The following is a 121,632-nucleotide window of genomic DNA, read 5'->3' as shown; positions in this document are numbered from 1 at the left end:
ATTTATTGCAGTTTTTTATATAATTGCAAAAGTTAGAATAATTTAAATTTTATAAAAAAAAATATAAAATTATGCATTGGCATGAATTGTCATGTTTATTATTTTTTTTATCAAAGTATTATATTTGTTATGTTATCAAGGATATAATGATAAAAACACATGATTTAAATGACATAAATTCCTCCAATTAAACACAAAAAATATGAAAACGAAATATTTTAAAAATCACATTTTTTTCTAAAAATTATATATTTTCGAGTATTATATTTTTCCTCTGAAATCCAACATTTCTCGAACCAAACATCTTTTTTAAGTACAAAGTTGGGGCTGGTCATAAGAATTCATTTCCAACTTTTAGCTCTATCAAATCCTTTTTTTTTTTTTTTTCAACCTCAATCAATGTGATTTCCGATGTTTCTGTTATCTCTTGTCATCCTCTGTTTTTCAACCAAGTCACTCTTGCAATGTACTAAATGAACTCATGAGTTTGATGCACAGTTTCTTTGCTCACCTGTCAAGTACTAACCATGTTGCATGAAATCTTTTCACAGCTCTTGAAGCAACTACCTTTAAAGGAGAACCTGTTACCATCTCGATCCGAAATCGAGAAGTCAAGATACTATCAGCAATATGATAAACAAGCCATACTACATTAAACACTTTAACTATATTATGGCCTATATGTAATCCACTTATGCAGTTCATTTCAGTTAGGGGCACCCATTTTTCTTCAGCCATGTCTGCATAAACATGTCAACTCATCAAGCGATCTCCTGCAAGCAGTTAACAGACCTTTATCCATAAAGTCGAATATTTCGAGCAGATGTTTGTTAATACTTCATGTTTTGCAACCCTTTCTCTATCCCTAGTCTGTGTCTCAATTTTATTAAAAAAAAAAAACAAGAAAAATAGAAAGAACTCTCCAAAACTAAGTTTCTTCACATTGATATAATATGGCCCTGGAGTTTCTTTTGTTGTATTGAAAAGATAAAGCCTTGCCTTTGCTTATATACATTGATATTTTCTATGTTTGCTGCAATATCTAATTGCTATATCTGCTTGATGCCGACTTTTCAAGAGTGATGCCGACTTTTCAAGAGAAGGCAGGGATGGGTTATGATGAAATCAAAGACATCTAGGAGTCCTCTCCATGAGAATAAATTTGGTGACTGTTACTAGCTTTGTCTGTGCCTAGCTGGACATGATTATTCAATGTAAAATACAACATATATGAAGCTGGCTCTAAAATTGTGTGATCATGTAGTTTATTTTGCAGCGGCCCTTTTTTCGGACTGCACAAATTAGCTTTATTTGTATTTGACACGTTAATACCAACTGTAATATAATAATTTTTATATTTTATATGTATTTTATACAAAATAAATACAATACATATACATAAATCTTAATATGAAAAGAGGTAATTTCCAACATCTATACGATAGCCTGAACCAAGGTGAGAGCAATTTATCTGTCCTCATTTTATGTACCAAAAAATTACCCTTGTTGATATATGCAAAGCATCATCCTGGTTAACTATTACAATTTTTATGAGAATATTATTTTGAACCCTTTTGTTTTTGCTTCAGAAAATTATTTCTATTTTGGTATGTGTGTGTCATGCCTTGCATCTATGTACATTCAGTAGACAAAATGCTAAACTCCAATGGCTAAAAAAAAGTAAACAATGAGAAGATAAAAATGGTGAAAGTTTTGGTTTAGACAAGAGAAAATATTTGTTCAGGTTCTGACAAATCTCAATAACCTTTGAACTTCAAAACGTTTTTAAACGCAAACACTTACATAATTTATTGATAAACTTTAAGTTTTAGATTCATCACAATTGGTTATGAATTATTTATTTGTTTATAGATGTTTGTGATTCCATAATTTGTCTTTCTTCATAGCAACTATCCAATCATGTAAAAGTTGCAGAACCTCGTTTAATTGGATCCAAAAGTTACATATGTTCCTGGACAGCATTAATTTTGTTTTCTCTTAGCTTTCAGGTCAAAGGGTTTTTTTTTTTTTTTTTTTTGTTTCCATTTTTATACTGAAGGAAATGTTCCTACTCCAACTTAAGATTTTTTTTTTCAAACATTTCATTCTAACTTTATTATTTTCTTTAGGATTTTTCTTTCTTTTTGATGCAAAAGAAATTGCATGTAAATTAAATTTAGTAATTTGAACACAAAACAATTGATACGATACAAGATGACATAACTTTAAATTAAAAATATAATATGAGTTTGATAAAAGATAAAAAATTATATTTTGTGTTTAACATGAAATGCGATATAATAATTTTCGTATTTTACAAATGTTTGAAATGAAATAGACACGATATGAATATATAAATTGTCAAAATTACTATTAATTGCAAGAACTTCTCTATTTGCCTTGTAAATTACCTAATTGAACCAACATCAAGACAGGAAATGTATAATCTTCCAAACCAGGCAAGGCAGCACCAATCATCCACATAGAACGAAGGCTCAAGAGAATGTAGGCTTTTAAACAGTCTTGTGAAGAAAGGTCAAAGAACTTCTCAATATAATGATGCTAATGACTTAAATGAACAAATATATAATAATATATCAAACACAAAACTGTCAAAGACAATTACCAATGGAATTAGTATCAAAACAATGATCGGAACCAAAAAGCATTATAAAAGAAAAAATAGCAATTTCTAAATTATGGGTATTGACGCAGATACTGCTCCGTACAAAATCATGCAATGTTGCATGTTTATATCAATATATAAGCTACTTTATGCAAAAACATGAATTATACAAACCTTTATAGCATCACAAGAGCCAGAGTGTAGGAAATAGGGAAAAAGGTTGGTTTTGTTGCACATATTTTGTAGCACAAGCAAGTTCCTAGCTTCTAAGGAAAGAATTGAATATGAATGGAAGACGCTAAGACAATTCCTCATGATGATTTATTACTTCTGAGCGCCAATAGTGTTAATCCAATAACTAAAATGTGTTTTTCTTGTTTCTTAAGTTCTCCTTCAATAACGCAAATTTCTTCTTGCATTGGTTGACAGTTTTCCCTGGCACAGCAGCTGCTACTCGTTCCCAACGCTGACTGGTTTCCTTTGGGAATGTCTTTAGAGCTTGAATTAGTGCTCCTTCTTGTACAGCAGACCATACATCTTGTTCTGAACTTGATGAAACCCCATTACCAGAAACCACATCAACAGGATTACTTGCACTTTTACCAGGGTCTTCAGGGCTAACTGTCTTCACAGCACTGCTTTCATTCCCTGAAGGTGTAGAAACCCCTTCTACTTCCTCCCTCGTGGAAAGTGGAGATGCAATAGACTGCACCGGTTTCCTCTTCTCAAGAAAAGAATCAAAAGCTTTCCTAGCATCAGGCTTCCAAAGGAGGACTGATTTGGTAGCCTTCAGAATTTCTTCCACAGATCTCCCTGTACCAATGTACTCTGAAATAACCTCCCACCTCTGAGATGTCCCTTTAGGATATTTCAGCATTCCTTTTCTCAGAAGCTCAATCTCTTCCTAGGTCCAAGGTTTCTCCTTCTTCTCAAAGCTGCTCAACAGGACACTTCCATTAGACTCCACAGAACCATTCAACTGTGACCTGTTTGTTTCATCTAATTTCTTCTCCTCCACATTGCCATTGCATCCACGTGCGTCTCTGATTATTTTAGCCAGCTCGAACCCTTCTTTTTTCTCCATCTTATCACATAAACTTCTAAGCTGCTCAATTCCAAGGGTCATACAAAGATTTTCTACATCATCCTCAGAAAGATTAAGCAAATGCTGGGATAAAGCAGGTGCAGAAAGTATTCGAAGGCGAGTTTGCTCTTTCCGAAGGAGCTTCTTCTCTTTCTCCTTCATTTTCTTATGCTGTAAAGCAGCTTATTTCTCCTCCTCTTCTTTCTGGTGTCTCTCCTCTTCAGCAGCCCTAGCAGCTTCTTCCTACTGCAACTGCTTTGCCCGAAACTTGGCTTCCTTTTTCCTCTGTTTCTCAGCTTTGTCCTCTTCCATTCTCCTAAGTATTCTTGGGTCTCTTTTATAAGCATTGTCAACAAGTGCATGTATCCGAGCATATTCCTCCTTCCTAGCCTTCTCAGATAATTTTGCATTCTGCCTCTCCATCCACCTTCTATGATCACGAGACTCAGCTTCTTCAAGGTCATACTCATCTGCATGTGGGAATTCCCTCCAGCTTTTAAAACTAGACCAAAAATTGTAGAAATCATCAACATCTTTTAGTGGTGTAATGTCATCGCCTAAAAATGGGATAGGTTGGTTCACCGACCATCGTCCATTCCTCAGGAAAGCAGGACCAAACACCTTGAAGAAGTCTTGTGGAGTACATTCAATAGAAATTTCATCATCAAACTCATCAGTGGAGTCATAGATTCTTCTCTTTACAGGATCAATCAAAATCTCATATGCTTCTTGAATGGACTTAAAGTGATTCTCTATTTCATCCTTCTTTGCTTGTTTCGCAGCTTCAGTCTCCTCTGCAAGAAGAAGAGCTGCAAGTTTGTCAGGATGATGCCCCAAGGCAGCTTCATGGTAGCTTCTCCTTATCCGATCCTCAGTGGCAAGATATCTTAAATGGCTCAACCCCAACAATGCATAGTGATCTTGTTGGTTGCCATCAGTGGCAGATTTCTTTTTTTCTTTGCTGCTATATGAATCAGATGATGGCATATATACTTGTTACTTATCATTAGAGACATTCTGATCATCAGCTTCTGCAGTATCATCCTCCTCACAACCAAGGAGTTTAAGAGCAGCATAATGAAAAGCATGGCCAGCAGGTTCATATTTTAAAGCCTTAACAGGAAGGCAATTTGAAGAAATATAGAGTGACTGTCCATCCACGAGCTCCTGAGAATAAGATATAAGCCGAATGCTTGTGTGGACTGCCATAATGCTTATGGTGGACACACAAAATCAAAAGGGATGAAAAATGCTGATACCGATCTCAGAATAGCTTTACTCTAGTCAGCACCTAGTTTGATAGAGTGTGTAACAATCTGCAAAATTACACACCTTCTGACTTCGTCCCGACCTGCAATCCCTTACCCTATCCTCAAGCAACTGTCTCCTTTGAAAAAAGAAAAAAAGAAAAAAAACTACACCAAAAGAAAAAACATTTGACAAAATAAGCTTAACCAAGGCATGTCTTTTATGAACTTTTTGCCCCTTAAAGAAAGATACACCTAGACCTAAGTATCACAGGTTTGCAGCTCAGTAAAAGTCCTCACTTAATGAATTGCAAGGAGGTTATTGATTGGTTATATTCATCTAACAATTTATTCGATTAACTTAGCAAGTCTCATGAAACAAATTCAAACAGAATCTTAAAACTCATCTACTAGAGAAACAAAGTTTAAATGCAAATAAGCTCATAGGGGAAGGAAATGGAGTGAAACAGCCATCCCTCTGTTTCCCTACAAAGCCATATTTTCCATCCTTCGAAGCAAGGGAAAGAAACACTTTCTAATCAATTATGATCAAGATTTCACTGCCAATTTTTATTCATTAAAAAAAGTTACAACCCATCCCTCTATTTCCCTACAAAAACCATTTTTCCATCCTTTCAAGCAAGGGAAAGAAACAGTTTTTAATCAATTATGATCAATATTTCACTGCCAATTTTCATTCATTAAAAAAAAGTTACAACAACTTTTTTCTTACAGGTTTGCAACTCAGTAAAAGTTCTCACCTAATGGATTACAAGGAGGTTTTATTGATTTGTTATATTCATGTCAATGAAACGAACCTTAAAACTCATTTACTAATGAAACTAAGTTTAAACATTAATAAGCTCATAGAGTAAGGAAATGAAGTAAAACGGATCATCCCTCCGTTCCCCAACAAAACCCATTTTTTCCATACTTCCAACCTAGACCTGGTAATTTTAAACACGATATGATGCCACAATACAGAAACAATACAAAAATAAAAACACAACAATTTAAAATTTTTGCAAAAACTGTATAGGGGAGTGTCTGACAAAAACAAAAAAATCAACATGCTTGCTGTGTCACACGAATTTATCATGAAACGAAGCAGACATGATGCGAATATACGAATTGTCAAGTCTATTCTAAGCACGGAAAAGAAACACGTTTTGATCAATTATGATCAAGATTTCACTGCCAATGTTCATTCATTAAAAAAATTACAACTACTTTTTTCTCACCTTTCCCTTTGATCATTTTTCATATTCAAACCATTTCTTCTCCTATTTTCCACAATCTAAGTTTTAAATTCAACTATTTGTTCTATTGCTTGCTTTTTTTTTCCTTTAATAAAGTTCAAACACCAAAAAAAATCGAAAAAGAAAACAAAAAAGGAAGAAAAAATAAAAGAAAAGAAAGCAAAGTAAAATTACAGAAAAGGAGAAAAAGAAAGGGTTACCTTGGCTTGGCCTGGCGCGGCGAGGGGCTATGGCGGTTTTTGAGTAGGGGTAGTATTTTTTGATCCGAGAGTGAGACTCGTAGTAAAGAGGAAAAGGAGAAGAGACACAAAGGGTGTAGGAGTCGGCTCGGCTGAGTTTGGAAGAAAACAAGGTCAGACGCTTGGGCTGAGCTGCGCTGGGTCTGGGTCATTTAAATTTTTTGCTAAAAATTCCATTTGCATACTGTCTTTTTTATAAAAAAATCAGAGATAAGCTTTTTTTTTTTTTTTCTGAAAATAAATAGATTGTTCATTCTTTGGCAGCTTTCATGAGTCGTGTAAAAAAATGAAAAAATTATTTAATTTTTAATAAAATATCAAACAGCTTTTATAATTTAAATTCAATATTTATTGAATTTAATATTAAAAATTCAGTATGTAATTATAAATTTATAAAATAGAAATTTTTTTAAAATATTATAAATATAATTAATTATTTTTGAACGACAAATATAAATTTATTTATTATAAATATTATTATTCTTTTTATTATTTGAATAAAATATTCTCTATATTTTTTAAACACAACCGTTACTGAAAATAACTGTGAAAGTGCGCGTCCCCCATTTCTTTACTAGGGTTTTGTATCAGAAGAAAGCATAAGGATCGCTGGTACTTTCAATTTCTGTCGGAAGCTGAACTATTTCTTTCTCTCTTTTTTTCTGTTTTTCCTTGTGTAGATTTTCTCTTTGAAAGCATGGGAAAAAACGTCGTTTCTGATGAAGAAGGTGACACTTTTTTTTCCTTTTTTTAAGCGAAAATCAAATCCTTAACTCATTTTTTCGGCTAGCAAACCTTTCATTTTTTCTCAAAATTTCTCTTTTTTTTGGGTCCAAATCATGCAGATGAGTTGGAGGTCGACGAGGAAGGACAGCCCATTGAGGGAGACACACTCAATGACCGCGACCCTGATGACGACGATGAAGAAGACGGTATAACTTCTTTTTTCAAATCCAATTTCTCGTTCCAAAATGGGGGGAATAATTTTGTTAGTTCTGAGTTCCTTTTTCGGTAAAATTTTCTTAGGGAAATAATGAAAAGGGAAATGAAATTAGGGCTAAATGCCATGATGGGCTTTTTTTTTTTTTTTTCCAATTTTGTTAATGGTTATTGAATTCAATTGTATTAATTTATTTGTTTTTTTTATTGATTTGAACAGAAGGGCAAGATGAGTATGAGAATGACGGATTCATAGTTGATGATGTAGAAGATGAAGAAGTAGATGAAGATGAAGAGAGGGAAGATAGCGATGAGGAGAGGCGAAAGAAGAAGAAAAAAAGAAAAAAGAAGTTAATATTTTCCCTCTATGATGATACATTATTGCTACTTCTTTTTTTAAAGAAAACCTCATGTTATGTTCTCAGGTCGGAGAGGGTAGCTTAGAAATTTCTGATGTTGTTTATGTCTGTATTTTCAGGGAAGCTGAGGACCTTGACGAAGATGACTATGAGCTCCTCCGGGAAAATGATGTTAATGTACCAAAGGTTGTAAGCTCTGTGACCCTATACCTATACAGAAAATGATTATTGCTAAGTTTCTCATTTGTCATTGATGTGGAGATTTTTATTCATTTATGAGGGTTTTTGTGTCTGTATTACTGCATTCTGTTTGGTTTTGGTTTAGGTTGAGGGGAAAAAAAGAAAAACCAACTTAAGGCATTTGATTTTTTTTTTTTTTAATTTAAAAGCAAAAACTGAAGCTCATATGCTTAAAAACTACACCAAAATGGAACAACACATCATTGTATAGTTACTTGGTTTTTGGATTTCCAACACACCTTTTGGATTTTCAAAAACACAATGGTTCAATTGGATCTTTGTTTCCTATCTTTGTTTTCTTGCACAGCCCTATTAACAATATATTTGAGGTTTATGCTTCAAAATTTTTTCAGGGTAGCAAGAAATTTAAGCGGTTAAAAAAAGCTCAAAGAGATTTAGATGAGGAACGATTTGGGCTGTCTGATGATGAGTTTGATGGAAGCATGAAGGGTGGGACAACTGCTGAGGAAAAGCTTAAGCGTACCTTATTTGGTGATGATGATGGTTCGTGTATTGAACATATTGTCCATGATCATTATAACTTGAATTCAGTTTTCAATAGCTTGCTGATATATGTAATGTTTTAGGACCACCTCTTGAAGATATTCCTGAAGATGAAGACCAAATAGAGGAGGAAGAAGATGGAGATATGGGCGAAGAAGATGAAATGGCAGACTTTATTGTAGACGAAGAATATGAGCATGGAACTTCTGTTAGGTACAACCTATGTACTACAGGAATATGCCTTCTTTTTATATTTAATTTTGGAATTCTCTTCATTAAATAAATTGTTTTCTAGACGGAAGAAGATGAAGAATAAGAAGTCAAGGCAGGCATCAGGAGCTTCGCAATCTGCTTTAAAAGAAGCTCAAGATATATTTGGTGATGTTGATGAACTCCTTCTGCTACGTAAACAGGGCTTAGATTCTAATGAATGGAAAGAAAGGAGACTTGAAGATCAATTTGAACCCACTGTTCTTTCTGAAAAGTATATGACAGAAAAGGATGACCAAATTCGGGTGAATGATATTCCAGAAAGAATGCAGGTTTGTTGATATGGTTCATGAAAATGTTCTTATTATTGTTATTTTTTTATTTCCTTGATCTCTCTTAACATAAGTTGAGATTGATTTACATTTCTTTCTGTAGGTTTCTGAAGAAAGCACTGGCACTCCTCCAACAGATGAAATGAGCATAATAGAAGAGAGCACCTGGATACACAACCAACTTATAAGTGGTGCTGTACCTTTATTTGGTAAAGAAAGGCAGGATCTTTCTATAAACAAGGATGACATCATGAGGTTTTTGGATCTAACACATGTGCAGAAGTTAGATGTTAGTACTTACTGATTTGATTGATCTAACACTTATATGTTGGTCTGGTTTCTTTTTTCTTAGTATTCTTGCATTCTTTCTTGCTTTCAGATTCCCTTTATTGCGATGTATCGCAAGGAGATGTGCCTAAGTCTGCTAAAAGATCCTGAGCAACATGAGGTTGATGATGTTGATCAGGATAATTCTGACAAAACATCTACAATAAAGTGGCACAGGGTAACTGGACTTGTCATGGAACTATGAAATTTGTTGATTGTCTATCAAATCAAGTTCATAAGTTAAGACAAAGGTTTTTCCTGTGAATAATGTCTACTATGCTTCTATTTAGGTACTTTGGGCAATTCAGAACCTGGACCGAAAATGGCTACTTCTTCAAAAGAGAAAGACTGGTCTCCAGTCACACTATAATAAGCGATTTGAAGAAGAATCTCGTCGGGTATATGATGAGACAAGACTTAACTTGAACCAACGGCTTTTTGAGTCGATTCTTAAAGATCTCAAGGATGCAGAGTCAGAAAGGGAAGTTGATGATGTTGATGCCAAGTTTAACTTGCATTTCCCGCCAGGGGAGGTTGGTGTGGATGAAGGTCAATATAAGAGGCCCAAGAGGAGATCACAATATAGTATTTGCAATAAGGCTGGCCTGTGGGAGGTTGCGAGCAAGTTCGGATACAGTGCTCAGCAACTAGGATCACAGCTATCTCTGGAAAAGCTGGTGAGTGTGCTTTGGTAGTTTCTGTTATATTCTTTTGAGATCTAATGTTCTTGCTTGATTTGATTGTAGGGTGATGAGTTGGAAGATGCTAAGGAGACACCAGAAGTGATGGCTTCAAACTTTACTTGTGCAATGTTTGAGACTCCACAAGCTGTCCTTAAAGGAGCCAGACATATGGTATACACTGTTATTCTTATAAGCAAATACTGTACTATTGTTGATCATAACATCTTGTTCTACCTGGCCTACTTTTTTATGGTTTTCTTTTCCTAGGCTGCGGTTGAGATAAGTTGTGAGCCATCTGTCAAGAAATATGTTCGTGGTTTCTATATGGAGAATGCTGTAGTATCAACCAGTCCTACTCCTGATGGAAAAATAGCCATAGATTCTTTCCATCAATTTGCAGGTGTGAAGTGGTTGCGTGAAAAACCATTGGGCAGATTTGAGGATGCACAGTGGCTCCTTATCCAGAAGGCTGAAGAGGAGAAGCTTCTTCAAGTAACTGTTAAGCTGCCAGAAAAATGTCTGAATGACTTGATTAAAGAATGTGATGACCTATATCTCAGTAATGGTGTTAGTAAATCTGCTCAACAATGGAATGAACAGAGGAAGCTGATACTGAGTGATGCTTTTTTCGGTTTTCTTTTGCCATCAATGGAGAAAGAAGCAAGATCCTTATTGGCTAGTGGAGCTAAGAACTGGTTACTTTTGGAATATGGCAAGGGTTTGTGGAATAAAGTTTCTGTTGGGCCTTATCAAAGGAAGGAAAATGATATAAATTCTGATGAGGAAGCTGCACCTCGAGTAATGGCTTGCTGTTGGGGCCCTGGGAAGCCTGCAACCACTTTTGTGATGCTAGATTCATCTGGGGAGGTGCTTGATGTGCTTTACACTGATTCTCTTACATTACGGTCTCAAAATGTCAATGACCAGCAACGCAAGAAAAATGATCAGCAACGAGTTTTGAAGTTCATGACTGATCATCAACCACATGTTGTTGTTCTTGGAGCTGTGAATTTGTCTTGTACACGTTTGAAGGATGATATTTATGAGGTAAGGCTTATTATTGTTGAGATGTCAAGAACTTTTTTTCCTTTTTTATTTAAGATGATATATGTCCTTGTTTTGTCTTTTGATTTTGTTTTCTTTGGTAAAAGACAATTCTTGTTTTGTCAGCATCTGATCTTGTTTACTTTGTCTCTACTACTTGTTAGCTTGCAAATCTTTGCTTGAAATGTCTTAGTCTCAATTTTCTTAAAGCCTTGGGGAGGCGGATTGCTTTTAATCAAGTCCGTGAATTGTTTTAGAATGTATGGTTTTTTTTTTTTTAACTAAAGATAGTTATTATTGTCATTAATTTCTCTTTCAATTAATTTTCTTATCTTCTAAAGATACATCCTGGTCACAAGTGGCATAATGTTTTGGACTATCATAGTATGTGACTCGATTGAGTATCTGCTTCAGGATTCTGTTCTGCACATGTTTCACATGTGGTACCCAGAATAAATTTCAGAATTTGTCCTCTAGGAAGGACTCGGATTACTTGCTGAAATTACTTGCTTCAATCATCCTGATTAATTATGATATTTAATGGAATTGTAATTGTGTGCTAAGTGGATTTATTTTCATTACTCAATTGTTTTATATTGGTGGTCCTTTAATTCCTTGTGGTGTTTATTTAGTTTGTTCCATTGTTGCTGAATAATATTGTGATATCAAGCAGAATTGTCACTGTGCACTGAGAGAATGAATTTTCAATGTTCATTATGCTATGTTTCTTATATAGTTGGTCCTTCACTCTTTGTGCTGCTTATTTAGTTTATTTCTTCTTTACCAGATTATTTTTAAGATGGTGGAGGAAAATCCTAGAGATGTTGGGCATGAAATGGATGAGCTGAGCATTGTATATGGGGATGAATCTCTTCCCCGTCTCTATGAAAATTCTAGGATTTCATCAGATCAGCTACCTGGCCAGTCAGGTAAATAGATTTTCATATCAGAAAATTATGTGTATTTTGAACCTTTTTTAGGTATGCAAATTTTTATCCATCTTTATCTTTTGAACAAGATTCTTGTCCCTTATATAAATGTTGTCAGGCATTGTTAAGCGAGCCGTTGCACTTGGGCGTTATCTTCAAAATCCGTTGGCAATGGTTGCAACTTTATGTGGACCAGGGAAGGAGATATTGTCTTGGAGGCTTAGTCCTTTGGAGAACTTTCTCACGACAGATGAGAAGTATGGCATGGTTGAACAGGTTTTGGTTGATGTCACAAACCAGGTGGGCCTTGATGTTAATTTGGCTATAAGTCATGAATGGTTGTTTGCCCCTTTGCAATTCATTTCTGGTCTTGGGCCTCGAAAGGCAGCATCATTGCAAAGGTCATTGGTAAGAGTTGGAACAATTTTTACTCGGAAGGACCTTTTGACAACCCATGGACTTGGTAAGAAGGTGTTTGTCAATGCAGTAGGCTTTTTGCGTGTCCGTCGCAGTGGGCTTGCTGCCAACAGTAGTCAGTTCATTGATATGTTGGATGACACTAGAATACATCCAGAATCTTATCTTATTGCTCAAGAGTTGGCAAAAGATGTCTATGATGAGGATTTTAAAGGTGACATTGATGAAGAGGATGCATTGGAGATGGCAATAGAACATGTTAGGGACCGGCCTAGTTTGTTGAAAAGTCTTCGTCTTGATAACTATTTAGAAAGCAAGAAGCGTGAAAATAAGAGGGAGACCTTTTATGATATAAGAAGGGAATTAATTCAGGGCTTTCAGGATTGGCGTAAACAATATAAAGAACCAAGTCAAGATGAGGAGTTCTTCATGATTTCAGGTGAAACTGAGGATACCCTGGCAGAAGGTCGAATTGTGCAAGCTACAGTTCGCAGAGTGCAAGGTGGACGAGCTATCTGTGTACTTGAATCTGGATTGACTGGAATGATTATGAAAGAAGACTATGCAGATGATTCAAGAGATATTGTGGAGTTGTCTGATAGGCTGCATGAAGGTGACATCCTGACTTGCAAGATTAAATCAATTCAAAAGAATAGGTATCAGGTTTTCCTGGTTTGTAAAGATAGTGAGATGAGAAGCAACAGATACCAGCATGTCCAGAACCTTGATCCTTACTACTATGAGGAGCGAAGCAGTTTACAGAGTGAGCAAGAGAAAGCTCGTAAAGAGAAGGAGCTGGCAAAGAAGCATTTTAAGCCAAGGATGATTGTCCATCCACGCTTCCAAAATATTACTGCTGATGAAGCTATGGAGGTATGTTACAAGTAATGGAACTTGTTAACTTAGATTTAACTTAGATTGAATTTGAATTGAATTTATTATATAAAAAATTAACCTTTTTAGTGGTCATATATTATTTTTATAAGTTAAAAAGGAATAAACATCTGCTGTTCTTGTTTTCCTTATTCCACTCTGGCAAAAATATGATGTCAACCTTAGTCTATCTTACATGTGCAAAAAGAAGTTGATTAATCATGAATGGCCATGTTTAATATAAATTTACATTTTGTTAGAAGAAAATGTCTATTAAATGTGCTATCCATTGGCTTTAAGAATTTTCAAGATGCTTTTTTCTTTCTTAATATGAACATCAGATATGAGAAGTTCACCTTTCATATAATGATATGGTGCATCACAGGGAAGGGAAAGAGACAACAGAGATGGTGAAATCATAGAGACGGGGTAAAGGGGAGGAAATTGTTCAAACTAAGAGGGTGGGGGGGAATGGAAATGGCGGAAGGTAAAGAGAGAAGCAAGGGGAAAATCTCTGTTCTCAATTTATCATCAACCTATAAACTACTGAGTAAATAAGATTGAAATGGTACAAAAGATAGGAAAAGGAGCAGAAACAAGGGTAAGTAATAGCCCGGTGTTTGATGAACATGCATTGGTAAATAAGCAAAACTAGTGCTTGTAAGCTGAGATACCTGAAATATATAAAAATTAATATCAAGCCCATAGAATATAGAAAATTAACAAAACACATGCCTAAATGACTTAATCAGGCAGCTTTTAGGTGTTTATTATCCAAGCCAGTTTGTGATTGCTTCAATGCATGGCTGTTCTTTCTTTCTTATTTTCAATTTTGCACAAGCTCATTTCGTTTTTCTTTTTTAAATTAATGGCTAACTATATTTTGGCTTTTATTATTATTATTATTATTTTTTTGCGTTGAACAGTATTTATCTGACAAGGATCCTGGAGAAAGTATTATCCGTCCCAGTTCGCGTGGGCCTTCTTATTTAACTTTAACTCTCAAAGTGTATGATGGAGTTTACGCTCACAAAGATATAGTTGAAGGTGGAAAAGAACACAAGGACATCACCAGCCTGCTTCGCATCGGGAAGACATTGAAAATTGGGGAAGACACTTTTGAGGATTTGGATGAGGTAAGTCTTTTTAATCCTTGTTTCCAGGGTTTTCCTGATAAACCCCTTTAAACTTGTAAAAGGATATGAATTGAGTGTAATAACCACATAGGTATAGTGCTGCATGGAGAGTCACAGTTAATTGTGCAAGCAGTCTTCTCCACTTGGAAAAACAATGACTGATCGTAAACTGAAGGATGATTTTTGAAGTAGACCCTAAGAGCACAAAAATTGAATATTTATTGTTATCATCATACAAGAAATCTGTTTGTCCATGCTTTAAATCTTGAGGACTTCCATTAGAAGATTCTAGTCTTTGATTCTATTATTGTTTTTGCATAGGCAAGAGTCATGGTTGGTCCCCTTGTCAAACAAATTGATATGTGTTAACTTTCAAGCTTTCTTTAGTGAGATTAATATATGTCTTTCTTTGGGAATAATTTTAGTCTACGATTTTAAGAATTATGTGATTTGCATGATCTTGACTGGTTAGCATATTTAAAACTTTCAAACATACAACTTTAATTGGATTTACATGTTTATCTAATTTGCAGGACTTCTCTTACCATTCCTCTCGAAGTTTTTTTTTTTTTCTTCTGATTCTTCTGAGGCCTTGAAGGTTGAATAATGCTTTGTATATCTAATTCGCAGGACTTCTCTTATTATTCCCCTTGAAGCAATTTTTTTTTCCTGATTCTTCTAAGTCCTTGAAGGTTGAATACTGCTGTGTCATGTGTCATTTTGATAAAAATGAGCTAATTAATCCTTATCTATTATCTTTGAATGCCAAAGTCTCCTAATTTAGTAAAACTTATGAGAGTAATAATCCATAGCAATCAAAATCTGTTTTTACATTTTGAAGAAATAGTTGCTACATTCATCTTATTGAAGTTAGCATAATAAATTATGTTGTGGAGGCATAAAAATCCATGTAATGGATGTGTCTGTTGATTTCATTTAAATTGCAGGTAATGGATCGATATGTTGATCCCCTTGTGTCTCATCTAAAGGCAATGCTGAGTTATCGTAAGTTCAGGCGGGGAACTAAAACAGAGATTGATGAGCTTCTAAGGATTGAGAAATCAGAGTATCCTATGAGGATTGTGTATTGTTTTGGCATTTCTCATGAACATCCGGGCACTTTCATTCTTACTTATATAAGGAGTACAAATCCACATCATGAGTATATTGGCTTATATCCCAAGGGATTCAAGTTCAGAAAAAGGATGTTTGAGGACATTGATCGTCTGGTTGCATATTTCCAGAGGCATATTGATGATCCACAGAATGAGTCAGCTCCATCAATTAGATCAGTTGCAGCAATGGTACCAATGCGGAGCCCTGCTTCTGGAGGCTCTGCAGGGGCATCGATGGGTAGTGGTTGGGGTGGTTCAAACAATGAAGGTGGTTGGAGAGGCCAGTCTTTTGACAGGGGTCAATCATCCACTCCAGGGTCAAGAACAGGTGAATATTGAAACATCCAATTTTTATATCGTGTACAATATCTGTAGGATATTGTAAATCTCAGCATTTAGTTCTTTAACATCTGGAGAACGGTCTGGTTTTGGTGTTTTGATGATTTGGATTGCATTAGATTTTTTATCTTCTATTATTTCTTTGTGATTGCGTGCTGTAGATGTTTGTAAATACATATTTTTACTTTTGACTAATTATGTAGCTCTTGTTGATTTTTTGTCATTTGTTTGGAGTAGTGAATAAATGAAGTTCATTATTGGCAGAAAGTTGGGAATAATTGTCCAAACATTCTGGATACTGCTCCTTTCTTTTTGTTTATGCGTTTTGTACGTTCAAGTGCTTTTCTGCTTGGGTAGCTTGTTTGCTCTATTTGTCTAATTTGTAGCTGGTTTGTTTGGTATTATAGGTAGAAATGATTACAGAAATAGCAGTAGCCGAGATGGGCATCCGAGTGGTGTGCCACGGCCATATGGTGGGCGTGGACGTGGTAGGGGATCATATAACAGCAGCAGAGGACATAACGAGGGGCAGGATTCATCTTATGATAATGATACTCCCAAATGGGATTCAGGTACCAAGAAAGGGGATGATGGTTGGGGTAATTTCCCTGGTGCTAAAGTTCAAAACTCTCCAGGTAAGGAAGCTTTCCCTGGTGGTTGGGGCGCTGGTGGAACTGAAAGTGGAAGTGGAACTGGCAGTGGTTGGGGCGGTGATAATGGTGGTTGGGGCCAAGCAAGTGGTGCTACTGACAATGGTGGTTCTGGCTGGGGATCTGTTCCCAAGGGCAGTAGTTCTGGTGGCTGGTGAAGCCTATATCTCTAGAGTTTAGTTAGTAGCTTGTCGTCCATATTCACTCTTGGAATTATTACATTGCTGACTAATCAAATGATCATATTAGTTCTGCACATGTAGTGTCTAAATTTTATTTTTAGATTCAGCGAAGTTGATATCTAATATCGACTTATGCCATCTTTGATAGGATGGGTGAAAATTTTTAAAATTTAATGGTCATTATTTGTTCTCTTGTAGTTTGTTGATGGTAATTCCGATTAAGATGATTAATATACGGGTGATAATAATTCGAATCGGATTTGATTCGAATTTTTTTGAATATTGTATAACATTATAAAATTTTAAAATTTGATTCAAATTCAAATTAAACTCAATTCGAATTAAATTTTATCAATTTTAGGTTTTAAATTTTATATTTATATATATTATTTTAATATATCTAAATAAATTTTGATATAAAATTATTATTTTTATTTATAAAAATTTAAAATATATATGAATTTTAATATAAATATATAAATTGGATTGATTTAATTTTTTATTTTTTATATTTTATTTAAATTTAATATATATTTAATATTAAATTTTAAATCGAATTGAATAAAAAAATTCAATTAAAATTGAGTGGAATATTATGATTTTGAATAGATTTTTTATTATCTCGATTTTTCGTTTTTTATCACCTCTATTTGAAAGAATGTCAGTGATTGACCGGCGAGAAAAAAAAAAAGTCGGGGAGCGGCGAAGGTGAGAGTTCGGGTATGTTCTAACGTTTCAGATGAGTCATCTTCCAGCAAGGCACCGGTTATTCTCACTGGAATTGCCATCAACATCATTCAATCATTAAATTAAATTTTTATTAAAAATTTTGCTATGCATTTATGATAAAGCAAGAAAAGAGGTTGAATTAAAAATCAGTAGGGTGTACCCAAATGAAATAGAAAGAATAGGTATCATAGAATTAAGAAAGATGAACATAATTAAAGATAAAAATTTTGCTTATTCAATAGTTAGGTTTCATAAATTGTAACAACTGTAGTTTAACTATCGAATTAATAAATTTTTTGTCCTTATTTTTTTGTTTTTTCTATCAAATAAAGTTTTAAAGTTATAAAATTAAAAAAAAAATCTTAGATTTTGTTTGGTAGAAAGTATAGAAAGGATTAAGAATAAAAAATTTATTGATTTAATTGTTAAGATACCAAATAAAAATGTAGTTATTAATTTTAATTATTAAGTTAATAATTTTTCTATCTTGTCCTTTTTCATCTTTTTAACTAAACAATCAAAGTTGTAATGTAAACATACATGGATCCATCCTTTAATAAAACTATCTATCAATTTAATACTTAATGTTTGCTTATAATTTTAATCTTAATTTTTATTATTTTTATTTTAATATTAACAAAATAAAAAATATAATAATAAAATTCAATATTAAATCAAGATATTTTATCAAATCTCAATGTTCTTAAGTTCCATTTAACAAGGTAAGTTTTTTTTAATAAAAATAAAAAAGGTTAAATATAAAAGTAGGTTCTGTGTTATATACTTTCTATCAATTTGATATTTAAAAAAATAATTTGGTAATTAAATTTTTTTTTTGTTATCACTTTAGTATTACGAACTAATGTTATTAGTTAATTTACTAATGTAACTTTAACATTTAATAAAATATTAATATGTAACAAAAAATTTAATTAATATTATATATCAATTATCACGTCAGATTAAATAAAAATTTTAAAAAGAATTTTAAAAAATTCATAAAATCTGCAAATATTCTAAAATTTTTATAAAAAATTCAAAAAATACGAAATTTTAATTTTAATAAAAAATCTAAAAAATTCAAAAAAAATAAAAATTTTTATAAAATATATAAAAATTAAAAATTTCAGATTAAAAAAATAAAAAATATTCATAGTTTTTTTAAAAAAATTTACAATTTTTTAAAAATTTTGCAATTTTTTTTCAATTTTCAAAATTTTGTTTGAATTTTTTGTAATTTTTGTTAAAATTTTGAGATTTTTTTTAAAATTTTTATGTTTCCTTAAATTTTAAAATATATTTTAAAATATTTTAGTTTTTTATTTTTTATAAGTTTTTTAAAAATATTAGATTACTCAAAAAAATTTTAAAATTTTTTTGAATTTTTAAACATATTTCTTTTAATAATTACGTAATAATTAATGATATAGTTTTAACTAAATTTTTTTAATGCCTATTAATATTTTATTAAATATTTATGTTATATGAGTAAGTTAATCGGTAACGTTAGTATCGAGTAAGAAAGTAGATGTTAAAATAAAAATTAATGTACTAAATTAATAATTTTAATTTTTTAAATATTAAACTGATAAAGAATGTTTAATGTTTAATCCAAAATAAAATTCTTTCGGAGAAATCATATTGGGTCGGGTTTTGAAATCAGTCGGCTTATGGCGGGTTGGTTTTTCCAATTTGATAAAAACCCTCGATTTCCACAGCCTCTGATGTGGTGAGATTTCCTTCTCCAGCTGTTTAAACACCAACCAAAAATGGCTAAAATACCTTTGAGAAATTGCTTTCTCTAATCCAAAAATGCTTCCTTCAACCCAACCCAACCCCTTCTTCTTCTTCAAAACCGCCACCTTTAAAACCGATCTTTGACTCTCCCCAAACAGCTCTCCAAAATCCGCATCCGTCCTCAACTGTTTGAAATCTTATGGATTCGAGAATACCCAAATCGCCAAATTGGTTAAAAAACACCCTAAAATCCTCAATTGCAGAGTTAACACTAAGCTCAAGCCCAAGCTTGAATATTTCATCCAAAAGGGTTTTATAGGTAAGCTTTTGCCTGAATTCGTTCTGTCGAATCCGTTGATTCTTTTTCGAAGCTTAGATTCTCATATTAAGCCATCTTTTGAGTTTTTATCCCCTTTTCTGAATGGTGAGGAACTGTTGGTTGTTTTTAAGCGATCATCTTCGTGGTTGTTGACTTTAAATCTGAACACCATTTTGCAACCAAATGTTGATTTGCTGATTAGTGAAGGAATTTGTGCTAGTAGGTTATCGAAATTGTTGGTATCTCAGCCTATAGTTCTCTTGCAAAGCCATGACAGAATGGTTTACGCGGTTAAAACTGTTAAAGAAATAGGTCTTGAACAAAAACAGCTTAGGTTTATACATGCTCTTAGGGTGATTTGTTCAATGAGCAAGTCGAATTCGTCGAAAAAAGTGGAGGCTTTTATGAGTTTGGGATGGAGTAAGGAGGGAGTATTTAATACTTTTAGGAAAAATCCTGTGTGTTTAGCTTGTTCCGATAAGAAAATTAGGTATTTGATGGATTTTTATGTGAATACTATGAAGCTGGATGTGAAGACTATCATTGCGTGCCTGACATTGCTTAGGTATTCAATGGATAAAAGGATTATTGCGAGGTATAAAGTTTTGAAGGTTTTGGAGTCGATGAAGCCGATCAAAGAGGACAAGAAGATCGTTTGGGTAATAACACTGTATGAAAGGAGATTTTTGGAAGAACATATTACTAAGCACAAGGACAAAATTCCAGGTTTGTTGGATATGTACCAGTGCCCTGTTAAGCAAAAAAAAAAAAAAACCAAGGGCAAGAATGAGAAATTTGATCCCAAATCAGCAAGTTTGACCCCTTTATTGTGGTTCATAATCTACCTAGACATTCCTTTTGACTGGTTCTTAAAGTATTATGACGCTGCCAGTTTGATCGCTTAATATCATCTCTGTGGCCATTAGCTTTTTATTTTTCTTGATATTTATTTGCTTACGGTCATTTCATTTTGTTGTTTATTATAATCTGTTTACAGGCAACTCTTTGCTTTATTTTAAAATCTTGTTTTGAGTGGAATTCCTTTGGGTATGCTTGATAGCTTGAAAAACTCCTAATAGTTTAGCATCATATCTTACCGTGATTGAGATGAATTATGTTTAGGAACTTTCATAGCTTCAAAGTTTTTTCCCCTTTTGCAAAATTTCAATTTTACTCTAAATTGTATTTTGATGAGATACATATTCATTATCTTTTATCATTGTTGGGAGCCTGTGATTTCCAGTTTCCTAGGAAATTGGAAACTCTTAAAAAATGCTTCTAAAACAATTCCAATTCTTCTTCTTAAAAATTGGAAAAGAATCCATTTAGTCTTCTTCTAAGTGGTGTCAGCTCGAAAATCTTAATCTCCTTTTTTATACTATTTATTACAATTACTTCTCTTCTGTACTAAGCTAGTGGCTGTATTGTTGATCTGTCTTGAAGTTTAAGACAGGGAAAGACAAGTCTAGCGTTTTCATCACTTGACAATCTATGTCCCTGTCTTCTGTACCAAATGATTCTCTTGTTTCTCTTTGTTTCTTTTCAATTTTCTGCATCTTCTTATTGCTAGACTAGTTATGGCACAAGTTTCTATCTTTTCTCTTATGGTTCTGGTTGAAGGATTGAGCCTCAGTGATTTAAAAACGAAAAAAAGAAAAAGAAAAAGAAATGGTGGTGGTTTAATATATGTGAGAAGAATTTGGTTGATTTATTGTGTGTTTGATTTTGTTCATGTGGATTTGATTTTTTGTTTGCTTTTATGATGTGGATATGAGGTATTATGTGGCATCTGATTTGCCAATCATGTTCTTTTTCTGTTAATTGTTTGGATGTTTTCTGTTAGAGTGACTAAGTTTGAAACATTTAACAAACGTTAATTACTTAAATGGGATATATTGAAATTTGATAACCCAGTTGGGAAAGTTCGTAAAGTTGGGTGATTAACCCTGTAATTTGCCCATGAAGCAAGCCATTTTTAGTTATTATGTGCTCTGGTTGTCTGCACTACAGGCCTTTTGAAGTTGTTTTTCTGTATTTTTATCATTTACTTTTTAGTTTTATGAAGTTTTTCTAGTGATGCTTCATTTTTCTTTGATTAATTTCTAGAAATGTTTTGTTTATGATCATTCAAAAATTTTATTATTTGGTTTTGTATCCAAAAGCACGAATCAGTTTCTTACTTTTGGAAATAAAAAGCAAATAGCAAAAGCATCAAACAAATAGAATCAAACAATTAGTTGGAACAAGATAAACTTTCTTGGGTTTCAATCCTTCTTTTCTTCTGGGTATGCATTTGTTAGTATGAGTTTCAGCTGGCCTAACTGAAAATGAATTAATGTTGTAAAACATTTTAATTCAGTTCCCAGACAAGAGAGGCCAACTCTTCAGTGGTCACAGATGTCACTCTGTTAGGGCCAGTTGGCATTAAATTGTAAAAATACTGTAAAACTATGAAAGAGTTGACAGTGAAGATTGAGATTTTTTATCAAAGGCTTTATTTTATTGAATGGTTGTTATATTGGTACTGTGATGCTACCCGAACTAGATTATGATTCAATATTGAAATTTACCATCCAACTTTTTGGCTCAGTAGTTAAGAAGGCTTAAGAAGATATGAAAGGTTTGGGTTCGAATTCTATTAATCTTTTTTTTTTTATATGTGTCAAAAAAATATGGAAATTTATAAGTATATTTTAATTATTGAAATTTTCTTACAATACTTTCAAATTTATTGATTTTTTAACAAAGAGTATTGGAATCGAAATATTTCACAAAATATTATGTTAATAAAAATGACAAATTTTCACTGTATTTTTAATTTCATTGATTTTATAATGAAAAATAATGGATTTGAAATGTTTTATTAAATATTCTGTTAATACAAATGATAAATTGTCATCAATTTTATTACTTTATGTCCAAGAATGAACAACATTGAACCTTAATTATCTCTAAAGCATTATTTATTTACATTTTGGGTAACACCCATGTGTTTTTTTCATTACTTTGTTTGGATTGTTTTTTGTTTTGGATGCTTTAAAACTATTTCATTTTTTTTAACACTTTATACTGCTTTTTAAATATATTTTAAACCCATGTTTTTGTATTCAATCTTCCATTTTCTAAAAATAAATATATTTTACAATTTTTTCTATTTCTTTCTTTTTTCTTTTTTTTTTTCCTGTTATCTTTCCCTTTTCTTCTAGTTTATTTTCCTCTACTTTTCCTTGTTTTCAATTTAATCGCACTTTGTAGTTCTTCTTTCATAAAATAAAGTTGCTATAAGATATTTTTTATTTTCTTATAATCTTTTGAATTATGACTCATAATTATTTTTGCTATTTATTAGTGATTGGTCGTTGGTTATGAAATTAGATTTTTTATAATTTATTAATTTTTAACTGATTAATAACTTATTATTGAAACTTAACTATCATAAAAGTTGGTAAAATTAATATATTTTTATTTATCATTGCTTTTTTGTTTTTTCTGGTATATAATATTGTTAGGAGAAGGTTTTAAAATTTTGAGCTCTTAGTTTTAAGTTTCACTTTATGTGAGTTTGATTGGTTTGTTTAGTTATCTTCTAGTTTGTTACTTGATTATAAAATTATTGTAACTTAATTATGATGTAATAATTGATTATTTAATTGATTATATAAATGAAATATTTAATTATGATAGTAATTTCTCAAAAAAATATAATATTGTTATATATCCTAAGATATAAATTAGTTTACATAATTTTTTTATTAACTAGCACTCATATAGAAAAGTGCCAACAAAAATACATTGATGAAATGTAGAAGAAAAGATAAAATTGAAAAGTAAATAATATAATATAAAGGAATAGTAATAAAATAAACCCTAAAATATCTCTAAAATAAAAATAAGCTCTCGATATTTTATTGGACATAATTAGACTAAAAAAACTTTTATATTAGTCTAATGAAACCCTTGCTGTTACAAAATATTCCATATTCCCAAGGGCGGGCATGTTAGTTCCAAGACTTGCAAATTATGAATTTTAAAGTTGATGATAATTTTTCATTTATATTTTCTGTTGTAATCTTTCTTTTCAAGCCTTGGTTGATTTTAAAATGAAACCTTCAAAGAATATATGAACTAACTTCAAGATGCGTTGTAAATGTCACTTTCCTTAAAAATTTATTTCATCCTTATCAATTATAATTTATAAAATAAATTGTATCGAATAACCTCTAAGATACAATAAGATAATGTTTAATATATTTTGTACTAAAAAATTTAAATCACTAAAATCTCCTTGATGAGAGACAAAAATAATTTATCTTTGACAAGATTTCTTGCAATAAAATAATGTCAAATAAATAAGCCTTTGTCTTGAAAGAATGGAGGAAAGATAAAAGAATATTTGATTATTCAATCCTATGAACTCTTTCCATCAACTTCTCAAATGGATACCTACAATTTTTATTTATAGGGATTAAATTCAAAGATTGTGTCTATTTGGTTGTGTTGTTTCAATAAAAAAGCACGTCAAAGATACCTTTCTTAACAATTATGGACATATTAGTTCATTTGAATAATCATACTTTTCATTTCAAGAGAAATCATTTCTTACGTTTAAAAAATATGACTTTTTAAACTAGGGTAATCGGCTCCCATATAATGGCATCCGATTGCCTTAGTATAATTTTATAATAGAACACTCTTTGCTGATAAGGTAGTGGAATGCCCAAAAGTATTTTTATAACAAAATGATTTTTTATTTCCTTGAAAGCTATGGCAATCAACTCCTATATATGGGCAGTCGTCCTCCCCTTAACAAAGCTCAATTCTAGCTTTGTTCTACTTGATTTCTTATATCTTTAATTAAGTGTATTGCTTAAACTCAGTTTTATTATTTTGAAAATAATTTCCAATGTTCCCTCACCTATTTTCAAAATTGGGCAAGTTTTGATATTTTCAAAAATCTTATATATAGATGAAGATATTATATGATATGATTTTAAAATCTCCACTTTAGTGATAAAATTGTTATTGAGTTAGTCAAATTGAATTATAGATTTTAGATCTTTGAATCAAAACAATTTATGTGACTTCATTGTCTCATCAAAATATTATTTAGTAATGTTGTGACACAATTCCAATGATTATGTGTTCTTTTTATTCATACATAAAATGCATATATGACAATATGACATGAATTAAATGATGCATGTAATTATATTATTTTCTAAATAGGTTTTACTTGGATGAAAATGATATTTTTGGTATTAGAAATATTTTCATTTATATTTTCTAACTCCTCAACATCTAGGTAAAATTAAACAAAACTTGATCTTTCACTTGAGTGATTCACATAAATATTTTTTAAAACAAAAGACAATATTCTTTTGCAAAAATAATTATTTGAATTATCTTCAATATTTAGGTAGGATTTTTAAAATTATATTTTTACATGAAAATATTATTTTATTTTTATTTCTAAAACCTCTTTCCTTAGTCATCCACAACAAATTTATTTTCAAAAATATTTGATAGTAAATAAAAATTAAAAATGTATGATAACAAAGTAAAATAAAACAGGAAAAGATTATACTAAACAAATTTCTTGGGGTTAAACTCTAGGTGGATCAAAGCAAGAGGTTTGGCCAAATCTAATGGACTTTTAAATCAAGCTCAGTTTGGGTTAGGTCGGTTGAAAATGGGTCAAGAGTTTTTTTTTTCAAATTTATATATTTTTTATTTTCCTAAAACGACAATTAAAACCAACATTTTTTGCCTACTCATTTCCCTACTTTCACCAAAATAATAAAAAAAAAAAAGTTAAACCCTTTCTTTTAAGATGATTTTCGATCATTGGCATCGCCATCCAACGTCATTTTTTCTCGAATTTTCACTACAAGCTCTCTTTAACTTCCTGATCACCATTCCAAGATCGAATTTTCCAAAATCAACCCTTAAAACCGTAGATTTGAGAGTGAAACCTAAAACTTCTAGTGGTTAAAAATATCATTTGCCATTGTCCAAATTGCCTGAAACCTAGATAGGTACTATTTTCTTCCTCCTCTTCCTTTCTATAGTTTTGATTTCCCTAAACTCACCTTACATATTCAACTGCCATCCTTGTTGTCACTGCTAGTGGCATTTCTCCTCATTTTTTTTCTAACCTAAACTTGAAAAGAACCCTCCTAAAATGAAACTCTTTCAAAATCGAAAATAAACCTAAACTTATAACCCATTCCCATTTTTTTATTTTGATATTTTTGTTGTTGTTTCATATTTTTTGTTGTTGTTATTTTGGTTTTAATTTTTTTTGTTATGTAATGATTGTGTTGGGTTTATTTATTTTAGGGTATTGGAGGATGTTTTGAGTCAATAGGTTGGGACTATAAAATTTGTGAGTGATGATTTATTTTATGATAAGTTGACTCACGATGGTAGGAAGGGCTTTTATGATAGAGCCTAAAGGGTGTAATGGCAATTTGGTGTACTGATGATAGAGTTTGGGTTTGGGGTCTCAATTGGAAGTATGAGTGGGTTTTTGTGAATTGAGTTGTTGATATGTTTGAGATAGTAAGGTTGGTTGCCGTGAGCCAAAAGGCAATATATACATATCTTCCTATCTAAACGTCCATATCCCAAAAACATAACATACATATCCTAATTCAATATATACATATCATTTGTTTCCAAAATTTACACCTTATAAATTATAAATATTTACCTTTTATTTATTTATCTAATTAAATGAGAACAACTTTATCAAAGAACCAAGCCAAATATGCACACTTGCCATTTTATTATTTTTGTCCTTTTTTTATTTGTAATTTTTTTTCTTTTAAAAAGCTATTAAAAACATAAAAACACCGTTGAAACTAATATATCAAAAAGATCACCCTAAACATGATATCTAAAACCATTGAAAATAATATAAATAATAATTTAACATAAAACAATTAAAATCAAGATATTTTTCAAATCCATTTGCAGAATCAACATAAATAATAATTAAATAATAAAATCAAATACACATAATGAAGAGTGATATAAAAGAAAGAGGAAAGAGACTCTAACTTTAATAAGCTGATGCAATTTAAATAGAGAAAAATTGATGAAAAAAAAAACTTTAAACCCTTCAATTTCAATCTTGTATAGATAGAACAGCTGAAAAGAGAAGGAAATTGAAAAGCAAAATAAATAAATTGGACGAAGAGTAAAGGAAGAGGATGGACAAAAGGTAAGAAAGATAAACGGACGTAAAAGGTTTATGTTCTTAAGAGAAAGAAATTTTCACGTTAGAGAAGTAAGAAAAAATAAAGAGATTTTATTTTTTTTATTTGATTAATAAAGGTAATACAGTAATTTTAATTTTCTTATTATCAAATTCAAATTCGGTAATTTTCTTTTGAGTAGTTTTTTTATTAGATCAAAATGTTAATATTCTTATTATATATTTTAAATCCCCTGTTTTCTTAAGTTCGACTTGAATATGGTAAAACATTTCTCAATAAAAAATAACATTTAAGTTGCCGATTCTTGTGGGTAAATCAAACTGGGTCGGGTTTTGAAATTAGTTGGGTTACGGCGGGTTGGTTTTTCCAATTTCAGAACAACCCTGGATTTCGATTTCCTGTGGTTTGGGGAGTTCCTTCTGCGGCTGCTTAAACTCAACAAAAAATGGCTAAAATCCCTCTGAGAAATCTGCTTTCTCTAACCCAAAAACGCTTCCTTCAACGGAACCCAACCCCTTCTTCTGCTTCAAAACCGCCTCCTTTAAAATCCGCTCTTTCACCCTTCCCAAAAAGCTCTCCAAATTCCAAGTCCGTCCTCAACTGTTTGAAATCTTATGGATTCGAGAATACCCAAATCGCCATATTGGTTCAAAAACACCCTAAAATCCTCAATTGCAGAGTTAACACAAAGCTCAAGCCCAAGCTTGAATATCTCATCCAAAAGGGTTTTATGGGTAAGCTTTTGCCTGAACTCGTTGTGTCGAATCCTTTGATTCTCTTTCGAAGCTTGGATTCTCTTATCAAGTCATCTTTTGAGTTTTTATCCCCTTTTCTGAATGGTGAGGAACTGTTGGTTGCTATTAAACGATCTTCGTGGTTAGTGACTTTAAATTGGAATACTATTTTACAACCAAATGTTGATTTTCTGATTAGAGAAGGGATTTCTGCTAGTAGGATATCGAAATTGTTGGTATCACAGCCTAGAGTTCTCTTGCAAAGCCATGACAGAATAGTTTACGCGGTTAAAACTGTTAAAGAAATAGGTCTTGAACCAAAACAGCTTATGTTTATACATGCTCTTAGGGTGATTTGTTCGATGAGCAAGTCGAATTGGATGAAAAAAGTGGAGGCTTTTATGAGTTTGGGATGGAGTAAGGAGGAAGTGTTGAATAGTTTTAGGAAAGATCCTTTTTCTTTAGCTTGTTCTGAGAAAAAACTTAGGTATTTGATGGATTTTTATGTGAACACTATGAAGCTGGATTTAAAGACTATCATTGCACACCCGAAATTGCTTCTCTATTCAGTCGATAAAAGGATTATTGCGAGGTATAAAGTTTTGAAGGTTTTGGAGTCGATGAAGCTGATCAAAGAGGATAAGAAGATTGTTTGGGTAATAACACTAACTGAAAAGAAATTTTTGGAGGAATATATTACTAAGCATAGGGACAAAGTTCCAGGTTTGTCGGATATGTACCAGCATGCGGCTAAGCAAAGAAAAACTACCAATGGCAAGAATGAGAAATTTGATCCCAAATCAGCAAGTTTGACCCCTGTATTGTAGATCATAATCTACCTAGAGATTCCTTTTGACTGGTTCCTAATGTACTATGGCTCTGTCAGTTTGATCGCTTAATATCATCTCTGTGGCCATTAGCTTTTTATTTTTCTTGATAGTAGTTTGCCTAAGGTCATTTTATTTTGTTTTTTGATTATAATCCATCTACAGGCAACTCTTTGCTTTATTTTAAAATCTTGCTTTGAGTGGAATTCCTTTGGCTAATCCTTGATAACTTGAAAAACCCATAATAGTTAGCTTCATATCTTAATGTTTAGGAATAGAACTTTTATTTTGAGATAACTTAGGTCTTGTTTAGCTTCATAGTATTTCTCACTTTTGCAAATTTTCATTCTTTACTCAAAAGTGTCTTTTGATGAGATACATATTCGTTTTTCATTTTTCAGTGTCGGAAGCCTGCGATTTCCAGTTTTCTAGCAGATTGGGAAACTCTTAACCAAAATGATTCCAGTTTTTCTTCTGAAAGAATGGAAAAGAATCCATTTTTTATTCTTATAAGTGGTGTCAGATCGAAAATCTTAATCTCCTCTGTACTATTTATTAAAATGACTCGTCTTCTGTACTAAGCTAGTGACTGTATTGTTGCTCTGTCTTGAAATTTAAGACAGGGAAAGACAAGTCTAGTGTTTCCATCGCTTGAAAATCCTGGATGTTAAATGGAACTAACTGGATTCCCCCTGTTCAACGAGCAAATCAGCTATGTCCGTGAAGCAAGCTGCTTTTACTTATTATATGCTCTGGTTGTCTGCACTACAGGCCTTTTGAAGTTGTTTGTCTCTTTTTTTATCACTTACCTTCTAGTTTTATGAAGTTTTTCTAGAGATGCTTCATCTTTCTTTGATTAATCTCCAGAGATGTTTTGTTTTTTATCATTCTAATATTCTATTATTGGGTTTTGTATCCAAGGGAGCGAATCATTTTCTTTTCTTTTTTTTTTTTTTTTTGAAATAAAAACCAAACAAATAGAATCTAAGTAATTAATTGAAACAAGAGAAACTTTGTTGCTATTTAAGCTATTGTTTTCTTGTTGGTGTGCCTTTGTTAATATATTAGTTTCAGATGGCCCAGCTGGAAATGAATTAATGTTGTAAAACATTTTAATTCCGTTCCCAGACAACAGATGTCAATCTTTCAGGGCCAGAATTGGCGTTACCTTGTAAAAGCACTGTAAAACTAGTGACCTTTGGCCTTGTTAAGTGCAGGCACTGGTGTTTGGCTGCTCTAGGAAAATACTGTAAAACTATGAAAGAATTGACAGTGAAGATTGAGATTTTTGAGCGAAGGCTTTATTTTATTGAACAGTGGTGATTTTGGAGCCGGGATGCTAGCCAAACTAGACCAGACGAGACCAGGCTAGGCCATTCACTGCAACCACATGGTGCCTAAGTGCCACTGCAAAAGTAGAATTAGTTAATTACTTTTTTTTTCCCTAAAACTTTCCACCTAAACATGGGTTTCATATTGATTCAGACCCATTTGGATCCAGACGAAGCCATGACCTGGTGCCATTGGGGCACTTTTTGGTCGTAATTGTGCCGTGCATCCGTCGTAGGGAATGTTTGACAAATAAAATTATTAATAGTATAAGATAATAATTATTTTATATCATATTTAATTTTTATCTAAATAGAGGAATATAAAATTTTTATAATTAATTTTGATAAAAATAAAAATGATATTCTTTAGTATAAATAATGATTTGAATTTTTTCTAACATCAAGGTAGGATCTTCAAAATCATTTTTTTAAAATTATTATTCTATTTTTTTTAAAATAAATTTTTTTGAAATTGTCATTTTACCATTTCATATTTATTATTAATACATAAAATGCATATATGACAATATGAAATGAATTAAATGATGCATGTAATTATATTTTTTTTTAAATAGATTTTATTTAGGACGGAAATGATATTTTTAGTATTAGAAATATTTTCATTTATATTTTTTAACTCCTCAATATCTAGGTAAAACTAAAAAAACTTGATCTTTCGCTTGAGCAATTCAAATAAATATTTTCTAAAACTAAGACAATATTCTTTTGCAAAAATCCTTCTTTTCTTCTGGGTATGCATTTGTTAGTATGAGTTTCAGCTGGCCTAACTGAAAATGAGTTAATGTTGTAAAACATTTTAATTCAGTCCCCAGACAAGAGAGGCCAACTCTTCAGTGGTCACAGATGTCACTCTTTTAGGGCCAGAATTGGCATTAAATTGTAAAAATACTGTAAAACTAGTGACTTTTGTCATTGTTAAGTGCAGGAACTAGTGTTTGGGGACTGTAAAACTATGAAAGAGTTGACAGTGAAGATTGAGACTTTTTATCAAAGTCTTTATTTTATTGAACGGTTGTGATATTGGTACTGTGATGCTACCCGAATTAGACTATGATTCAATATTGAAATTTACCATCTAACTTTTTGGCTTAGTAGTTAAGAAGGCTTAAGAAGATATGTAGGGTTTGGGTTCGAATCCTATTAATCTTTTTTTTTTATATGTGTCAAAAAAATATGGAAATTTGTAAGTATATTTTAATTATTGAAATTTTCTTACAATACTTTCAAATTTATTGATTTTTTAACAAAGAGTATTGGAATCGAAATATTTCACAAAATATTATGCTAATAAAAATGACAAATTTTTTCACTGTATTTTTAATTTCATTGATTTTATAATGAAAATAATGGATTTGAAATGTTTTATTAAATATTCTGTTAATACAAATGATAAATTGTCATCAATTTTATTACTTTATGTCCAAGAATGAACAGCATTGAACCTTAATTATCTCTAAAGCATTATTTACATTTTGGGTAACACCCATGTGTTTTTTTCATTACTTTGTTTGGATTATTTTTTGTTTTGGATGCTTTAAAACTATTTCAATTTTTTTTAACACTTTATACTCCTTTTTAAATATATTTTAAGCCCATGTTTTTGTATTCAATCTTACATTTTCTAAAAATAAATATATTTTACAATTTTTTCTATTTCTTTCTTTTTTCTTTTTTTTTTTCCTGTTATCTTTCCCTTTTCTTCTAGTTTATTTTCCTCTACTTTTCCTTGCTTTCAATTTAATGGCACTTTGTAGTTAATTCTTTCATAAAATAAAGTTGCTATAAGATATTTTTTATTTTCTTATAATCTTTTGAATTATGACTCATAATTATTTTTGCTATTTATTAGTGATTGGTCGTTGGTTATGAAATTAGGTTTTTTATAATTTATTAATTTTTAACTGATTAATAACTTATTATTGAAACTTAACTATCATAAAAGTTGGTAAAATTAATATATTTTTATTTATCATTGCTTTTTTGTTTTTTCTGGAATATAATATTGTTAGGAGAAGGTTTTAAAATTTTGAGCTCTTAGTTTTAAGTTTTACTTTATGTGAGTTTGATTGGTTTGTTTAGTTATCTTCTAGTTTGTTACTTGATTATAAAATTATTGTAACTTAATTATGATGTAATAATTGATTATTTAATTGATTATATAAATGTAATATTTAATTATGATAGTAATTTCTCAAAAAAATATAATATTGTTATATATCCTAAGATATAAATTAGTTTACATAATTTTTTATTAACTGGCACTCATATAGAAAAGTGTCAACAAAAATACATTGATGAAATGTAGAAGAAAAGATAAAATTGAAAAGTAAATAATATAATATAAAGGAATAGTAATAAAATAAACCCTAAAATATCTCTAAAATAAAAATAAGCTCTCGATATTTTATTGGACATAATTAGACTAAAAAAACTTTTATATTAGTCTAATGAAACCCTTGCTGTTACAAAATATTCCATATTCCTAAAGGCGGGCATGTTAGTTCCAAGACTTGCAAATTATGAATTTTAAAGTTGATGATAATTTTTCGTTTGTATTTTCTGTTGTAATCTTTCTTTTCAAGCCTTGGTTGATTTTAAAATGAAAACTTCAAAGAATATATGAACTGACTTCAAGTGTGTTGTAAATGTTCACTTTCCTTAAAAATTTATTTCATCCTTATCAATTACAATTTACAAAATAAATTGTATCGAATAGCCTCTAAGATACAATAAAATTAATGTTTAATCTACTTTGTACTAAAAAAGTTAAATCACTAAAATCTCCTTGATGAGAGACAAAAATAATTTATCTTTGACAAGATTTCTTGCAATAAAATAATGTCAAATAAATAAGACTTTGTCTTAAAAGAATGGAGGAAAGATAAAAGAGTATTTGATTATTCAATCCTATGAACTCTTTCCATCAACTTCTCAAATGGACACCTACAATTTTTATTTATAGAGATTAAATTCAAAGATTGTGTCTATTTGATTGTGTTGTTTCAATAAAAAAGCACGTCAAAGATACCTTTCTTAACAATTATGGACATATTAGTTCATTTGAATAATCATACTTTTCATTTCAAGAGAAATAATTTCTTACGTTTAAAAAATATGACTTTTTAAACTAAGGTAGTCGGCTCCCATATAATGGCATCCGATTGCCTTAGTATAATTTTATAATAGAACACTCTTTGCTGATAAGGTAGTGGAATGCCCAAAAGTATTTTTATAACAAAATGATTTTTTATTTCCTTGAAAGCTATGGCAATCAACTCCTATATATGGGCAGTCGTCTTGCCCTTAACAAAGCTCAATTCTAGCTTTGTTCTACTTGATTTCTTATATCTTTAATTAAGTGTATTGCATAAACTCAGTTTTATTATTTTGAAAATAATTTCCAATGTTCCCTCACCTATTTTCAAAATTGGGCAAGTTTTGATATTTTCAAAAATCTTATATATAGATGAAGATATTATATGATATGATTTTAAAATCTCCACTTTAATGATAAAATTGTTATTGAGTTAGTCAAATTGAATTATAGATTTTAGATCTTTGAATCAAAACAATTTATGTGACTTCATTGTCTCATCAAAATATTATTTAGTAATGTTGTGATACAATTCCAATGATTATGTGTTCTTTTTATTCATACATAAAATGCATATATGACAATATGACATGAATTAAATGATGCATGTAATTATATTATTTTCTAAATAGGTTTTACTTGGATGAAAATGATATTTTTGGTATTAGAAATATTTTCATTTATATTTTCTAACTCCTCAATATCTAGGTAAAATTAAAAAAAATTTGATCTTTCACTTGAGTGATTCACATAAATATTTTTTAAAACAAAAGACAATATTCTTTTGCAAAAATAATTATTTGAATTATCTTCAATATTTAGGTAGGATTTTTAAAATTATATTTTTACATGAAAATATTATTTTATTTTTATTTCTAAAACCTCTTTCCTTAGTCATCCACAACAAATTTATTTTCAAAAATATTTGATAGTAAATAAAAATTAAAAATGTATGATAACAAAGTAAAATAAAATAGGAAGAGATTGTACTAAACAAATTTCTTGGGGTTAAAGTCTAGGTGGATCAAAGCAAGAGGTTTGGCCAAATCTAATGGACTTTTAAATCAAGCTCAGTTTGGGTTAGGTCGGTTGAAAATGGGTCGAGAGTTTTTTTTTCAAATTTATATATTTTTTATTTTCCTAAAACGACAATTAAAACCAACATTTTTTGCCTACTCATTTCCCTACTTTCACCAAAATAAAAAAAAATTTAAACCCTTTCTTTTAAGACGATTTTCGATCATCGGCATCGCCGTCCAACGTCATTTTTTCCCAAATTTTCACTACAAGCTCTCTTTAACTTCCTGATCACCATTCCAAGATCGAATTTTCCAAAATCAACCCTTAAAACCATAGATTTGAGAGTGAAACCTAAAACTTCTAGCGGTTAAAAATATCCTTTGCCATTGTCCAAATTGCCTGAAACCTAGATAGGTACTATTTTCTTCCTCCTCTTCCTTTCTATAGTTTTGATTTCCCTAAACTCACCTTACATATTCAACTGCCATCCTTGTTGTCACTGATAGTGGCATTTCTTCTCTTTTTTTTTCTAACCTAAACTTGAAAAGAACCCTCCTAAAATGAAACTCTTTCAAAATCGAAAATAAACCTAAACTTATAACCCATTCCCATTTTTTGATTTTGATATTTTTGTTGTTGTTTCATATTTTTTGTTGTTGTTATTTTGGTTTTAATTTTTTTTGTTGTGTAATGATTGTGTTGGGTTTATTTATGGTAGGGTATTGGAGGATGTTTTGAGTCAATAGGTTGGGGCTATAAAAGTTGTGAGTGATGATTTATTTTATGATAAGTTTACTCACGGTGGTGGGAAGGGCTTTTATGATAGAGCCTAAAGGGTGTAGTGGCAATTTGGAATACTGATGATAGAGTTTGGGTTTGGGGTCTCAATTGGAAGTATGAGTGGTTTTTTGTGAATTGAGTTGTTGATATGTTTGGGATAGTAAGGTTGGTTGCCGTGAGCCAAAAGGCAATATATACATATCTTCCTATCTAAACGTCCATATCCCAAAAACATAACATACATATCCTAATTCAATATATACATATCACTTGTCTCCAAAATCTAGGCCTTATAAATTATAAATATTTACCCTTTATTTATTTATCTAACTAAATGAGAACAACTTTATCAAAGAACCAAGCCAAATATGCACACTTGCCTTTTTATTATTTTTGTCCTTTTTTAATTTGTAATTTTTTTTCTTTTAAAAAGTTATTAAAAACATAAAAACATCGTTGAAACTAATATATCATAAAGATCACCCTAAACATGATATCTAAAACCATTGAAAATAGTATAAATAATAATTTAACATAAAACAATTAAAATCATGATATTTTTCAAATCCATTTGCAGAATCAACATAAATAATAATTTAACAATAAAATCAAATACACATAATGAAGAGTGATATAAAAGACAGAGGAAAGAGAGCCTAACTTTAATAAGCTGATGCAATTTAAATAGAGAAAAATTGATGAAAACAAAAACTTTAAACCCTTCAATTTCAATCTTGTATAGATAGAACAGTTGAAAAAAGAAGGAAATTGAAAAGCAAAATAAATAAATTGGACGAAGAGTAAAGGAAGAGGATGGACAAAAGGTAAGAAAGATAAACGGACGTAAAAGGTTTATGTTCTTAAGAGAAAGAAATTTTCACGTTAGAGAAGTAAGAAAAAATAAAGAGATTTTATTTTTTTTATTTGATTAATAAAGGTAATACAGTAATTGTAATTTTCTTATTATCAAATTCAAATTCGGTAATTTTCTTTTGAGTAGTTTTTTTATTAGATCAAAATGTTAATATTCTTATTATATATTTTAAATCCCCTGTTTTCTTAAGTTCGACTTGAATATGGTAAAACATTTTTCAATAAAAAATAACATTTAAGTTGCCGATTCTTGTGGGTAAATCAAACTGGGTCGGGTTACGGCGGGTTGGTTTTTCCAATTTGAGAAAAACCCTGGATTTCGATTTCCTCTGATTTGGGGAGTTCCTTCTGCGGCTGTTTAAACTCAACAAAAAATGGCTAAAATCTCTCTGAGAAATATGCTTTCTCTAACCCAAAAACGCTTCCTTCAACCGAACCCAGCCCCTTCTTCTGCTTCAAAACCGCCTCCTTTAAAATCCGCTCTTTCACCCTCCCCAAAAAGCTCTCCAAAATCCGAGTCCGTCCTCAACTGTTTGAAATCTTATGGATTCGAGAATACCCAAATCGCCATATTGGTTCAAAAACACCCTAAAATCCTCAATTGCAGAGTTAAAACAAAGCTCAAGCCCAAGCTTGAATATCTCATCCAAAAGGGTTTTATGGGTAAGCTTTTGCCTGAACTCGTTGTGTCGAATCCTTTGATTCTCTTTCGAAGCTTGGATTCTCTTATCAAGTCATCTTTTGAGTTTTTATCCCCTTTTCTGAATGGTGAGGAACTGTTGGTTGCTATTAAACGATCTTCGTGGTTAGTGACTTTAAATTGGAATACTATTTTACAACCAAATGTTGATTTTCTGATTAGAGAAGGGATTTCTGCTAGTAGGATATCGAAATTGTTGGTATCACAGCCTAGAGTTCTCTTGCAAAGCCATGACAGAATAGTTTACGCGGTTAAAACTGTTAAAGAAATAGGTCTTGAACCAAAACAGCTTATGTTTATACATGCTCTTAAGGTGATTTGTTCGATGAGCAAGTCGAATTGGATGAAAAAAGTGGAGGCTTTTATGAGTTTGGGATGGAGTAAGGAGGAAGTGTTGAATAGTTTTAGGAAAGATCCTTTTTCTTTAGCTTGTTCTGAGAAAAAACTTAGGTATTTGATGGATTTTTATGTGAACACTATGAAGCTGGATTTAAAGACTATCATTGCACACCCGAAATTGCTTCTCTATTCAGTCGATAAAAGGATTATTGCGAGGTATAAAGTTTTGAAGGTTTTGGAGTCGATGAAGCTGATCAAAGAGGATAAGAAGATTGTTTGGGTAATAACACTAACTGAAAAGAAATTTTTGGAGGAATATATTACTAAGCATAGGGACAAAGTTCCAGGTTTGTCGGATATGTACCAGCATGCGGCTAAGCAAAGAAAAACTACCAATGGCAAGAATGAGAAATTTGATCCCAAATCAGCAAGTTTGACCCCTGTATTGTAGATCATAATCTACCTAGACATTCCTTTTGACTGGTTCCTAATGTACTATGGCTCTGTCAGTTTGATCGCTTAATATCATCTCTGTGGCCATTAGCTTTTTATTTTTCTTGATAGTAGTTTGCCTAAGGTCATTTTATTTTGTTTTTTTATTATAATCCATCTACAGGCAACTCTTTGCTTTATTTTAAAATCGTGCTTTGAGTGGAATTCCTTTGGCTAATCCTTGATAACTTGAAAAACTCATAATAGTTAGCTTCATATCTTACTGGGATTGAGATGAATTATGTTTAGGAATGGAACTTTTATTTTGAGATAACTTAGGTCTTGTTTAGCTTCATAGTATTTCTCACTTTTGCAAATTTTCATTCTTTACTCAAAAGTGTCTTTTGTTGAGATACATATTCGTTTTTCATTTTTCAGTGTCGGAAGCCTGCGATTTCCAGTTTTCTAGCAGATTGGGAAACTCTTAACCAAAATGATTCCAGTTCTTCTTCTGAAAGAATGGAAAAGAATCCATTTTTTATTCTTATAAGTGGTGTCAGATCGAAAATCTTAATCTCCTGTATACTATTTATTAAAATGACTCGTCTTCTGTACTAAGCTAGTGACTGTATTGTTGCTCTGTCTTGAAATTTAAGACAGGGAAAGATAAGTCTAGTGTTTCCATCGCTTGAAAATCCTGGATGTTAAATGGAACTAACTGGATTACCCCTGTTCAACGAGCAAATCAGCTATGTCCGTGAAGCAAGCTGTTTTTACTTATTATATGCTCTGGTTGTCTGCACTACAGGCCTTTTGAAGTTGTTTTTCTCTATTTTTATCACTTACCTCCTAGTTTTATGAAGTTTTTCTAGAGATGCTTCATCTTTCTTTGATTAATCTCCAGAGATGTTTTGTTTTTTATCATTCTAATATTTTATTATTGGGTTTTGTATCCAAAGGAGCGAATCATTTTCTTTTCTTTTTCTTTTTTTTTGAAATAAAAACCAAACAAATAGAATCTAAGTAATTAATTGAAACAAGAGAAACTTTGTTGGTATTTAAGCTATTGTTTTCTTCTTGGTGTGCCTTTGTTAATATATTAGTTTCAGATGGCCCAGCTGGAAATGAATTAATGTTGTAAAACATTTTAATTCCGTTCCCAGACAACAGATGTCACTCTTTCAGGGCCAGAATTGGCGTTACCTTGTAAAAGCACTGTAAAACTAGTGACTTTTGGCCTTGTTAAGTGCAGGCACTGGTGTTTGGCTGCTCTAGGAAAAATACTGTAAAACTATGAAAGAATTGACAGTGAAGATTGAGATTTTTGAGCAAAGGCTTTTTATTTTATTGAACAGTGATGATTTTGGAGTCGGGATGCTAGCCAAACTAGACCAGACGAGATCAGGCTAGGTGTCATGAGCCAACTTTGTATAAGGTCATGACCGGGATTTAAGTTGCTATGAACCACTCATGTATAATGCCATGGCCGGATAGATCCCTTGTGCTAGGAAAAGTTTTCCCATTTCAAACATTATAATGGTTAGTGGTAGCATAGCTCTAAAATCTCTAAGGCTCTTTAGGAGGGGTGAGTCTGCAGCGTAATGTTGTGCTGTCTCATCGGTTGCTATGCGGGCTTAGGCCATCCACCAAGGGCTGCCCCCTGGCCCTGGTGATGCTGGGAAGTCTCGATGTATGATTCTCGATTACAATAAAATTCATCTCAATTGAATGTCCCGAATATTGTCTCGATGTGTTTTTCTTTTTCTCGATGTGAATGTGCCTTCTTGTGTGTGCGCTTGCGATTGATCTCGATATATTGTGTCTTATTGTGAATGCTTGGGACTAACCATGGCTTATGGTTATTTGTTCAGATATCAATTTATTGAAGGTTGACTTGGGTGGGAGCGTCCATTCAAGTGTCACACGGTCTATTGCTTGTTGAGAGAAAGCTTAGTCCTTGACATGTGGTCTCAGAGCACGATTGAGAAGTGCTAGAAAATGGATGAAATGGCCACAAGTGGTGGACCCAATCATTAACAGAGAATTGAGGAACTTGAAGCTGCGGTGGCCGCAATGAAAACTCATATGGCGACTAAAGACCGAGTGAGGGAGATCGAGATAACCCAGCGAAAGTTATCCGATACTCTCCACAACGTGAACGAAGAGGCTAGAGATGCCTTGAATATTCTCCAAAAAGAGTTTGAGAAACTCAGAGCACAAGTGAGCATCTTACAAATGGCTGTGGTCAGATCGGGTTCGAGCTCGATGGAAAGGGGAAAAAGGCCCAAGGTGTCGGAACCTCGATGCTATGAGGGGGTAAGGGATGCTAAGGAACTTGAAAATTTCTTGTTTGACATGGAGTAGTACTTTCGAGTCGTACACACGGATTCAGAGGAAGACAAGGTAGCAATGGCATCGATGTACCTCATAGGGGATGCCAAGCTATGGTGGCGCTCTAAGTTTGTCAATGACGAGTGCCCGATTAAGACTTGGACGGACTTGAAGCAAGAACTGAAAAACCAGTTTTTCCCTGAGAATGTGGAGTATATGGCTCGAAGGAGACTTCGAGAATTGGTGCAAACAGGAACAGTGCAAGAGTTTGTAAGGAGCTTTTTTACCCTGATGTTGGATAGTCGAGACATGTCCGAAAAGGACAAGATGTTTTATTTTCTTGAGGGCCTCAAGCCTTGGGTCAGGATAAAACTACAAAGATAGAAAGTGCAAGACGTGGCCACGGCCATTGCTGCAGTTAAACGTCTCTACGATTATAGTGATGGCTCCTTAAAACGGAAAAATCCTCCATTAATTGGCAGTAGCTTCAACTTTGGGAGTGGGGGAAAGATGATTAAGTTGGACCAGCCCTTCAGTGAGGGATCAGACAGGAGGTCCTTTGCTCGAGATAGAACCCAACCTAAGACAAGCAACACAGTGATTTTCAAGCTTAGGCAACCGCTAGCTTGCTTTCTTTGTAAGGGGTCGCATCGGGTGACCGAATGCTCACACAGAGGAGCCCTTAATACCTTAAGAACCTCATTTCAAGAGTCTGTAAAAGCGCCAGAGAGCATTGAAGAAGTTGAAGAGGAGCCAGCCAGGATGGGTTCAATAAGGTTCCTCAATGCCCTCTACACCTAACTGAACACTATAAAGAAAGAGCAGAGTAGAGGCTTGATGTATGTGAACTTAATGATCAATGAGAAGGCTACCAAGGTCATGGTGGATACGGGTGCAACTGATACTTTCATCACACCAGAAGAAGCAAAAAAGTGTGGTCTCAAGGTTAGCAAAGACTGTGGATGAATGAAGACGGTCAATTCGTTAACCTTTGCGATCAGTGGAAGCTCCAAGAGTGTGACAACTAAATTGAGGCCATGGGAAGGGAAGGTAGACTTTACAGTTTCTCCCATGGATGACTTTGATGTCGTTCTCGGATTGGACTTCATGATGTTGGCTCAGGTGATCCCTATCCCCGCTGCTAGCTGCTTGTTGTTCTTAGGGGAACACCCATGTGTGGTGCCAGCCAATATCTTACCAAAGAGAGAAAAAAATGATTTCAACTTTACAGTTCAAGAAAAGGATAAAGAGAGGGGAACTCTTATTTGTGGCTATGTTAATTTACAAAGAAGGGTCGGAAGTGAAACCAATATTCGATAGTGTGAAAAAGGTGTTGGAAGAATTCAAAGAGGTGATGTCAAAGATGTTGCCTAAGGTTTTACCCCATCGACGAGCAGTGGGCCATGAAATTGAGCTCCTACCAGGAACGAAACCCCCTGCTAGAGCTTCTTACCGCATGGCCCCGCCAGAGTTGATCGAACTAAAAAAATAGTTAGATGAGCTTCTACAAGTCGAGTTCATCAGACCATCAAAGGCTCTTTTCGGAGCGTCAGTGTTATTTCAGAAGAAATATGATGGAAATTTATGATTATGTGTTGACTATAGGGCGCTGAACAAGGTCATCGTAAGAAAAAAATATCCCATCCCTTTTATAGTAGATTTATTTGATCAATTGAACCGGGCCAAGTACTTCTCCAAATTGGACATGAGATCTGGCTACCATCAGGTCAGAATCGTTGAGGGAGATGAGCCAAAGACCACTTGTGTAACATGATATGGTGCATTTGAATCTCTTGTTATGCCCTTTGGACTGACCAATGCTCATGCCACATTTTGTACATTGATGAATCAGGTGTTCCATGATTACCTAGATAAATTTGTGGTCATCTATTTAGACGACATAATGGTATATAGCTCCACCTTGGAAGAATATCAAGAACACCTGTGTCAGGTGCTTCGAAGGTTACAAGAGCACCGGCTATAAGTGAAAAAAGAGAAGTGTGCATTTGTTCAGGCTCAAATCCATTTTCTCAGTTACATTGTCGAACGTGGCTACATTCGAATAGACATGAAAAAGGTTAAGGTCATCAAGGAGTGGACAACACTGAAGAATGTTAGTGAGCTTCACTCATTTTTGGGACTAGTCAACTATTATAGAAGGTTTGTGAAAGGGTACTATCGTAAAACTATAGCCCTCACGGAGCTATTAAAGAAGAAGCATAAATGGTGTTGGACGAGTGAGTGCCAATAGGCCTTTGAAGGATTGAAGAATGCTATTATGAAGGATCCCATTTTAGCTCTTCCTGATATTGAAAAGCCTTTCAAAGTTCAGACGGATGCATCTGATTTTGCTATTGGAGGAGTGCTTTTACAATATCACCCGATAGCATTTGAAAATATGAAGCTAAGCGAAGCTGAAAGGAAATATACGGCCCAAAAAAAAGAGCTCTTGGTGGTAGTTCATTGCTTGAGGGCTTGGCGACATTATTTGTTGGGTTCACACTTTGTCTTGAAGATAGACAATGCGACTGTTAGTCATTTTCTCACCCAACCAAGGCTTACGGTGAAACAAGCTAGGTGGCAAGAATTTTTAGCGGAGTTCGACTTTTGTTTTGAGCACACTGCTGGAAAGACCAATCAAATGGTTGATGCATTGAGCAGGCGAATAAATTTAGCGGCCCTTAGAAGAATTGCCCCAATGGCGGCTAGCAGAGCCACTACAGGCATTCACAAGTTGATTGGAGATCATTTAGGGAAGGACCCGTAAGCCTGTGCCATCTTGACGCTAGTGGAAGAAGGGAAGTCCAAGTACTTCTGGCAAGAAAATGGGGTCTTGTGGACCAAGGGGCCTTGAGTGTTTCTGCCAAGAGCAGGAGGTCTGAGACAGATGTTAATGAGGGAATGTCATGACACACCATGGGCTGAACATCCAGGCTGGCAACGTATTTTGGCGTTATTGAAACAGAGATACTATTAGCCTCACATGCGACAAGATGTGATGGACTATACGAAGACTTGCCTCATTTGCCAACAAAACAAAGTTGAAAAGAAAAAACTTGCAGGCATGCTTGAACCACTATCGGTACCTGTTAAACCGTGGGAAAGCATCTCTCTCGATTTCATTTCGAGCCTACCAAGGTTGGTGATCTTGGAGCTATTTTGGTGGTGATTGATCGGTTCTCTAAGTACGTCACATTCATTTCTGCTCATAAGTATTGTACAGCGAAAGACAACTCGACTATTGTTCAAACATGTGGTCAAATACTGGGGTCTCCCTCAAAACATTATCAGCGATAGAGATCCGAGATTCATGGGGTCCTTCTGGAGAGAACCTTTCAAGATATTGGGGTCCCAACTCAACATCTCCTCAAGCTATCACCCTCAAACCGATGGTCAAACAGAACGGTTCAATGGATTACTAGAGGAATACTTGAGGCATTTTGTTCAAGCCAATCAGAAGGACTGGCCTTCATTATTGGATGTTACTTAACTCTGCTTTAATTTCAACAAAAACTTTTCTACCAACAAGAGCCCATTTGAAGTGGTCACCGGACAATTATCAAGGTTACCTCATACTTCTTTGGAACAATATGGAGGAAAGAATCCGAGAGCCATCAACCTCAGTAAGGAGTGGAAACAAAACATAGAGATTACACAAGCTTACCTGGAGAAAGCATCAAAGCGGATGAAAAAATGGGTAGACAAAGCTCGCAGGGCTCAACAATTTCAAGTTGGTGATTTGGTTCTTATTCGACTAGTTTCTGAACAAACCAAGTTCTTGAGAAAGAGAGATCGTAGACTGGTGCGCAAATATAAGGGTCTAGTGAAGATCCTTTTCAAGGTAGGGAATGCTTCTTACAAAATCGACCCATCAAAGTGGATGAAGATGCATCCAGTATTTCACGTGAGCAACTGAAACCTTTCCATGCAGATCTTACAAATGCTAGCAGGAATGAGCCAACCAGAGCCGCCATCACCATGAAACCACCCTCAGGCGTCGAGTCAAAGAGATCTTAACCGACAAGGAAACCAAGATATCTCAAAGACTAGTTCGGGAATACTTAGTGAAGTGAGAGGGATTAGGATTAGAAGAAACTAGCTGAGAAAGAGAACACGACCTTCAGAGATTCCAAAGGAAGATTAAAGAATTTCAAGCCAGCAAGTGGACGAGGACGTTGATAGAATAGGTGGGGGAAGATGTCATGAGCCTACCTTGTATAGGGTCATGACCGAAACTTAGGTTGCCATGAGCCACCCATGTATAGGGCCATGGTCGGGTAGATCCTTTGTGCTAGAAAAAATGTCTTCATTTCAAACATTGTAATGGTTAGTCGTAGCATAACTCTAAAATCTCTAAGGCTCTTTAAGGGGAGTGAGCTGGCAGCGTAATGTTGGGCTGTCTCATCGGTTGCTATGCGGGCCTAGGCCATCCACCAAGAGCTGCCCCCTGGCCCTGGTGATGGTGGGAAGTCTCTATGTATGATTTTCGATTATAATAAAATTCACCTCAATTGAATGTCCCGAATGTTGCCTCGATGTGTTTTTTTTTTCTCGATGTGAATGTGCCTTCTTGTGTGTGCGCTTGCGATTGATCTCGATATATTGTGTCTTATTATGAATGCTTGGGACTAATCATGGCTTATGGTTATTTATTCAGATATCGATGTATTGAAGGTTGACTTGAGTGGGAGCGTCTATTCAAGTGCCGCACAATTTATTGCTTGTTGAAAGAAAGCTTACTCCGTGACACTAAGCCATTCACTGCAACCACATGGTCCCTAACTGCCACTACAAATGTTGAATTAGTTAATTACATTTTTTTCCTTAAAACTTTCCATCTAAACATGGGTTTCATATTGATTCAGACCCATTTGGATCCAGACGAAGCCATGACCTGGTGCCAGTGGGGCACTTTTTGGTCATAATTGTGCCGTGCATCCGTCGTAGGGAATGTTTGACAAATAAAATTATTAATAGTATAAGATAATAATTATTTTATATCATATTTGATTTTTATCTAAAGAGAGGAATATAAAATTTTTATAATTAATTTTGATAAAAATAAAAATGATATTCTTTAGTATAAATAATGATTTGAATTTTCTCTAATATCAAGGTAGGATCTTCAAAATCATTTTCTTAAAATTATTATTTTATTTTTTCTAAAATAAATTTTGTTGAAATTATTATTTTACCATTTCATATTTATTATTAATACATAAAATGCATATATGACAATATGAAATGAACTAAATGATGCATGTAATTATATTTTTTTCTAAATAGATTTTATTTAGGACGAAAATGATATTTTTAGTATTAGAAATATTTTCATTTATATTTTCTAACTCCTCAATATCTAGATAAAACTAAAAAAACTTGATCTTTCGCTTGAGCAATTCAAATAAATATTTTATAAAACTAAGACAATATTCTTTTGCAAAAATAATTATTTGAACTATCGTCAATATTTAGGTAGATTTTTTAAAGTCATATTTTTACATGAAAATATTATTCTATTTTTATTTCTAAAACCCTATTTTCTTAGTCATCCACAACAAATTTTTTTAAAAAATATTTGATACTAAATAAAAATTAAAAATGTATGATAACAAAGTAAAATAAAATGGGAAGAGATTACACCAAAAAAATTTCTTGAGGTTAAACTCTAGGTGGATCAAAGCAAAAGGTTTGGCCAAATCTGATGGACTTTTGGGTCAAGCTTAGTCTGGGTTGAGTTAGTTGAAAATGGGAAATGATTTTTTTTTTCTTAAAATCACAATTAAAACCAACATTTTTTGCCTATTCATTTCTTTGTTTTCACCCCTTAAAAAAAAAAGCCTTTCTTTTAGGGTGATTTTCAATCGTCGGTGTTGTCATCCAACGTCACTCCTTCCCAAATTTTCACCACAAGCTTTCTTTAACTTCTTGATCACCATTCTAAGATCGAATTTTCCAAAATCAACCTTCAAAACCGTAGATTTGAGAGTGAAACCCAAAACTTTAAGCTATTAAAAATTTTTTTTTGCCATTGTCCAAACCACCTGAAACTTAGATATGTTACTATTTTTTTCCTACTCTTCTTTTCTACAGTTTCAATTTTGCTAAACTCACCTTATATTTTCAACTGCCATCATTGTCGTCACTGACAGTGGCATTTCTTTTCAATTTTTTAACCTAAACTTGAAAAGGACCTTCCTAAAATGAAACTCCTTCAAAATTGAAAATAAACCTAAACTTATAACCCATTCCCACTTTTGAATTTTGATATTTTTGTTGTTGTTTTATATTTTTTTACTGTTGTTATTGTAGCTTTATTTATTTATTTTTTTTGCAATGTAATGATGGTGTTGGGTTTATTTATGTTGGGGTATTAGAGGATGTTTTAAGTCAGTAGGTTGAGGTTGTAAAAGTTATGAGTGATGGTTTTTTTACTAATAGGTTAGGCGACTCATGGTGGTGGAAATGCCTTCCATGGTAAAGCCTAAAAGATGTTATGGCAATTTGGTGTATTGATGATGGAATTTGGGTATGCAATCTTGGTTGGAAGTAGGAGTGGGTTTTTGTGAATTGAGTGGTTGGTATATTTAGGATGGTGAAATTGGTTATCGTGAACCAAAAGGAAATATATACAAATCCTACTATCTAAATGTACATATGCCAAAAAAATAATATACATATTCTAATGCAATATGTGCTTATCACAAAAAGCACATATCACTTGTCTCCAAAATCTACACCTTATCAAGTATGAATGTCTACCTTTTATTTATTCATCTAATTAACTAAGAACAACTTTATCAAAAAACCAAGATGAATATGCACACTCGCCTTTCTATTATTTTTTATCTTTTTTTATTTGTAATTTTTTTCTTTTAAAAGGCTATTAAAAACATAAAAAGACCATTGAAAACAATATATAAAAAATGCCACCTTAAACAAGATATCTAAAACCAACGAAAATAATATAGACAATAATCTAACATAAAATAATTAAAATCATGATATTTTTTAAATCCATTTGCAGAATCAACATAAATAATAATTTAACAATAAGATCAAATACACAAAAAGAAGAGTGATGTAAAAGACAGAGGAAAAGAACTCTAACTTTAATAAGCTGATGCGATTCAAATGGAGAAAAATTGATGAAAATAGAAACCCTAAACCCTTCAATTTCAATCTTGTATAGACAGAACAATTGAAAAATGAAGAAAATTGGGATGCAAAATAAATGAATTGGATGAATAGTAAAGAAGAAAGATGGACAAAAGGTAAAAAAGATATATGGATATAAAAGGTTTATGTTTTTACGAGAAAAAAAATTTCATGTTAGAGAGGTGAGAAGATTAATAAAGGTAATATAGTAATTATTATTTCCTCATTATTAAATTCAAAATTGGTAATTTTCTTTTGAGTAGTTTTTTTATTAGATCAAAATGTAAATATTCTTATTATATCTTTTTTTTAAATCCCCCATTTTCTTAAGTTCTACTTGATTGTGGTAAAATTTTTTAATTAAATGTTCAATTTAAGATTATACGTTTAGGTAGTTGTTTAATTTCGAACTAAACGTTTTATTTTGTACGAATGAAAATTAAACATTATTGATTTATAACATTTAAGGATTTTTTTTTATAGATTTAAGAGCGTACATTACACGTACTATTAACTTAAGTAAGTTATTCAACTCAACTGATATTTTTGTTGATGTGGTAAATGAATAGTATCATTTTTTGTTGATATGACAATATTTTTATCCATATCTACAAAATAATACAAAAAATTAATTTCAAATGTAATTTATAAAAAAATTATAATTTAATTAATTAACTTTTAAGTTAAATAACTCTCTCTATAAATATATGAACACTAGTCGATTTTTTAACCTTGTACAGATTCCAACAATCGTAGCCACGACTTGCCAACACTAATTGGCCTCCAAAATTTGCTAGTAAGTTCATCTTAGTCTTCTCTTTAACATTATCTAGTTGGTTTTCTTAAAGACTTGCTAGATTTTTGTGGATTCGAGATCAAAGTTATGATTTTTTTTCTCTCTTTTTCGTCTCTCTGATGGTCATCACCTAAAGATATGTTATTCCCCTTCTTCTTGACTATCCCTTAAGAGCCAAGTCCCCTTTAATGACATGAAACTGAATTTGAAGAAGGATGAAGCTTTCTCTTTCTTTTTGAAGTTATTGTTATTAAGTTGGTTGCTTGATTTTTCCTCTGTTTATTTCTCTTACCTTCAGATGAATAACAACCCATTTTTTAAAAAATAATTTCTCACTTTAGTTTTCAGCAACTTTCACAAATTTGAAAGAACCACTTCATTGTTTACATATATTTCAAAGAATGAGTTTTTAAAATATAAAAACAAAGTAGAAAAGGGATTGCCCAAAGATTTACAACTGGGATTTGCCGCATCTCTCTTTCAATCTACCATTATCACTGTTATTGGTCTTTTTTCTTTGCTTGTTATCTTACTTGTCTGGCTCATCTTTGGTTTATCCCATTTTCTTCTTTGCTTTGCAAATGGCAATCTCCATTAATATACTCATATTTTCAAATTGTGTTTGAAACATAAAAAATGGACATTTATTTGGTTAAGTAGAAATCTTGACCTAACTTAACTAATGAAGAATGTTATGATTAAAAAATTTTTAAAATTTTAGGATTAAGAAAAATTTAAAAAAAGATATATGTTTGAAAAGAGAGAATATGAGTAAAAAATAAAAAAGAAGTAAAATATTTTTAAAAATTAAAAAATACATGTAATTTTTATTTATTAATATTTTTTAATTTAATGACATGCAAGTCTCACTACCTATTTTTCATTTAAAAAAATCTTATATTATTACAAATTAATAACGTTTAAGTCTCATTTGTACAAAATAAATTGTTTAATCATAAATTGAGTAACTAATAAAACGTTTAACCTTAAATTATGCATTTAGCCAAACTTTTTTCAATAAAAATAATATTTAAGTTGCTGATTATTGTGGGTAAATAAAATTGGGTCGGGTTTTGAAATTAGTCGGGTTACGAGGGTTGGTTTTTCCAATTTGACAAAAACCCTTGATTCGATTTCTTGTGATTTGGGGAGAGTTCCTTCTTCGTCTGTTTAAACTCAGCCAAAAATGGCTAAAATACCTGTGAGAAATCTGCTTTCTCTAATCCAAAAACGCTTCATTCAAACCAACCTAACCCCTTCTTCTGCTTCAAAACCGCCACCTTTAAATTCCGATCTTTCACACTCCCCAAAAAGCTCTCCAAAATCCGCGTCCGTCCTCAACTGTTTGAAATCTTATGGATTCGAGAATGCCCAAATCGCCATATTGGTTCAAAAACACCCTCAAATCCTCAATTGCAGAGTTAACACTAAGCTCAAGCCCAAGCTTGAATATTTCATCCAAAAGGGTTTTATGGGTAAGCTTTTGCCTGAACTCGTTGTGTCGAATCCTTACATTCTTTTTCGAAGCTTGGATTCTCATATCAAGTTATCTTTTGAGTTTTTATCCCGTTTTCTGAATGGCGAGGAACTGTTGGTTACTATTAAACGTGCTTCGTGGATTTTAACTTTTAACTTGAATACCATTTTACAACCAAATGTTGATTTGCTGATTAGTGAAGGGATTTCTGCTAGTAGGATATCGAAATTGTTGGTATTGCAGCCTAGAGTTCTCTTGGAAAGCCATGACAGAATGGTTTACGCGGTTAAAACTGTTAAAGAAATAGGTCTTGAACCAAAACAGCTTAGGTTTATACATGCTCTTAGGGTGATTTGTTCGATGAGCAAGTCGAATTGGACGAAAAAAGTGGAGGCTTTTATGAGTTTGGGATGGAGTAAGGAGGAAGTGTTGAATAATTTTAGGAAAGATCCTGTGTGTTTAACTTGTTCTGAGAAAAAACTTAGGTATTTGATGGATTTTTATGTGAATACTATGAAGCTGGATTTAAAGACTATCATTGCATGCCCGAAATTGCTTCATTATTCAGTCGATAAAAGGATTATTGCGAGGTATAAAGTTTTGAAGGTTTTGGAGGCGATGAAGCTGATCAAAGAGGACAAGAAGATTGTTTGGGTGATAGCAATGACTGAAAAGAAATTTTTGAAGGAATATATTACTAAGCATAAGGACAAAGTTCCAGGTTTGTTGGATATGTACCAGCATGCGGCTAAGCAAAGAAAAACAACCAAAGGCAAGAACGAAAAATTGGATCCCAAATCAGCAAGTTTGACCCCTGTAATGTAGATCATAATCTACCTAGACATTCCTTTTGACTGGTTCCTAATGTACTATGGTGCTGTCAGTTTGATCGCTTAATATCATCTCTGTGGCCATTAGCTTTTTATTTTTCTTGATAGTAGTTTGCCTAAGGTCATTTTATTTTGTTTTTTGATTATAATCCATCTACAGGCAACTCTTTGCTTTATTTTAAAATCTTGCTTTGAGTGGAATTCCTTTGGGTAATCCTTGATAGATTGAAAAACTCATAATAGTTAGCTTCATATCTTACTGGGATTGAGATGAATTATGTTTAGGAATTGGAACTTCTATTTTGAGATAACTTAGGTCTTGTTTAGCTTCATAGTATTTCTCACTTTTGCAAATTTTCATTCTTTACTCTTAAAGTGTCTTTTGATGAGATGCATATTCGTTTTCATTTTTCAGTGTCGGAAGCCTGCGATTTCCAGTTTTCTAGCAGATTGGGAAACTCTTAACCAAAATGATTGCAGTTCTTATTCTGAAAGAATGGAAAAGAATCCATTTTTTATTCTTCTAAGTGGTGTCAGATCGAAAATCTTAATCTCCTCTGTACTATTTATTACAATGACTTCTCTTCTGTTCTAATCTAGTGACTGTATTGTTGATCTGTCTTGAAATTTAAGACAGAGAAAGACAAGTCTAGTGTTTCCATCACTTGAAAATCCTGGATGTTAAATGGAACTAACTGGATTCCCCCTGTTCAACGAGCAAATCGGAAGCAAGCTGTTTTTACTTATTATATGCTCTGGTTGTCTGCACTACAGGCCTTTTGATGTTGTTTTTCTGTATTTTTATCATTTAACTTCTAGTTTTATGAAGTTTTTCTAGAGATGCTTCATCTTTCTTTGATTAATTTCTAGAGATGTTCTGTTTTTTATCATTCTAATATTTTATTGTTTGGTTTTGTATCCAAAGGCGTGAATCGTTTTCTTTTCTGTTTTTTTTTTTTGGAAATAAAAATGAAAATAGTAAAAACACCAAACAAATAGAATTTAAGTAATTAATTGAAACAAGAGAAACTTCCTTGGTTTTTAAGCTATTGTTTTCTTCTTGGTGCGCCTTTGTTAATATATTAGTTTCAGCTGGCCCAGCTGGAAATGAATTAATGTTGTAAAACATTTTAATTCTGTTCCCAGACAACGGATGTCACTCTTTCGGGGCCAGAATTGGCGTTCCCTCGTAAAGATACTGTAAAACCAGTGACTTTTGTCCTGGTTAAGTGCAGGCCCTGGTGTTTGGCTGCTCTAGGAAAAATACTGTAAAACTATGAAAGAATTGACAGTGAAGATTGAGATCTTTGAGCAAAGGCTTTATTTTATTGAACAGTTGTGATATTGGAACCGGGATGCTAGCCAAAGTAGACCAGAGGAGACCGGGCTAGGCCATTCACCGCAACCACTTGGTGCCTAAGTGCCACTATAAAAGGTGAATTAGTTAATTACATTTTTTTCCCTAAAACTTTCCATCTAAACATGGGTTTCATATTGACTCGGACCCATTTGGATCCAAATGAAGCCACGACATGGTGCCATTGGGGCACTTTTGGGTCGCAATTATGCCGTGCATCCGTGATAGGGAATGTTTGATATATAAAATTATTGATAGTATAATATAATAATCATTTTAAATTATATTTAATTTTTATTTAAAGAGAGGGATATGAAATTCTTATAATTAATTTTGATAAAAATAAAAATGATATTCCTTAGTATAAATAATGAATTAAATTTTCTTTAATATCAAGCCAAGATCTTCAAAAATATTTTTTTAAAATTTGTATTCTATTTTTAGTAAAAGAAATTTTTTTGTAATTGTTATTTTACCATTTCATATTTATTATTAATACATAAAATGTATATATGACAATATGAAATGAATTAAATGATGCATGTAATTATATTTTTTTTCTAAATAGGTTTTATTTAGGATGAAAATGATATTTTTGGTATTAGAAATATTTTCATTTATATTTTCTAACTGCTTAATATTTATGTAAAATTAAAAACTTGATCTTTCACTTCAGCAATTCACATAAATATTTTCTAAAATTAAGGCAATATTCTTTTGCAAAATTAATTATTTGAATTATCTTCAATATTTAGGTAGGTTTTTTAAAATCGTATTTTTACATGAAAATATTATTCTATTTTTATTTCTAAAACCCTCTTTTCTTAGTCATCCACAACAAATTTATTTTAAAAAATATTTGATACTAAATAAAAATTAAAAATGTATGATAACAAAGTAAAATAAAATGAGAGGAGATTACACCAAATAAATTTCTTGAGGTTAAACTCTAGGTGGATCAAAGCAAGAGGTTTGGCCAAATCTGATGGACTTTTGGGTCAAGCTCAGTCTGGGTTGAGTCAGTTGAAAATGGGTGACGAGTTTTTTTTTTTTAATTTATATATTTTTTATTTTCTTAAAACCACAATTAAAACCAACATTTTTTGCCTACTCATTTCCTTGTTTTCACCAAAAAATAAAAAATAAAACCTTTCTTTTAGGGCGATTTTTAATCGTTGGTATCGTCGTGCAACATCACTCATCCTCAAATTTTCACCACAAGCTCTCCTTAACTTCTTGATCACCATTCCAAGATCAAAATTTTCAAAATCAACCTTCAAAACTGTAGATTTGAGAGTGAAACCCAAAACTTAAAATTGTTAAAAATTTCCTTTTGCCATTGTCCAAACCGTATGAAACTTAGATATGTTACTCTTTTTTTCCTCCTTTTCCTGTCTACAATTTTGATTTTCCTAAACTCACAGTACATTTTCAATTGTCATCTTTATTGTCACTAACAGTGGCATTTTTTTTCAATTTTTTAACCTAAACTTGAAAAGAACATTCCTAAAATGAAACTTTTTCAAAATAAAAAATAAACCTAAACTTATAACCCATTCCCACATTTGGATTTTGATATTTTTGTTGTTGTTTTATATTTTTTACTGTTGTTATTGTGGCTTTAATTTTTTTTTTTTTTTTTTTTGCAATGTAATGATGGTGTTAGGTTTATTTATGTTAGGGTATTAGAGGATGTTTTGAGTTAGTTGGTTATGGTTGTAAAAGTTATGAGTGATGATTTTTTTATTGATAGGTTAGGCAATTCATGGTGGTGGAAAGGTCTTTTATAGTAGAGCCTAAAGGGTGTTATGGCAATTTGGTGTATTGATGATGGGATTTAAGTATGGGGTCTTGGCTGGAAGTAGGAATGGGGTTTTATGAATTAAGTTGTTGGTATGTTTAGGATGGTGAGGTTGGTTGTCGGGAACCAAAAGAAAATATATACATATCATACTATCTAAATGTATATATGCAAAAAACATAATATACATATCTTAATGCAATATGTGCTTATCGCAAAAAGCACATATCACTTGTCTCTAAAATCTACACCTTATAAAGTATGAATATCTATCTTTTATTTATTCATCTAATTAACTAAGAACAACTTTGTCAAAGAACCAAGCTGAATATGTACACTGGCCTTTCTATTATTTTTTTTCTTTTTTTATTTGTAATTTTTTTCTTTTAAAAGGCTATTAAAAACATAAAAACACCATTGAAAACAATATATAAAAAAGACTACCTTAAACAAGATATCTAAAATCAATGAAAATAGTATGGATAATAATCCGACATAAAACAATTAAAAACATGATATTTTTAAAATCCATTTGCAAAATCAACATAAATAATAATTTAACAACAAGATCAAATGCACGAAATGAAGTGTGATGTAAAAGACAGAGGAAAGAGACACTAATAAGCTAATGCAATTCAAATAGAGAAAATTTGATGAAAATGAAAACCCTAAACCCTTCAATTTCAATTTTGTAGAGACAGAACAATTGAAAAATGAAGGAAATTAGGATGCAAAATAAATGAATTGGATGAATAGTAAAAGAGAAGGATGGATAAAAGGTAAAAAAGATTTATAGACATAAAATGTTTATGTTTTTAAAAGAAAGAAAAATTTCATGTGGGAGAGGTTAGAAGAAATAAAGAGATTTTATCTTTTTATTTGATTAATAAAGGTAATATAGTAATTGTTATTTCCTTATTATTAAATTCAAAATTGGTAAATTTTTTTTAGTAATATTTTTATTAGATCACAATGCAAATATAGACATCCAATCTGTTTGGGGTCTACTCTTTAGTTTTGTTAATTAATTAAAAAAAAAAAAAAAAGGTAGTTGAATTGGAGTAAAACTAGGTTGAGGAGTTTGAAACAGATTGAAAGAGGTTGAGTGATATTAAAAGTTCAAAGAAAATTGAGATTTTCATTCGGCTTTAGAGTCTATGGTTTTAAAGCCCTATAAATAGATTCATGGGTTAAGCCTCAAAGACACACAAAAAATCATAAAAAAATAAAAGTAAAAAAAAATGTTGAAAATGAAAGGAGCCAATCACAAAAGAAACACAAAAACACAGCAAACAGAAAGAAAAAATTTTAGAGTTAAAAAAAAAAATTTGAAAATTTTTTAAAAAATTTTCAGATTCGGTAAAATTTTTCGACGCTGATTGAATTTTTCGATGAATTTTTCGAAGCCAGTTGAACTTTTTGGCAAGTTTCCTAGAATTCGATACAGATTCCAGCACCGATTAAATTTTTTGATGAACTTTTGGCGAACCAACCCAAATTTCAACGATGTTTTTCAGAATCCGATAGAGATTCAACTGAAATTCATTCGATTCTAGAGAGAAAGGAAGAGAAAAGAAAGAGGAAGAGAGAAAAGGAAAAAATGAAATTTGCTGAAAAGATTGAGATTTGAGCCTTATATATGTTGCTAAAATGATGTCTTTTTGAAGTCTAATAAATCCCAAGATTCACTCATTTTCTAGTGGGTGACCTAACCTGTATGTCAACCCATTTCTGTGACCTGCATCCTAGCTAATTTCTGCAGTTGAGCTAAGTTGACCTAGCCTTAAGTCAAACCACTAAGGTGCTTTTTATTTATGAAGCCGAGCTATTCTCCAGCTACAAGTCGAGTCGTTTTTTATTTTTTTTATATTTTTTTATGCTTTTATTTTTTAGTTTTTTTGTATGATTAAATTTAGAAAAAATAAAAAATAAAAAAGATAAAACAAATAAAATAAAATTTGAAAATAAATATTAATTATTTAATGATGAAATTTATAGAAATTTCAAATGGTAAATTTCTATAAAATTCTTAAGTGAGAAATTTTATCTAAATTTGTCCCAAATTGTGAAATAATTTAGATAAAGTTTTAATAACAATAGTTAATATTTATTTTCAGAACAAAAAAAATATAAAAATATAAAAATTTTGAAATTAAATACAAATTACCCAATGATGAGATTCTTAGAAATTTCAAATAGTAAATTCTTAAGAAATCTTTAGGTGAGAAATTTTCTCTAAATTTGAACCAAATTGTGAAATAATTTAGATGAAATTTCAATACAAATAATTATATTCTTTTCCAAATTTGGCTAAAAATATTTGCTAATTACCCAAGGATGAGATTCTTAGAAATTTTAAATAATAAATTTCTAAGAAATCTCTAGGTGAGAAATTTTCTTTAAATTTATCTTAAATTGTGAAATAATTTAAATAAAATTTTAATAAAAATAATTGTCATATTATTTTCTTTCCAAAAAAATAAAAAATTTCTAAATAGGCTCAAATGATGAAAAATTTAGAAATTCAAAAAAAAAATTTCTAAATTGACCTAAATAGTGAAAAATTTAGAGATAAAAAAATATAAAAATTTTTTCTAAATAGGCCCAAATGGTAGAAATTTTAAAAATTCAAAAAGAAAAAATATTTCTAATTTGGCCAAAATGATGGAATAATTAGATATATTTTCAATAAAAAAAATCAATAAAAATTTTTTCGACGATGAAGCCTCTTCAAGAAATCAAATAGAATTTTTGAATACTCTTGAGGTGAGAAAATATTTTTAAGAATTTTACCAGATTGATGAAAGAATCTTATGAATTATTTTCAATATTCAACATAAAAATTAAAACCATTAGAACTAAGACCATAGGATAAATTTAAAATAAAATGGTACCATCTTTAGATGGGCATGTGGGGATGTTTATAACCTTTCTCACATGTAATCGAACTCTCGAATCTTGTTCTGATTAGTAGATCCGAACTTATTCTTTTAAGGACACTTAATCAAGCTTAAGAGCTCTTTAAAAAGATAGATTCCTTAAGTGGCTAATTACACCAAGATAAAAAAGATTGGTGACGACTCTATTTGTTAAATCTAGCTATAGATTTTTGAATCTATATGTTATGACCACAAATATTCTTATTATATCTTTTTTTTTAAATCCCCTATTTTCTTAAGTTCCACTTGACTATGGTAAAATTTTTTGGCTAAATGTTCAATTTGAGATTAAACGTTTAGGTGATTATTTAATTTATAATTAAAATGTTTTATTTTGTACGAATGAAGATTAAATGTTATTGATTTGTAACATTAAAGGATTTTTTTTTGATAGATTTAAAAACGTACATTACACGTACTATCAACTTAAGTAAGTTATTCAACTCAGCTGATATTTTTGTTAATATGACAAATGAATAGTATCATCTTTTGCTGATATGATAATATCTTTATCCATATCTACAAAATAATACAAAAAATTAATTTCAAATGTAATTTATAAAAAAATTATAATTTAATTAATTAACTTTTAAGTTAAATAACTCTCTTTACAGATAAATAAACATTGATCGATTTTTTAACCTTTTCCAGATTCCAACCACCATAGCCACCACTTGCCAACATTGATTGGCCTCCAAAATTTGCTAGTAAGTTCGTCTTAGTCTTCTTTTTAATATGATCTAGTTGATTTTCTCAAAGACTTGTTAGATTTTTGTGGATCCGAGATCAAAGTTATAATTTTCTCTTTCTTTTTCGTCTCTTTGATGGTCATCACCTAAAGATATGTTGTTTCTCTTCTTCGTAACTATCCATTTATGAGTTTTTAAGACCCAAGTCCCCTTTGATGACACGAAATTGAATCTGAAAAGGGATGAGGCTTTCTTTTTTTTTTTTTGAAGTTACTGTTATTATGTTAGTTGCTTGATTTTTTCTCTGTTTATTTTTTTTACTCGTAGATGAATAACAATCTGTTTCTTAAAAAATAACTTCTCATTTTAGTTTTCAGCAACTTTCATAAATTTGAAAGACCAACTTCATTATTTACATAAATTTCAAAGAATGAGTTTTTAAAATATAAAAACAAAGTAGAAAAAAGATTGCCGAAAGATTTGCAACTAGGATTTGTCGCATCTCTCTATTAGTCTATCATTATCACTGTTATTGGTCTCTCCTCTTTACTTGTTATCTCACTTATTTGGCTCATCTCTGATTTATCCCTTTTTCTTTTTTATTGTGCAAATGACAATCTCCATTAATAGGGTCATATTTTCAAATTGTATTTGAAACTTATAAAATGGATATTTATTTGGTTAAGTAAAAATATTGACTTAACTCAATTGATGAAGAATATTATGATTAAAAAATTTTTAAAATTTTTAAAATTTTAGGATTAAGAAAACTTAAAAAAAAAAAGAGATATGTTTGAGGAGAGTAAATATGAGTAAAAAATTAAAAAAATAAAATTTTTTAAAAATTGAAATATACATGTAATTTTTATTTATTAATATTTTTTAATTTAATGATGCTATGTTTCACTACTTATTTTTCGTTTCGATAACATTTAAATTTCATTTGTATAAAATAAAATATTTAATTTTAAATTAAATAACCACTTAAGCTTTTAATTTTTAATTACGCGTTTAGCCAAACTTTTTTCAATAAAAATTACATTTAAGTTGCCGATTCTTGTGGGTAAATCAAATTGCGTAGGGTTTTGAAATTAGTCGGGTTACGGAGGGTTGGTTTATCCAATTTGACAAAAACCCTTGATTCGATTTCTTGTGATTTGGGGAGAGTTCATTCTCCGGCTGTTTAAACTCAGCCAAAAAAGGCTAAAATCCCTGTGAGAAATCCGCTTTCTCTAATCCAAAAACGCTTCATTCAAATCAAACTAACCCCTTCTTTGCTTCAAAACCGCCACCTTTAAAATCCGCTCTTTCACCCTCCCCAAAAGGCTCTCCAAAATCCGCGTCCGTCCTCAACTGTTTGAAATCTTATGGATTCGAGAATACCCAAATCGCCATATTGGTTCAAAAACACCCTAAAATCCTCAATTGCAGAGTTAACACTAAGCTCAAGCCCAAGCTTGAATATCTCATCCGAAAGGGTTTTATGGGTAAGCTTTTGCCTGAACTCGTTGTGTGGAATCCTTTGATTCTTTCTCGAAGATTGGATTCTCATATCAAGTCATCTTTTGAGTTTTTATCCTCTTTTCTGAATGTCGAGGAACTGTTGGTTGCTATTAAACGATCTTCGTGGTTATTGACTTTAAATTTGAATACCATTTTAAAACCAAATGTTGATTTGCTGATTAGAGAAGGGATTTCTGCTAGTAGGATATCGAAATTGTTGGTATTACAGCCTAGAGTTCTCTTGCAAAGCCGTGACAGAATAGTTTACGCGGTTAAAACTGTTAAAGAAATAGGTCTTGAACAAAAACAGCTTATGGTTGTACATGCTCTTAGGGTGATTTGTTCGAGGAGCAAGTCGAATTGGACGAAAAAAGTCGAGGCTTTTATGAGTTTGGGATGGAGTAAGGAGGAAGTATTTAATACTTTTAGGAAAAATCCTCCGTGTTTAGCTTCTTCCGAGAAGAAACTTAGGTATCTGATGGATTTTTATGTGAATACTATGAAGCTGGATTTAAAGACTATCATTGCATAACCGAAATTGCTTGTCTATTCAGTCGATAAAAGGATTATTCCGAGGTATGAAGTTTTGAAGGTTTTGGAGTCGATGAAGCTAATCAAAGAGGACAAGAAGAATAACACTGAATGAAAAGAAATTTTTGGAGGAATGTATTACTAAGCATAGGGACAATGTTCCAGGTTTGTTGGATACGTACCAGCATGCGGCTAAGCAAAGAAAAACAACCAAAGGCAAGAATGAGAAATTCGATCCCAAATCAGCAAGTTTGACCCCTGTAATGTAGATCATAATCTACCTAGACATTCCTTTTGACTGGTTCCTAATGTACTATGGCGCTGTCAGTTTGATCGCCTAATATCATCAATGTGGCCATTAGCTTTTTATTTTTCTTGATATTAGTTTGCTTAAGGTCATTTTATTTTGTTTTTTTTTTATTATAATCTGTCTACAGGCAACTCTTTGCTTTATTTTAAAATCTTGCTTTGAGTGGAATTCCTTTGGGTAATCCGTGATCGCTTGAAAAACTCATAATAGTTAGCTTCATATCTTACTGGGGTAGAGATGAATTATGTTTAGGAATTGGAACTTTTATTTTGAGACAACTTAGGTCTTGTTTAGCTTCATAGTATTTCTCACTTTTGCAAATTTTCATTTTTCACTCTAAAGTGTCTTTCGATGAGATACATATTCATTTTCGTTTTTCAGTGTCGTAAGCCTGCGATTTCCAGTTTTCTAGCAAACTGGGAAATTCTTAAAAAATGCTTCTAAAATGATTCCAATTCTTCTTCTGAAAGAATGGAAAAGAATCCATTTATTAATCTTCTAAGTGATGTCAGATCGAAAATCTTAATCTCCTCTGTACTATTTATCACAATGACTCCTCTTCTGTACTAAGCTAGTGACTGTATTGTTGATCTGTCTTGAAATTTAAGACGGGGAAAGACAAGTCTAGTGTTTCCATCACTTGAAAATCCTGGATGTTAAATGGAACTAACTGGATTCCCCGTGTTCAACGAGCAAATCAGAAGCAAGCTGCTTTTACTTATTATATGCTCTGGTTGTCTGCACTACAGGCCTTTTGAAGTTGTTTTTCTGTATTTTTATCATTTCCCTTCTAGTTTTATGAAGTTTTCTAGAGATGCTTCATCTTTCTTTGATTAATTTCTAGAGATGTTTTGTTATTGATCATTCTAATATTTTATTATTTGATTTTGTATACAAAGGCGCGAATCATTTTCCTTTTTCATTTGGGAAATAAAAATGAAAATAGCAAAAACGCCAAACAAATATAATCCAAGTAATAAGTTGAAACAAGAGAAACTTTCTCGGTTTTTAAGCTATTGTTTTCTTCCTGGTATGCCTTTGTTAATGTATTGGTTTCAGCTGGCTTATCTGGAAATGAATTAATTTTGTAAAACATTGTAATTCCGTTCCCAGACAACAGATTGAATCTCTTTTAGGGCCAGAATTGGCATTACCTTGTACAAATACTGTAAAACTAGTATTTGCTTTGAATTAGGCTTGATTCGTGTATTTGCTTTGCATAAGAACAACCAACGAATGTTTATGTTGTGGCGTCTGTAACTCGTTGAAGGGAGATTAGGCGCAATCTATATAATTGCTCTATTTGTTCTGTGTAAGTGCAACCAACTTTTTTCTTTGATTAATTTCTTCCTAACATTCTTCCATGTATATTTAGAGATTGTGCATGGCACTTCCTCTTTCACCTTGCTTCCTGGTTGACTGCCTGATAACGATTCATTTTCCTTTGGATTTTGTCAGGCTTAATAGATGTTTTGGCTATTTACATTTTTATTTGTAGAAAAATTGCTATGAAGCAAAAGTTAAAAAGCAGTATCTTAATTGACTTAAAATGTACAAATAGTTAAAATGCAACTCCAGTTATAACGTATTTAGTCTCTATAAAGGTTAAACTATGATTTTTGTCATCAACAAAATGGTTTGTGTAGGAGAATTTAAAGCATGATAACATAATACGATATGAAAATAATATAAAAAAATATATATATCATTTAAAATTTTAGCAAAATTCATACATGGATATGATAAAAAAAAAAATGTTGTGTTAGACATACCAACATGAATTTTGTCATAATAATTTTTATATTTGACATATATTTGATATAAAATAGATAGAGATTAATACACTAATTGTTAGGTTTAATTTTGTGTATAATCATTAAAAAATTTTATTATTTGGTTTTGGAAATAAAAAATGCAAATAGCAAAAGCACAAAACAAATATAGCAAAGTAATCAGAACAAGAGAATTTTTTTGGGGTCTATGCTTTATTTTCTAGTTGGCATATATATGTAAATGAATGAGTTTCAGCTGGCCCAACTGAAAATGAACTAATGTTGTTTTTCATTTTAATTCAGTTCCCAAACAAGAGAGGCCAACTCTTTAGTGGTCGTGGATGTCACTCTTTGATGTCCAGAATTGGCATTACTTTATAAAAATGACAAGATTTTGATTGAATGATAACACAATGTGTATTAGCAGTTGAAAAATCTGTGACTAATTTTTTAATAGAGAAATTATTATATATATTAGTGGTGAAGTTTTAGATTTAAAGATTAATAGGATTATAGATATCTATGTTAAAAAAATTATTTAAAAAAGGTGAGATATGTATTGGTTCTAGGCTTGTTAAAAAATTTTACTAGCAGTATATTAAATAAAATTTTTTTAAATATCATATAAAGAAAAATTTAGTAACCATTTTAAAAACTTCTTGTAAGCTTAAGCATTTTTTTTTATCAAAATAAATTAATATTATTATTTTCTAAATTTTTATTATCTTGATATAGTACATTGGTAATAAAAATTATAAATATTTTTTTTGCCAACATAACGTAAAAAGAATTTTAGATAAAATTAAGAATGTCAATTTTATCTATATCTAATGAGAAACTTGATTTTTTTTATTCGAATAGAAATGTGGATAAGTATTATATTGTGGATATGGGGATGAGGATAGGAATGTGTATGATTTTAAATTTTTATTAAATATGAGAATGAGGACGGATAATATAGTAGTTGTTCCGTATTTGTACCATATATATATTTATATATATTTAGTAAATATATTTTTTATTAAATACTATAAATTATTATTTTATATTAATTAGAATTAATATATTTTTATTAAAAAGATATGTATTTATATATATTTATAAAAAATTACCTAAATATACAAAATAAAAACTAAAAAAAAAGTTAAAAATATAAATTTTATTTTTTATTTTTTTCAAAAGCTATAGGTATGAAGATTATCCATACTAATTAAATACTGTAAGGATAATGATATAGATAAATTTAAAATATTTGTTGAGTATAGATACAGGGATAGGTATAATATAAAAATTCAGAGATGTGGATAAGGAATGCTCTACTTTATCTATATGCTATACATTGACATCTTTAGATAAAATATTCTATTTTCATGATTAGTATTGCACAAAAAAATATGGTAGATACGTAAAATTGCACCAAAAATAAAAAAAAGAGTGATAAATATGAAACCTTAGTATAGTACATTGGTTAATTTTATTCTTTTCTCTATTTTCTATAAATATAATTTAATAGAAGGTATGTTAATTTCTTAATTTCATTTGTAGAATTTAAAATATTTACTATTAATGTATATATTATTTTTTTTCATTAACAAATAGTACTATATCAACTTATTAAAGCATACTCAGGACTAGTGAAAAGTTATTAAGAGAAAACTAGGTTGAAATTAGGAAGGATTAATTGTAATTAGATATCTATATTACTATAAAAACTTATGAATGAGTTCCATGTCACAAGTTAAGTGACACTAACTCAATTAGAGAAATTACAAAAAAAAAAAGTAATAATAAAAAATAAATTAATAAGGATATATTACTTTTCTTGAAAATATAATTTAAAATATTTTTCTCTAAATTTTAAAACTACATGTTTTAGTTATTTTTACTTTTTCTCTCATTTATATTTTTAGATATATAATATTTTAATATTTATATAAATAATAAAATTATTTATCATTTCACCCACATAGTGGGAATGCAATGATCTTTTTTTTTTTTTTTTTAATATTATCAATAATATTATCAACAAATTTCCATTACTAAAGCTATTGTCCCATAAAAATATTATCAACAAATTAAATTTAAAATTTCGTCACTAATTCTTATTAGTGACGCAATTTTCATTGATAATGTGCATTTTATTATGTTTCTTTTCAAATTAACAATTAAATTCCATTGCTCATGCCAATTTTTGTCTATAATATGTCCTTTATTTCATACAAAATACTTTTTTTAGCTAAAAAACCAAAAGGATGAATCCTTACGGCAAAAAAAAAAAAAGATCCTTTTAGCTTTGCAGCCAAAGAAAGCATTTTATGTGAAAAGTTTTGCTTTTAAAATATATTAAAAATAAATCAAATATCATTACTCTATTCCAATACAGTGTTTTCCAAATTGTGACTTTCAATACTGTTTGTCAAAATTACTCTCTTTTAGTATTGTTGTAGAAAACTTGGACTTTGATAAGGGACTAGTTTGTCCACTAGTCATTCCATAAAGTCTCACATCTTCATTTGCAAAACATTTTTCACTAGATGTTGACATTTTGGATTTAAGTTTTGTATTTTCAATGGCAACAGCAACAGTAGTATTGAATGGATTTGAAATTGAATTTAAAACATATGCATTTGTAGTTGTAGCTACAATTGCAATTGTAGATACAAAACAAAATATTAGCTGAAGCAAATGCAGATGCACAACTAGATTTGGATGCAAAAGTAAAAGCTCCAGCACAAGCACCATAAGTACTAGTAAAATCAGTAGCATGGTTACTTAGATCATATGCAGTTTTAGTAGGATTTTACAGTAGTTGATGCATCGTTGTCCATGTTTTGGTCTCCAAATATGAGCACATTAGAATCTTATTGGTATGGAAAGAAAAATAAAGTTGAGCTGTTAGGTTATGATTTGTGTATTTAATTAGAGTTGGCAAAGGGTTGGGTCGGAACAGGTTTTTGCTTGCCCTGAATCTAATCCGACTTTATATTCATCAAACCTGAACCTAATCTGACCCGAAAAAAATTTTTTTTTATACCCGTCTTAAAATTAATAAAATATTATTTTTTAAATATAAATATTAAATATATAAATATATAAAAAAATTAAATAAATAATTAAAAAATAATTTTTTATATAATATCGGGTCAGGTTTGCCTAAAACCCAAACCTTGACCTAACTCTGATTTTTTTTTCTAGCTTTACCCGACCCGAAACTTGATTTAAAAAAAAAAATTGACCCTATGAGGTCGGATCGGGTCGAACCTGCTGGTCAGGTCGAAACCTGCTGGAGAAGGGTTAGGTTACCAACCCTATATTTACTAGTACAATGTTCAAAATAATAGAAAAATAAAATAGTATGAAATTACTTCTTTACCTCTCATAAGACAAACTCTTTTGTTTTGGCCTGTTTGATAACATAGTTTATATATAATTATCATGCCTTTCATCGAAAAAGTTATTAAATTGTTATGCTTATTTTTCTTGGGCTCATCATGATACTTTCTTCTACTACTTTTGGGTTTGCATGGCATCCTTCTAAACTTTGGGGGTAAAATATTTTTTTCTATCCTTGGTTACTTATCCAAACCCAAATTTATTTTATATCCACCATCTCCATTAAATGCAACTACACATTGTGATACTATATATATATATATATATTTCAAGACTTTTACAATATTAAGACCAATCACACCACTCCACCTAGAACATTTTTTTTCTTCTTCCTAATTCTTTCTATCATGTTCTTTCTTATGTCTTCAAATAAAAAAATCACTAATTTTTTTCTTGCATCTAACAATGTCCTATTAAATGCTTCACATAAGTTGCTATCAACCAACTCACATTTAGAGTCTGTGTTAAAGAATGCTCTACACCATTGCTAAGGTATGGCTTTTATTATGTCGGTTGCTATAGTTTCATCTTTTTCTTAAATTTCCTCATATTTTCTTTAAATTGTCTGATTGTTGAGAACTTAGTAATTGTCCAAAAAGCCCATTTCATCTCCTTTCCCTTATGTTCCCTTTCAGCCTAATTTACATATACATGCCTAGCATAAAATCTGTGCTTAGTATCTGGAAGCAACTGTGAAATTGCATTATCAAAGCCTTACAAGTTATATGAAAATAATTAGTAATTAGTTTAACTATTAAGTATATAATTTATTCTCAATTAGTATGTAAATATTTACTTTTTGTTAATATGTCATGATTATTCAGCTTATTCCATTTTTCAAAGGCATAATGTCTGATTTCAACAAATCAATAAATCATTTCCATGAAGCTTTGCATTCCACTTCCACCAATGCCTAAGCCACTGAAAACATTTGATTATTTTCATCTCTACCAACAACACATAGTAATTTACCCTTTGTCAAGCTTTTTAGCCAATAGCTATCTAATTTCAAAAGGGGTTACAACCAATATCCAAACCTTTTTTAAGTACTTGGAAACATGTATAGTACTTTTTAAATACAAGTGAAGTTGATAATGGCTTATGAACTTGCATTTTTACTATGTTGCCTACATTAGTTTCTCTGATTACATCAGTATAATCTTGCAAAAGTCTAAACTTATCCTTATAATTGATAACCACTTTTTAGCCACTTCTTTTTTAGCCCTTCTTATTATACTAATATTCACCCTTATATCAAATTCTTTCATAATTAACTCTTGTACTTTTGCATTTTTAATGAAAGAATCTTTTACCAAATCTATTTGTGTACAACTCAACCAATATAGCTTGACTCATCCTTGAGTTTTTAAAAACCTTGTTGTATTCATGAGTGTTATTATAAGTCTTCGCTTGAAAAGACTTCAACTTTTTATCATAAGCTGCATAAATTATCTAAAGACATTATTTTGTAGCACACTTGCCTCAAACAAAATTCTTATAGTTCTTAGCCCAAATGATACCCTTATTTATCCTAATAGAAAGTAAAGACATAGCATATTTAAATTGTTTTGCATTCTCAAACAACATGCCTAACTCAATGTAAAGGGTTTTTATATTTGGATCATACACTTGAAACTTACTTTTCATCCTAATAGCATCATCAACGATTTCCTCCTCATCACTAACAGGGTCACCATACTCATTAGAGTCATAGTATTCACTCTGATATCTTTCATCAGTGTCATCAATATTGCTTTCAACTAGTGAGATTGAATATGGTTTCATTTTGTTGTTATTATCAACTCCATCTTTTTATTTATAGAGATTAAATCGTAAGGTTGTGACTCCTTGATTGTATTGTTTCAATCAATGATTTCTTCTTTTAATAAAAAAGATACTTTTGTGAATCATTAAAATTATATTAATTCATTTGAATGATTATTGTTTTCATACCAAAAGAAATCATTTTTAGCGTTTTATAAATTTATTATTTTTCAACTAGAGCAATCAACTACTCACATAAGGTAGTCGACTACCTTTTTGTATTTTTATTTATGAAACACTTCAAAAAGTAAGGAAGTCAACTATTGCCTTATGGCAGTAGATTTCTCTAAATTTCAAAATCCTCAAAACTTAAAGCAATCAATAGAACAATCAATTCCTTTGATAAGTTTTATATCGAGAGTTTGGTACATTTCTGGAATTCATAGCATTCAATTCCTTTAGTATAGGCAGTCGACTGCTCTTTAGGTATGAACATGGCAATCGATTGCTTTTGCTAAAGTAATTGACTACTCTTATAGTATGTCATCTTTCATTGATTCTTTAAGTCTAGAATCCATCCTATTGGTCATAGAACATTTCCTTAAACTATATAGGTACTTTTATATGATTTCTCTTATGATTAAGTCTTTACTTAATGAAATTATTTTCATATTTTGAAAATATTTCTAACATTCTCCCATCTATTTTCAAAATAAAACAAACTTCAATATTTTAAAAAATTTTATGTATAGTGAAGATATCATATTTAAATGATTTCAAAATCTACAATAATTTAGAGATAAAATTATTTTTTATCATTTTATCGTTTTTTTCTATTTCTGTTCTTTTATTTAAAATTATTTGTTATAAAAGTCTTTACTTAATGAAATTATTTTCATATTTTGAAAATATTTCTAACATTCTCCCATCTATTTTCAAAATAAAACAAACTTCAATATTTTAAAAAATTTTATGTATAGTGAAGATATCATATTTAAATGATTTCAAAATCTACAATAATTTAGAGATAAAATTATTTTTTATCATTTTATCATTTTTTTTCTATTTCTTTTCTTTTATTTAAAATTATTTGTTATAAAAGCTTGTACCCTTAATTTTTTGTAAGAAGAAAATTAAGAGTTTATTTTCATCTCAGGCCATTTCAATATTTGCAACAAAAATTATAAAATAATTTATGATATTAAAGTTACTGGAGATAAAAATAATAATATTAACAAGTTTTACAAATATTAATGGTCAAATGTGATTTATTTCTAGTAAAAAAATTGTTTTTTAATTTTTTGGTGACTAAAATAAAATTTGTTGGAAAGTTAATTGATCCAATGATGTAATTTATCATTTTTAATAATCAAATTATTTTTAATAAAATATATGCTACGTCAATAATATCAATAATATCAATCATGTGACATATTAAATGATATAGTTATGTAATGTAAAATTTATCAGACACGTGACATTGTTGTATTAGTCATAAACTTTAGTGACCAAAACATAGGATAAAAACAACAAACCAAGACAAGAACATTGGACTTTAGGGGAATTCAAACAGGGCAGGGTAGGCTGCATAAAAAGAAAAAAAGGTGTAAGGTTGGCTAGGTGGTAAACTAATTATCGCAAAACGGAAGGCTTTTTCACACAGAATATATTTACATTGTTGTTGGGGGCAATAGAATGCCATCAAGCATAGACTTCTTCGTGTGGATTATTTTCCTTAAGAGATACAATCTCCTCTTATATATATATATATATGTGTATGTATGTACATATGTATGTATGTATTTATGGCGGGTGGCGTGGCAATAGGGCATTGGCTGAAGTTCAAGTCACCAAGTTTTAGGATAGTTCACATTTGTGTATTGTGTATATCTATATATATATAAGATTGGTTTAACTGCTTGTAAAATTTAAATTCAAGTTTTGTTGTTAATAATTGTTTAATGGATAATTTATAAATTTAATATATAAATTTTTTTTGAGGTCTATATAGTTTACTTTGATCTTGGAATGGAGAAATTATCTCTCCTCTTCTTAAATTTTTTTTACAAAAAATTAATTATTATTTAGAATATACAAAATTTGAGTTTGAATAATAATATTCTTTCCTATATAAAAAAAAAATCATAGTATGAAAATTTTTTTTATTAAGTAATAAAGAGTTTTTGAGTTTTACTTAGTACATTCTTTTCTGGTGTCGATTCAAAAAATTTTATCTACTCATGAACTAATGAATTTATAAAAAATTATATTCTCATAATCTCTCAACAAATTTAAATTCAGGCAACAGAAGAATTTAAACTAAAAATAAAACTAAAAAAATAAAATTTAGTGTTTAATCTTTGGATACAAAATTTGCTTTTTCAATTAAGTCTCAATTTACAATTCAAAACTCATTTTGATACCGAAAAATTTCTTAGATAAAATAAAGTGTTTATATCTAAATATAAAAACGAGACATAAAATGAAATATATACAAAAATAATACGATTTAAAATTTTAAAAAATAAAAATTAGTTTAAAAAAACAAAAAAAGGGTTTTATGACAAATTTATTATTGTGTTTTACACATGTTAAACATGAGATAAATAGACAAAATATATGAATTAATAAATTTAAATATAATGAGTCATTGAACTCTTTATTAAAAATATTTTCGAAATAGTAAAATATGTTTAGTTAAATATGATATTTAACTAAGAAAATGAAAAATAAAATATTAATGAAGCTTGGAACGAGTTTTGAAAGCATGGAAGAGCTAATTTGCATGAGTTCAAGCTAGGGCATTCATATGTCCTTACATAGGTATTTGGATGCTTTCTGTTTGATAATTCTAGCTGGGGCATTCGAATTCCCATACATTGGTATTCAAATGCTGATTTATTGTTTGGGAGAAAATCACTAGGACATTTGAATAGGTTGTTGGGTTAAAAGCCTTTAATCCAATCACACCAACGGAAGCGAAATCAAACAATAAATCAAACACATAAGGGACAACAATTTAACGTGGTTCGGTTCAACTGACCTACATCCACGGATGAGAAACAAGATCCATTAGTTGTAGAGAACTACAAACTTACATCAAATCATCAACCTCACTCAACAATCAATACTCATAAGACACTCTAAATCTCCTCTAATCCTATGGAGTATTCTCAACCCAAACAAACACAAACCCAAACCCTTGTGCACCCTTTCAACATAACCAAACATATACCCATATGCTCTCATACATCATACCTATGTGGACCCTCTCAGTCTCTTCTAGTCCACTCACAAACAAACATACACACTCATAAGACGTAGAGCCCTAATACTCGTATAGGGTGTCTATCCCACAAAATCCTACAGCTCTCTTACATCTTTTTCTCATACCAAACCCTGTAGAGACTTCACCTATTTTTAACCATATAAACTTGTCCATTAAGAATCTCTGTCCTTTTAGAATTCTTCTCCTGTAAGTCAAACTTGCCTATTAAGAATCTATTTTCTCTTAAATTTTTTTTTTTGCAAGTCAAACTTACCTATTAAGAATCCTCTTTCTTTTAGAATTCTTCTTTTGTAAGTCTTCTTATCCATCAAGTAATATCTAATAAATTTCAAATAAATCTCAAATAAATCTCTTATGGTATTTGAGTCAATATTCTCAACAATCTCCACCTTGACTCAAATTTCATTAATCATATGTCTTCATACTAGACATGCTTGGCTCCACCTGCAATGGAAGTCTCATAATCATCCTCTCTTATATGTCTTCACACTTCATACAAACTGATCTTCAATCCTCAAAACTTAAACTTGAACTCTTCTCTTGAATCGAGCTCCTCTAAGCTTACTTCTTCCTATGTCTTAAACCAAGCTTTTCCCATATCTCAAATTGTCAACTCTTCTCATATCTTGAACCATCGGCTCTTCCCACATCTTGAACATTTGACTCTTCTCACGTTTCGAACTTTAAGCTTTGATACCACTTGTTGGGGATCACCACATCTCTGATACCATTTGTTGGGTTAAAAGCCTCCAATCCAATCACACCAACGGAAGCGAAATTAAATAATAAATCAAACAATAAATCAAACACATAAGGGACAATAATTTAATGTGGTTCGATCCAACTGACCTACATCCACGGATGAGAAACAAGATGCACTAGTTATAGAGAATTACAAACTTACATCAAATCATCAACCTCACTCAACAATCAATACTCATAAGACACTTTAAATCTCCTTTAGTCCTATGGAGTATTCTCAACCCAAACAAACACAAACCCAAACCCTTGTGCACCTTTTCAACATAACCAAACATATACCCATATGCTTTCATACATCATACCTATGTGGACCCTATCAGTCTCCTCTAGTCCACTCACAAACAAACATACATACCCATAAGATGTAGAGCCCTAATACTCCTATGATGTGTCTATCCCACAAAACCTTATAACTCTCTTACATCTTTTTCTCATACCAAACCCTGTAGAGACTTCACCTATTTATAACCATATAAACTTGCCCATTAAAAATCTCTCTCTTCTTAAAATTATTCTCATGTAAGTCAAACTTGCCTATTAAGAATCCATTTCTTTTTAGAATTCTTCTCTTACAAGTCAAACTTACCTATTAAGAATCCTCTTTCTTTTAGAATTCTTATTTTGTAAGTCTTCTTGTCCATCAAGCAATATCTAACAAATTTCAAACAAATCTCAAACAAATCTCTTATGGTATTTGAGTCAATATTACCAACATAAGTAACATATCATCTATAATTACTATAATATAATTAATCATAAATTAGTATTGTGTTTGATCTATCAAAAATTATGTAAAGCTCTCATTTTAAAGTTATGGACTCCTATTTAATTTTTTATTATGATTAATTAATTGTAATATTGTAATAAAAAAAATTATCTATGAAATGATCCTATTTGAATATCCTATAAAAGGCAATAGAATACCAAAAAAGATGATTTTTTGAATTGATCTCTCGTACTCTTTTATATTTAATCTTTCACTATAAAATAAGTAAATAATTATGGTAATAATTATTCATAAAGGGATACATCAAAAATTAATTCATAAAGTGATAGGCCATGTGTATGCAATCATAATGTAATAAGTGATCCAGCGCCTAGAATGGTACGAATGGACTCTCATTTTTTCAAAAGTTTGGCGATTAAAATAAGAATTGCTGAAAGTGAAGTGATCCAACTGTATAATTTACCATTTTTAATAACCAATTTATTTTTTAAAAAAAAATCCTATGTCAATAGCGGCAATAACTCCAATCATTTGGCATGTTAAAAAATATGGTTATGTCATGTGAAAATTATCAGACATGCGACACTGTTGCGTTAGTCATAAACTTTATTGACAAAAAAGGATAAACACAACAAACCAAAAGAAGAACATTGGACTTTCGGGGTATTTTAATCTGCCAGATATGGCAGAATTTAAACAGGGAATGGTAGGCTGCATAAAAAAATTTTAAAAGAAGGGTAGGGTTGGCTAGGTGATAGACGCAAAACAGGAAGCTTTTTCACACAGAATATATTGACATTGTCGCTGGGGCCAATAGGATGCCGTCAAGCATAGACTTCTTCGTGTGGATAATCTTCCACAGGAGATATATATCTTCTTTTATATTTATAATGGGTGGCGTGGCAATAGGGCACTGGCTCAGGTTCAAGTCACCAAATTTGTGGTTAGTTCACATTTGTTGTTGTTTTTTTTTTTATTTTTAATTTTAAAGATTGGTGTAGCTGTTTGTAAAATTTAAATTCAAATTTCGTTGTAAAGAATTTTTTAATGAGTAATTTATAAATTTAATATATAATTTTTTTTGAGGTCTATATAATTTACTTTAATCTTGGAATGGAGAAATTCTCTCTACTCATCTTAAATTTTTTTTACAAAAAAATTAATTATCATTTAGAATATAAAAATTTGAGTTTGAATAATAATATTATTTCCTATATAAAAAAATAAAATATCATAATATGAAATAATTTTTATTTTTTATTAAGCAATAAAATTTTTTTAATTTTATTCAATATATTCTCTTTTTGAATCGATTTACTCTTCACTTAATAAATTTACGAGAAATTATATTTCCATAATCTCCATGCAAATTTAAATTCAAGCAACCAAAGATTTTTTATTTCACCTTTAAGCTATGGTCTGCTGACGTAGGTGCATGGGATCCCATTCTTGCTAATAATCCGGAGCAAAATTCTGAAAAATAGGCAAGCCAATGCAGTATTCCAATAATGAAACTGTGGAGCTGAGAAACAAGCCTATGATTCTGAAGATAAATCAACAGCCTCAAAACTCTACTTTGAAAATAGAGAACGATCTCCAATAAACTTTATCTTCCACAAATTAATAAGTAAAAATCAAAGACCAAAAACCTTCAATTCATCAACCACTTACATTCAAACTTCCTTAATAATATTGCATCACTAAATTCTGCCCCGGAGTAACAATAATTAAGCCGGGGATTCATTTTTTTTTTTGGCATATTCACTTATTATAATGAATATCTACTAAATATTGAGTATTGGCTAGTTGTGAGCTGTGATTGTATCTATATATATATATATATAAATATTTATATTTATATGGGGTAGTGACAATAAATGAAATGGTTAGGAAATTAAAAAAGGTAAATTTAAGAAAAATTTGTTAGATATCAAAAAAAAAAAAAAAATTTTCAAATTATATTATTCGTCAAATCTTTACATTAGCATCCTTCATTGATAAGATGATCGAATTCAACCATATCTTTTCAAATCACAGTTGTTCAATCCAATTATAATGGTAAATCAACTAGAATTTGGTGTAACTGCATCCTTGTTGTTTGTCAATGAAAACTATAGAAGACAGTGGCCACTTGCAGTTGTAAGGTAAGACAACTTAGAGTGATACTGAATACTTCATTCCCAAATGCAGGCCACCCGATGCTTGGAAAAGGTTCAGAACCTTTCAACCTTGGTGCATCAAACTCCGAAACTTAATTAACCAAGCAGGTGACAAGTAGTGCACCATTACTAATCCTGACCAAGAATTTAATCGATGTCTTTTCATCTTTAATTAAATTATTTAGTTTTATTTTTCTCAGCCAACAGTAGAATTTTATTAGACCCAAGAAATCAATACATAATGCTTACTCCATACAGAGGAAAAAGCTTTAGATGTAACATCTCCCAATACACCAAAACAGACCATCTAAAAGTCAATTATAGCCAGCATGAAGAAAAACAAAACAATCATCTCCCATTTTTGTAAGGAATCTACGAAATAATTAGCCTACCTTAAAATGTGAACAAACTCCACCACCCTAACGACTTCTCTTAATCATCAATCTCAGCAAAGATTATTCATTGTTTCCAAAGTCAATAATGCTTATAACACACACAACTAATAGCCATTATAGAATCTGTTGATCAAAGGAAAGATGCAAGCTATCCATTAAATCATTTAGTTCGTTGATGGTGTTTGTGGATGTTAATTAAGGAGAAGTAGTTTAGCAGTTATGTGAAGGGAAGCTTGAACCTGCAATAAGAAAGCACCATAAAAAAACATCGGAGTTGATTTTTTGAGACACGTTTCGCCGTTCAAGTTAGTAAAGTGTCTTTTACCATATATATGAGAGAAAATGACAGTAACATGACTAAGCAGTTAATAGTTGATGGTGAGTCCATGTGAATTTCAAGGAGGTGAAATGTAGGGTTTTGTGAGCTGCATTTAATTATCTCAAACAAGCATAAATTGCATTTAATGAATTCAGACAAGTTGGAGGCTAGTTGGTCTTATTCTGAAGTGATGCTTTGATGAACGTTAATGGAGGTAATTAGCCGAATTCCTCCTTGATGAAGGGTGAGCCCGTTTTGCGACGAGGAGTTTAGATGTCGTCCTTCATGTATGGTGACATAGTAGTCAAGCGTGTGTTGACTTAACGATCATAAAAGTTGACCTCATTGTTGAATAAATAAGTACAACAATTGTAATGATCGCTCTCATACCATTGTTAAGAGTCTATGAAGATGCACTTGATGGGAAGGCATTGTGGCCAGGAACATTGGTTTGGCGAGCTGTGTTGATGACGTGTCCCTGTAAGGCGAGATGTGCTCTTTTGGTGAGCTGTGTTTTATCGAGATATAAAGAACAATAGGTGAGGAAAATTTTGGTGTCAAATATTGACGTAATGTACGTAACAAGTAGGTGTAGTGCATCTAAGGGGTGGGCATTAGGCACGTGGCCTTGTTTTAGAATTGTGCGGCAATGTGAGACTCATAGTGCAATGGGGTTTAATAGTTGTTAAACATAATTAACGGGTTTAAATTGTAAAATCGTACTGGTCCAACAAAGAGGAAAATAAATGTGTCTTTTTTGAAAAAGTGGGTAACTAAGGCATCAATTTTAAATTAAAAATTAATTTGGACCTTTTTATAACCAATTGAAATGATGTTTTAATTAGTATCATTTCAATCATGTTGTTTGGCTTGCTATAAATAGGAGAGATAAAAAATTTTCAGACTCACTTTGCAATTTGCAAGTAAGACAGAATTAGTTATTTGAGTTTTATGATGTTTGTGGGTTTTGCTACTGTTGTCTAGCAAAATTTTTTATGGTAAGTAATCTCTTACGATTTTATTTGTGGTTGTTTGGTTATTATAAGAAAAATAGCATTAAAGAGAAGGATTGTAATTGAGAGCCTGAGTGATGATAAGAGTACTAGGGCACTAGCCACGAATGTTGGTGGTTAAGGTTAAGGTTAAGGTTAAGGGAAGATGGTCAAGATAAGGGTCGAAGGGGTTAAGGGTTTCAAAATAGTGGTGGCAGTGGTTGCAGCATTATAATTAGGAAGGTCAGGGCTCTTGGATATGGAGCTAGTGCACCTGACAATAGCAAGGGTAAAAGGAAAAGAAAAAGGAAGGGGAAGGAGGTGGTGCTGGAGGAGCCGAAGCATTTGGCTTTGGGGGTATGACTACTAGATATTTACCGCTACAATGCAAAATCGACCATTCCAAAGCAAGTCCTGGATCACGTGGTGTTCGACCTAGAAAATTCGATGAACTCTATATCGTTGCTGCTCGAAGGCTTCATCATCAGCTAGATCAGGGCAAATGAAGAGATGGTAGGGTTTTCTCTACACAAATTCTGCCATGAGTTTCACCTATCACTGCACACATTTTTTTAACTTGGTGATGGCTACCTTTAACCTGGTAGTATCGCAAATAGTGCTGAATGCTTAGGCAATCATGGTGACTTACTTCATTTACTGCCACCTAAAGAAGTGGGTTCCCTCAGTGAATGGCGCTATATATACTAAGGGAGATCAATAGATGGTTCTATTACCTCTAAGCGCGTAATTGGCCGTTTGTAGTGGATCTGTCCTTCAATAGCCACCTTATGTATGACGGATTCATAGTGGTTAATACTAAAACGCCTAGCATATGATTCAACTTCAAGATCAAGTGGTTTTATGCCAGCACGCTGACTAGAGAGACTCTAAAACTTGGGAAGGACGAGCAAAAATAGGTGAATGCTCTAAAGGATGCAAAGTTGCCCTGCCAAGAGCTAGCCACTCTTGAGAGCATCCGTGACTACCTCCTCATTCTAAGCAAGGACTAGGTTTTGGTTACCACTATTCAAGAGGTGTTAGACCAGGAAAAAGGGCAGGGTGGAGAGGAAGGGGCACCTAAAGGTAGGGAGAAATTAGATGGTAAAATGTAAGTTGGTTATTTTATGTTGACTTGTGCATTGTGTTATTGTCTTATTGATTAGTGTTGATTGTGGAGCTATTTTGTTGTTGCAGTGAAAAGGGCAACAGTCAAGCCAAAGAAATCTATGGCTCATTAAGGGAGTTTTCCAGTTGGTGGTGTGTAGTAAATGGCAGAAGAGAGACTAGCTGTAGTTGCCCTGTTGGTGTCTAGGGTGTTGGATGATTCCAAGGTAGTAGGGGTAGTAAGAAAGTGCTAGATATAGGGGTGCCTACTTTTGGCATGCCAGATACTGGGGCTGTTATTGAAGGTAATTGTGTTATATTTTGTTTGCTTTATAATATTCTGTTTGAAGTAGAATGCTTAACTGTAGGTGTTTACTTCCTTGTATCCTTAGCTAAAAAGGTTGGCTTCTACGAGTAAGTGAGAATGCTTACCTATAAGTGCAAAGGAGAGAGGCTTTAGGTGAAGGTTCAGCTAGGGCCAACTAGGAGGTATTAATGTGGGAAAGAGATGCCTTAATCGAAGGTCCAGAAACCTTGAACGCTATGCTGCAGAGAAGTGTGAAAGAATTGGAGATCCAGTTGAGAGAGGCCACTAAAAGGAATACTGCCTTGCAGCAATGTTTGAATGCTGTAACTACTCACCTCAAAGAGGTGTTAGAGGGAAATAACAAACTACAAGGTGAACAGATGGTAGCTATGAGGTGCCAATCGGGCAAAAGTGGAGAGACCAAAGTTTGGCATGGGCTCAGTAACTGAAGGAGGAATTGGCTAAGCTGAAGGTAAAGCTAGAAGGGGAGCGTTTTGAGTCCTCTAGGAGATTGGTAAAACAAGAGGTAGAGTGGACCAACGTGTGCCTAGCCATTGGCCAATACAAGTTGTCAGCCATGTATCAAGTTCAACTGCAATTAGGGCCCTTGGACTTAATAGTGGTAGACTTTTCAAAGATAAAGATGCCACTAGGGGACTTCAACGTGGAATACCCTCATGATGTGGCCCAACTGACTTGAATGCCCAACGTGCTATTGTTAAAGACCTTAGACCAACAGTGTTGGGGTTGAGGCTACTTTAGTTGGGCATGAGATTGGCGCCCTTGATTCTGCTACTTTTAACATTACTGATCCTCCCATTGTTCTAGCTCATGCAATGATGGTGATCCAGCCGCTAATGCTCTTTGAAAATTCTTTACATAATCTTTGTATTTTGATTTTTGTTTGTTTTTAGTAAAGTTTTGTATTGATACAATGATGATTAATAAAGATGAAAGTTTTTACAACAATTTTTACCTTGTATTTAATATGTACTGTTTTAATTGTTACACATGTCCAACTTTGTGGGGTAACATGAAGGCAAGGCCTTACGTCGTTGTGTGAGAATGCCAAGTAAAAATATTTCTAGTAACTCAAATTTGCATTATAACTTAGATATCTTGACTTGTTTATGATGACTATTAACTTAGCCTTGTGGCTTTATATAATCCTAACTTTTTTAGTGACTACAAATTTGGCCTTTGTTATTGTTTGTGTCATGGACTATGTGGTTTTTTCACTTATTTGGTTGTTGTCACTAAGTACTTGAGGATATTGGTTTCCTATGAATGCAGAAGTCTGCTCAAATCAAGCTAAGTTTATTTTAGTTTCATGGGAGTACTAAGTAATTTGGGCAGTACATAAGACGAATTTTGTGCTATTGAGAAAGTTCAAATAGCTTTGGACTAAACTTGTTCCTAGATTCTCAAAGAGGCTAAGTAAATTGAACAACTCTATATCATAGTTTTTCTATTTATCAAGAAGGTAGTGCTTCTAAACCTTTCTAACTTATGTAATAATTTATTTATTGTTTGATGAGGTATTGCTGTGATATTTAAGAAACTAAGAGTAAGCCTTGTTAAGGGAAAAGTATAAGATGTAGCATGATAGTACTTAAGTATGATTTCTCATGAAGGAGTAAAATAGCCTTTTCAGAGTGTATGTTTTAAGATTAACAAGTACATGTACCTTGTTACAAGATAGTTTTCTGTTGTGATGTTATTGTCATTTGGTATGATGTCGAAGTCTTATTTTGACGTGTTGGCATAGAAGTCGTAACAAAGGATAGCTGTAGCTTTTAGGGCGTATTGGGTAGGCTGACGTAGAAGCCTCATCGCAAAAGGGATGTAGCGCGCATAGTGTGTTAAGAGTGTTGACATGGGGGCTTTCACCGGAGATAAAGATGACACATGGGGCACGTTGGGCGTATTGGCGTGAGAGCCTTAATGCAAGGTAAGGGTGATGCACGGGGCATTTTTGCATATTGGTATGAGATCCTTAACACGAAAGAGATGTGCCACATGAGGCACGTTGGGCGTGTTGGCAGGAAGTAAGGTTTATGCTTGCCCATATGCTTTAACGAGGACTGAATATGTTATATGAGATGAGTGGAGCAAGGTGATAGAACGCCGTTTTTCTTTCATTAAGATTTCTTATACGTGAGTCTTACAAAGGGATTGGTGAAATCCAAATACATATATAAATAGAATGACTATTTTTGAATAATACAAAGTAACAAGTTGAAATGGTGTGGTAACCTGACAGTAGGTACTGCTAAAGATAATACTTCTTCAGGTGGACAACATTCCATGTCCTCAGTATGGGATTGACCTCCATGTATTGTAGTCTGCATGCTCCAAAATGAATGACGCTAGAAATCCAATATGGTCTTTTTAGTTTGGCGACAACTTATTTCTTTCCTCCATTGGTTTACTGGCTTCATAGTTTCTAAGCACCAGGTCGTCTACCTAGAAATGCCTGTGCTTGACTCGAGAATAACAATACCTGGCAACTTATTAAGCCTTGGCAGCCATTTTTACTTCAACTAAATCCTTGGTTTCTTGTAATAGGTCCAAATTGGCTCTCAAGGTTTCATCATTCTTTTTAAGGTTAAAATGTGTTGTTCGGAATGTATGTATGGCCATCTCAATTTCACTCCTTCTGTCTTGTAAGTTAAAATGAATAAAGTTTCTCCTATAGTTGAATGGTCGGTAGTTCTGATTGTCCAAACTATCCGAGGGGGCTTTCTTTATCCAAGCCCCTTTTACTTCGTCAAGTTTCTTCTTTAGGGCGATTAAAATCTTCTAATTCATTAACTCTACTTGACCATTTGTTTGATGGTGGGCCATTGAGCTTTGAACCAGAGCTATCATAAAATTTTTGTAAAACCGTTTCAATTTGTTAGCTTGACATTTTGTTCTGTTGTCTACCATGATGGTGTGAAGGAGACCGAATTTGCACACTACACACTTCCACACAAAGTATTCCACTGTCTTTACAGTAATGGTAGCTACTAGCTGCGTCTCAACCCATTTAGTGAAGTAGTCACAAGCCATGATTATGAACTTTTTCTAAGCGATTGCCATAGGGTAAGGATCTAAGATATTGATACCTCATTGCATAAATGGCCACAGACTAAAAGTCTGATTAAGTGCTTCTGCTCGCTGTTGCAAAACCTTGGAAAACCTTTGAATTTGTCACATTTCTTGACTAGTTCGATTGTGTCTTTCTCCATAATAGGACAAGAATAGCCATGTCGTAGTGCCTTTTATGCTAACAATTACCCACATACAAGATGACCATATACCCCTTAATGAATTTTCCTTATAACATACTTTGCCTTGAATGGTGACATGCATTTGAAGATGTGGATGAGAAAACTTTCTTGTAAAGCATGTTCCCTAAAGTGCAAATCGAGCCACACTCTTTTGGATTTTCATGTTCGACGTGAGATCAAAAAAATACTCACTTTTGAGTTAAGCCTTAACAGAGAGCCATCCAATTGCCTGCTTCTTTTATGTATAGAAAATGGGTAGTCTATAAGTATCGAGGTATTGGTACATATTCGAGGATGATTTTTCCATGCTTCTTTATCTTAATGGAAGCTGCCAATTTAGACAAAGAGTCCACCCTAGTGTTGTCAGCACAAAAAACTTGTTTGTGACCCATAGAGGAGTCGACCAACCTATTAACTGAAGGCAAGGGAAAACTATCTTTAGGTTAGGCTTTATTCAAGTCTGCAAAATCCACACACATGCACTATTTGCCATTAGCCATTTTCACCATTACGACATTGGCGAGCCATTCTTGATATTTCACTTTTTTGATATAGTCTGCCGTCAATAATTAGTCCACTTCTTCACAGATCATCTAGATACACTAAGAGCAAAGTGTCTTTTCTTTTGTCTCACTAGCTTAGTGGCTGGGATGATAGGCGATAACATGCTCATCAATGTTTACAATATTTATGGCGGACTAAGCAAAGACATCTACATTCTACTGCAAGAATCGATGAGTGTGCTTCTATCTTTGGAGTCAAACAAGGAACCCATCTGAGTGACTAGCTCTAGGTTAGGAGGATGCAATTGCATTGGCACAACCTGCTTGACATCCCAAGCCTTGCACTATCTTATCTCGTTGTAAGTGTCCAAGCTGTCATAAGCGATAACATGCTCATAAATGCTTAAAATGTTTATAGCGGACTAGGTGAAGACATCTGCACTCTGCTGCATGAATCGATGCAGTGTGCTTCTAACTTTGGAGTCCAACAAGGAACCCATGTGAGTGATTAGCTTTAGGTTAAGAGGATACAATTGCATTGGCACATCTTGTTTAACAACTAAAGAGATAACTTACACCCTTACCTTCTATGCATTTTTGCCAAGAAACACTTTGAATAATTCTTTAAAAAAAATTGAATAGAGTTATTCAAAGCATAATTATAAGAGATTATTCAAGGTATTTTTTACAAAAAATACCTTCAATAATTTCAATAATTCCCTTTAATTTTTTTTTTGGATTATTCATAACGTTTTTGATCAAAAAACACCTTAAATAATTTTTTACAAAAAATTAAATAGAATTATTCAATATGTTTCTAATAAAAAATATAGTGAATAATCCCCTTCTATTAAAAATCAAAGTATATAACGACGTTTTATAAAAAAAAAAGTCGCTGACTTTACAAAAACATGAAACTTTACGATGTTTATTTAAAAACGTCATTAAAAAACAGTTACTAATTCTCCATTTTCATGTAGTGGGTCTTCTAAGCACTGGTCACACTTGGTTAGATCTCTGGTGAGTTCTGTGGGCGGGTCGTAGAATGATGGCATTTAAGGATCTATTTGTGGATTGATAGTGGTTAGGCTGTGGCTGGGAGCTCCGACTGGTGCCGTGTTGCCAGTCTCTTCTTTTGAGTTGGTTGTGGGATTGGCAATTGTTGTGGAACTACTGGCCTGCTAGGGGTTTTTATTCGCCTGTTATCACCTCACAAACATTCCTGACTCTAACTATGCCGCTCAACTTTGTTTGCAGCTCGAAGTTCCTCCGCTTTTGCAAACTTCTAAGCTCTCTCATAGAGCTAATACAATTATTCAAGTTTGTTTTTAGTAAGGAAACATCTAAGGTGATCGCGTCTTATCCCAGAGGCGAATACTTGAATGGTCCATTTTATATCTAGGTCTTTGATCTCCAGAGTAGTCAATGAGTAGTTGGAATTCATGGTATTTATTTTCGTACCAAGATATATCACATGGACATGAACTCGAATCTGATAAAGGCTGGGAATAGCGAAGAGAATGGGGTCATTTTTCACCGAAAGAAAATGATTAAACGAAAGTGATTTAGCAATTGGGGTGACGTTTGGTTTATGGCCTCAAATAAAATAAAATAAAATAAAAGTGCAATTGTCCTTTGAGACACCTACTTTATGGGCCACCCAATATATCTTTACATTAGCATCCGCCACTGATCAAGATGAACGGTACATGTGACTTCACCTTGCGCACAACCTCAACGCTTTTCTAGATATTAGATCTGGATGAAGTGTTTGATAGCATTAACTAATTTCCCATATTGTAACAAGTTATTCTAATTATACATATTATCAATTCTAATAATTATTTCAGTTGAGATTTTATAAGTTGAAGTTAAACTTTTATTTTTTTGGTTAAACTAATTCTTTAATTTAAATTTTAGAATTTATAATTTTCACAAATTAAAGCAGCCGCTTTACTTTAACCAACAAAAAAAAAAACTGTATATTAATAGAGTTTGTTTTCTACATATTTCATAACGGTGTAATTTTTAAATTTTATCAATGGTATTAAAAACTTCAAATTTACTTTATTTAATTAGTTTTTTAATTTTTCTAACAAAAGACGTGTCATTCGATGAAATTTAACAGCTTTTTATGGTAGATAAAATATTTCATATTAATAAGTAAAAATTATTTTACTAATAAAATGAAAAAAATAATATTCGATCTTCATGAGAGCTCCATGGCTCTCCAGTCACTCTTGTAAAGTAATGTAGACGTACACAACTAATTCCACGCACGTAATTCTGTACATGCATGAATTTGCCATGCAGTTCCCTGAACACAAAATAAGGAAAAGTGTTTTACCTGCCTACTTGTTGTCATCTTATGGCCAGTGCATGCTGTAAACAAGTATATATATATATATATATATATCTATATATATATATATATAGGTGTTTATTGCAACATTCGAAGCACAACACAACCAAACCAAAAGACGCAAAACTACCATGGCTGCCAAGAAAATTAACATAACCAAGAATTTCTAAACAATTTAACCAACATGTTTAAGCCTAGTTTAAGAAAAAAGACAAGGGAAAGTAAGACAATTCTCTATTCTATCTAGCAAAAAATAAATAAGCGTCTCTCATGTCATTATCTAATTCAGACTTTATAATATTTTAAAATTTCTCAAATAGAAGAATATCCACTTACTTGAAATATATATAGTACAATTGAAAGGTCTTTACTATGCAACAACTCATTAACAAATCAAATCCAAGTAGACATTTAACTTTTTTATAATTATGGATGAAGTTGGGAAAACAATGAAACTAAATTATCTCTAACTCTAATCCAACCCATTTTATCAACAAATCATTAAATGATTTCAATCACCATTGCAAACATACATAATTAGAACAAAATCAAAGAAAAAATACACATAAACCACATTAAGTAAAAATTGACATATATCAACATCTACTTAACCATAAAAAAATTCCAAATACCAACAATTATCATCATTTCAAAAGCACTAAAGTAAAGAAAAATGTTAAAGCTGGCATTTTTCAATTCTAAAATATACTGAAAAGGTTAATTACCCATAAATATCAACAAAAAAAATTTGATATACCTATAAAAATGACAAATCTTAAGATAACTTAAATGAACAAGAAAAAATTATATAAAATTCAAGCAAATAAATTACCTCAAAATTGATGAAGATAAAGCAAATTCTGCAAAAAAATAAAAAAGATATTAGCAATGAAAAAAATGAAATTTTAAAATGAATTAATTAAAGAGAAAGGAAAATAATCCAAAGATGAGAAATCAAGCAAAGCTTATTGACAGTGTAGGGGCGAACAAATTTTTAGTTTTTTTAGAATAATTTAAAATTTTGAAATTTAGGGCAAAAATGAAATAGGGTGAAAGAGAAAAAAAGTTGATATGGTTTTACGTAAGTTTATTACAGTGATTAGTTAGTCATATTCGTGTACACAGTCCATTAGTGGCAATTCTATTGTTTTATTGTTTTTTTTTTTGTTATTTTTAGCTAGAAATGAGTTAGTTAAAAGATGTAGCTAATCATCATTATAAAAATTAAAAACTGAAAATAGACTTTTAGGAACTTTTTTCTCCCTTGTTCTCTCAAGACTTCTTTCTTTTCTTTCTTGATTCTTTTCTTTTTTAATGATTTTTTTTTCGAATATCAATTCTACTTGTGTTCTTCATTTATTTGCTTTAATCAATTGATTGAAGCTAGAGAATTGTAACAAAGGTATCAAAGCGAAATTCTTGGCAACCATGGCAAAGAGTGTGACTTCTATATTACAAAGGATGTTTTACAATTGCAAGCTAAGATTCAACATATTGATAAAAAAAAAAACAAGAAGTTCAAAAATGAATTTAAAGAAGAGTTTAAGAACCTTCTTGATCTATTGGTTGCTCAATAGAGAGCCCATTAGAAGATAGAAATAGGAAGAATCTTAGGCTAGTGTAGGGAGATACATAATCTAAGAAGGTGACACAAGTAAGATTTTTTGCTTCTAAAATTGGAATGTTCTAAGTTTAAAGGGGATGACTTTAAAAGGTGGTTCATGAAATTAGAACAATATTTTGTTGTTGAAATAATGCTTGACAGCTCTAAGGTCAGAGTTGTAATGTTTAGTTTAGAAAGTAAGGCACTACAAGCATTAACATTATTGTAAGAGGCAAAGGGATTTTGACAAATTGGATTGAAAGTCTTATATAACTGAGATGCAAGACAGGTTTATGTCTGAGGAATATGAAAATCCTATGGTGGACCTAGTTAATCTGAAATAATCTGGTAATGTGAAGCAATACCAAGATGATTTTATGTGAATCCTTAACTTACAATAATTAAGTGATGATCATGCTATTAACATATTCATCAGTAATAAACCCTTAGACTTTCAAGCCAAAAACACTTAACCAAATATTGCACCTTGCTAAACAGATTAAAGGTATACTCTATCTTCCCTTTAAGAAATCCATTTCACCTACCAAATTTCTCATGACCAATATAAATTCCAAACAATCATGAAAACCATGAGGAACCCACATTTATTATTGCGTAACCTTAAAACACTATTTAGATTAAACCTTTTAAATTTGCACAATTCTAAACAATCGAAACATTTTCGAAAACCAAACACTAGTTTCAACCAACCCAACAACCAAAAGAATGGTCCTAGAAGGCTTACTTAGGTTGAAATGGAGGGAAAAAAAAGAAAGGGCAATATTATTGGTGTGAGCTAAATGTTCCCTGACCATATAAATGCATGAAATCATAGCTATACTAGTTGATAACAGAAGGGTGTGAAGATAAGAAAAAAGTGGAGGAGTTTTATGATTGCAATTACAGTATAGAAGTTTTAAAGTTTGAGAGTGCTAGTGACACTTATGCGATTATCTCTTTACATGTTATGATGGGAACCGCTAGATATCAAATTATAAGAGTTAAAAAAAGTTATCAAGAAGCATGCACTTGTTATCCTGATCGATTCAAGAAGGACACATAATTTTGTGGACTCCAATGTTGCCAAGATATTGGGATTAGTTGTTAGCCAACATTGTAATATTGTGGTTATAATGGCTAATGGTCAAAATATGACTACTCGAGATACTCATAAAAATGTGAATCGATTAGCGTAAGGGCTTGAGTTTCTCATAAATTTCATGATATTGCTATTGAAAAGCAAACGATTAGGATCAAACCTTATAGATACCTAACTATATAAAAAGATCAGATAGAGAGGATGATTAAAGAAATGTTGAAGGCTGATACTATAAGAAATAATAGCAATTTATTTTTGCTTCTCCTATTATAATGGTAAAGAAAAAGATAGTCCCTAGAGGCTATGTATGGATTATAGGCAACTTAATCATTTGACTATTACAAAGTAGCAAAAATATGAGTTAGATGAGGATTGGAGGAAGAGGATGAAAAAAAGGTATGGAAGATATACTAACATAAAATTTTTATTTTTTGAAGAGAAAAAAGAATTTCATCTTAGCGAGTTTGGAAGAAATAAAAAGATTTTATCTTTTTATTTGGTTAATAAAAATAATGTAGAAATTGTAATTTTGTTATTATAATTTCAAAATTAGTAATTTTCTTTTAAATAATTTTTTATTAGATAGAAATGTAAAATTTTCTATTATACCGGTTTTTTAAATCCCCCGTTTTCTTAAGTTCCACTTAACCAAGGTAAATTTTTTTCAATAAAAATAATATTTAAGTTGCCGATTCTTTTGGAGAAATCAAATTGGGTCGGGTTTTGAAATTAGTCAGGTTATAGCGGGTTGGTTTTTCCAATTTGCCAAAAACCCTTGATTTCGATTTCCTATGGATTGGGGGAGAATTCTTCTCCAGCTAGCTGCTTAAAGTCTAACCAATAATGGCTAAAATCCCTCTTAGAAACCTGCTGTCTCTAATCCAAAAACGCTTCCTTGAAACCAACCCAACCCCCTTTTCTGCTTCAAAACAGCCACCTTTAAAATCCGCCCTTTCAACCTCCCCAAACAGCTCTCCAAAATCGGCGTCCGTCCTTAACTGTTTGAAATCTTATGGATTCGAGACTACCCAAATTGCCACATTGGTTCAAAAGCGCCCTGAAATCCTCAATTGCAAAGTTAAGACAAAGCTCAAGCCCAAGCTCGAATATCTCATCCAAAAGGGTTTTGTAGGTAATCTTTTGCCTGAGCTCATTGTATCGAATCCTTTGATTCTATTTCGAAGCTTGGATTCTCATATTAAGCCATCTTTTGAGTTTTTATCCCCTTTTTTGAATGTTGAGGAACTGTCCGTTGCTATTAAACGGTCATCTTCGTGGTTATTGACTTTAAAACTGAGTACCGTTTTGCAACCAAATGTTGATTTGCTGATTAGTGAAGGGATTTCTGCTAGTAGGATATCGAAATTGTTGGTATCACAGCCTAGAGTTCTCTTGCAAAGCCATGACAGAATGGTTTACGCGGTTAAAACTCTTAAAGAAATAGGTCATGAACCAAAACAGCTTAAGTTTATACAGGCTCTTAGGGTGATTTGTTCGATAAGCAAGTCGAATTGGACAAAAAAAGTGGAGGTTTTTATGAGTTTGGGATGGAGTAAGGAGGAAGTGTTTAATACTTTTAGGAAAGATCCTATATGTTTAACTTGTTCCGAGAAGAAACTTAGGTATTTAATGGATTTTTATGTTAATACTATGAAGCTGGATGCGAAGACTATCATTGCATGCCCGACCTTGCTTCACTATTCAATCGATAAAAGGATTATTGCAAGGTATAAAGTTTTGAAGGTTTTGAGGTCGATGAAGCTGATCAGAGAGGACAAGAAGATTGTTTGGGCAATACCACTTTCTGAAAAGAAATTTTTGGAGGAATACATTACTAAGCATAGGGACAAAGTTCCAGGTTTGTTGGATATGTACCAGCGTGCGGCTAAGCAAAGAAAAACAACCAAAGGCAAGAATGAGAAATTTGATCCCAAATCAGCAAGTTTGACCCCTGTAGTGTAGTTCATAGTCTACCTAGACATTCCTTTTGACTGGTTCGTAATGTATTATGGTGCTGTCAGTTTGATCGCTTAATATCATCTCTGTCGCCATTAGCATTTTATTTTTCTTGATATTAGTTTGCTTATGGTCATTTTATTTTGTTGTTTATTATATTCTGTCTACAGGCGACTCTTTGCTTTATTTTAAAATTTTGCTTTGAGTGGAATTCCTTTGGTATCCTTGATAGCTTGAAAAGCTCATAATAGTTTAGCTTCATATCTTACCAGGGATTGAGATGAATTATGTTTAGGAATAGGAACTTTTATTTTGAGAAAACTTAGGTCATGTTTAGCTTCAAAGTATTTTTTTCCTTTTGCAAATTTTCAATATTTAATCTAAAGTGTCTTTTGATGAGATACATATTCGTTTTCATTTTTCAGTGTCGGAAGCCTGCGATTTCCAGTTTTCTAGCGAATTGGGAAACTCTTAAAAAATGATTCTATAATGGTTCCAATTCTTCTTCTGAAAAACATGGAAAAGAATCCATTTATTATTCTTCTAACTGGTGTCAGCTCAAAAATCTTAATCTCCTCTGTTGTATTTATTACAATGACCCGTCTTCTGTACTAAGCTAGTGGCTGTATTGTTGATCTGTCTTGAAATTTAAGACGGAAAGACAAGTCTAGTGTTTCCATCACTTGAAAATCCTGGATGTTAAAAGGAACTAACTGGATTCTCTGCGTTCAACGAGCAAATCAGCTATGTCTGTGAAGCAAGCTGTTTTTACTTATTATATGCTCTGCTTGTCTACGCTACAGGCCTTCTGCAGTTGCTTTTTTCTTTTTTAATTTTTTAATATCATTTCCTTTCTAGTTTTATGAAGTTTTTCTAGAGATGCTTCATATTTCTTTGATTAATTTCTAGAGATGTTGTTTATGATCATTCAAAAATTTTATTATTTAGTTTTGTATCCAAACAGATTTATTTGTTTATTTTATTTATTTTACATATATTTTACTTAAAATAGATAGAAATTGATGCACGAATTATTAGGTTTAATTTTGTGTATAATCATTAATAAATTTTAGTATTTGGTTTTGGAAATAAAAATGCAAATAGCAAAATCACAAAACAAATATAGCGAAGTACACAGAACAAGAGAAATTCTTTTGGGTTTAAGCTTTATTTTCTAGTTGATATGCATTTGTAAATGTACGAGTTTCAGGGCCCAACTGAAAAGAATTAATGTTGTTTTTCATTTTAATTCAGTTCCCAAACAAGAGAGGCCAAGTCTTTAGTGGTAATGGATGTCATTCTCTGGTGTCCAGAATTGGCATTACCTTATAAAAATGACAAGATTTTGATTGAATGGTAACACAACTTTTTAGACCGAATGATATATATATAACTAGATTGAATGGCAAGATTTTGATTGAATGATAACACAATAATTTGATAAATTTGATAGCCAGTAGAGTATTTTAGTTATGTATGTGTTTAATTATTGTGTGGTTTTTATGTGTAATATTTCAGAGTATCCTCGAATTAAGGCCTTCAAACTTATGCCATTGCCATGTCTATATATGGCTATCTGTAATACTTCATGATCATAATATGGAAAGGCCTTTATTATCTCATCCTATAATATGTTTGCTCCAGCATCGTATTTTAATTGAATCAACCCTTCAAAACTATAACTATTAGTTTAATTGCATCAACAAATTCAAGATTAAAAGAAAAAAAACATAATATATGGTACCATCTTCGAAAAAATATATATATAAATCAAAATATTCAGAGCCATTGGTGATCACTGATTTCTACAATAAGACCCTTAAATCTGATGAACATAATGCAAAAGTCTGATGCTCTTTCTTTTAAAAAAAACATAATATATGGTACCATCTTCAAAAAAAAAAATATATAAATCAAAATATTCAGAGCCATTGGTGATCACTGATTTCTACAATAAGACCCTTAAATCTGATGAAAATAATGCAAAAGTCTGATGCTCTTTCTTTTTTTAAAAAAAAAAAAATTTATACTATTATATTTATTTCCTTATTTTCTTTCTTTATTATTTATTTTAAATATTCTATTGTTATATTTTTGTAAAATGTGAAACCGTCATCCTTTAATTTCCCCCTTAAATTTCGAAAATTTAAAGTATTCATGAAAAACTTAAAATTTTTCTGGCCCCATGCCATTAGCAAGCTTTGCTTCCTTTACTCTTTTGGTTATCTTCCTTTCTCTTTAATTAATTCCTTTTAGAATTTCATTTTTTGCCGCTGCTAATATGTTTTTCCTTTTTCTTTGGCAGAATTTTGCTTTGCCTTGATCAACTTTGAGGTAATTTATTTGCTTCAATTTTATATAATTTTTTGTAGGTAATTTAAATTATCTTAGGATTTGTTATTTTTATGGGTATATCAGATTTCGCTGTTGATTTTTATGGGTAATTGCCCTTTTCACTATATTTTAGAATTGAAAAATGTCAGCTTTAACAATTTTCTTTAATTTAGTGCTTTTGAAGTGATGATAATTGTTGGTATTTTAAATTTTTGGATGGTCGATTAGATGTAGATATATGTCAATTTTTAGTTAATGTGGTTTCTTTGTCTTTTTTTCTTTGATTATTGTTCTAATTATGTGTGTTTGCAATGGTGATTGAAATCATGTAACATGAAATGATTTGTTGATAAAATGGGTTGGATTAGAGTTAGAGATAATTTACTTTCATTGCTTTCCCATCTTCGTCCATATTTATGAATGAGTTGGAGTTCCACTTGGATTTGATTTGTTGATGAGTTGCCGCATAGCAAAGGCCTTTTAACTATACCATGTATTTTTCAAGAAAGTGGATATTCTTCTATTTGAGAAATTTTAAAACATTGTAAAGTCTGAAATTAGAGAATGACACAAGAGAGGTTTATTTCTTTTTTGCTAGACAGAAGACAGAATTGTCTTACCGACCCTTGTCTCTTTTCTTAAACCAGGCATAAACATGTTGGTTAAATTGTCTAGAAATTCTTGGTTATGTTAATTTTGTATGAAATGGTTAAGTGATATGCCCTCCTGTAACTTTTGAACCAATAAATTTAACTGTATCTTTTTACTATGAAACTGTGCTACATGCTATAGGGCAAATTTTTATGTACTTAACTGGATAATTCATTAGATTATGCTGCCAAACCACAGTTTACATCACATTACAGTGTTTAGTTGACGTAGAAGTGTTATTATCAATTTAAACATGACATTTTGGCTGTGGATTCTATTAATTGAAGTGGGGGAAGAAGCATGTGCTCTGTTTTCAATTTTCAATTTTGTAGCTCTGTTTTAAAAGTCCTTTACATAGTGCCACTGTTAGCTGTCAAATACGAGTGACTTTGCTCTTCTCAGCCCTTAGGCAGCTGCCTCTAGAAACTTTCACTTCTATTAATGTTGCAAAGGAAGTACTACTTATATGTATGCATTGTAATTAATTCCATCGCATTATGATGAATTCTATCAGCCCGAAAAGTAAAACAAAATAAAATAAAAGGTGTTGCGTGTGATTATTATACTGATGTTATAGCTGGAATCATTGCCTTCCCTTTTCTAGTGTCAATGTGAAGGTATTTGATGTTTGCTGGCTAATTTACTACTGATCTTTGACTAATTGTCTAATGAAAAAATTAAGCTGCAGTTGTAACATTATGAATTATTTGCTCAAAAAGTTTACTTTTTAGTTGCTACTCTTGAACTAATTGTTTAATGATTGTCTATGTGCAGAATATGCCTGAGCAAGGGCCTCCGGTGAAGCTGCACGATCATGGGAAAATCATGGAAGGAAGAGGCATTGATTACACATAAATTAATGTTTTGTTCATTCATTTGTTGTGGTGTGCCTTTCTATCATTTTTTTTTCAGGGCGATGCCATTGCCTGTTAATATTTGTATAAAGTTTGTAATAATTTTGTAAAAAATTACTTTAATTTTTTATTAATGAAATGATTTTTTTTATTTATTATATTTTAATTTATTTTTAATATATTTAAAAGCAAAAATTTTCACAGAAAATGCTTTCTTTGGCTCCAAAGCTAAAATGATCAATTTTTTTTACATAAAACAGATTCATCCTTTTGGTTTTTTTTTTTTTAATTACATAAAAAGAGTACTTTTGTATGATATAAAAGAGTTTCCTTTTTTTTTCTTTTTTTTTTAATTGAGAGAATATATTAAATCATAGCATAATGATAAATTTCACCTTGATATCGAAAGATTTTAAACTCTTGCGAGTAGCTAAATAATAATAGTCCTTTTATACCTAGAATATGGGTGAAATGATAAATAATTTTATTATTTAAATAAATATTAAAAATATTATATATCTAAAAATAAAAATGAGACAAAAAATAAAAATAATTAAAACATATAGTTTTGAAATATAGAGAAGAAATAAGTAACATATCATAAGTTTTTATAGTAACAAGTCTAATTACAATCAATCCTTCCCAATTTGAACTTAGTTTTCTCTTACTAACTTTTCACCAGTCCTGATTATGCTTTAATAAGTTGATAAAACTTAACAACAGCTAATTAATAGTACCATTTATTAATGAAAATATATTATATACACTAATAGTAGATATTTTAAATTCTATAAACGAAACTAAAGAATTAGAACATGTTCTATTAAAGTATATTTATAAAAAATGGAGAAAAGAATAAAAATTTACCAATTTACTATATTTGGGTTTCTATTTATCACTCTATTTTTTTGGTGCAATTTTACCTATTTATTATATTTTTTGTGCAGTTCTAATCATGAAAATAGAATATTTTATCTAAAATTCTTTTTATGTTATGTTGACAAAGAAAATATTTATAATTTTTATTTATAAAAATGTCACATAAGATAGGAAAAATTTAGAAAATAATAAGATTAATTGGTTTTGGTTGAAAAAAAAAAGTTTAAACTTACAAAATGTTTTAAAAACGGTCACTAAACATTTCTTTAGAAATGGTATTTTTAACCTTACCAACAGAAAGATGTTTTAGCCCAATACCTAGAACCGACTACTCATCAGGCGATGAGATGGTAAGGGACTTGTTCGGGGTGAACGGGACAAAGTGGGATGATGATAAGCTTGACAGAATGTTCCCAGAGCATATTGCATCAGAAACAAAGCAATCCCCATTAGCATGAGTGGACGACAGGATGTTATGGTGTGGCATTATACAAGTTCTGGAGTTTTTACCGTAAAGAGTGGATATCACATGCTTGTCTCAAGGGAGCTCAGTATATACCGGGGGGATGGAGATACTGGGGGTATGGAGGACAATGCCAATATCCCGGTCTGTAATAGAATATGGTAGATGTAGGTCCCAAGCAAAATGAAGACATTTGCATGGAGAATGTGCCATGATTTCTTGCCAGTGTATGAAACGTTGAAGGGGAGAAGGATCATGGAACAGTCGATGTGTCCAAGATGTAACGATCAAGGAGAGACTGTTATGCATGCCATTAAAGACTGTTTACATGCAAAGGAAGTATGGAATCTTCCATGACCCGCTGGATACGGGCACAGAATACCCAGGTTCAAAACACAAAAGAGTGGCTGTCTTGGATGGCAAAAAATATGGACAAGGAGACCTTTGGTAAATTTACCGTGATATACTGGGGGGTTTGGGGGAGAGGAACGAAGCAGTCAAAAATAATGTGATGAGAAATACTCAGAGTACGGTGGCTTTTGCTCATCAGTATCCAGCAGCGACACCAAGGGCAGCAGACAGAGGGCAGGCACCTAGGGGAAACATGGTGAAAATCAACTTTGATGGGGCATTGGCCAAAGAAAACAAACTGGCAGGTATAGGTGTCATTGTGAGAAATAACAGTGGTAAGGTTCTGGGATCAGTGTGCATGGTTGTAAAAGGTATTAGAGATCCAGAAATTATTGAGGGAATGGCGGCGGCAAGGGCAGCAGAATATGCAGGAAATATGGGGTTTCAGAAAGTAACCTGGGGAGGAGATGCACTTAAAATTATAGCACAGATCCCACAGAATAAAGGAATCAATTTCTCTACAATAGGAAACCTGATGGAGGAAAGCAGACTGATGAAGTTAACGAAGTTGGAAGAATGGACCTGCTCTCACACCCATTGTGAAGCAAATGAGACGGCTCATAGGTTAGCAAGATTAGCAGTGGAGAGTGGGAAAACTTTTGTTTGGAATGGGGGTTATCCTTAGGAAAGCAATGATATTGTGTTTTACTTAACGAAATCTTGTTTTATTAAAAAAAAAAAGAAATGGTATTTTTTAATAAAATTTATTTCATATACTGTTGTGAAAATTTTTAATAAGAAAAGTAAAGAAACTGACACAAATCACCTTTTTAAATAATTTTTTATTTTTTAATATAGATATGTATCATCTTATAATCCTTAAATTTAAAAATTTCATCAGCATAATTAATAATTTCATTTTTAGAAAATTAGTCACAGATTTTTCTGCTGCTAATACATATCAATATATCGTTGGGTCTTAGAAGTTCTGTTATCATTCAATCAAAATCTTGTCATTTGTTTAAGGTAATGCCAATCCTGGACATCAAAGAATGACATCCATGACCACTAGAGAACTGGCCTATCTTGTTTGGGAACTGAATTAAAATGAAAAACAACATTAATTCTTTTCAGTTGGGCCAGCTGAAACTCATACATTTACAAATGCATACTAACTAGAAAATAAAGCTTCAACCCGAAGAAACTTCTCTTGTTCTGTGTACTTCGCTATATTTATTTGTGATTTTGCTATTTGCATTTTTATTTCCAAAACCAAGTAGTAAAATGTTTTAAATATTATACACAAAATTAAACCTAATAATTCATGTATCAATTTCTATCTATTTTATGTCAAATACATGTAAAATACAAAAAAATATAAAAATAAAAAAAAATAAAAAAATAATGTATTTGGATACAAAACTCAACAATAAAATTTTTGAATGATCAGAAACAAAACATCTCTAGAAATTAATCAAAGAAATATGAAGCATCTCTAGAAAAACTTCATAAACTAGAAAGGAAATGATAAAAAAAAAAAAAAAAATCAACTTCAGAAGGCCTGCATTGTAGACAAGCAGAGCGTATAATAAGTAAAAACAGCTTGCTTCACGGACATAGCTGATTTGCTCGTTGAACACAGGGAATCCAGTTAGTTCCATTTAACATCCAGGATTTTCAAGTGATGGAAACACTAGACTTGTCTTTCCTTGTCTTAAATTTCAAGACAGATCAACAATACAGCCACTAGCTTAGTACGGAAGAGGAGACATTGTAACAAATACTACAGAGGAGATTAAGATTTTCGAGCTGACAGTCTGACACCAGTTAGAAGAATAATAAATGGATTCTTTTCCATGTTTTTCAGAAGAAGAATTGGAACCATTTTAGAAGCATTTTTTAAGAGTTTCCCAATTTGCTAGAAAACTGGAAATCGCAGGCTTCCGACACTGAAAAATGAAAACGAATATGTATCTCATCAAAAGACACTTTAGAGTAAATATTGAAAATTTGCAAAAGGAAAAAAAATACTTTGAAGCCAAACATGACCTAAGTTTTCTCAAAATAAAAGTTCCCATTCCTAAACATAATTCATTTCAATCCCTGGTAAGATATGAAGCTAAACTATTATGAGCTTTTCAAGCTATCAAGGATACCCAAAGGAATTCCACTCAAAGCAAAATTTTAAAATAAAGCAAAGAGTTGCCTGTAGACAGATTATAATAAACAACAAAATAAAATGACCATAAGCAAACTAATATCAAGAAAAATAAAATGCTAATGGCGACATAGACGATACTAAGCGATCAAACTGACAGCACCATAATACATTACGAACCAGTCAAAAGGAATGTCTAGTTAGATTATGAACTACACTACAGGGGTCAAACTTGCTGATTTGGGATCAAATTTCTCATTCTTGCCTTTGGTTGTTTTTCTTTGCTTAGCCGCATGCTGGTACATATCCAACAAACCTGGAACTTTGTCCCTATGCTTAGTAATGTATTCCTTCAAAAATTTCTTTTCAGAAAGTGGTATTGCCCAAACAATCTTCTTGTCCTCTTTGATCAGCTTCATCGACCTCAAAACCTTCAAAACTTTATACCTTGGAATAATCCTTTTATCGACTGAATAGTTAAGCAAGCTCGGGCATGCAATGATAGTCTTCGCATCCAGCTTCATAGTATTCACATAAAAATCCATTAAACAGCTAAGTCTCTTCTCGGAATAAGTTAAACATATAGGATCTTTCCTAAAAGTATTAAACACTTCCTCCTTATCCCATCCCAAACTCATAAAAACCTCCACTTTTTTCATCCAATTCGACTTGCTCATCGAACAAATCACCCTAAGAGCCCGTATAAACCTAAGCTGTTTTGGTTCAAAACCTATTTCTTTAAGAGTTTTAACCGCGTAAACCATTCTGTCATGGCTTTGCAAGAGAACTCTAGGCTGTGATACCAACAATTTCGATATCCTACTAGAAGAAACCCCTTCACTAATCAGCAAATCAACATTTGGTTGCAAAACGGTACTCGGTTTTAAAGTCCATAACCACGAAAATGATCGTTTAATAGCAACCAACAGTTCCTCAACATTCAAAAGAGGGGATAAAAACTCAAAAGCTGGCTTAATATGAGAATCCATGCTTCGAAAAAGAATTAAAGGATTCGATACAATGAGTTCAGACAAAAGATTACCTATAAAACCCTTTTGGATGAGATATTCAAGCTTGGGCTTGAGCTTTGTGTTAACATTGCAATTGAGGATTTCAGGGCGTTTTTTAACCAATGTGGCAATTTGGGTAGTCTCGAATCCATAAGATTTCAAACAGTTAAGGACGGACGCGGATTTTGGAGAGCTGTTTGGGGAGGTTAAAAGGGCGGATTTTAAAGGTGGCGGTTTTGAAGCAGCAGAGGGGGTTGGGTTGGTTTGAAGGAAGCGTTTTTGGATTAGAGAGAGCAGATTTCTAAGAGGGATTTTAGCCATTTTTGGTTAAAGCAGCTAGATGGAGAAGAATCCTCCCCAAATCCACAGGAAATCGAAATCAAGGGTTTTTGTCAAATTGGAAAAACCAACCCGCTATAACCTGACTAATTTCAAAACCCGCGCCAATTTGATTTCTCCAAAGGAATCGGCAACTTAAATATTATATTTATTGAAAAAAAAATTTACCTTGTTCAAGTGTAACTTAAGAAAACAGGAGATTTAAAAAAAGAAGGTATAATAGAAAATTTTACATTTTTATCTAATAAAAAACTATTTAAAAGAAAATTATCAATTTTGAAATTATAATAACAAAATTACAGTTACTGCATTACTTTTGTTGACCAAATAAAAAGATATAAAATCTTCTTATTTCTTTCAACTCATTAATATAAAATTTCATTTTCTTTTAACAAAATAAAATTTTTATGCTAGTATATCTTTCTTGCCTTTTTTTCATCCTCATCCTCTAACCCCCGTCCAATTCATTTTTTTGCTACTTGTAATAGTCAAATGATTAAGTTGCCTATAGTTCACACACAACTTTAAGAAACCATCTTTTTTCTTTACCATTATAATAGGAGAAGCAAAAAAAATTGCTATTATTTCTTATAATATCAGCCTTCAACATTTCTTTAATCATTCTCTCTATCTCATCTTTTTGTATAGCTAGGTATCTATAAGGTTTGATCCCAACCATTTGCCTTTCAACCATAAAAAGAATCTTGTGATCTTGGGGTTTACTCGAAGGTAACCCTATAAGAGTTGCAAACAATTTTTTATACTTCTTCAGTAGCTAATCTAACTCTTATATTATAATAGGTTACAACCCATGTTCATCAGCTCCTTTTTTTATTAACAATTAGGCTTCTTCAACCATCATTAAGGTGTAAACTTGCTAGACAAAAGCAACCATCAAGTTTTGTATGGCCTTTAATGGTTGCTTGTCATCTAACGGCGATATCGTTTTAGGTTGAATGCCTTCAATTGTTTTCCAATTCTAACCATATTGAAACTACATGGTAAGAGTGGCAAAATCCCATAAGATTGGCCATAGTATCACCAACCATTCCTATTCCTTTATTTTATTACTATTCCTTTATTTTATTTACTTTTTCTTCTACATTTCATCATCGTATTTCTCTTGGCACTTTCGTATATAAGTGCTTGTTAAGAAAAAATATATGTAAACTAATAAAATATATGTAAACTAATTTATATAATAAGATATATAAAAAACTTATATTCTAAAAAAAAAAAAAATGATAAATAAAAATATATTAATTTTATCTATTTTTATGGGAGTTAAGTTTCAATAATAAGTTACATTAACCAATTCAAAAATTATAAATTATAAATAACTATAAAAAAAGATATCAAATTTCATAACCAATAACTAATCACTAATAAATAACAATAATAATTATGAGTCATAATTCGAGAGATTATAAGAAAATAAAAAAAAAATCTTATAGTAACTTTATTTTACTAAAGAATAACTACAAAGTGCCATCAAATTGAAAACAAGGAAAACTAGAGGAAAATAAACTAGAAGAAAAGGGAAAGATAGCATAGAAAAAAATGAAAGAAGAAAACAAAAAAAAAAAAAAAGAAGAAGAAAGAAATGGAAGAAAATTTTGCAAAATATATTATTTTTAGAAAATGTAGGATTGAACACTATTTTTAGAAAATAATTTAGGATTTAGCATGGAAAGATACCACAATTGGCCCACTATTTTTTTTTTAATAAAAGAGACCTAAAGATAAATTATAAGTATCGAAATTTAAACGTAAAACCTATTAAATGTTATATGTTAAAAATGATTATATGAACTAACCAAATTAAATTCTTGATTAACTAAACTTTAATTGTAAACTACTAAATATCAACCAATTAAAAATAAACTAGTAAATATGCAAACAATACTATGTAACACCCTATCACTATGAAAAAATAGCTCATAAAAAATTTAGTGACGGAAATTCTTCATTGTTAAGACGGAGAGTGACAATATTTGACAAACGGGGTTTTATCATTATCGACGGAAATAAATTTCGTCGCTAATTCTTCGGTAATTGTCTAGTCGAACGCCTTGAAATGGCACGATATTACTGTTGGAATTAAACGACAGAATTACACAATTAGCGACGAAATTTCATCACTAATTATTTTTAAATCCAACGGATTCAGCTATGGGAATAATCTGTCACTAATTCATTGGTTTTTTTTTTTAAGGAAAATAATTTTTTATTTTTTAAAAATATAAAATATACATGCCCTAGAGGTCTAAACTTTTCTTCTCTTTAAACAAAATGGAGAAAGTCACCTCCTCTACTCTTCACTATCACCCTCTTCCATTCCGATCACACTGTCGCCGGCAGCTTTACTCCAACGTGCCTTCCCCTTAGCCGCCGAAAACGTCGTTCTCATCCTTTATTTTCGTCGTCTTTTCCCTCACCCAAAGTCGAAACCTTCACTGTCCTAAAAATCTGAAACCGTCATCCTTAATTTCCCCCTTAAATTTCGAAAATTTAAAGTATTCATGAAAAACTTAAAATTTTTCTGGCCCCATGCCATTAGCAAGCTTTGCTTCCTTTACTCTTTTGGTTATCTTCCTTTCTCTTTAATTAATTCCTTTTAGAATTTCATTTTTTGCCGCTGCTAATATGTTTTTCCTTTTTCTTTGGCAGAATTTTGCTTTGCCTTGATCAACTTTGAGGTAATTTATTTGCTTCAATTTTATATAATTTTTTGTAAGTAATTTAAATTATCTTAGGATTTGTTATTTTTATGGGTATATCAGATTTCGCTGTTGATTTTTATGGGTAATTGCCCTTTTCACTATATTTTAGAATTGAAAAATGTCAGCTTTAACAATTTTCTTTAATTTAGTGCTTTTGAAGTGATGCTAATTGTTGGTATTTTGAATTTTTGGATGGTCAATTAGATGTAGATATATGTCAATTTTTAGTTAATGTGGTTTCTTTTTCTTTTTTTCTTTGATTATTGTTCTAATTATGTGTGTTTGCAATGGTGATTGAAATCATGTAACATGAAATGATTTGTTGATAAAATGGGTTGGATTAGAGTTAGAGATAATTTACTTTCATTGCTTTCCCATCTTCATCCATATTTATGAATGAGTTGGAGTTCCACTTGGATTTGATTTGTTGATGAGCTGCCGCATAGCAAAGGCCTTTTAACCATACCATGTATTTTTCAAGGAAGTGGATATTCTTCTATTTCAGAAATTTTAAAACATTGTAAAGTCTGAAATTAGAGAATGACACAAGAGAGGTTTATTTCTTTTTTGCTAGACAGAAGACAGAATTGTCTTACCGACCCTTGTCTCTTTTCTTAAACCAGGCATAAACATGTTGGTTAAATTGTCTAGAAATTCTTGGTTATGTTAATTTTGTATGAAATGGTTAAGTGATATGCCCTCCTGTAACTTTTGAACCAATAAATTTAACTGTATCTTTTTACTATGAAACTTTGCTACATGCTATAGGGCAAATTTTTACGTACTTAACTGGATAAGTCATTAGATTATGCTGCCAAACCACAGGTTTACATCGCATTACAGTGTTTAGTTAACGTAGAGGTTTATTATCAATTTAAACATGACATTTTAGTAGTGGATTCTATTAATTGAAGTGGGGGAAGAAGCATGTGCTCTGTTTTGAATTTTGAATTTTGTAGCTTTGTTTTGAAAGTCCTTTACATAGTGCCACTGTTAGCCGTCAAATAAGAATAACTTTGCTCTTCACAGCTCTTAGGCACCTGCCTCTAGAAACTTTCACTTCTATTAATGTTGCCAAGGAAGTACTACTTATATATATGCATTGTAATTAATTCCATCGCATTATGATGAATTCTATTGGCCTGAAAAGTAAAACAAAATAAAATAAAATAAAATAAAATAAAAGGTGTTGCATGTGATTATTATACTGATGTGTTATAGCTGGAATCATTGCCTTCCCTTTTCTAGTGTCAATGTGATGGTATTTGATGTTTGCTGGCTAATTTACTACTGATCTTTGACTAATTGTCTAATGAAAAAATTAAGCTGCTGTTGTAACATTATGAATTATTTGCTCAAAAAGTTTACTTGTTAGTTGCTACTCTTAAACTAATTGTTTAATGATTGTCTATGTGCAGAGTATGCTTGAGCAAGGGCATCCGGTGAAGCTGCACCATCATGGGAAAATCTTGGAAGGAAGAGGCATTGATTCACATAAATTAATGTTTTGATCATTCATTTGTTCTGGTGTGCCCTTTTATCATTTTTTTTTCTCTCAGAGCGATGCCATTACCTGTTAATATTTGTATAAAGTTTGTAATAATTTTGTAAAAAATTACTTTAATTTTTGATTAATGAAATGATTTTTTTATTTATTATATTTTAATTTATTTTTAATATGTTTAAAAGCAAAATTTTTCACAGAAAATGCTTTCTTTGGCTCTAAAGCTAACAGGATCAATTTTTTTTCCCTAAATAGATTCATGCTTTTGGTTTTTTTTTTTTTTATTACATAAAAGTAGTATTTTTGTATGATATAAAAGACATATTATCGGAATTTATTTGTTAATTTGAAAAGAAATATAATAAAATGCACGTTATCAATGACGGACTTTAGATTTAATTTGTTGGTAATATGTTTATGAGAAAATAAATTTTTTGATAATATTAAAAACATAGGTTTAAAATATTAAAAAAAAAAAGAGTATTAACAAAGTCATTGTTTAAAAACAAGATGAAATAGTTTAAAGCATCCAAAAAAAAAAAAAAGATAAACCAAACAAAAGTTGGGAGAGAGATTTTCTTTTTTTTTTTCTTTTTTTTTTTATTTGAAATTGAGAGAATATATTAAATCATAGCAAAATGATAAATTTCACCTTGATACCGAAAATTTTTAAACTCTCCTGAGTAGCTAAATAATACTAGTCCTTTTACATCCACAATATGGGTAAAATAATAAATAATTTTATTATTTAAATAAATATTAAAAATATTATATATCTAAAAGATAAATGAGAGAAAAAATAAAAATAACTAAAACATATAGTTTTGAAATATAGAGAAAAAATAGGTAATATATAATAAGTTTTTATGGTAACATAGAAGTCTAATTACAATCAATCCTTCCCAATTTCAACCTAGTTTTCTCTTACTAACTTTTCACTAGTCCTGAGTATGCTTTAATAAGTTGATAAAACTTAACAACAGCTAATTAATGAAAATATATTATATACACTAATAGTAAATATTTTAAATTCTATAAACGAAATTAAAGAATTAAAACATGTTCTATTAAAGTATATTTATAAAAATAGAGAAAAAATAACAATTTACCAATGTACTATGTTTGGGTTTCCATTTATCACTCTATTTTTTTGTGCAATTTTACCTATTTATTATTTTTTTTGTGCAATTCTAATCACGAAAATAGAATATTTCATCTAAAATTCTTTTTATGTTATGTTGACAGAGAAAATATTTATAATTTTTATTTATAAAAATGTCACCTAAGATAGTAAAAATTTAGAAAATAGTAAGATTAATTGGTTTTGGTTGAAAAAAAAAAGTTTGAAATTACAAAATGTTTTAAAAACGGTCACTAAACATTTCTTTAGAAATGGTATTTTTAACCTTACCAACAGAAAGATGTTTTAGCCCAATACCTAGAACCGACTATTCATCGGGAGATGAGATGGTAAGGGACTTGTTCGGGGTGAACGGGACAAAGTGGGATGATGATAGGCTTGATAGGATGTTCCCAGAGCATATTGCATCAGAAATAAGAGCAATCCCCATTAGCATGAGTGGACAACAGGAGTCAGGATGTTATGGTGTGGCATTATACAAGTTCTGGAGTTTTTACCGGAAATAGTGGATATCACATGCTTGTCTCAGGGAAGCTCAGTATATACCAGGGGGATGGAGATACTGGAGGTATGGAGGACAATGCCAATATCCCGGTCTGTGATCGAATATGGTAGATGCAAGTCCCAAGCAAAATGAAGACATTTGCATGGAGAATGTGCCATGATTTCTTACCAGTGTACGAAACGTTGAAGGGAAGAAGGATCATGGAACAGTCGATGTGTCCAAGATGTAACGAGCGAGAGACTGTTATGCATGCCATTAAAGATTGTTTACATGCAAAGGAAGTATGGAATCTTCAATGACCCGCTGGAGACTGGCACAGAATACCCAGGTTCAAAACACAAAAGAGTGGCTGTCTTGGGTGGCAAAAAATATGGACAAGGAGACCTTTGGTAAATTTACCGTGACATGCTGGGGTGTTTGGGGGATAGGAACGAAGCAGTAAAAAGTAATGTGATGAGAACTGCTCAGAGTACGGTGGCTTTTGTTAATCAGTGTCCAGCAGCCGCACCAAGGGCAGCAGACAGATGGCAGGCACCTACGGGAAACATGATGAAAATCAACATTGATAAGGCATTGGACAAAGAAAAGAAACTGGCAGGTATAGGTGTTATTGCGAGAAACAACAGTGGTAAGGTTCTGGGATCACTGTGCATGTTGTAAAAGGTATTAGAGATCCAGAAATTATTGAGGGAATGGCGGCGGCAAGGGCAGCAGAAGATGCAGGAAATATGGGGTTTCAGCAAGTAACCTTGGGAGGAGATGCACTTAGAATTATAGCACAGATCCCACAGACTAAGGGAATCAATCTCTCTGTAATAGGAAACCTGATGGAGGAAACCAGACTGATGATGTTAACGAAGTTGGAAGAATGGACCTGCTCTCACACCCATTGTGAAGCAAATGGGGCGGCTCATAGGTTAGCAAGATTAGCAGTGGACAGTGGGAAAACTTTTGTCTGGAATGGGGGTTATCCTTAGGAAGTCAATGATATTGTGTTTTAATTAATGAAATCTTGTTTTATTAAAAAAAAAAAAAAAAGAAATGCTATTTTTTTTAAAAAAATTTATTTGATATACTGTTGTGAAAATTTTTAATAAGTGAAGAAACTGAGGCATATCACTTTTTGAAATAATTTTTTATTATTTAATACAGATATGCATCATCTTATAATCCTTAAATTTAAAAATTTCATCGTCAGCATAATTAATAATTTCATTTTTAGAAAATTAGTCACAGATTTTTCTGCTGCTAATACATATCAATATATCGTTGGGTCTTAGAAGTTGTGTTATCATTCAATCAAAATCTTGTCATTTTTATAAGGTAATGTCAATGCTAGACACCAGAGAATGACATCCATTACCACTAAAGACTTGGCCTCTCTTGTTTGGGAACTGAATTAAAATGAAAAACAACATTAATTCTTTTCAGTTGGGCCCTGAAACTCATACATTTACAAATGCATACCAACTAGAAAACAAAGCTTAAACGCAAAAGAATTTCTCTTGTTCTGTGTACTTCGCTATATTCGTTTTGTGATTTTGCCATTTGCATTTTTATTTCCAAAACCAAATAGTAAAATTTATTAAAGATTATACTATCTATTTTATGTAAAATAAAATAAAATAAAATAAAAATAAATAAATAAATAAAAATGTGCTTGGATACAAAACTAAATAATAAAATTTTTGAATGATCATAAACAAAACATCTCTAGAAATTAATCAAAGAAAAATGAAGCATCTCTAGAAAAACTTCATAAAACTAGAAGGGAAATGATAAAATAAAAAGGCGCAAACTTCAGAAGGCCTGTAGGGTAGACAACCAGAGCATATAATAAGTAAAATGCTAATGGCGAGAGAGATGATATTAAGCGATCAAACTGACAGCACCATAATACATTACGAACCAGTCAAAAGGAATGTCTAGGTAGACTATGAACTACACTACAGGGGTCAAACTTGCTGATTTGGGATCAAATTTCTCATTCTTACCTTTGGTTGTTTTTCTTTGCTTAGCCGCATGCTGGTACATATCCAACAAACCTGGAACTTTGTCCCTATGCTTAGTAATGTATTCCTGCAAAAATTTCTTTTCAGAAAGTGGTATTGCCCAAACAATCTTCTTGTCCTCTTTGATCAGCTTCATCGACCTCAAAAACTTCAAAACTTTATACCTTGCAATAATCCTTTTATCGATTGAATAGTGAAGCAAGGTTGGGCATGCAATGATAGTCTTCGCATCCAGCTTCATAGTATTCACATAAAAATCCATTAAACAGCTAAGTTTCTTCTCGGAATAAGTTAAACATATAGGATCTTTCCTAAAAGTGTTAAACACTTCCTCCTTACCCCATCCCAAACTCATAAAAACCTCCACTTTTTTCATCCAATTCGACTTGCTCATCGAACAAATCACCCTAAGAGCCTGTATAAACCTAAGCTGTTTTGGTTCAAAACCTATTTCTTTAAGAGTTTTAACCGCGTAAACCATTCTGTCATGGCTTTGCAAGAGAACTCTAGGCTGTGATACCAACAATTTCGATATCCCACTAGAAGAAATCCCTTCACTAATCAGCAAATCAACATTTGGTTGCAAAACGGTACTGGGTTTTAAAGTCAATAACCACGAAAATGATCGTTTAATAGCAACCGACAGTTCCTCAACATTCAAAAAAGGGGATAAAAACTCAATCAATGGCTTAATATGAGATTCCAAGCTTCGAGAAAGAATCAAAGGATTCGATACAATCAGTTCAGACAAAGGATTACCTACAAAACCCTTTTGGGTGAGATATTCAAGCTTGGGCTTGAGCTTTGTGTCAACTTTGCAATTGAGGATTTCAGGGCGTTTTTGAACCAATGTGGCAATTTGGGTAGTCTCGAATCCATAAGATTTCAAACAGCTAAGGACGGACGCGGATTTTGGAGAGCTGCTTGGGGAGGTTGAAAGGGCGGATTTTAAAGGTGGCGGTTTTGAAGCAGAAGAGGGGGTTGGGTTGGTTTGAAGGAAGCGTTTTTGGATTAGAGATAGCAGATTTCTAAGAGGTATTTTAGCCATTTTTGGTTAAAGCAGCTAGATCGAGAAGAATCCTCCCCAAATCCACAGGAAATCGAAATCAAGGGTTTTTGGCAAATTGGAAAAACCAACCCGCTATAACCTGACTAATTTCAAAACCCGACCCAATTTGATTTCTCCAAAAGAATCGGCAACTTAAATATTATATTTATTGAAAAAAAATTTACCTTGCTCAAGTGGAACCTAAGAAAACGGGAGATTAAAAAAAAAAGGTGTAATAGAAAATTTTACATTTTTATGTAATAAAAAACTATTTAAAAGAAAATTACCAATTTTAAAATTATAATAACAAAATTATAGTTACTGCATTACTTTTGTTAGCCAAATAAAAAGATAAAATCTAATTGGTAGCCAATTAAAAAGATAAAATCTCTTTATTTCTTTCAACTTCGCTAATATAAAATTTCTTTACTCTTCAAACAATAAATTTTTTATGTTAGTATATCTTTCTTACCTTTTTTTCATCCTCAACCTCTAATCCTCATCCAATTCATTTTTTTGCTACTTGTAATAGTCAAATGATTAAGTTGCCTATAGTCTACACACAGCCTCAAGTAACCATCTTTTTTCTTTACCATTATAATAGGAAAAGCAAAAAAAATTGCTATTATTTCTTATAATATCAGCCTTCAACATTTTTTTAATCATACTCTCTATCTCATCTTTTTGTATAGCTAGGTATCTATAAGGTTTGATCACAACCGTCTACCTTTCATCCATAAAGAGAATCTTGTAATCTTGGGGTCTACTTGAAGGTAACCCTATAAGAGTTGCAAATAAATTTTTATACTTCTTTAGTAGCTAATCTAACTTTTGTATTGCAGTAAGTTCCAACCCATGTTCATCAACTCCTTTTTTTATTAACAATTAGGCTTTTTCAACCATCATTAAGGTGCAAACTTGCTAGACAGAAGCAGCCATCAAATTCTGTAGGGCCTTCAATGGTTGTTTATCATCCAACGGCGATATCGTTTCAAGTTGAATGCCTTCAATTGTTTTCCAATTCTAACCATACTAAAACTACGTGGTAAGAATGGCAAAATCTTATAAGATTAGCCCTAGTATCACCAACCATTGAATTCCCAACACTACATCACACCTTTTCAATAGCAGTATCAAGAAATCTATGAAAAACTCAAGCCTTTGCACTAACCAGTCCACATTTCTACAAGTACCCCGAGTAGTCATATTCTAACCATTAGCCACTATAACCACAATGTTACAATGCTAGCTAACAACTAATCCCAACATCTTGACAACATTGGAGTCCACAAAATTATGTGTACTTTTTGAATCGATCAGGATAACAAATGCATGCTTTTTGATAACTTTTTTTAACTCCTATAATTTGATACCCAATGGTTCCCATCATAGCATGTAAAGAGATAACTACATAAATGTCACTAGCATTCTCTAACTTTAAAACTTCTATATTGTAAATGCAATCAGAAAACTCATCCACTTCTTCCTTCTCTTCACACCCTTCTGTTATCAACTAGTACAACTATGACTTCATACATTTATATGGTTAGGAGAGCACTTAGCCCACACCAATAACATAGCCCTTGCTTTTTTTTCCCTCCATTTCAACCTGAATAAGCCTTCAAGACCATTCATTTGGTTGTTGGGTTGGTTGAAACTAGTGTTTGGTTTTGGAAAATGTCCCAGTTGTTTAGAATTGTACAAATTCAAAAGGTTTAATCTAAATAGTGTTTTAAGGTTATGCAATAATAAATGTGGTTCCTCATGGTTTTCATCGTTGCTTGGGAATTTATATTGGTCATGAGAAGTTGGGTGAGTGAAATGGATTTCTTAAAAGGAGGATAGAATACCTTCAATTTGTTTAGCAAGGTGCAATGTTTGGTTAAGTGTTTTTGGCTTGAAAGCTAAAGGTTAATAAGTTATCAAGCTTCAAGTTACTGATAAATATGCTAATAGCATGATCATTACTCAATTGTAGTAAGTTAAGTATTCTCATAAAATCATCATGGTATTGCTCCACATTACCAGATTATTTTAGATTAACTAGGTCCGCCATAGAATTTTTATATTCCCCAAACATAAACTTATCTTACATCTCAGTTATATGAGACTTTCAATCTAATTCGTCAAAATCCCCTTACCTCTTATAATAATATTAATGCCTGTAGTGCCTTGCCTTCTAAACTAAGCATTATAACTCTGACCTTAGAGCTTTTAGGCACTATTTCAACCACAAAATATTGTTCTAATTTCATGAACCACCTTTTAAAGTCATCCCCATTAAACTTAGAGCATTCTAATTTTAAAAGCAAAAAATCTTACTTGTGTCACCTTCTTAGATTATGTACCTCCTTGCACTAGCTTAAGATCCTTCCCATTTCTATTCTTTAATGGGCTCTCCATTAAGCAACCAATAGATCAAAAAGGTTCTTAAACTCTTATTTAAACTCATTTTTGAATGCATCAAACTTATTATCCATATTTTTATCAATATGTTGAATCTCAACTTGCAATTACAAAACATCTTTTGTAATATTGAAGTCACACTCTTTGCCATGGTTGCCAAGAACGTTGCTTTGATACCTTTGTTACAGTTCTTTGACTTCAATCAATTGACTAAAGCAAATGAATGAAGAACACAAATAGAATTGATATTCGAAGAAAAAAATCAAGAAAAAAAAATCAAGAAACAAAAAAAAAAGAAGTTTTGGGAGAACAAGAGAGAAAGAAATTCCCAAAAGTCTATTTTTATTTCTTAACTTTTATAATGATGGTTAGCTGCCTCTTTTAACTAACTCATTTCTAGCTAAAAATAACAAAATGAAACAATAAAATTGCCAGTAATGGATGTGTACATGAATATGATTAACTAATCATTGTAATAAACTTATGTAAAACCATATCAACTTTTTCCTCTTCCAACCCATTTCATTTTTGATCTAAATTTCAAATTTTAAATTATTCTAAAAAAATTAAAAATTGGTTCGCCCATGCACTATCAGTAAGCTTTGCTTCTTTTCTCCTCTTTGGATTATCTTCTTTTCTCTTTAATTAATTCATTTTAAAATTTCATATTTTATTATTGCTAATATCTTTTTTTTTTTGGCAGAATTTTGCTTTATCTTCATTAATTTTGAGGTAATTTATTTGCTTGAATTTTATATAATTTTTTCTTGTTCATTTAAGTTATTTTAAGATTTGTTATTTTTATGTGTATATCAAATTTCTTTGTTGATTTTTATGGGTAATTAAGTTTTTCACTATATTTTAGAATTGAAAAATGCCAACTTTAACATTTTTCTTTACTTTAGTGCTTTTGAAGTGATGATAATTGCTGGTATTTTGAAGTTTTGGATGGTTAAGTAAATGTTGATATATGTCAATTTTTACTTAATGTTTAGTATTTTTTCTTTGATTATTGTTCTAATTATGTGTGTTTGCAATGGTGATTGAAATCATTTAATGATTTGTTGATTAAATGGGTTGGATTAGAGTTAAGAGATAATTTAGTTTTATTGTTTTCCCGTCTTCATCCATAATTATAAAAATATTGAAGGTCTGCTTGGATTTGATTTGTTAATGAGTTGTTGCATAGTAAAAGCCTTTCAATTATACTATATATATTTCAAGTAAGGGGATATTCTTCTATTTGAGAAATTTTAAAACATTGTAAAGTCTGAAATTAGAAAATGACATGAAAGAGGCTTATTTATTTTTTGTTAGATAAAAAAGAAAATTATCTTATCATCCCTTGTCTCTTTTCTTAAATTAGGCTTAAACATTTTGGTTAAATTGTTTAGAAATTCTTAGTTATGTTAATTTTCTATGAAATGGCTAAGTGATACGCCCTCTTATAATTTTTGAATCAATAAATTTTATTTTATTTCTTTACTATGAAACTTTGCTACATGTTATAGGGAAAATTGTTATGCACTTAACTAGATAATTCATTATATTATGCTGTCAAACCATAGGCTTACACCATATTATAGTGTTTAATTGTCGTAGAGGTGTTATTATCAATTTAAACATAACATTTTAGCATTAGATTCTATTAATTGAAATAAAGGAAGTAGCATATGCTTTGTTTTTAATTTTTAATTTTGTAGCTTTATTTTAAAAATCCTTTACATATGGCCACTATTAGCTATAACAAAAGATTAACCTTGCTCTTTTCAACTCTTAGGTAGCTTCTAAAAACTTTCACTTCTATTAATGTTACAAAGAAAGTACAACCTATATATTTGCATTGTAATTAATTCCATTGCATTATGATGAATTCTAGTAATCTAAAAAGTAAAACAAAATAAAATAAAATAAAAAGGTATTGTATGTGATTATTATTCTACAGTGTTATAGTTGGAATCGTTATTTTCTTTTTTCTAGTGTCAATGTGCTGATAAAATCAAAGGTGTTTAATATTCCTTTTAATTATTACATCATTCTTATGATATGAACAAGCTATAGTATTTTAAAGTATTACAACTTATCTATTAAACTTTGCCTATGTGTTATCACTTGTCAGTTCTAAGCTCAGATAAAGTAAGAAAGGCTACGATAGATTGAGGCTAATATAAAACATAATCAAACTATGATAAGAGATCAAAATAAGAATTTTTTTTAGGGTGTCATCTCTTAACAACATACTTCATTAGAGCTTGAGAACAGTGTTAAACAGATGGGGGTTGCTAGGTCATTGCCTGAAAGTGGTGCACCACATCGTTGTTCGAGTGTGGTGTTAAATAGGCAAAGGTCCTTGTGTTTTAATAGACGATCACAAGTAAAAAAATTAGTATATGAGGGTAAGTTACGCTTAACTACTTGGAATATAAGATCGTTAACTGGTAAGAGTGTAGAGATAATAGAGGTAATGACTATGAGAGGAATTTATATTATGTGTATTCAAAAAACAAAGTAGGTAGAGGAAAAGCTTAGAGAGATAAAAATATGGGGCTTTAAGCTTTGGTACACAAGTAAAGAAAATAGAAAAAATGGAATAAGGATAATTGTAAATAAAAATTTGGAAGATGATGTGGTTGAGGTTAAAAGAAAGGGAGATAAAATTTTACATGTTAAACTTATATTAGGAAAGGAAACTATAAATGTCATTAGTACTTTCCTTTGATTAGCTTAAGAATTACACAAAAATCAATTTTCAAATAGGTTTATTCTTTACATTTCTAGTTTGTTGTTTCTGCTTAATTGATTTTTCCTCATCTACATGTTTCTGCTTCTTTTGCATATCACATGCACATACATGTGATAATTGGTTGTGTAAACTTCAATTTAGGTTAGGAAGCTCTGTATGATAAGCTTTACATGTCATCTTTTGTCACTTTATGCATCATTGCACAATCCAGAAGTGAGTAAGCATATTTTCATGTTTCAATTCATGTCATATTTTTCTTTTTTCATGTATTTCATTTTTGGCTTTCAACCATGCATGTCTTTCTAGATAACTCTTATGTTTGCATATTAGGCTTAGTTTCATACAATTTAGTGATCATTTAGATTAGAAATAATGAACTATTTTGGGTTAAATTTTCTTTATTAATTTCTTAGTTGCATTTTACTTTTATCTTTGATTTTGCATTTGCATTTTATTTTCATAGTATTAATTCATTTTTTTATGATTTGTTTTCTAATTTGATTTTAGTTGTTAATTTTGTAGGAATTATTTTTTTATATAGATATTAATTATTCAAACCAACTTTAGATAAGGTGTGGGGATAAAGAAAACTTAGACAATGAATCTCTTTAACTATTTCTCATGAAATCGATATCTAGACGTTTATAATCTTTATTATTACTTAGATGGCCTATGCGCTTGCAAGATTGTCCAATCAACTATGTACTTAAGGAAACACTTGAAGGAATTTAAGGTAATCACCTTGGACCTTTACCATTTGCCTAAAAGGTACTTAGATAGGGTTACTATTGGTTAACTATCAGAAAGGATGCATCTAACCTAGTGAAAAAATGTGACAAATGCCAAAGATTTACCTATGTATAACATCTTTCATCAATCGAACTAGTCCTTATTATCAACTCTTAACCTTTCATACAATGAGGAATGAACGTCCTTGGACCTTTCACCCTAACCACTTGGCAAAAAAGGTTTTTAATAGTAGTAGTGGATTGCTTCACAAAATGATTTGAAGCTAAGGCCCTAGATACAACAAATGAAACTTAGATTGAAAAGTTTGTTTGGAAGAATATAGTCTATAGATTTGGTCTACCTTGGTCCATAATAATAGATAATGGTAAGTAATTCGACAATTTGAGATTTAAGAAATGGTATGCCAATCTTCACATTGATATAAGGTTTGCCTCAGTTGCTCACCCCCAATCTAATAAGCAGTCTAAGACGGCTAACAAAACTATATTTGGAAGCCTTTAAAAAGAAACTGGATGAAGCCAAAAGTAAATGGGTCGATAAGCTACCTGGTGTACTATGGGCCCTCAAAACCACTAGAAAAGCCCCTATTAAAGAAACACCATTCCATCTAGCATTTGGGATAGAGGTTGTGGTACCCATAGAAATTAGGCTCCCAAGCTTACTTGTCAAGTTTGGATCATAATAAAAGGAATGAGGAAGCCTTAAGGGTTCATTTAGATTTGATTGAGGAATAAAGAGATATACCATAATAATAGCCTATCAACAGAAGGTAGCTAACTTCTACTCCGATGTAAAAATATAAAGAAAGGTGAACTAGTATTTAGAAAGGTGTAAGCTTTAGGAATCGACAACCTAGGTGAAAAGTTGGTCCCGAGCTGATAGGGCCTCAATATTGTTAAAAAGGTCATCCATCATGCAACCTATAGATTGCAAGACATGAATGGCAATCACATTCCAAGGACATGAAATGCGAACAACCTTAAAGTTTACTACCAATAAAAGATGAAGAACCGAGCTCACATTTGTAATTTTAAAAATAAACTTGTTGAATAAAAGTCCCCGTTATTAACAAGTTGTTTGACATGATACTTTGCTAAATTTCCATCCAATATTTCTAAAATGAATCTCAATGAACATATTTTTAATCGAAGTTAGTACTTGAATAATTAAATTCATCTTATTATATTGGATCCTTAAGTTAATTTATTAAATTTATTGGGCTGATCTCATTCTTTTATCTTAGCTTAAACTTTGAATACTCATTTTGATCATTTAAAGTAAACAATAAAGCAAAAGGTAGAAACAAAGCTCTCATTTAAACAAAAAAATATATTTGTATTGATCATGATAGAGTTTAATCGGAGTAATTACAAAAGTTGATAGAAGTTTTGCTAAGTGAATTGATCCAAGGTCAATACAAAAACCTGACCTCTCACTTAAACAAAAAATATACAAAAGGAAACAAAAAAATAAGTTTTTCATTTTTTTCAGTCCCCTCCCTCTTCAGTAGCAACAATAGTCTATCTTCAGCCATAAACCTAAAGTCGACATTAAGTTCAGCGGCCATGACTGTGTCCTCATTTTCTTTTCTATCAAATGAAAGTGAAGATATTGTCTTGAGGTTGTCTAGTTTAATGTTAAAGAGGTTTAAGTTCAGACTTGCATACTTAAACTATACCTTATCCTTGCATAACTTAAAGGTGCCAAAGACATTCTCCCTAGAGAATTTAACCTAAAGATCAAAATATCTCTAGGAAGCCATGAACTCTTGGATGATTTTTTCCTTGCCTTATCCCTCGGCCTTCTTTTTAGCCTTCCATTCCACTTCAAGCTTATACTTTAGCTTGGCAATCTTTGTTTAAGCCTCATTAAGTTTGAGCTAAGTTTGTTCTTTTACAGACTCAGTTGAGGCCTTTTAGATCTGTATCTCTTCCAACTTGGTCGCCAAGTCAGCAATCTTTTTCATTTACTCATTTTTCTTTTTATGTAAGGCAAAGAGATTGGCCTTGAGCTTGGCGATCATGTTGTTATTCTTGTAATTTTCCTGAGCAAATTTCCTAAGGTCTTACTCAGTCTTTAGATAATAGGCTAAAGCTTGGTAGTTATGGTACATGCCTTTACTAGCTGATCGAGAAGGGATGGCTAGAAGCTTTTTCAAAACTATGAAAAAAAAACCAAGCTTAGACTTTAGAAAATAACAAAATTCATAAAATAACATAAAAATTGAGTTGAAAGATAACTCACTCCTTTAAAAGATTGTGACCATTACAAACTTCTTGGCCACGTTAGCATCTTCAAGAGGATTTTCACTAGAGACATAATTCAGGCCAATAGAGAAGCTTTTCGAGGTTGGCTTCAAAATCTGGACCTTGGGCACCACTATAGAAGGAAAGGCTTTAATATTTTGCTTTTTAAAGGGAGAGGCTTTCTGACTCATCGTTACTTTTTGCTTACCTTTGGCATTGATGGGAGCCTAAGCCGTGGACTTTAACAACTGAAAGATAAGAGGATCAATTATTTTAATCATTTTCTTAGAGGGAGCCCCAAGCTGGATAGGCTATTTTTGGCCTTTCTTCAACCTTGGTTGGTGGAGGAACTTATGGAACTCAAATTTTGTGGATAACTTAGCGTTGTTAGCCATTTTTACAAAAAAAGCTAAGTGTTAAAAAAAATTTACAAAACCAAATACCCTATAAGGTTTCTTTAAACCTACCCTTAATATTTGGTCTTATTCACTACTTTAAAGTAGGTTAGCTTATATGTATCTATGACCAATTTTTCCTTCTTGGTGAAATCCAAAATCTTGTCTTGAGTAGTAAGGTTGTTTATTATAAGAGGAAAAGGTTCATTTTAAAAAAATTTCAAGCTCATTTAATATTTTCCAACTTGAGCTCAATATTTTTATTTTTATATTCCTTCTTAATCAAAGAAAAAGCAGCTTCTAGTTTTTTATTGAGCTCAGATAGTCTGTAAAAATCTTTTTAGCTGGATAAGTTGTGATGCAAAACCAGTGCATATGATGTGAATATTTTTTAACTGAGAAGAACTTCATGAATAAAGAAGGGGAGGGAATAATACCTAGGCTTGTACAAAGAATTATAAAAGCTACTATGTATCGAAAAGAATTTGGGTTGAGTGAGTGATTGTTAAATTATAAGAAAAAAAATTCAATAATAAAAAGATGTAAAAGGAGCCTCAGACCAGCCACTATATAATCTTAGTACACTTAGAGTTGGTAACCATTTAGGGAAAAAATGACCCAGTCCATGGGGGTTAACATTAATATGCTATACCCCTTATTTGGAAGGTCAAAGTTGACTCTTAAAAATCATATGTGATAAGCAAAGCATATGTTGGGGCAGTCTCCAAGGTTAGCCCTACCTTTCAAGCTCTACATTATGTCTTTAGGGTTTAAGCCTAAGGGACAATGAATGAAAAATGAAACTTGGGCAAAGGCCTCTGAACCTGAGAAAGACTCTTCTTCATCCTCACATTCTTTTTTGGGTTGGTTGGCCTCCTTTTTCTGGTCTCTATTAGAACCTTTATCATTGTCAAACTCTTTATTATCAGAATACTCAAACTTTTGAGCAAGAGCATGATTTTAAGTAGGAGCAATAGTAGATACCACCATAACTTCAAAAGAAGAAAAAGTGCAAGAAGATTCTTCAAACAATGAAAAGAAACGAGTAATATCAACTGAGGTTAACTTAGTGGGATGAGGGGTGGAGGAAAAAGGAATAGAAAGTTTGATTATAGAATAAGGAACGACAGAATAGAAAAAAAGTCAACTACAAAAGCTAGACTAACCTTAAACTTTGGACTAAGGTATTTTCAAGGTCAAAATCAATAGCAGCCACGAGTTCATCTATGATAGACTCGTTCTTTCCTAGCGTGAGCATTATCTTTGACCTTTTTTTTACTCTTCTTCAGTCATAGGGTTCAATTAGAAAATAGACCTAGAGTGGTCATTTCCCGTAATAACAGAAAGAACCTTATCATTCTTATTCCTACTGCTGAGTTGGCTTATGCTTTGAACCATCTTGTAACTTACCGAGCCTTCAAAGCTTGCACTAGAAAACATTATAAGGTTGCTTTAAACATACCAAGTAAAAGGAAGGAAACAAGGTTGGTTGAAAAAAAATAAGATTTTTAAGGTCAATAAAAATAGGTTAATTTAAGAGCAAAAAAATAATAAGGTGAAAAATAAAGGCCCCAAAAGACTTTTTATATAGCTAACATTAAGATTAGATAAACACTTTAAATTGTGCCACATGTTTGAAATACTATCGAAGATGACCCTTTACCTTCTCAACTCTAGGTCCTACTACCCAAATACATCTCTCGTCATTAAATGGAACTTTCAAATGGTATAGGAGTAAGTCGGTCATTCCACATTTTCAAAATAGTCAGATTAGCTATAACACCCATATTGGACCAGCCAAAAGACTAATTGCCAACCCAACCCTATATTAGACCGAATATCAAACCACAACACTAAGAAAAAGCATAAGTCTCACATCAATATGCATCATATCAGATACATAAGTCACATAAATAGTTACTCATAAACTTGCTTAGCCTAATCTTAGGTTGTTTTGACATAAGATCACTCACTTCAGTAACCTAAAAACAAACTAGTTAAGCATATAATCTGAAACCCACGCTTAAGGTCAAGCTTGGCACCTTTAATCACACATCAAATCGGCACACCCCAAAACAACTGAAGTCATACTCAACAGCCTACAATGAATCATAAACTTACCCAACCTAACCCTCACATCAACCCCAAGAGCATTTGATTTCAATAATGTAAGGTCGGGTTTAAAGTACATATTTTCAAAACCCATGCTAAAAAAACTCAAGGTTAGATTAGCAAACACATATGTTAGAAAGGTTCAATGAAGCACCTATCAGTTTGATACTCAGATTGCTTGGAAAATGGAAAAAATGTTAGGGATTTTTTTTGTCTAAAGGATAAATTGGTTTTTTGTTCATTAAAGACTATCAGTAGACAGTCATGGGTATTTTTGACATGTGGGCTGATCTAATATGTAAAGTGCCATATAAGCTCAACTATGACACTATTCTACCCCATAGACCCATTACCTTCTGCCTATAAATAGAGCCATCCAAGTACTATTTATCCATATGATTTTTTCTTTTACTTTCTCATCTCTCTCTCTTTTTTACTTTTCTTATTCCAACCACTAACTTGAGCATCAAAGTACAAACGCAGGGAACGCCCCCTGCCTTTGATCTTAACCATTCTTTTTCTCTTTTATGATTTAAAGATCCTAACTTTCAGCTCAGAGCTCTACACAAACAAAAAACTAGCTGATTTGGCTTTTTTTAATGCTGATTTGGAATTTTCTTTATAACAAGGTCAAAAATAAAATAATTATCAAATTTAAAAACTGTGAATCCTTTTCCACTTTTTCCTACAAATTTATCAAATCCTAAAACCAAAAAACTAAAAAAACCCAAACGTAGAGTAGATCATTGTTAACCTTAATCATCCAAACAACATTTAGGTTTAGGGTTCATTGTTTAAGGTTTCCAAATCATACGTTTTTTAATATAAAAACGTCATAATTGATATAGAACAAAAATTTAAATCAAATTCTATGTTGTTTTTTAATATGAAAATGTCATAATTGATATAGAATGAAAATTTAAATAAAATACTACGGTGTTTCTTAATATCAAAATGTCGTAATTAGTTTATAACAAACATTGAAATTAAACTACTGTAATATTTCTCAATGTATAAATACTATAATTTATTTATAACAAAATTTTAAATTAAACTACTATGGCCTTTCTCAATAGAAGAAAATTTTAAATTAAGTACTAAATTGTTTCTAAATGTAGAAATGCCATAATTGATATAGAAAAATAATTTTAAATAAAATACTAGGGCATTTTTGTATATTTGAATGCCGTAATTGATTCAAAAATATTAAATCAAATACTACATCATTTTTGAATTGAGTCAATCCTTAAACTTCATAGAAACACCATACTGCCAAAGTTAATTTATCGATCTTCAAAACTCTAAAACTCTAAAACTCCAAAACCCTAAAAACTCAACCGATTGTAGACATCATTGCCATTGTGGTTGCCACCATTACAATAGCTATCGTTGTGTCATCGTTTTCCCATCTTCATATTACCACCGCCATGCATAAAAAAGAAATTTGGAAGGTTAGTTATCATTGTTTTGTTGTTCTTCATATTTAGGAATTTTATAGTTCTGTTGTTCTTCATTTAGGAATTTAGGCATTTTTTTGTTATAGGGTTCCTTATAATTGAAATGATTCTTGATTGATTTTAATTTATATAGTGACAGAATATAATTTTATTGCTTTTATAATATAAGTTTTGATTATTGTATTATATGATTTTACTATTGTGGGGCTTTTGTTGATAGTGATCATAATCTTATGTATATAAATGAGATAATAGAGAACTTAATAGTTGATCCTAATAGGAAAATCTTACTTTGAGTTATTAGACATTGGTAATGAGGCTGAGAATATGAATATTAGTTAGATATTGTATTTGATACCTGAAAAAACACTAACTGATGGTAGTAAATGATAATAAAAGTACTCTTTATATGATTAGGTATATGATAGATCTTGGTGTAGTTAATGTGTATACAGTACATGGTGTAGATGAAGCTATTTTAGCTCCTAAGATGTTAATAAGACTCGAAGTGGAAGATGTATATGAGGTAGTTATGAATAAAGGGATAGAAAATGAAAATGTAATTGAAGAAGCAAGGGTAGGAAATGAAAATATAGTTGAAGCAGCATGGAAAGAAAATAAAGATGTGGTTGGGGTAGTAAGGTTAGAAAATACAGATGTGGCTAGGGTAGAAGTTAAAGATGCAAGTGATAGAAATAGTAGTGAAGGAGAAAATCATACTTACTATATACAAATTCAGTATTTGAGTGGTAATGATGATGAATAAATAATTGTTGCTTGATCTAAATTGAAAGCTATGTTAGGAAAAGGTAAAGGTAGAAAAAATAAAATGGATAAGGGAGAACCGGATTCAACCTCACAAGTTTCCATTTCCTCCCTAAATATTATATTTTTAATTTGGGACGAATCTTTATGCAAAATGTAATTAATATGCTTACAAATGAATATGACAATTATCAACCTAAATGCTAATAATGGATAACAATTAAATAAGGTTAAGTGTGATCAAGTATTGAAATAGTACAAAATAAGCAAAAGATATAAAATTTGAACATCAAATTCTATTCAAACGTCAAAAAACCTATCAAGGGTATTTCTAACCTTAAAGCTCATCCAACTATCATAATCCTATAACCCAACATAAAGATTAATTAATCACACTAAAAAGGATTGAAAAATGGTAATAAAATCATATGAAAAAAGAAAAAATTGAAACAAACTGCAATAAAATTGGCTACTGCTTGACTTTATTTAGAGAAAAAGGCAACGTAAAAATGCTAGCCTAAAAGTCGTAAACAATTTTGCTCACTCATCTCCATGTATACAATCAAAGCTTCATGTAAAAATTGATTTCAAATAACAGCAAGACAACCCAAAAATGTTGGAAAATATAAACTGCTAGTGGCTTTTTAGTCATGCACGCACAAAGAAAAAGGCTTTGAAACTTTGAAGTTCCAAAGAAAAAGGCTTTTGAAATAAAAAAAAAAAAAAACCTCTAAAAAAATCCCTCCATCTTGTTAACTTTGTTAAACATTTTTTTACATTTTTTATTCCTAGAAAAGTGTTCCTTTTTTAATGCAAGAAGAATTGGAGTATGTAAATTAAATGCACAAATCAGTAGCTAAAAAATGGTGATATAGTTGTTTTTACTTATTTTCTTAAACCCAAGCTTTTTTTTTTGTTATGTCCTATCCTTTTTTTTTTTTAACTTTTCTTCCCTTTCTTTGAATAGCAGACAGCTTCCTTGTCCAGACCAGACCTCTTTTTTAATCATCTAAACCAGTAAATACTAATGAAAAATGGAACTTGAAGCTTCCATGAACAACCAAAAAGAAACTAAATGAAACTAGCACATTTACAAGATTAGAAAATAATCCTACTTCATGTTTTCAATAGTTTTCATTTTTAGCATGAAATCACTCAAAATAAAGAAGAAAACAAAGGTTTTAGAACACTATGCATGAAGATCATCAAGGAAAAGCATGAACAAAAACATAAAAGAGCTACCTTTTCTGAAACTACCTTCTTTTTTCTTTTTTTTATGGTTTTTTTTTTTGCCTTTCCCCTATATTTTCTTGCTGACCAACATTACCTCTCTTCTGGTTTAAAGTAAAAAAAAAAAAAAAAAAAGCCTTTAATAGCCTTTAGATTAGAGGCTATCTAATGGCACAAAATCATTTGTCTCTTTCAATTAAGCTTGGTAGGCAAGCTCATAAATGTTGACCATTGGATTAGTGTCCTTTAAAATTTAATGGTACTCATTATTCATAGTATATTCTATTAGCTGTATGTGTGGCAATCCCTCATAGTATGTGAAATGACAATTTTGCCTCTATTAGTATTTTTAAGCCTTTTTGCATGATTTTCTTGGAAACCTATGATCCTATCATTATTTTTGTGATTTAATGCACCAAAAATTATAAAATAATATGAAAACATGATTTGAAAGCTTTTCTGAAAAATTGACCTCGAAAAGGTCAAATTAAGAAAATACCCCTAAAAGGATATTTTGGTAATTTACACCTTTCGAGATGCAATCAAGATTTTCAATAAACAAAAAATCATAAAATAATATAAAAACATGAATGAAACTTTTCATGAAAATCTAATCTCGAGAAAGTCAAATTACAAAAATACCCTTAAAAGATATTTTGGTAATTTTACACATTTTGATGTGTGATTAAAGTTTTTAATGCATAAATCATGAAATGATATCAAAATATAATCTAGTGTCTTTCACTAAAATTCAACTTTGAAAAAGTCAAAATTATGAACATACCCATAAAAAATATTTTGATAATTTTACTTTTTTTAAGGTACAGTTAAGGTTTTTAGTGCATCAAAATTACAAGAATATTAATCTTAAGCCTTGATGATCCCATTAGGTTGTTAATTTTGAGAGTGGGCCAAGTTTGACCAATTTTTATTTTTTTCATTTGAGATTAACTTTGTTTTGATCATATTTGACCATAAGGCATTCGAGTCAATTTGGTTCGTAACCTAATTTTGCATTTTTGTTAAAAATAAAGAAGGATTGGATTCAAACTGGGTTGTGCTTTAAGAACATCACAACAAGCCAAAAATTGCTCGAACAAAATTAGGTATCTACAGTAGTGTGTTTAAAGGTCCTTAAATATTTATTTTCATCTAATAAAGTGTTTATTACAAACTTTTATTTTTTTATTATAATTAATTAAGTCCTCAAACATTTATTTTCATCTAATTAAGCATTTAAACATTTATTTTCATGCAATTAAATCTTTAAATATCTATATTCACTCAATTGAAGCTCTCGAGTTGACGAAAATTGATGTAAGTAGTTAATTAGGTTTCATCTAATAAATATTTAATTGATGAAAATAAATGTTTGAAGGTGTAATTGATTATAATAAAACAATAAAAACTTGAATATATATTTAGTTTTAATTCAGTGACTTTTTATGGTTATGCCTTTTTTTTTTCTTTCTTCACATACCAAAAAAGTATTAAATAGATCATTCACGTTCTATTGTTATTAATACTTGTTTAATTATTTCGTATAAAAAATTATCAAATCATATGACTCTGATTTATGGGTATTTTTACCACTTATTTAGCACTTGGAAATGCAAAAGTCAAGTCATATTTAGAATAAAAAATTTAATAAGTATAAATAATCAATTTCAAAAAAAGTTTTTCATAAATAAAATATATAATTTTACTTTTATATAAAATGATTATTTAATTACGTTATGGTTAGACAATGAAAGTCAATTCCTGCCACACTAGGTGTTGGATCCCTTATTACATTATGATTGGTGCCTGTCAGTGGCACTGCACGTGCAAATTTGCAATTAGAGATGGAAAGGGAGATGAGTGATGGTTTTCGAATCACTTTTGGTTAATAAAGATTATTTCAAGTCTGCTACTTATAAATGTAGATTTATTTATTAGTGATTAAATATTAATACTAAATGGAGAACCATCAATAGTGGTTGGCACAACTGGTAAAAGTTTAGAGTTTAGATGTAAAATACCCAAATTCAAACCCCCACGATTTTCTATTAGTAGGCGATCTGTAAGTCTGAAAAGTCCTAAAGAATTGTAAATCTTTTTATGGGTTATGGATATGAAATAACCTCTCATACTCCTAAACTTTTTTCAACCAAAAAAAAAAAAAAAAACTAAACGGAGAATCGTTAATTTCAAGAAATTATGATTAAATGGAAAGTTATGATGACACTTTCCTCAAGATTTATTTGTCCTATCATTTTATTGAGATGCAATAAAAATTGTTCAAATGGTTTATGAAATACAATGAAATCTTATTTGAATTCAAATAAACACCTTTGAAGAGGCATTAAAATATCTAGTTTTAAATTAGGTTTTTTTAGCAAAACAAAGTTTAAAAAACTTATCTTCTTTTAAGAATGAAAGGGAGAAATTTTTTTGCAAAGTTATTATACATATTTTTTAGTACAAATATTTCACATACATGATTGTTTTCTAATCCTCTCTATTTGTATAGATCAAAGAAAAGGGTTGTGATATTTTTAAAAAAAGTTGTGACTTTCTACTTTTGTCACTTCATTTAATAGATAGTTTTAAACCAAAACACACTTTTATGAATAACTATAAATATAATTATTTACCTTTTTGATAGTGAAAGATTAAATATGTTGTAGACACCTAATTTTGTCCAATCACGTTCTAGCCAGTTGTGATGCTTTTAAAGTCAGGCCTAGTTAATATTCAATTTTTTTTAAGATTTACAAATTTTTAAAATTGAATTTTGAGTTAAAGTAACTAAAATGCTTTATGGTCGAATATGGTTAAACTTGATCAAAATTAGTCAAACTCAAGTCAACCCTTGGATTTCATATTTGAATAAGATTGCTAAGACTTGAGATTAATAAATTTATGATTTGGATTCTTAAAAATCTTGATTGCATCTTATAAGGATGAAATTACCCAAATGCCCTTTAAAAATATTTTTGTAATTTGACCTTTTCTAAGGTTGGTTTTTTTGTGAAAAACTTTAGATCATGTTTTAATATTATTTCATGAATTTTGATGTATTGAAAACTTGATTAAACATTAGAAAAGGAAAATTATCAAAATGCCTTTAGAGATATTTTCATAATTTAACATTTTTTATGTTAGTTTTTTATAAAAAAAA

General features: G+C 31.3%; 8 protein-coding genes, 1 long non-coding RNA gene and 3 pseudogenes across 12 annotated transcripts; 9 read left to right on the top strand and 3 right to left on the bottom strand.

Moving 5' to 3' along the window:
* Window positions 1-2,570: 2,570 nt before the first annotated feature.
* LOC111296854 (uncharacterized) lies at window positions 2,571-6,629 on the bottom strand (annotated as a pseudogene). The gene is made up of 2 exons (XR_016326099.1): window positions 6,417-6,629; window positions 2,571-5,125 (listed from the first exon to the last, which is right to left on the bottom strand). The product of XR_016326099.1 is annotated as an uncharacterized LOC111296854 (transcript).
* A 372-nt stretch (window positions 6,630-7,001) lies between these two features.
* On the top strand, window positions 7,002-16,931 carry LOC111295870 (transcription elongation factor SPT6 homolog). The gene is made up of 17 exons (XM_022889645.2): window positions 7,002-7,183; window positions 7,301-7,387; window positions 7,615-7,744; window positions 7,873-7,939; window positions 8,347-8,497; window positions 8,581-8,710; window positions 8,793-9,039; window positions 9,143-9,328; window positions 9,419-9,544; window positions 9,657-10,043; window positions 10,113-10,220; window positions 10,317-11,096; window positions 11,881-12,022; window positions 12,141-13,312; window positions 14,239-14,448; window positions 15,396-15,891; window positions 16,310-16,931. The coding sequence occupies exons 1-17, from the start codon at window positions 7,153-7,155 to the stop codon at window positions 16,708-16,710; spliced, it is 4,851 nt and encodes a 1,616-aa protein (XP_022745380.2). The 5' UTR covers window positions 7,002-7,152; the 3' UTR covers window positions 16,711-16,931.
* Window positions 16,932-19,091: 2,160 nt separating this feature from the next.
* Window positions 19,092-20,557, top strand: LOC111297761 (uncharacterized; annotated as a pseudogene).
* Window positions 20,558-27,002: 6,445 nt separating this feature from the next.
* LOC111296319 (transcription termination factor MTERF8, chloroplastic-like) lies at window positions 27,003-28,400 on the top strand. The gene has a single exon (XM_022890562.2). The coding sequence runs from the start codon at window positions 27,185-27,187 to the stop codon at window positions 28,298-28,300; it is 1,116 nt and encodes a 371-aa protein (XP_022746297.2). The 5' UTR covers window positions 27,003-27,184; the 3' UTR covers window positions 28,301-28,400.
* A 7,152-nt stretch (window positions 28,401-35,552) lies between these two features.
* Window positions 35,553-37,098, top strand: LOC111296289 (transcription termination factor MTERF8, chloroplastic-like). Its single transcript, XM_022890499.2, has one exon. The coding sequence runs from the start codon at window positions 35,794-35,796 to the stop codon at window positions 36,907-36,909; it is 1,116 nt and encodes a 371-aa protein (XP_022746234.2). The 5' UTR covers window positions 35,553-35,793; the 3' UTR covers window positions 36,910-37,098.
* An 11,111-nt stretch (window positions 37,099-48,209) lies between these two features.
* On the top strand, window positions 48,210-50,231 carry LOC149515879 (transcription termination factor MTERF8, chloroplastic-like). Its single transcript, XM_089741190.1, has 2 exons — window positions 48,210-49,424; window positions 49,898-50,231. Exons 1-2 carry the CDS (start codon window positions 48,362-48,364, stop codon window positions 49,945-49,947), a joined length of 1,113 nt encoding a protein of 370 aa, XP_089597316.1. The 5' UTR covers window positions 48,210-48,361; the 3' UTR covers window positions 49,948-50,231.
* On the top strand, window positions 50,161-58,793 carry LOC111297760 (transcription termination factor MTERF8, chloroplastic-like; annotated as a pseudogene).
* Window positions 58,794-85,134: 26,341 nt separating this feature from the next.
* Window positions 85,135-90,381, top strand: LOC111296802 (uncharacterized). Of its 3 annotated transcripts, none has more exons than XM_089741189.1 (3): window positions 85,135-85,569; window positions 88,699-88,727; window positions 90,153-90,381. In XM_089741189.1, the coding sequence occupies exons 1-3, from the start codon at window positions 85,281-85,283 to the stop codon at window positions 90,231-90,233; spliced, it is 399 nt and encodes a 132-aa protein (XP_089597315.1). In that variant the 5' UTR covers window positions 85,135-85,280; the 3' UTR covers window positions 90,234-90,381. The 3 variants fall into 3 exon arrangements, 1 of the variants encoding a protein (XP_089597315.1); XR_002691004.2 differs by lacking the exon at window positions 85,135-85,569 and adding an exon at window positions 88,492-88,614; XR_016326098.1 differs by lacking the exons at window positions 88,699-88,727; window positions 90,153-90,381 and adding an exon at window positions 86,819-87,386 and having other exon boundaries at window positions 85,428-85,569.
* Window positions 90,382-92,085: 1,704 nt separating this feature from the next.
* On the top strand, window positions 92,086-92,610 carry LOC149515878 (uncharacterized). The gene has a single exon (XM_089741810.1). The coding sequence runs from the start codon at window positions 92,086-92,088 to the stop codon at window positions 92,608-92,610; it is 525 nt and encodes a 174-aa protein (XP_089597936.1).
* A 1,468-nt stretch (window positions 92,611-94,078) lies between these two features.
* On the bottom strand, window positions 94,079-95,563 carry LOC111297759 (transcription termination factor MTERF8, chloroplastic-like). The gene has a single exon (XM_089741188.1). The coding sequence runs from the start codon at window positions 95,412-95,414 to the stop codon at window positions 94,296-94,298; it is 1,119 nt and encodes a 372-aa protein (XP_089597314.1). The 5' UTR covers window positions 95,415-95,563; the 3' UTR covers window positions 94,079-94,295.
* A 2,132-nt stretch (window positions 95,564-97,695) lies between these two features.
* LOC111296803 (uncharacterized) lies at window positions 97,696-99,815 on the top strand. Its single transcript, XR_002691005.2, has 3 exons — window positions 97,696-98,018; window positions 98,103-98,131; window positions 99,574-99,815. It is a non-coding gene; the product is annotated as an uncharacterized LOC111296803 (long non-coding RNA).
* A 3,111-nt stretch (window positions 99,816-102,926) lies between these two features.
* On the bottom strand, window positions 102,927-104,509 carry LOC111297758 (transcription termination factor MTERF8, chloroplastic-like). Its single transcript, XM_022892393.2, has one exon. The coding sequence runs from the start codon at window positions 104,363-104,365 to the stop codon at window positions 103,247-103,249; it is 1,119 nt and encodes a 372-aa protein (XP_022748128.1). The 5' UTR covers window positions 104,366-104,509; the 3' UTR covers window positions 102,927-103,246.
* Window positions 104,510-121,632: the final 17,123 nt, after the last annotated feature.

The sequence above is a fragment of the Durio zibethinus genome, chromosome 12, assembly GCF_047325235.1.
Source record: "Durio zibethinus cultivar Kanyao isolate XHJ-2024 chromosome 12, ASM4732523v1, whole genome shotgun sequence".
Taxonomy (NCBI): Eukaryota; Viridiplantae; Streptophyta; class Magnoliopsida; order Malvales; family Malvaceae; genus Durio; species Durio zibethinus.
This window is presented reverse-complemented; position numbering and strand designations above follow the sequence as displayed.

What these genes read in the sequence shown, in the direction of transcription:
- LOC111295870 (XM_022889645.2), top strand. Translation starts at nt 7,153, where the DNA reads ATGGGAAAAAACGTCGTTTCTGATGAAGAAG. An exon ending in GAGCATGGAACTTCTGTTAG is followed by an intron (nt 8,711 to 8,792) that starts GTACAACCTATG and finishes ATTGTTTTCTAG; the next exon opens with ACGGAAGAAGATGAAGAATA. An exon ending in AGCTATCTCTGGAAAAGCTG is followed by an intron (nt 10,044 to 10,112) that starts GTGAGTGTGCTT and finishes ATTTGATTGTAG; the next exon opens with GGTGATGAGTTGGAAGATGC.
- LOC111296289 (XM_022890499.2), top strand. Translation starts at nt 35,794, where the DNA reads ATGGCTAAAATCTCTCTGAGAAATATGCTTTCTCTAACCCAAAAACGC.
- LOC149515878 (XM_089741810.1), top strand. Translation starts at nt 92,086, where the DNA reads ATGAGAAATACTCAGAGTACGGTGGCTTTTGCTCATCAGTATCCAGCA.
- LOC111296319 (XM_022890562.2), top strand. Translation starts at nt 27,185, where the DNA reads ATGGCTAAAATCCCTCTGAGAAATCTGCTTTCTCTAACCCAAAAACGC.
- LOC111297759 (XM_089741188.1), bottom strand. Translation starts at nt 95,414, where the DNA reads ATGGCTAAAATCCCTCTTAGAAATCTGCTCTCTCTAATCCAAAAACGC.
- LOC111297758 (XM_022892393.2), bottom strand. Translation starts at nt 104,365, where the DNA reads ATGGCTAAAATACCTCTTAGAAATCTGCTATCTCTAATCCAAAAACGC.
- LOC149515879 (XM_089741190.1), top strand. Translation starts at nt 48,362, where the DNA reads ATGGCTAAAATACCTGTGAGAAATCTGCTTTCTCTAATCCAAAAACGC. An exon ending in GCAAAGAAAAACAACCAAAG is followed by an intron (nt 49,425 to 49,897) that starts GCAAGAACGAAA and finishes TTCATTTTTCAG; the next exon opens with TGTCGGAAGCCTGCGATTTC.
- LOC111296802 (XM_089741189.1), top strand. Translation starts at nt 85,281, where the DNA reads ATGGCTAAAATCCCTCTTAGAAACCTGCTGTCTCTAATCCAAAAACGC. An exon ending in CATCCAAAAGGGTTTTGTAG is followed by an intron (nt 85,570 to 88,698) that starts GTAATCTTTTGC and finishes TTTCTTTGGCAG; the next exon opens with AATTTTGCTTTGCCTTGATC. An exon ending in TTGCCTTGATCAACTTTGAG is followed by an intron (nt 88,728 to 90,152) that starts GTAATTTATTTG and finishes GTCTATGTGCAG; the next exon opens with AATATGCCTGAGCAAGGGCC.